Below are 144,179 nucleotides of genomic sequence, written 5' to 3' on the forward strand. Positions count from 1 at the left end.
GGGAGTTGTTCAGCTCCACCTGAGGATGACATGGATGACACTCATCCATGTCAGCTATATATTTGGGATGGTATAGAGAAGACACTGTGGCTCGTGGAAAAGTATTTGAGGCAGCCATAGTTCTTCATGGCATGGAGTTATCAAAGGATGAGGTCAAGGTCACGGTAGAGGATGTTCTCATGTCGTTTGCTTTAGTTTTTGTGCCAACAGATGAGGTATATACTGTGGCATAGGCATTCCAATGTTTTCTCGCCTGGCCTAGAGATTTGGTTGTTACTAACCCCCTAGTACAAACTCTTAAACCCACCAATATACTACATTTTTAAGTTTACATGTTTATTATATTCAAACTTAAATTATATTTCATTTTAACTAAAATTGCATCAATATAGGAAAAACCTCAATCAAAGAAGATTCTTCTCTCTTTGGACGATCCTCTTGGTGCATTGCTCCAACTTGCAGAAATCATAGCTGATAAGTCGATGTAGGTTCCTTGAAATGATAACATTTTTGGAAGAGATCTTAACATAAGATGTCTTGGAGCTTGCACGAGGACAAGAGGAACTGAATATTACCATTATTCAGTTATGGATGATGTAAGTCTTTCAGTCATTATATATAGTTATATGATATATTTATCTATTTACTTATATCAAATCAATTTTATGTTTAGGTATTTGTCTGGTGTCACTGAAACTATGGGGCTGAATGATGTATATGGGTTTGTAGACCCCCAACTCACTCATGAAGGCAACAAGTTTGATGACATCCAATCATATGTGACTGGATACTTTCAACGCGAAAAGGAAATTTATTTTGTCCCTTATGTTGCTTGGTAAGTCATTTTTGTTAACTTATGAATATAATTTGTCATTTTAATGCATAGCAATGAATTTATTTTCTTCTCAACGTCATTGGCAATTACTTGTGATTTCCCTAAGGGAGAACCTGCTGTGTGGTTTTGCTCTTTGCACTGCCCTCCCTCCAACCATCTTAGACAAGTGATAGATTGGTAAGAAACCTAATCTCAATCTTATGAAAATGACATGTTATATAAAAGTATCCTAACTTATTCCCTTTATCATAGTTCAATTATTGGACATAACATGTTGTTAGGGAGATCAACGGCTAAGACAAAATGTCTTGCATGATGTTCCCTCCAAGTTTGATATTTCTATCCATATATTTATAATTGTTTGATTTGATTTTCTTCCTTAATTGATTTTAATGTTGTTGATATAATGTAGTGTAATAGACAAACCGGCTCATATGAGTGTGGTTATTATATAATGCAATGGATGACAACAATTGTGCGTGTTCGTATTACAACTAATTGGGAAACAGTAATATATTTTTGAATTAATACAATTACTTTGCAATATTCTAAAGTTTGGTATACTAAAGTTGTCTTTCTATATACTAACTTAACTTAATGTCTTATTTTGCAAACATTCAAGAGTCCTTTGCCAATTTCCGCGAAGTCCATAAAGTTTGGTAGGATAGCATGTGTTCATAATTCAAATGTACAATAGTATTGATTAGGATATATGTATTTGGATTCTGTATATTTCAATTATCTTTTAAATATTTTTGGATTGTGGATGTTTGAGAAAATATTATGTTCTGGTTTGTGCTGCTCTATGAAAAAATATGTAGGTTTAAATGTGAGAATCACAATAAAACAGAAAAATTATTTAAAAGAAAAACAGTAGAATAGGCATCGGTTATTACCAAGACCGAAGCAAAAAGGTACTATATGGCCTTGGTTCTTACCATAACCGAGGCCAAAGAGTCTGCGAAAATTTTAATTAAAAAAAAATTATTTTTAACCTATGGCTTCAGTCCTAGCTGACCCGAGGTAGAAAAGAAACCCTATGACTCCGATTCATTGACAACCGAGGCATAAAAGGGACTATATGGCCTCGGGTAATAACCGAGGCCAAAAGGCACCCCTTTTGGCCTGGTCCCAATATGCCTCGATTCCAGACCTGAAACAAAATGAGAAAAATAACCGGGGCAAAAAGCCCTTACTGCACTGGTAATTACTTAAATAATTTGATATTGAATTTATATATTATTTTTTCATCATATATTATAATTTTAAATTATGTATATTTATCAAACATATTATTACTTTCAAATAATAACAAAATATATATTGATTTAGAACAAACATGATTGTTGTATCATACATTTTCTAGCTGTTCTTGTGGGTCAGAAAGATAGGGAACCACATCGAAAAATTAAACGTAAAACAAACGAACAGACTTTGATGTTTTAGTCTTTGCAGAAATTTCATGCAAAGACAAAGTTTGGTGATAATTTGAAATGACACCTAACTAGTTCTATAAGAATTTATAGGACAATTTTTCTAAATATACAATGAAAAATATTGCTGAAAAGTTATTATGATTATATTTTTACAATGAAGATAATATAACTTATTTATTGATATATAACAATAATCTTTCTCGTAATAATAATTATATCAAATTTTCTAATTACATTTATTATGTTTTTATCACCGTCTAATATTTCCACAACTTACTTTCTCTAAATCTGTCTATCTATCTATTTATTTATCTAATTATCTCTATATATAAAAGAATTAATATATTTTATAGTTCTTAAAATATATATATTTGCATTTGTTTCTCCTAAAATATGTTTCCTAACTCTTTTAATTGTTTGGAAAATTGAATGTGTTGTCACATTAAATTTGAAATTGAAACAATTACAAAGACTTTGAGAAGTCTCTGCAGAAATTTTGTATAAAGACAAATTTGGAATTTGAAAATATTACATGGATTTTGAAAAGTCTCTGCAGAAATTTTGTATAAAGACAAATTAAACTTTCACATTCCTTGTTTTTCCTGAAATCTCATCGCTTGAGAAAGACCATCATTGTCATAAGAATAGAGTGTGTGGAGGAGCGGATAATAAAATGGTGGTTCTAAAAGATCTTACAAAAATTAAAAAAATAAAAATAGCGCATTGATTTCGATGTAAACTTTGTAAGAGTTTTGAAAAAATAATGTGTTTTATTTTATATGGACTTATAATTTTCCCATTCCGTAATAATTAACAAATTTATTTCAGCACAATAACAAATCAGTTTTTAGAGTATTCATGAAACTCTTTTTATGTCAATTATTTATCCTTCTTTCGGTCTATTAACAGGACAAACTTATTTGATTCTTAGTACATTTCATTAAACGTGTCTCCTAGTTATCGCTAAGTTAGTTGATATTGACATTAGCGCAAGAAAGGGTTTTAGCATTGATTTTTTCGACATTGTATTTCGGTTTTCAAAACACATTAAGGTGAAATAAAATAAAAAAAAGACTTTTGATTTTTGATTACAAATCGAAGCATAAACATCATCAGTAGACTTCATTATCTCTAAAATCAAATCCCAAAATAATATAAGTTTATAAAAAATAAATAAAGGAATAGGTTTGAGTTCTGAAAAACAACCGAAGCATACTTGACTGTACGCTTTGGTTCACTAAGTAACCGAAACCTATTGTCGTATTAAAAATAAATAAATCATTCAGTAGCTCTCGCACTGTATTAACTTACTTAAAAAATTAGACCAAAATTTAATATCACCAAATGGATTAGAAACAAGCAACATAGGTAAAATTTGAGAACTAGTACTGAAATAGATTTTCATGCGATTTTGATGCTTTTGTGATACATATGCAAAAAGAAATAAATCAAACATATCATCATATCATTTTTAGGTTCAGATGAGGGAAATGCAAACTTGGGAACATAGATATAGAGAGAGGGAGAGATGGAGAGAGAGAGAGAGAAAAGAGAAAACTTGGAAACGAAGGGTGCGCAATAGCGACGCAATGTTGTGACAAGAAAGTAACTTTTCTAAAAAATTAACCCTAGGTAGAAGAGTATGCTTCGATTCTTTGTAGAACCTATATACTAGTATAGACTTCAGTTATTAGATCCGAATTCTATAGTTGTGCAAATAATTTAAAAAATGTCACTACCTTTTGAAAGACTTCTTTTTTCTTGAAACTAAAGCCTTTAGGTGATTTCAAATGTGTTTTCTGCACTAATATGAAGAAATCCTATCCTCCCATCAAACAAATATATACTTCTTCATTCTCCCTTGATGAAGCACTTGGTGAAGACTTATCATTATCTTTCCAAATTATATATGTTCTTCTACCTTTGCCTCCTTTCTCAATCTTTTTACACTATCTTGATTCTATTGCTTTGATTGTTTGGACATTCAATTTTGATATATCCCTATTTTTCACTATCAAAACAAAATAAAATTTGTTGAATTAAAATCATATTTCTTATTCACGTATTTTATTTAAGGATAGTTTTTGTCATTGTTTCTTTTCTTCAAAAACCCTTCAAATTTCTTAACAAGTAAAGTTAGATTTTGAGTCAATGTGTTCATCATTGTTCTTCACCATTTTCATCTTTTTACGCAATTGTCTTCAAGGAAAGACTCTTATTCTTCTTCTTGTCAGAACCCTCCAATTTAACCAATAATCTATTTATTTCCAACTCATGTTCTCTCAAGTTTCCAAACAAGGATATTACAGTCATTGAAGACAAGGCCTTCATAATGATAGTGTAGTGACTTTAAGTTGCATGCTCCTATATGCATTTCAACATCTTGATATTCAACTTTTTTTTTTTCAAAAACTTTTCCAATTCCAATAAGATGATTTACAATTTGTCTAAAGGGTTTATGCACATATGTAATGATTTTTATTGCTATATGGTGAAGAGTTCATAGTCTTGGATCAATGAATGCTTTGTAGCTCTTAACGTTCGATGTACCTTCATGTGTGACTTCTAGTGTATTCCACATGTCCTTTGTTGAGATGCACTAAGACACTTTAAATAATTCATCAAGATTTAAAACATATCTCATATTTTTTTCATATAGTCATATTAACCCTTTTTTTTCAGCATCAGACCATCTATACCAAGGTTTTTCAATGAATTCATTGTCAACAACATGCATAGGGATGAAAGTATCATTTTGAATTGCATCCTAGATTCCTTTACCAATGGATTTAATACATATATTCATTCTTATTTTCCAAAACTAGTAACTAACCCTCTAAATATAGGTGGTCTATTTATAGATCAACCTTTAGTAAAATGAAACTTGTTCTCAAGTATTTTCTTGAAAACCATATTGGGGCTTGACTAAATTTCAATAAGATGTTGTTGATACCAAATGTTAAATTTAGGGGTTGAGTTTAAGAGAGGGAACACAATGAATTGAACTAATTTCAATTTTTGAATAATATAACAAATGGTTCTCTCCTGCTCACGTATGCAAGTCAGGAAATCAACACAAATCACAGCCAGACTCATTCTTGTACAATCAGAGTCATCAAACGTGCATCTTAAACATGAAACAAAGCCAAAACATACAAGATACTTCAAGAAAATGTGAAAACTCTATCTTCCCTTACCTTGACAAAAGCTACTGTGAGGGGGAACCCTAAGAGGAAGAAACACCAAAACCTGGAATTGCTTAAGAAGCTGAAAACATAACATAGGAGGACGAAAAGGAAACTATTTCAGAGTTGAACATGAAACTAAAGCTTAGGGACAAAAAATGAAAATGGAACATAAGTTAGGGATTTACTTATTTAGAAGAAAAATGTTCGATGAACTCGAAGTAGGAGCTTGTACTAGCCCTGACTCAGCTTCTACTTGAATAAGTAAAAGCAACTGAGTTAGAGAGAAAAAAAATGTGAAGAGTAAAGATATTTGGAGGATGAGCTATGGTAGCAAATCTAAACAATTTTTTTGAAAATACCAAAAGCTAAAGGGTTGACTTGGGCCTTATAACTTCACCTGGACCCAAGTTAAAGGATAAAAAGTGGATGTCACATCATATTTTATTTTACCTTTTTTTTCATAAAATTTATGTAAAAAAATTATGTTAAGGGAAAAAATAAAAACTATTATGTAAAATATGTTTAAAATTTCAGGAGTAAAGAATATTATTTAAAATATTGAATTATCAATATATATAATGAATTCAAGAGTCTTGAAATATTGACTTTTAATTGAAATATTATATATATATATATATATATATATATATATATATATATATATATATATCCTATTTAACAGAGTGGCCTACAATAATTTATTCTATAATGAAGATATTACACATTTTCAATCCTGACCACTAGATTAAAGAATAGGCTTAAATATACATTTGATCCCTATTTTTGTTGATTTTATTCAATTTGGTCCCTATTTTCGTTTTATGTTCAATTAGGTCCTCATTTTCGTCAAATTGTGGTCAATTTGGTCCTTTTCACTAACGGTGTTTAAATAGTTAACGTTTTTGAACAGTACATGCCACGTGTCAGCACCTGGTTTTTTTGATTTTTTTTATTTTTTTTGATTTTTTTTTTAATTTTTTTTAATTTTTTTTAAATTTTTTTAAATTTTTTTAATTTCAAAAAAAGTGTCCACGTGTCAAGTCACAATTGTGCCACGTGTCAATGCTAGTGTCACATGTCAATTTCTAATAGTATTATTTTTTTGTTCAATTTAGTCCCTATATTCGTTATTTTTGTTCAATTTCGTCCATATATTCGTTATTTTTGTTTAATTTAGTCCCAAATTTTGTGAAAATAGAACCATTTAATTTTTAAAATTGACATTATTATTACTTATTTTTTAAATTTAATTATAAATTATAATATTTAATTATTAATTGAATATAATTATTTAAATATTATTAAAATATAATTATTTAAATATTATTAAAATATAATTATTTAAATATTATTACAATATAATTATTAAAATTTTAAAAATATATATTAACATTTGTAAAATTTACATTTAAATTTAAAATATTTAATATTTTTATTGCATTTTAGATATTAAAATCTAAAATATTTTATATGTAAATGTTAATTTTACAAATATTAGTTTATTTTTCTAAAATATTTTGAATATTTAAAATATTTTTATATATCAATTTAAAAAATATTTTAGAATATAAATATTAGAAAAAAAAATTAATAACTATATTTTCATAATATTTTAAATAATTATATTCTATTTAGAAATTAAATATAAGAATTTATTCAATTTATAATTAAATTTAATAATTTATTATTGAATTTAAAAAATAATAAATTTAAAGATCAATTTTAGAAAAGATATTAATATAATTTGTATAAAAGATATTAAATTTAGTATCAGACTAAATTGAACAAAAATAACGAATATAGGGACTAAATTGAACAAAAATAACGAATATAGGAACTAAATTGAACAAAGAAAATAATACTACCACAAACTGACACGTGGCACTAGCATTGACACGTGGCACAATTGTGACTTGACACGTGGACCATTTTTTTGAAATTAAAAAAATTAAAAAAAAAATTTAAAAAAAATTTAAAAAAAATTAAAAAAAATTAAAAAAAATTAAAAAAAAAATTAAAAAAAAATCAAAAAAAAAATCAAAAAAACCAGGAGCTGACACGTGGCATGCACTATTCAAAAACGTTAAATATTTAAACACCGTTAGTGAAAAGGACCAAATTGACCATAATTTGACGAAAATAAGGATCTAATTGAACATAAAACGAAAATAGGGACCAAATTGAATAAAATCAACAAAAATAGGGACCAAATGTATATTTAAGTCTAAAGAATATAAGAAATTATACCAAGATAAGAGTATGAATTGAAATGACAAACACAAAAAATGAAATTTTATAAAAGAAATAATAATCACCTAATTATCATTTGCGTGCAAGCAATGCAATCACATCAAATTTAAAAGTTTTTTGTAATCAAGCATTTCTTAGAAAGGGACATTTTCAAAACGTACTCTAAGGTGAACCACACATGTCAACTAGTGACCTTTTTTGATAATGTAATTAAAAAGACTAGGTTGCTATTTTTTTTTTTTTTCAAAAATGCTCTTGATAATATAAAAAAGAAAGCAGTTGATTGGATGTATACTTTATAAGAAAGTTAGAAATGATCTCAGATAATAAAAAGTATAAATAAGTATTAGCATAAACAAGAGAGAAAAGAAACGAATTGAAATTGAAAACCACCAAAGGGTAGTTAAGGAAATAAAGTATATACACGTTAATCCGTTAGCCAGTCTATCAGCCATATATATAAATCCTATTGGTTGGTTTTGCCATGAATAGTTAAAAACCTCTGTTTTAGTGTTACTTGTTTGATATCAGTTACTACATAATGTGTAGTTACTATCTGAAACTGTTTTATGCACTTCTTCTGCTGTTGTTGCATGCTGCAGGATCCATTATCGGGTTCAACAATAGCGCAGAAATAAAGTGCATAGAGAGAGAGAGACAGGCACTTCTTAACTTCAAACATGGCCTCATAGATGCCTATGGCATGCTGTCTACATGGAGGGATGATGAAAACAGTACAGATTGTTGCAAATGGAAAGGTATTCGTTGTGACCGTATAACAGCTCATGTAACCATCCTTCGTCTCCCTGGTTCGAATACACAATCACAATTTTTGAGAGGTGCACTGAATGTCACTTCATTGTTTGCCTTGCAAAATATTCAACATTTGGATCTCAGCTACAATCTTTTCATAGGGAGTCACATCCCACAACTCATGGGCTCACTAACCAACTTAAGATATCTCAATCTCAACAACTCTTTTTTTAGTGGCAGCATTCCTATCGGAATTGGAAGCCTTACACATTTACGGACTCTGGATCTTGGTAATAACGCTTTTCTCTGTGGGAAAATCCCTTATCAACTTGGAAACCTTACACGCTTAAGGTATCTCGATCTCAGTCACAATTTTCTGGACGGGGAACTCCCTTATCAACTTGCCAATCTGTCACAGTTGAGGCATCTTGATCTTAGTCATAATTCATTATCTGGAGCACTCCCTTTCCGGGTTGGGAATCTTCCTTTCTTGCACACTCTCAGACTTCCTGGTCATTTTGAAGTCAAACCTAAGGATTCACAATGGCTCTCTAATCTCCATTCCTTAACAAATCTTGCCTTGTATTCTTTACATAATCTTGACTGGTTGCAAACCATTATTTTTCCAAATTTAAGAGAGTTGGGGCTAGTTGATTGTTCTCTTTCAGATGCCCAAATTCAATATCTCTTTTATTCACGCCCCAACTTCTCCACTTCTCTTACCATCCTTGATCTTTCTTCTAATATTCTCACATTCTCAACATTTCAACTTCTGTCAAACTTTAGCCTTAATCTTCAAGAGCTTTATCTTTCTAATAATAACATTGTTTTATCATCTCCTGTCTACTCAAACTTTCCTTCTCTTGTGATCCTTGACCTTTCTTATAATAATATGACATCATTGGTCTTTCAAGGTAGTTTCAACTTCAGCTCAAAACTTCTAAATCTTTATTTGCGAAATTGTAGTATTAGGGATCAAAATTTTCTCATATCAGCTATTACAATTACGAATTCTTCATCTTCTCTTGCCTGGCTTGATCTCTCCTCAAATCTGTTGAAATCATCATCCATATTTTACTGGCTCTTCAACTCCACTACCAATCTTCGTACACTTAAACTTTATGATAACATGTTGGAAGGTCCCATTCCAGATGGATTTGGGAAAGTAATGAACTTTCTTGAAGTTCTTGACCTCTATGGTAACAAACTCCAAGGCGAGATTTCATCTTTCTTTGGGAACATCTGCACATTGAAAATTTTAGACCTCTCACACAACAAGCTGAGTGGAAATATTTCTAGCTTCTTTCAGAATTCATCATGGTGCAACAAGCACGTGTTTCAGATTTTGGATTTATGCCTTAACAACATTACAGGAACATTACCTAAAAGCATTGGATTGTTATCTGAATTGGTTGAACTTGATTTGGCTGCAAATGATTTAGAGGGTGATGTTACTGAATCGCATCTTTCTAATTTTTTCAAATTACTATACTTGGAGTTACAACATAACTCATTGTCACTAAAAATTGGTCCCACTTGGATTCCTCCTTTCCAATTAATATTTTTGGCATTAGGATCTTGTAATTTGGGCCCGACATTTCCAAGTTGGCTTCAGACTCAAAGTTCCTTAGTGGTTCTTGATATTTCTAATAGCAAGCTTAATGATTCCGTACCAGACTGGTTTTGGAACAACTTGCAAAATATGGGAAAGTTAAATATGTCTAACAATAATCTCATTGGTGCAATTCCCAACATATCATTGAAGCTTCTGTATAGACCGTTCATATTTCTGCATTCAAATCAATTTGAAGGCAAAATTCCACCCTTTTTACTGCAAGCTTCAAAGCTCAATCTCTCCAAAAATAAATTTTCAAATTTGTTTTCATTCTTATGTGATCGAAGCATATCTGCAAATTTGGCTTCTTTAGATTTATCAAACAATCAAATGAAGGGAGAACTGCCAAACTGTTGGAAAAATGTTGATCGGTTATTGTTTCTTGATTTAAGCAACAATAAATTGTCAGGGAGGATTCCTGTGCCCATGGGCAGCCTTGTTAAATTGGAAGTCTTGGTTTTACGAAACAATAACCTAATGGGTGAATTACCTTCCTCTTTGAAGAACTGCAGCAATTTAATTATGGTGGATGTGAGTAAAAATATGTTGTCTGGTCCAATACCATCATGGATTGGAGAAAATATGCAGCAATTGATAATCTTGAACATGCGAGGGAATCACTTCAGTGGACATCTTCCAGTTAATCTGTGTTATTTGAAGCGTATTCAATCATTGGATCTTTCAAGGAATTACTTATCGAGAGGTATTCCAACATGCTTAAAGAATTTGACTGTAATGTCTGAAAAGATCATCGACAGAGGTGCAACTCTAAATAATATATATTGGTCTACCAATCTTACTTACCATGAACCTTTTGCTGCTTTTTTATCCAGTTCTGATAATTATACACTTAACATAACATGGATGTGGAAAGGTGTGGAACTGTGGTTTTCAGATCCAGAGTTACAACTTAAGAGCATTGATCTTTCAAGTAATAATTTAACAGGTGAAATACCAAAAGAGATTGGATATTTGGCTGGGCTAGTTTCTCTAAATTTATCCCGAAATTATCTAAGCGGAGAAATTCCTTCAGAGATGGGAGATTTAAGTTCACTGGAGTCCCTTGACTTATCAAGAAATCGTATCAGTGGGGGAATTCCTTTTTCTCTTTCTCAAATTGATGATCTAGGCAAGTTAGATTTATCACACAACTCTCTTTCAGGAAGAATCCCACGAGGAAGACATTTCGAAACCTTTGAAGGCTATAGTTTTGAAGGAAACAGAGATCTTTGTGGTTTTCAACTGAACAAAAGTTGTCCTGGAGATGGAGATCAAAGGACAGTAAAGTTCCCAGAAGTTGAAGCAATCAATGGTGATGAAGACAGTGTCTTTTACGAGGCATTATACATGAGCATGGGAATAGGATTCTTTACTGGATTTTGGGGCTTATTAGGGCCAATACTACTTTGGCATCCTTGGAGAAAGGATTACATGAGATTTGTGAACAGACTGATAAATTATATATTTGAATGGTTATAGGGAATGCAGGTTTTTTTTCATGTTCAGTTACTGCTTATATTTGTGACACCCGATAATTCATCTTCAGCATTGTTTTTATGTTACTTCTTATTTGTAAGAACTCTGAACTAAATTTGTAATGTAACGAAGAATGCAAGAAGATGCCTCATTCGTTCATAGTTACTGCCATAGCTCCTTTCTCCGAGATTCAAGAAGTATATTGGACTTTTGTCAAACACTGTGGCCTAATTATTTTTAGCCGTTTCTATCAGCACCGCCAATAATTTCTTCAACAACTCCCAAATTTTTCTAAAATTCCTAAAATAACGTTTTAACTTTGTTTTAACTTTGGCCTGCTCACTAATATACACATCTAAAAAGTACCGAATGTTAAAATATAACTTTCGACATATTATATATATATATATATATATATATATATATATATATATATATATATATAAATATATATATATATATATATATATATATATATATATATATATAATACTAGCTCCAATCTTGAGCGAGAAGTAATCTCGCTCAGGCGAGGAGGTCTCACCTAAGTGAGAGAATGCGACAACACCACTTTTCCTTTTTCGAGCTCTGGCCTAGGCGAAGGGAGCTCGTCTGATCGAGGGAAACCTCTCGCCTGAGCTAGACCTTCCTGCCTGAGCGAGAAGTTGGGCGAGAGGCGTTCTGGTGTTTTTTGTTTCTCTGTTCTTGGTTGTTTACCATATGTTTGGATTAAATAATCTTGTTAAAGCATAAGATGAGGGAATATGCATGAGTAAAATGGTTTATGGGTTGTGGATGATGAGTTTGGCATGATCTTGGCATGTAATGAGTATGGGATGGTTGGTTATAAAAGTGACATGGAATTGGTATGAGTATGAATGTTATATTGAATAATGGAACATGTTGTTGGTATGGTTAGGACGTAATTCCACGATAGTTTCGTGGTGGTGCCTAATTGGTTAGGGCGTAATTCCATGAATCTCTAGGTGAGATCTCATGCTGGTGCCTCAGTTGTTCAGGGCGTAATTCCATGACCCCTGTTAGTGAGAGTTCATGGTGGTGCCTCATTTATATAATTTAGTAAGGATTCAAGGTAAGGATTGCATCCTGACACTCTAAAGAGTCAGTTAGTCTTACATAGAGCGTACTGACTTAAGTGGTGAGAGTAGCAGGAGGCGTGGAACACTTTAAGGGCTAACCTTGTGTGGGGGTTGAAACACTAGAACAATTAGCTCGGTAGAGTAACTTGGTAGAGCAGTAAAGGCCACCACAAGTGAAAGTATCCGCTGAATCCGACTAATTATATGTATCCGGATGAGTCGTGTCTTGAGTCTTAGTGTATTGTTTGCAAGTCATAACATGATTGGTTGATGCGTGTACCTTGATTATGAAATTGTAAGTAATTGTATGGTAAGTCATGTTTTACTCTAGCTTACCCTTTGCTTGTTTGATTGTTATGTGTGTGGTTTTCTCTTTTGCGATGATCATCAATTTGTTGATGTGAGCATATATGAGAACTCCTCGTGGTCAACAAAGAAATAGTGATTTCGCTGCATAGACTATCTGGGTTGGAGTCCACTTGTATATGTCTTCCTTTAGGGTTGTGGCCCTTGTACGCCTCATCTTAAAACTTTATATTGAGTTTTGGCAATCTTGTTCCTCCATTCCCAATTGGTGTTGCTGCAATCTTCTTCTTCATACAATCCCATTATATAGGTATGTTACGGTCCCAATCTTCTTCCTTTACTTCTGGTTGTAATCATTGGAGGCAACTGTGTTGTATCACTTCGTGCACTGTTGATGGTTCAACGAGAAATGGATTAACCCCGATTTGTAGTTGCGGAGAGATGGCAGCTTTGAGGATGGCAAGAACTGTAAGATCCGGGAAAATTAAATAGTTATTTAATTAATTATTTAATTAGGACGGATAATGAGAATATTTAAAGCAATAAATGCGAGGAGCTATGACGTGGAAAAGTACTAGCTCAAGTGGTTGAGAGTACTTTATTGTGTGTAAGGACTTGGGTTCGAGTCCTATGTGTGCCACTTGGATGTTATTTAAATTATGTGTTTTTGTGTGATTATATATTAAACTCGTATGGATCATAATAAACTCTTAAAATTGTAGGAATTAGCATGAAATCTAGATTGGTTGAATGGTTTGGCCTTGATTTGGTATATACATGAATGTGGGTTCAAACCTTGTTGAGAACTAACTTACTTTTCTTTTTGCTAAATTTCATTAATATGAATATGAAGGGGTTTGAGAACCCTAGCAGCCAATGAATGGGCAATTCAGAGGGTAGCTTGAGAAGCGGCTTAATCAATCATTAAGCTTTATTTTACTTAAATTTTCGTTTAGTGGTAAAAATGGGTAATTAGAGAGGTAGTTAGTAAAGGAAAGGAAGAGAATTAGCAAGAGGAGTGGTATTGAGACGAGAGCGTGGGCGTTGGGTGGAGAACATCTGGTCTGGACGCAGTACAGAGAGAAATTGGGAGGAAGAACGGTGTAAAGGGTACAAATCAAGAGAGGAGAAGGTTTTACTTCAAAGCACACTCATAATTCGTGTTTGGAGCAAGGAATCCAGGTTAGGGGAGTTGCTTGTCTGTCTTTTGTGCTTGTAATTGGATTATTACATTGTGCTTGTGTTGTAACTCGATCACTGTACTGATTTTCGCACTGTTGCATTGGAGTTTCTGGAGTTTTCCAGAAACCGCCTGGCGGTTCATCCCCTACCGCCAGGCGACACATCAGTTTTGTTCTGCTGTTCTTGTTTTGGTATGAACCGCCTGGCGGCGATGAGTTTCTGCCAGGCGGTGCGACACTGTTGCGTTTGATTTTATGTTTTCACTGCTATTTTGTTTGGATGTGATGAGTCGTAGGGTTCTGATTAATTTTATGTAATTATGTGGTGGAATTACGGTCTTGGATTGGTGAGGGGTGGGGGGAAATCGCACCAGAATTATATATATATATGAGAGGGTTGAGTTGAAGCCAATGGTAATTTGTGAACCTTGGACTGTTAGGGTTAATTAAGAAACGAATTGAGTTATGATAGGTGTTTGGTGAATTGGATACAAGGATGAGTATTGAGAATGTCAAAATTGCGAGGTGACGAGTATTGGAAAGAAGGTAAGAGAGTTGGGATCGGGGATGATGTAGCAGAGTGGGTAAGGGAGGGGCTGCGTCTGATAGGCCGCCTGGCGGTCCTTACGCTGACCGCCAGGCGATGGTGAGTGGCAAACCAGGTGGCTGTAGGCACTGTAGTAAGGCGAGAGAAGGATGGGAGATGGAATACACTTGAATGTGAATAGCGAATGGAAGGGCGGAGTGAGATTCAAAATTGTTGATGTTAAATAAGAGATGAAAATGTTGATGAGGATAGGGGACTTGAAGTAAATAAATAGTGTGGGAGAGGTACTCATAATTTGGTAGTGAATATAAGACTCACGAGTTGGTATGCTAGTTAAGAATAAGTGGGGATGTAGAGAATGTACTAAGAGGACTTATGCATTGGTTAGTTTAGCATGATAGAAGCGATAGTATGAAGTAAGGGATTAGATTTCTAACTAATTTCGTGGGATGAATGGAGAGTCACTGTTAAGGCAATGTTCATATTATTTGGAAGAATTGAACGGATGGATTGTCTGAGTAGTGTATAGACACTTGATAAACCAGAAAGGGGTTGTTCTGGTATGGCGCCTGGCGGGCTACTGATAGCCGCCAGGCGATAGCCTTAGCATGAGAGGGTCTGCACTGAGAGGCGCCTGGCGGCACGGGGTGCTCCGCCAGGCGGTGACGTGAAAACAGTGGGGTCTGGAAGAGAGCTGGCGCCTGGCGGTGGGCAGGTACCGCCAGGCGGTCTGGGCCTGTTTCGCCAGGCAGCGTTGACTGGTGCGCCAGGCGACCGTGCACCAGGTCACGAGTTGTGTGTGTTGTTTTAATTGACAATGAGGCTTTGCTTGGATCGGGAGATGCTGTGCCATGAGCGGGTAGGTTCATGGATGGTGTGACATGTGATGATATGAGCGGGGAGGTTCATATCAAGTTACTCTCACGTGGGGATACGAGCGGGGAGGTTCGTATGTTCCGTGCTCACGTTGAGAGATGCCACGTGCGGGGAGGTACGGGGGCTGGAGGATCACATGTGTTGGACTACGGGCGGGGAGGTCCGTAGAGCAGGACTACGGGCGGGGAGGTCCGTAGAGCAGGACTACGAGCGGGGAGGTTCGTAGAAGCAGGACCACGAGCGGGTAGGTTCGTGTGAGCATCAGATTCCCGAGTCCAAGGCTAACTAATTGTATGAATTGAAGACTGTTAAGTCTTGGGGTTAGGGTCTTGGCCAAGATTCATAGATAATGATTAAGATGGGTGTATGAACTGTTTTATATTACCTGTTTATTATTTTGTTTTTCTCAGCTCACCCTTTCTGTTTGTGTGTGGCGATGATCGTGTAATTCGTTACACGGGAGCAGATGTTGATACAGGTGGTGCTGAGGAGACTCAGATGGCGGAGTGAGGGCTAGCATGGGCTTAGCTCTAGGGTTTTGATTCATTGTAATCATGTTTAAATGCAAATTTTGGGAACTTGTAATGAATTATGAATTGATTATGAGTTTTTGGCGCGCTAATTTAATGAAAAAGAATTTTCCCGCGTTGGGATGTTTATTGAGACAATTAATTATTGCAATTATTTATTTTAATATTTCTTTTTAAGTAATATTCCCTAGGGATGTTACATTTGGTATCAGAGCAAACGTTTTGATGCTTTTGGGGCAAATTGGGGAGTGAGCTTGTCGTGTTTCGGTTGCGAAACCGTGTAGGAATGAATTTGTAGTCTGTCGATCATACTATTGATTGCGGACTACGTAAAGTTGTGAAACTGGAAGCATTAAGAACAGAAAATTTCTTGGTAAAGTGATGAGGGTGCACACTCATGACTATATCAGAGATAGTTTCCTTTCTTAATTCTAAAAGTTTTGGTAAAAGAGAGGGAAGTTATAGGTTGAGTTTCTCTCCTATGCCTTTTCCTTTTTATGTTTGCACTCATGTGGTATGTGTTTGTTATTTATGGTGGCAAAGGAATGCAGATTCAAGGTCAAACTTGACCTGCTTGCCTTGCAAGGGTTAGTGTAGGGCTTTTAAGGTAGCCTCTTGACCGAAGATACGAATATGCAGAAGGTTGTGTATCAGTGTACGAGTGAAGTTAAGTTGTGAATTTGTAGGCGAAAAACACTAAAGGAGTTTAGAAACATCGCGTTAAACTGAGGGCAAGAATAGGTTCTTGGGACGAATACCAAAAGTTTTGGGAGAGGAATCAAATTCAAAGGTAGAATAAGGAGAGGTGTTCAGTGCATGCTTATGCAGCAAAGTTGAGAAGTCAAATCGGTACTACATCCTAACATGGGTCAATGGTAGGAGTGGAAAGTAATGAAACGTATGAGGCTAAGGCTAAACCAAAAGGGTCGAGACAAGGAAGTCCAGCGGAATGTAAAGTTGAGGTAGAGCTCGAAAGATTAGGTCGACCAGGAAATGTTCTGAGAAAGGGGGAAAACCAATCACGTGGTAAGAATACCATATGTTCAAGGTTTTATGCCGGTCAACCTCCATGAGAGGCAGTCAAATCTTCTTGGCAATAACCACAATTTAAGTCAGGAGTAGAATAGATGTCCTAAGTAAGGTGGCTCACGAGAGAGAAAGGTCTGACTTGGGGCATGAGATGAACAGTCTCAAGTATCGAAAGAAGCAGTACTTCATTAAGTTGTTCTTATGGGAATGAGGCAGTTGGTAAGGTCATGGCACAAGGGAGGATGAAAGGAAAAGAGAGAAGTCTTGTGCAGCTGAATGAGTGTCTCTACTAATTGGCGTTGGATCGGTTAAAGTAAATAATTAAAAGGATACAAGGTATAAAAGTGGTGTTTGGGGTATGCATTTTGGTTTTAATCGAGATCAGATACTCCTTAGTATCGCCATTATGAGAATTAGGTTCTGGTTGTCGGTAAGAGGGAATTGGTAGTGAGATGTTGGTGTACTCTACAGTTGCGGTTAAGTGTGGAATACTTGGGATTGGTGGTGTCTCGAGATGATCGAAGAATTCATACTCAAGGTTAATTGGAATTGACTCTTTTGTGTGAATGGGACATCAACACAAGAATGGATAGGTTATTTTCCAATCTCATGCTGGAACAGTGTGATACTCAACAAGGTAGTGTTCGATGATCCAAAGAGACAAATCGACGACGAGGTATCAATTGTAGATAGATCAGAAGGGTGAGGACAAAATGTCATGTGAACTAGAGTTACTTAGCAAAGACCAGAGAAGAATAGATGTAGAGCATCTCGATGATGGAAGAGTCCTAGACTCGTTTTCAAGTATATGCTAGAATTTCACTTGGGAGTGGTGAAGTTCCTTATCGCATTAGTACCTGAGCAAGAGCTGGTGCTAATAATTTCTAATTGGATGGTGTCGCGGGGAATGGGAAGAAAGAGAAGCAGAGGAATAGATACTGAAGAATTGATGACAAGGACTTAGTATAAACACTATAATGATTGCAAGTTTTACACTTGTGTAAGAGGAGGAAGACGTTCAGGTACGTGAGGATCTAATATTGTGAGTTGGATAGGGACTGAGAAGGGGAAAGACTACAGGCTTGGAACGGATGGTATCTTAAGGTTTAGAGACCGAGTTTGTGTGCCTGGAGATTTGAGACTGAGGAAACAAATTCTAGAGGAAGGCCATAAAAGCTGTCTTAGCATGCATCCAGGTATGACTAAGATGTATCACGACTTAAAACAGTCTTTCTGGTGGAATGGGATGAAGACTGACATTGCAGACTTTGTGGCATCGTGCTTGGTATGTCAGAAGGCCAAGATTGAACATCAGCGACCAGGGGGTACACTGGAGTCATTGGATATTCCTCAATGGAAATAGGATAGTGTAGCTATGGATTTCATCACACACTTGCCGAAGTCTGTAAAGGGGCACGACTCAATCTGGGAAATAGTGGACAGGTTGACAAAGTGTGCTCATTTCCTTGCTATTAATCAGAAGTGGTCGATGGATAGATTGGCTGAGTTGTATGTGAGGGAAGTGGTCAGGTTGCACGGTGCGCTGGCCAGTATAGTGTCAGATAGAGACCCGAGATTCACATCTCGTTTTCTGGCAGTCATTGCAGGCAGCGTTGGGGACTCAGTTGAGGACGAGTTCTGCATACCACCCTCAGACTGATGGGCAGTCGGAGCGTACCATTCAGTCCTTGGAGGATCTGTTGAGGGCTTGTGTATTAGATCATATGGGTAGTTGGAGTGAGATGCTTCCCTTAGTGGAGTTCACATACAACAACAGTTACCACACCAGCATCGGTATGGCTCCATATGAGGCGTTGTATGGGCGGCAGTGTAGGACGCCACTGTGTTGGAACCAGGATGGAGAATCATGGGTGTTGGGTCCTGAGTTTTTACAGCAAACCTCTAAGAAGGTTAGGGCAATCCCGGAGAGAATGAGGGCTACACAGAGCGGACAAAAGTCCTATGCAGACAAGAGGAGACGACCTCTAGAGTTTTAGGCTGGAGATCATGTGTTATTTAGGGTGACACCAATGGCTGGTATTGGGAGGGCCATCAAATCGAGGAAGTTAACCCCGAGGTTTGTTGGGCCTTATCAGATTCTGAGGAGAATTGGGGTTGCAGCTTATGAGATAGCCCTACCACCACATCTGACGAATCTGCATAATGTGTTCCACGTTTCCCAGTTGAGGAAATATGTTGCAGATCCGTCACACATACTAGAGTCGGACGATATTCAGATTCGGGAGGATTTGACGGTGAGCACTGGGCCAGTGCGAATTCTGGACTCACAGGTGAAGCAGCTGAGGGGGAAGGAAATTAAGACTGTAAAGGTGTTGTGGGATGAGACTACCCAGGAGATGACCTGGGAGATGGAGGATCGCATGAAGCAATCCTATCCGTACTTATTCTCTGGTAAGTTTTATTTTCGAGGACGAAAATCTTAAAAAGGGGGGTGTAATGTAAGATCCGGGAAAATTAAATAGTTATTTAATTAATTATTTAATTAGGACGGATAATGAGAATATTTAAAGCAATAAATGCGAGGAGCTATGACGTGGAAAAGTACTAGCTCAAGTGGTTGAGAGTACTTTATTGTGTGTAAGGACTTGGGTTCGAGTCCTATGTGTGCCACTTGGATGTTATTTAAATTATGTGTTTTTGTGTGATTATATATTAAACTCGTATGGATCATAATAAACTCTTAAAATTGTAGGAATTAGCATGAAATCTAGATTGGTTGAATGGTTTGGCCTTGATTTGGTATATACATGAATGTGGGTTCAAACCTTGTTGAGAACTAACTTACTTTTCTTTTTGCTAAATTTCATTAATATGAATATGAAGGGGTTTGAGAACCCTAGCAGCCAATGAATGGGCAATTCAGAGGGTAGCTTGAGAAGCGGCTTAATCAATCATTAAGCTTTATTTTACTTAAATTTTCGTTTAGTGGTAAAAATGGGTAATTAGAGAGGTAGTTAGTAAAGGAAAGGAAGAGAATTAGCAAGAGGAGTGGTATTGAGACGAGAGCGTGGGCGTTGGGTGGAGAACATCTGGTCTGGACGCAGTACAAAGAGAAATTGGGAGGAAGAACGGTGTAAAGGGTACAAATCAAGAGAGGAGAAGGTTTTACTTCAAAGCACACTCATAATTCGTGTTTGGAGCAAGGAATCCAGGTTAGGGGAGTTGCTTGTCTGTCTTTTGTGCTTGTAATTGGATTATTACATTGTGCTTGTGTTGTAACTCGATCACTGTACTGATTTTCGCACTGTTGCATTGGAGTTTCTGGAGTTTTCCAGAAACCGCCTGGCGGTTCATCCCCTACCGCCAGGCGACACATCAGTTTTGTTCTGCTGTTCTTGTTTTGGTATGAACCGCCTGGCGGCGATGAGTTTCTGCCAGGCGGTGCGACACTGTTGCGTTTGATTTTATGTTTTCACTGCTATTTTGTTTGGATGTGATGAGTCGTAGGGTTCTGATTAATTTTATGTAATTATGTGGTGGAATTACGGTCTTGGATTGGTGAGGGGTGGGGGGAAATCGCACCAGAATTATATATATATATGAGAGGGTTGAGTTGAAGCCAATGGTAATTTGTGAACCTTGGACTGTTAGGGTTAATTAAGAAACGAATTGAGTTATGATAGGTGTTTGGTGAATTGGATACAAGGATGAGTATTGAGAATGTCAAAATTGCGAGGTGACGAGTATTGGAAAGAAGGTAAGAGAGTTGGGATCGGGGATGATGTAGCAGAGTGGGTAAGGGAGGGGCTGCGTCTGATAGGCCGCCTGGCGGTCCTTACGCTGACCGCCAGGCGATGGTGAGTGGCAAACCAGGTGGCTGTAGGCACTGTAGTAAGGCGAGAGAAGGATGGGAGATGGAATACACTTGAATGTGAATAGCGAATGGAAGGGCGGAGTGAGATTCAAAATTGTTGATGTTAAATAAGAGATGAAAATGTTGATGAGGATAGGGGACTTGAAGTAAATAAATAGTGTGGGAGAGGTACTCATAATTTGGTAGTGAATATAAGACTCACGAGTTGGTATGCTAGTTAAGAATAAGTGGGGATGTAGAGAATGTACTAAGAGGACTTATGCATTGGTTAGTTTAGCATGATAGAAGCGATAGTATGAAGTAAGGGATTAGATTTCTAACTAATTTCGTGGGATGAATGGAGAGTCACTGTTAAGGCAATGTTCATATTATTTGGAAGAATTGAACGGATGGATTGTCTGAGTAGTGTATAGACACTTGATAAACCAGAAAGGGGTTGTTCTGGTATGGCGCCTGGCGGGCTACTGATAGCCGCCAGGCGATAGCCTTAGCATGAGAGGGTCTGCACTGAGAGGCGCCTGGCGGCACGGGGTGCTCCGCCAGGCGGTGACGTGAAAACAGTGGGGTCTGGAAGAGAGCTGGCGCCTGGCGGTGGGCAGGTACCGCCAGGCGGTCTGGGCCTGTTTCGCCAGGCAGCGTTGACTGGTGCGCCAGGCGACCGTGCACCAGGTCACGAGTTGTGTGTGTTGTTTTAATTGACAATGAGGCTTTGCTTGGATCGGGAGATGCTGTGCCATGAGCGGGTAGGTTCATGGATGGTGTGACATGTGATGATATGAGCGGGGAGGTTCATATCAAGTTACTCTCACGTGGGGATACGAGCGGGGAGGTTCGTATGTTCCGTGCTCACGTTGAGAGATGCCACGTGCGGGGAGGTACGGGGGCTGGAGGATCACATGTGTTGGACTACGGGCGGGGAGGTCCGTAGAGCAGGACTACGGGCGGGGAGGTCCGTAGAGCAGGACTACGAGCGGGGAGGTTCGTAGAAGCAGGACCACGAGCGGGTAGGTTCGTGTGAGCATCAGATTCCCGAGTCCAAGGCTAACTAATTGTATGAATTGAAGACTGTTAAGTCTTGGGGTTAGGGTCTTGGCCAAGATTCATAGATAATGATTAAGATGGGTGTATGAACTGTTTTATATTACCTGTTTATTATTTTGTTTTTCTCAGCTCACCCTTTCTGTTTGTGTGTGGCGATGATCGTGTAATTCGTTACACGGGAGCAGATGTTGATACAGGTGGTGCTGAGGAGACTCAGATGGCGGAGTGAGGGCTAGCATGGGCTTAGCTCTAGGGTTTTGATTCATTGTAATCATGTTTAAATGCAAATTTTGGGAACTTGTAATGAATTATGAATTGATTATGAGTTTTTGGCGCGCTAATTTAATGAAAAAGAATTTTCCCGCGTTGGGATGTTTATTGAGACAATTAATTATTGCAATTATTTATTTTAATATTTCTTTTTAAGTAATATTCCCTAGGGATGTTACAAGAACTCCAAAGAATATTGGTAGAAAATTTTGGGTAAAATCTGTTTTTATTTTTGTGTTAATAATAAATTAGTTTTAATTTTTGGTTTATTGATTTACAGAGTGGTTCCAATAATGTGGGCTGCAACTTTTTCAAATGGTGGTGTTGATGAAAAGGATGTCATCATCATGACACAATTGAGACAGATTAATGATTTGGAGAAGTCATTAAAGGTTGCTGAGAAGAGACTGCAATTAGTAATAGGGTTCACTTGTGTTGTTATTGTATTATTCGTACTGTTATTGTGTGTAATCTTTTAAAGTCCAATCTGTTTTGTACTATTGTTAAATGAAGAAATGAATTAGTTTGATTATGTTGATATTAGTCCCAACATGTTCAAAATGACATCTTAATCTGAGCATTGAAGTAAGTGATATTGATATAAGCTTGGGAAAAATTAAATTGATCTAAGTCTGGAAGAAGTTAAATTCATAACATTAATTCATTCTCATCAAAATGCACTACATCAATGTTTGGCAAAAGTGAAATTGAACGAAGTTTAAGGAAAGTCAAAATGCAGTACATCAATAATGAATTCTACATCAGAAATTCCAAAAAATAACTAAAACGTTTGTAGCTGCTATCATGGTCTCCTTCTAATTTGTAATTTCATCCTAAAATGCTGAGATGGTTCTTCTGGTGTTGGTAGTAGTGCTGCTTGACTCTCCACTTCATTCCTTGGTGATTGAGTTGTTTGAGTTTCAGTAGTTGGTGCATTCTCAGCAGTTGGTGCATTCTTAGCAGTTGGTGCATTCTCAGCAGTTTAGGCATCTGGTGCAGTCTAAGAAGGTGTTGCAGTCTGCTCATCCACAGGCTTATCTGGGCAATTGTTCCTGTTATTTCCAATCTGACGGCATATGCTACATTTTTTTCTATGACCTTCTTTGCTGATTTGTGTGTTATCCTTTCTCAACTCCCACCCTTCCAACCTTTTTTTTTCTTGGGTCTTCCTGGTAAGATCCTCTTATGTCGTGGATGGACGTCAGGGTAGGGAGTTCTTTCCCATAAGACTTCACCATTGACTGGAAAGATGATGGATTGATATATTTCTTCGTGGATGGATCTTCTGAAGCAGATTGGTATGAAGTCCTCAGCATTGACATTGATGAAATTCATTACTACAATAGCATGGCAGCAAGGGATAGCAGTCAGAAGCCATTTCCTACGGCTGCAATGTTGAGCATCCACATTCACTGTGTACTTATCCATTTCTCGTTGAACCACCAACAGTGCAAGAAGTGATACAACACGGTTGCCTCCAACATACCTATATAATGAGATTGCAGGACGAAGATTGCAGCAACACCAATTGGGAATGGAGGAACAAGATTGCCAAAATTCACCAACTGCCCAAACATTCCTTACCAAAACCCTAGCTCACTTATTTATCCCCAAATATCTACTTACCACACCTGTACAGTACACGTAACATACCCTAATACAAACCGTGTCACCTGTACAATACTCCATTAATGATTTAAACGGCGTTACAGAAAAGGACCAAATAAAACACGAATTGCGAAAATGAAGACCATTTTAAACATTCGATAAAAATGATGACCATTTTAAACATTCTGTCAAAATGAGGACCATCCGCAACAAACACTACGAAAATGAGGACCAAAAAGGTATTTAAGCCTATATAAATTAATATATTTTTTTTCTAAAATATGTATTAAAAATTAACCTATACTAACGTAAAACGAAATTAAAAAATGATGTAAAATTTGAAAATAAAAAAGTAGAAAGACTTCACATTCTAGTCTACAAGTAAAGATATCAATCTTGTGTTTATAGTCGTTAAGGGTGTTACGCATCTCTTAACAAACAATGTAACACAAGATATTGTATTGTAAGTTCTACAACATTTCTTATATCGTGTGCTAACTATTATAGGTTTAATTCCACTTAGACATTTATAATATAATATAGTGTGGTAAATCTTTTTCACATTGGTCATCAACTACGCTTTCTCCATTTTAGAGAAAGTGTTTCAGAGGCTCTCCACTAAACTCCTCACACACTGCATGATGGTCTTTTTTATATTGGTAGTGGGTAGTTCAATATACCATGTCCGATGAAGGGATGAGAAAATATGAATCAGCGAGCATGTGAACGCTGGGAATTGATGCCAACCACCACCACTTTACTCTCCCAAACTCCTTATATAACAAATCCTTCCTGCTTCTGCCTTTCACACTTCACAACTAAGAATTAGCTCAAAGGATCTCTGATTTACTCTTGTTTCATACCACCACGAATATAATGACTCTTGTTTCACAACTAACAATTTTATGCACTCTCAGATTCAACAATACCTCTGAAATAAAGTGCAATGAGAGGGAAAGACAAGCACTCCTCAGCTTCAAACTTGGCCTCGTAGATGTCAATGGCATGCTGTCTACATGGAGGGATGATGAAAAGGGTCGAGATTGTTGCGAATGGAAAAACATTCAATGTGACCATCAAACGGGTCTGGTTACCATCCTTAGTCTTCGTGGTTCTGATACACAATATTTGAGAGTTGCACTCAATATCAGTTCATTGTTTCCCTTGCAAGATATTCAATATTTAGATTTCAGCTACAATTTTTTTATAGGCAATGACATCGCAGAACTCATAGGCTCACTTACCAACTTAAGATATCTCAATCTCTCCAATTCTTTTTTTAGTGGCAGCATTCCTATCCAACTTGGAAGCCTTACACAATTAAGGTATCTAGATCTCAGTTACAATTATCTCGACCAGGAACTGCCTTATCAGCTTGGAAGCCTTAATTATTTAAGGTATCTCGATCTCAATTATAATCATCTTGAAGGGAAACTCCCCAGTCAACTTGCAAATATTTCACAGTTAAGATACCTTGGTCTCAGTTGTAATTCATTTTCTGGAGCACTCCCTTTCCAGGTTGGGAATTTTCGTTACTTGCAAACTCTCATACTTGCTGGTGATTTTGATGTCAAACCTAAGGATGCCAAATGGTTGTCTAATCTCTGTTCATTAACACATCTTGCCTTCGATGGTTTACATAACCTTAACTGCTTTCAAATGTTTCATTGTACTAAGTTAAGAGAGTTGAGACTAGTTGACTGTTCTCTTTCAGATACCCATATTCATTCTCTATTTTATTCACTTTCCAACTTTTCCAATTCTCTTACCATCCTTGATCTTTCTTATAATATGCTCACATCCTCATCATTTCAGTTGTTGTCTAACTTTAGCCTTAACCTTCAAGAGCTTTATCTTTCTCATAATAACATTGTTTTCTCATCTCCTGTCTTCTCAAGTTTTCCTTCTCTTGTGATCCTTGACCTTTATTTGTCATATTGTGGTCTAAGTGATGATAACTTTCTCATCTCAGCTATTTCAATTACGAATTCTTCATCTTCTCTTGCCTCGCTTGATCTATCCTCAAATATGTTGAAATCATCGACAGTATTTTACTGGCTCTTCAACTCCTCTACCAATCTTCGTACGCTTGACCTTCATGACAACATGTTAGAAGGTCCCATTCCAGATGGGTTTGGGAAAGTAATGAACTCTCTTGAAGTTCTTTACCTCTATGGTAACAAACTGCAAGGCGAGATTCCATCTTCCTTTGGGAACATGTGCACATTGCAGAGATTAGACCTCTCATATAACGAGTTGAGTGGGGAAATTTCAAGCTTATTTCAAAATTCTTCATGGTGCAACAGACACGTGTTTCAGAGTTTGGATTTATCTAATAACCAGATTACAGGCATGCTACCTACAATCATTTGATTGCTATCTGAGTTGGAGTACTTGTTCTTGGATGGAAATCGTTTGGAGGGTGACGTCACTAAATCCCATCTTTCCAATTTTTCCAAGACACTTATATTTGTCAGATAACTCTCTATCTCTAAAAATAGACCCTAATTGGGTTCCTCCTTTCCAATTATATGTTCTGAAACTAAGATCTGGCATGTTAGGCCCCACTTTTCCTAGTTGGCTCCAGACTCAACGCTCCTTAGCTTTTCTTGATACTTCTGATAATGGGCTCAATGGTTCAGTACCAAAATTGTTTTGGAACAACTTTCAAAATGTGAAATGTTTGAATATGTCTCAAAACTAGTCCTTCTACCCGTGCAACGCACGGGTTTTTTTTAGATTTAATAATTGTGGTAATAACAATGGGGTTTTGGAAATTTAATAATTTATATGATGAGAATGTAATGTTTTAAAAAGATGTTGAAGTGTATGAATAGAATAGATGAATTTAGAATGTAATTTAAGTGGTATGTGAAGTTAATATTTGATTTCATTCAATACTATTGTCAACCACAAACAACAAAAATATGAGTAATAAACTACTTTGTTAATATAAGAATAAAAAAAGAACAAAATGACATACCTAGAATGTATCCTTTGGTATTGAAGTTCATAAATTTGTTTTGTACAGAATTTCCTTTTGTATACAATGACTTCTTTGTTCAACATTTACTGTACCATGATTTTCCTACATAGCAGAAAATAACATAAATCAATTGATATATATTTATAACAGTTTTAAAATGAAAAAAAAAATAGAAATGACATACCTATAATTGATTTCTTTTCAAAGAGTTTCAAAAATTTCTTTGTACACAACGTTTTTAGTTGTGTTTGTTACCTTTCCATCTTCATCCAATATAAGTATTTTTAATCCTCTTTTGGTCTTGACTCTAGAAATAGCAACATATAGTTGGCCATGTGTGAATACAGGTTGTGGAAGATAAAGGCCGACTCTAGAAAGTGTTTGTCCTTGACTTTTGTTAATCGTCATTGCAAAGCATAAAGATATCGAAAACTGTCTTCTTTGAAATTTGAAAGGCAAACCTGAATCAGATGGCACTAAATCCATTCTTGGTATAAAAATCCTGTCACCAATGTTTTTTCCAGTAATTACAGTTGCACATATTAGATTCTTGCCTAAATGGTTGACTTGCAATCTTGTGCCATTACATAGACCTTTGGCTTGATCAATGTTTCTCAAGAGCATAATTGGAACACCTGTTTTCAACTTCAGTTTATGATTTGGTATCCCTGAACATTTTATATCATTTAAAAATTCAGATGTAAACCATTCAGATTGCACTTCATCTTGTTCATCAGATTGGCAAGGTGTATCTGAACTTAAATAAGTCACCTCTTCACCACCAATTAAAGACAATATGAAATCATTTACTTGCTCTACAGAATCATTTGTTGGGCACAAAATTGCTCCATCATCAAAATAATTAGGATTCAACATGTTAACCACAAATTGAGGATAGACAAATTCAACCAATGACAATAAAGGTAAATCTGTGTTTGTAATCAAGATCTGTTCTGGAATTTCAACCATGCACTCACCATTTTCATTTAGATCCATTTTCCCGTCTCCAATGTTCAATATCCAATCAGCAAATTCTTGAATATGATTGGCTGTTTTAGTATTTGATGTAGTACTTAATCTCATGTTCTTGGATAACTTTAGCACTTTACAACAATTCCATAACTCTGAATAGTTGATTGATGATTTTATGATATCAAACCTAGATCCTTTTTTGATAACTGGTAGAATTTGTCTAAAGTCACCTCCCAAGACAACTGCTTTTCCACCAAATGGTTTGTCTTTATTGGCATCATCAACATTTCGCATAATATCTCTTAGTGTTCTATCAAATGCCTTAAAGCACATTCTATTCATCATTGGTGCTTCATCCCAGATAATCAAAATGGTTGCCATAAGAAGTTTTGCCCTGAGACTACCTTGTGCTATGTTGCAAGTTGATTCATCATTAATTAACAGTGGGATGCAAAAGGTAGAGTGTGTTGTTTTTCCACCAGGAAGTAATAAAGAAGCAATTCCACTTGATGCTACGTTCAAAACAATCATGCCCTTCCTTCTTAGACTAGCCGACAATGTCTTTGTTGGCCTCTTGGCAAGCGTACCAAAAGTCAACTGTAGTATAATGATTTAAAGTAGGAGTGTCGAACCCACGAGGAACGGATTCAGTTAAAATAACTAATTATCTCGATCAGCATATATATACAAAGATTTTAATTTGATTTGACATTAACTATTGAATGAAATTAATATAGTAAAAGCAGAAAAGTTTAGAAAAATACAGTAAAAGAAACTGGGATTGAATTTCACCTATCTCCCTTGTCTGTAATCTGGATGAATATAATATATAACATCTGAAAATACCAATATTGATGCACACTCAAAAATCATTTATACTGATCCCTCGCGTATAAAATTCATAAGATTAGTTTCCTGAATATTGATTCCTCACATATTCAACAAACTATCCAGCATTACGGTTGAGTGTTAAAAGCAATTGATATATTGAGATCTATTCCTAGCATCACAATATATCAAGTATCATTGTTCAAATCAGATTTTCAGAAATACTTTCCAGTCAGATCTAAAAATCAAAATCAAAACATCTATTGATCAGATAGAAATAAGCATTAAGGGCAAAACAATAATACCAATACTGAGTAAAACAGAAATGCTATATATAAATATCACCAGATTACATCCAAGTTCGAGTAGATTACATTCAATCCCAAAGGAGAAGATTAGCCACTCATGGTAGCCAACAAAATCCTATGAGCTAAGAAGAAGAATAAGAAAATGAGAAACTGTGATGCTCCTGGTAGCAGCTCTGCAGCACGGACCTGTTCTCTCCCAAAATTCCCAGCTGATTTGCAGTTCTGAACCTCCAAAATATATATACAGCCCGAACTCTCGCTTGGGCTACTAAATCTCGCTTGGGCGAGATAGAGTACTTCAGCATGAAGGAAGGGTCTCGCTTGGGCCACTCATTCTCGCTTAGGCGAGATAGATTTCTTCACGTTGAAGGAATGTCTCGCTTGGGCGACCATGTTCTTGCTTAGGCGAGAATTGAAAAACTGGGCATGGCTTGTTCACGAAATCTCGCTTAAGCGAGATCAAGCTCGCTTGAGCGAGAAAGGCGGCAAGTGTCTCGCTTAGGCGAGAAGACTTTAACTTTTGGGCGAGCTTGTCCTAGCTTGAGCGAAACACCTTAGTTCTGAGCGACCTGTAGCAGATTTTCCTCCTTTTCTTCTCTATTTCTTGCTTTCTCCTTCACTCTTCTTGAGTTCTCTTTAATCTCTCCTGAAAAACACACAAAATAGGATCAAATGATTTCTTTAATTCAAAACTTGGAAGCATGTGATTGAAACTTAGATTTAGGGAGAATCAATATGAAATGAACACAAATTTAAAGTATAAGTGCCAGAGTTTGTTATGAATCTTTACTGAATTTTGGCACTTATCAACTCCCCCCAACCTAGCATCTTGCTTGTCCTCAAGCAAAGTAACAAAATCAACAGCCATTCAAAACTAAAACTGAAATTGGTTATTGAGAAATCATTTTCACAGTTCCTGTCCAGACAACTTTTGCATTCCAAACCATAGATTCAAAATCAGAAGCAAATGGTGAATCTAATTATCAAACAACAGTAGGATAAGAGTGCAGCTAATTTTTCAGGAAAACCAATTGTAAGAACAAATGATTCTAACCAAGGAAATTCTCTCTTAAATCTCACAGGCATGTGTTTTTCTCATTTTCCACTGAAATTGAACAAATCAACATTGTCAGTCATTTACAATTCAACAACAAACACACAATCAGCATGGATCTTAAGGTCTTTTCAAGGTTGTAATGAGGCTAGGCTTTCAAGAATAATGGTTTTTCAAGATCACAAAAGCACAACTTAGAAAAGAGAGCATAACTACAATTCAAACCCAATTTCAATTCTACTCTCCATTCCTCACAGTTCAGACCTCAATACACCAAGTTTCTTTTTCATTCATTATTCACTCTTATCTCTTTTTGTTGTTTTCTTTTCTTTCCTTTTTTTTTTAGTAAATATATACATTCCTACACAATACTAGAGAGTGAATTATGATACTCAGCCCTTTTCTTCCTTAAGTGCAATTCTACCAACCAATTACCCTTATAGTTGAAAAATACACCTATGCTCTCTATCCCTAAGTGTGCAAAGGGAAAGGATAATAATTCAAGTTTAAGGTTAAGGTGCATAAGTCAAACAATTAGGCTCAAATAGGCTATCAACAAAGGATGATTATTTACAGGTTGGCTATTTGGCACTGAGTTATAAATTCAACAAAATTGCCTTAATCATTTCCATGCTTCAATGTGATGTTATTAAATGAAAACTCAAACAATATCAATTTGTCAACAATAGTGGAAACACTCAAACTGTTTAAGGATTCACACACTCACTGGGTTTTCTGGTTTATTTCCTTGGTATCTCACTTGTTGTTACAACTGATTATCTTGACTAACTATGCAGCACTAATATCCTAATTTTGTTTAATTATGAATTCAACCAAAATTTCCCTTTTTCACCTCTGTGTTCAGTTCACTCAGTTGTTCTAGACTCAGGATACTTACTGAAATCAGATTTCTCTTTAACCAACTTCCTCAAGAAAGATTTTCAAAATGATTCCCAAAAAATTTTAGTTGTCTCTAAGTATTATGCACAAAATACTAAGCCAAAAGGTAAAGTTAAACAGTTAATTAACTAGAAAATATAACATTCTAGCCAAAACAACTAAAGCAAAATAGTAGTAATTACATAAATACTGCAGAATACTAAAAGAAAAAGAACAATGAAACCGTATTTATAGAGTTTGAAGAGTGGAATGGTGCTGTGAATCAATCTCCTCCAAAATCAATCTCATCCTCAATGTCTGCTCCATCTGTGTCAGCAGCTCCTGATGGTCCCTCACCTGCAAGAGGTCCACTTCCCCCTGGGAAAATAGGACTGTCCCCAGGCCACTGTAGACAAGTGAAGAATTCTGGTGGAGTCATGCCTGGGTATGGTCCGCGGACATTCTGGTAGAGGTACTCCTGAAGATGGAGTTGTCCTCTATGAATGGAAGCATTTTGCTGGTGAGTGTGCTCCATCTGCAACCTCAGATATCTCATCTGCTCAAGCAATTCATTATTCATGTTGAGTTGAGGTTGCTGTGGGGGCTCTGTTTGTTGTTCTTCCATTGCTGGGTGGTCTTCAGCTGGTTGGTCTTCAACTTGTTGGTCCAGCTGGGGCTCTTCTAGCTGCTCCAAGTCCTCTGGGTGGGTACAAAAGTGTTCAATGAATCTCTTGGTAATTGAAGGTCGTATCTTTTCAGTTAGTTCTACCTCCACCCCTTGTTCTTGGCAAAGAGCTATGATCAAAGCCGGAAAACCCAAAGCACCTTTTGCCTTGTCATTCCTAGTGTTGACTTCGTATCTCACAAATTTGTGGATTTCTTCAGAGATAATTGTGGCGACGTCAACAGTCAGATCCTCCCTCATTATGCAATAAAGGAGATGACATCTAGGGACGTTCAAGTCTGACACATGGCCAATGGGCACTATGTTTGCAAGTAAGAATGTGGTCCAGACTTGGGCCAAGGTTTTCATATCCCCTCTTAGAATTCTGAGAGGATTTCCAGTGGGTCCGACTTGATAAGATCGGTTGGCAGCGCATATAAGGAGTGCTACTTCATTTTCATCATAAGGTTCATGACTCCTCCTTCTTGTTGTAAAGTCACAGCGTTGCCCTGGTTGTAGAGGTAGTGGATTACCAAGGAATTCACTGATGGCAGCTCGATCATAGTTTACCCACCTCCCCCTAACTTTAGATCTCTTTTCACCAGGATTGTCCTCAGAATAAGCATTTGCATAGAACTCTCTCACAATCTCTGGATCAAATTTGGGAAGCGGGTCAGCCAACTTCATCCAATTCCTCCTGATAAGGCCATTCAAGAATGGATCATATTCATCTGGAAGTAGGACCACCTTTCTTTCTTTGATAAAGACCCAGTTCTTTATCTTCTCATACCGTTCTTCTCTTTCGGGGTCCCTAAAACGGTTGCTTATTGGCCTTTCAGGAGAAGAGCTACTTGCACGTCTTCTCCTCTTCCCTTTGCTGGGTTCAGTAGTGGGAAGTCTAGCTGTTGTCTTTGTTCTAGCCATGGACCTGCAAGAATGAAATTCAACCCACCAAAAGTATGCCAAGTCAGCTTTCACAACTTAAATGACCAACCAAGACGAAATTAAGTCACACATTTTGTCAAACAGTTTGAATGCACTCTTAAAATATGAAATTTTTGAACCAATTCGTGCATAGACAACCCACATTATTCTGTAACAGTATCAATTCACATTAAAACTCACAATATAACACAAAACGCATCAAAACAGATTATGGTACTGCCTAGGGTTTGCAAGAGCACAAAAGCGTGACTATGCTTGATGGAAATGTAGAGAATGAGGAGTAGAACTTACCTTGAAGGGAAATTAGCAAAAGGAGCAAGAAAATTTTGAGTTAAAATGCAGAGAAAAGACTGAGTGATGGCGCGCTCAAAGCTGAGGAGGGAAGAGTTCTGGGCGAGAGTTATGAGCAAGGGTTTGGGGAAAGAAAAGTGAGTGAATTTTGTCCCTGTCCCTAACTTAAACGCGAATTATCGCTTAAGCGACTCAGTCTCGCTTAAGCGAGATGAGCGTGAGAGGAAAATTCAAAAAGTCTCGCGCAGGCGAGACTGTGTCGCCCAAATCACCTCTGGTGCAGGGCATTCTCGCCCAGGCGAGCCACTACTCGCTTAAGCGAGTATATCAGCAAAATTGGTTGGCTCAGGTTCTGCATATCTCGCCCAGGCGAGACATGTTTAGCTTGGGCGAGATTTCATGCAGTTTTGGAACACCCTGATTTTACCACTTTTTAATTTTTGGTTCAACTTTCACACACTCAATTCATGATCCTTTGACTCCAAATAACTCAAAAACACACATCAAATCATACTTCAATCAATTCTCTATCATTCCAAGAGGTTTCACATCAACAAACTAAAAATCAAGCTATCAAACTCAAATTTCCCAATTTGGCCAAAATAAGGCAATTTTTAGCATTTGATGATCTCAATTCTGGCACCAAAACTCATTCCCATGCTTAAAATACCAGTTTTGTTTGAAAACAACCAAAATTGCATGGTTTGCCTTATTGAGATGATTGGATGCTAAAAACTTACCTTTTACACACGAACATAAAAGTATACACACAAACACATAATTACATTCACAAACACATTTAATCACACAAAAGATGAAATTGAAGTGCAAAAACATAATTAAAACACTGGGTTGCCTCCCAGGAAGCGCTTGTTTAACGTCACGAGCCTGACGCCTGTTTCATTTAAGGTTCATCCAGTTGAATGATTGTGGCGAGCCTATCAATCTCACCACCAAGATAGGGCTTCAACCTTTGCCTGTTTACAACCCAGCTCCTTTTAGATTCAGGATCCTCTTGTTCAATGGCTCCATAAGGTCTCACATTTTTGACAAGAAATGGTCCTGGCCACTTTGATTTTAGCTTTCCAGGGAATAGCCTCAACCTGGAATTGAACAATAACACTGATTGACCAGGATAAAATTCTCTTTTGAGAATTTTCTTGTCATGATACGCTTTCATCTTTTCCTTGTAGAGCTTAGAGGACTCATAAGCGCTGAGTCTCATTTCCTCCAATTCTTGCAACTGTAATTTTATCTTTTCTCCTGCTGCCTTTGGATCAAAATTCAAGAATTTCAAGGCCCAGAATGCCTTGTGTTCCAGTTCAACCGGTAAGTGACATGACTTACCATATACCAGCTGGAATGGGGATAAACCTGTGGGAGATTTATAAGCAGTTCTGTAGGCCCAAAGTGCATCATCCAACTTCATTGACCAATCTTTTCTTGAAGATGCCACAGTCTTCTCTAGAATACGCTTGATTTCCCTATTTGACACCTTCGCTTGTCCATTGGTCTGTGGATGATAAGGTGATGCAATTTTATGCCGCACTCCATAATGTTCCAAACATTTCTGAAGTTGAGCATTGCAAAAGTGTGAACCACCATCACTAATCAACACTCTTGGAGTACCAAACCAGCAAAAGATGTTCCGTTTGAGAAATTTGATTACAGTTTTGGCATCGGCCTTAGGAGCTGCTACTGCTTCAACCCACTTCGTCACATAATCAACTGCCACCAAAATGTATTCATTTGAGAAAGAAGATGGCAGTGGTCCCACAAAGTCGATTCCCCAACAATCAAAAGCCTCGACCTCTAAAATGATATTCAGTGGCATTTCATGTCTTTTTGAGATTCCCCCTATTCTCTGACAGCTATTGCAGTGTTGCACATATTTGTGTGCGTCTTTGAATAAGGTGGGCCAATAAAATCCAGATTGGAGGACTTTTGCAGCTGTCCTCTCTCCATTAAAATGCCCTCCATATGGGGAACTATGACAGTGCCACATAATGCTCTTTGTCTCATCATTGGATACACACCTTCTCAACAACTGATCAGCTCCAATTTTGAACAAATGAGGATCATCCCACACATATTGGTGTGCATCTTTCAGGAATTTCCTCTTCTGGTGCCAATTAAAATCTTCAGGTGACCCCTGCAGCTTTGAAATTGGCCATGTCAGCAAACCATGGCCTTTCTTGCACCATCATCAATTTTTCATTAGGAAACTCCTCCTACACCTCTGATTGAGTGTTGGTCACCTCAGTATTCACCAATCTAGATAAATGATCAGCTACAAAGTTTTCATTTCCCTTTTTGTCCTTGATCACCAAATCAAATTCCTGCAACAATAAGATCCATCTAATTAGTCTTGGTTTTGAATCAGATTTGGTTAACAAATATTTAATTGCAGCATGATCAGTAGATACAGTGACAGATGAACCAATCAAATATGCTCTAAATTTTTCCAATGCATAAACTATAGCTAGCAATTCCTTTTCAGTTGTTGCATAATTAATTTGAGCTTCATTAAGGACTTTGCTAGCATAGTGTATAGCATGAAAAACTTTGGATTTCCTCTGTCCTAAGACTGCTCCTATGGCATAGTCACTTGCATCACACATTAACTCAAAGCCTAAATTCCAATCAGGAGCAATTATCACAGGAGCTGAAACCAATTTCTGTTTTAACAATTCAAATGCATGCAAACATTCAACATCAAAATTAAAAGGTGTATCCTTGTTGAGCAGATTGCTGAGTGGTTTGGCAATTCTGGAGAAATCTTTGATGAATCGTTTGTAGAACCCAGCATGGCCTAAAAAACTCCTGATACCCTTTACATTTTTGGGTGGTGGCAGCTTTTCAATGATCTCCACTTTAGCTTTATCAACTTCAATACCTTTAGCAGAGATTTTGTGGCCCAGCACCACACCTTCAGTTACCATAAAATGACACTTTTCCCAATTTAAAACCAGATTAGTATCAACACACCGCTTCAGTACGGTGTTTAAGTTTTCCAGGCATTGATCAAATGAAGCCCCAAATACAGAGAAGTCATCCATAAAGACTTCTATGCATTTTTCCACCAAGTCCGAGAAAATTGCAAGCATGCATCGTTGAAAGGTTGCTGGTGCGTTACACAATCGAAACGGCATTTTCCTGTAAGCAAACACACCAAAGGGACAAGTAAAAGCAGTTTTTTCTTGGTCTTCTGGATCCACTGCAATTTGATTATAACCAGAATATCCATCCAGAAAACAATAGAAAGCTTGCCCTGCTAACCTTTCTAGCATTTGATCCATGAAAGGTAAAGGAAAATGATCTTTCCTAGTGGCCTGATTTAATTTTCTATAATCTATACACATTCTCCAACCTGTGACTGTTCTAGTAGGAATTAATTCATTTTTATCATTACAAATAACAGTTATACCTCCTTTTTTTGGAACTACCTGGACCGGGCTGACCCAGGCACTGTCGGAGATTGGATAAATCATACCTACATCAAGTAACTTCATTACTTCTTTCTTGACCACCTCTTTCATGGTTGGATTCAATCGCCGCTGAGGCTGTGCTCACCAGTGCAGGAAGGGCCTTTGGCAGCGGTTGTTTTTAATATTCTGCACCGGTTCAGGAACCGAAGCATATTGGGGCGAGGCCAAAAGGTCATAGCTTTTGGCCTCGGTTAAGAATCGAAGCCATAGAGGGAGCTTCTGCCTCGGTTTTCAAGGCACCCGAGGCCATAGACCCTGCCTTTTGCCTCGGTTTTTACTGCACCCGAGGCCATATGGGCCTTTTTTCTTTTTTTTTTTAAATTCGAGAACCCTTTTGGCCTCGGTTTTTGGTGCAACCGAGGCCATATGGGCTTCTTTTGGCCTCGGTTTTTCTTGCACCCGAGGCCATATGTGTTTTTTTTTTTTTTTTTTTTTAAATTCGATACTCTTTTGGCCTCGGTTTTGGCTTCACCCGAGGCCAAAAGCACCCTTTTTGCTTCGGTTCTGGTATGAACCGAGGCCTAATACTCTGTTTTTTTTTTTAAATGCAGTTTCTGTTTTGGTGTTATTCCCACATTTAAACCTGCAAATTTTGTTCAGCACCCAACACAGACCAGAATAGACCAGAACAAAATAGTTTAAAACACATCCACAATTCAAATTCATTTAAAAGACAATTACAAATCATTTACAATCAAGATACATGTTCTAATCAATAGTATTGTACATTTCAATTATATATTTGGCACATGCTATCCTACCAAACTTGATGGACTTTGCGGGAATTGCTGCAGGACTCTTGAATGTCTACAAAATAATAGATTAAGTTAAGTTAGTATATAAAAAGGAAATATTGCAAAGTATTCATTTTAATTCAAAAATATATTACCGTTTCCCAATTTGTTGTAATACGAGCACGCACAGTGGTTGTCATCCATTGCATTATATAGTAACCGCACTCATATGAGCCGGTTTGTCTATTACACTACATTATATTAACAACGTTACAATTAATTAATGAAGAAAATCAAGCAAACAATCATGAAGATATGGATAGAAATATCAAACCTGGAGAGAACACCATACAAGACCTTTTGCCTTAGCCGTTGATCTCCCTAACAACATGTTATGTGCAGCAATTGAACTATGATATAGGGAATAAGTTAGGATATTTTTATATAACATGTCATATTCATAAGATTGATATTGAGGTTCTTACCAATCTATCACTTGTCTAAGATGGTTGGGGGGAGGGCGATGCAAAGAGCAAAACCACACAGCAAGGTTCTCCCTTAGGGAAACCACAAGTAACTGCCAATGACGCCTGATAAGAAAATAAATTCATTGTTATGCATTAAAATGACTTATTATATTCATAAGTTAACAAAAATGACTTACCCAGCAAGATAAGGGACAAAATAAATTTCTTTTCCACGTTGAAAGCATTTGGTCACATATGCTTGAATGTCATCAAACTTGTTGCCTTCATGGGTGAGTTGGGGGTCTATAAACCCATATACATCATTCAGCCCCATAGTTTCAGTGACACCAGACAGATACCTAAACCAAAAATTGATTTGATATAAGTAAATACATAAATATATCAAATAACTATATATAATGACTAAAAGACTTACATCATCCATAATTGAATAATGGTAATATTGAGTTCTTCTTGTCCTCGTGCAAGCTCCAAGACATCTTGGGAATGCAAGTAAAGTGGGATGTCAAGATCTCTCCCAAAAATGTTAGCATCCCAAGGAACCTGCATCGGCTTATCAGCTATGATTTCTGCAAGTTGGAGCAATGCACCAAGAGGATCATCCAAAGAGAGAAGAATCTTCTTTGATTGAGGTTTTTCCTATATATTGATGCAATTTCAGTTAAAATGGAATATAATTTAAGTTTGAATATAATAAACATGTAAACTTAAAAATGTAGTATATTTGTGGGTTTAAGAGTCTGTACCGGGGGGTCAGTATCAACCAAATCTCTAGGCCAGGCGAGGAAACACTGGAATGCCTGTGCCACAGTATACACCTCATCTGTTGGCACAGGAACTAAAGCATGCGGCATGAGAACCTCCTCTACCGTGACCTTAACCTCATCCTCTGATAACTCCATGCCATGAAGAATTGTGGCTGCCTCAAATACTTTTCCACGAGCCACTAGTGTCTTCTCTGTACCATCCCAAATATATAGCTGACATGGATGAGTGTCATCCATGTCATCCCCGGGTGGAGCTGAACAACTCCCCTTTCCGCTTCTACCTGTTAGAGCCAACGATTTATTAATGTTATTCAATTACTTTATTAAATATCATTTATTCAATTCATAACTTATAGAAAACAAATTTACCCGTGGGAGGCACAAATGGGTCTAGTTCTGGCGGATGATCCACTGGCGAACGAATGCCATAATGCTCAAATTGGCGCATTAGTTCTTCTCTCACTTGCGCCGTGATCATTTCCTTTAGTCTTTGTTCATAATCAGCACCATGACTGCATGAAGACTGACGAGAGGAGGAACCAAAAAATTGGCGTATGCCGACTCCTGATCCAGCACCACGCACACGTCCAGGGTGCTCAGGTCGTCCAATTGCAGCAGCAAGTATGTCATGACGACCTTCTGGAATGAATCCTCCTTGGGAGGTCTGCTCAACCAACGAATCCTACAAGGTAACAAAAACATTTATAAATCAAAATACAATATAAAACATGAACGAGCAATTTAGATAAGAATTGTATCTTACAATTTTCTCAGAGATTTCTCGTGCAGAGTCAGAAGTGTAGCTGCCTGATGAGCGTAAACGGGCTAACTTCCACTTCTGATGACGTGATGGTGGTGAAGGAGGCTCAGTATCTTCACCCTCAGAAGGTGGGGGCCTAGATTTTTTCTTTTCTGTCATTATCTTCTCTTCAAGTTTTCTATACCCACCACGAGATAATATGTGCGGGTTTGTATTTTGAGCACTTATGCTTTGAGCCTTTTTCCTCTTGACCTGTAACATATAAAACCCATTTTATGAATTAGTTAAAATTTTGCATAATTATCAATTGTGCTATTCATGATTTCAAATAAACATATCTGCCATCCCTCAGATGTCCGAAGCTCAAGAAACTGACGCCATGTGTCTTCATCAATCCAAGTGTAATTCAACAATGGATTTTCATTCTTTTTATGTCCAAAGACATACCTTGACGTCAACTTGGTCTTAAAACCACGAAATTTCTCAGCCACCGATGACAAACATTTTTGTCTTAAGGTCGGCACATTTGGAATATCAAATGTTAGCTGCAATATAGAAAATGTCATCAACAATATTTATCATATTATCAACAAAGTCAAAGTATAACTTTAATAACATTAATATTAGTTACCAATAAATCTTGCCATATCATTTCCCGATCAACTTCAGTGACATGATCAAAAGATGGCGTAAGGATTGATATTCTCTCTCGTGCCAACATTCCTAAATAGCTTTTGAAGACGTCCCCAGAACGACCACTAGGTTCACCAGTGTCGACGTTAATATCAACATGTGTTTTCTGACCTTTAGCTCTTCTAATTAAGAGCTCTCTCAACCTAGTGGCTCCTCTAGTGGGTCTCTTAGTAGGTGCTTCATCCTCTGATGAAGTATGTTCAGCCATGTATCTTTGAAATGAAAACATAAAAAAACATTAATAAGCAACTGACAAATTAATATATAAAACATTATTTAACAAAACACCTAAATGTTAACAAGAATATGAAATTCATACATAAAGTTATTGATTGGTCATATGTATATTCCTTCATCGTGATCTTCTCGAATTGCATGTACATCATCAACTAGATGGATTTCATCAATATTTGTCGTTCTTCTAAATGGATGGGTGACAGCAATATTAAGATCACTCATATTCTCTTCATTAGGATCAATTTGTTTTTTTCCATGAAGAGCGACAAACCAATGTTCAGACGCAGGATCTTTAACATAGAAAACCTGAGATGCTTGTTGTGCCATGATAAATGGCTCGTCTCGATAACCCACCTTTCGAAAATCCACTAGAGTCATTCCTGATTCATCTATTTTGACACCACTCTTATTGTCAATCCACTTACATTTGAACAGTGGAATAGTAAACATGGTATAATCAACCTCCCATATCTCTTGTATTACACCATAGTATGTCATTGATCCTACTACGGGATTTTGGTCTTTAGATGTAGAAAATTGTAGCGACTCGGCTTCAAGACTGACTCCACTATTTTGTACTGTGCTTTTATCATCAAGACACTTTGTATAGAATGTGCAATTATTGATTTCATAACCTGTACAATAGATGACATCAAATTTCAACCCATTTGCTAACCACATCAAAGTCTCAGAGCATTGCGCATCTTTCAAAACCTCAGATTTAAACCAAGGCATGAATGTTCTATTATGTTCCATCAAATGCCATTTCTCTGATTGTCTTGGATTGTTCTCTTTCACAATGACTTTGTGTGCAGATAAGTAAGGCATTACCTCATTTGTGTTGTTCAAAATGTATAGGTGTGCTTGCATCAACTCTTCGCGATTTTTGGTAACCACACTCACACCTCGTATGCTGTTACTTATAGAACACCTGTTCAACCATGATCTGTGAGGAACTCCTATCAGTTTTGCTTTTGCCATGTAATCTGAACAGAATTCGACACTTTCTTCAGCAATATATCTTTCGATCATTGAAGCTTCTGGACGATATTGATTTTTCACATACCCTTTCAAAATCTTCATGTAACGTTCAATGGGATACATCCATCTTAAGTATACTGGTCCACAAAACTTGATTTCTCTCACCACATGAACAAGTAAATGTACCATGATGTCAAAAAATGATGGAGGGAAAAACATCTCTAGCTGACACAAGATGATAACAATTTCGGCTTGAAGTTCATCTAACTTTAAAGGATCAATGACTTTGCTACAAATTGAAGAGAAGAATGCACACAAACGCGTTATAGTTTGTCTAACATTTTTGGGTAAAATTCCACGAATAGCTACAGGTAACAATTGTTGCATTAAGATGTGGCAATCGTGAGACTTGAGGCCAACAAGCTTCAAGTCTTGCATGGACACTAAACTCTGAATATTTGAAGAGTATCCTTGAGGTACCTTGACACTCTTTAAACATAAGCAAAAACTTATCTTCTCTTGTCTGGACATAGTGTAACATGCAGGGGGCAAATAAGTGCGCCTACCAACCTCCCTTGGTGCCAAGTCTTCTCGGATCTTCATTTCAACCAAATCCAAACGAGCATTTACTCCATCTTTTGTCTTTCCCTGAATGTTGAGTAGTGTACCAATCAAGCTATCACACACATTCTTCTCTACATGCATGACATCTATGCAATGCCTAACTTCTAACTTCGACCAATATGGAAGGTCAAAGAATATTGATTTTTTCTTCCAAGGGCTCGATGCAGATGACTTCTTGGACGTTTTACCAAATACATGATGTACTTTATTAACTTTTTCATGAATTTCAATGCCAGTTAATGGAGTTGGTGCTTTGTCATTCTCTTGATGTCCATTGAATGCTTTCTTTAACCTTCGATAAGGATGATTAGCTTGTAAAAACCTTCGATGGCGCAGATACACGGTCTTCCTTCCATTTTTCAATTGATGAGATGCAGTGTTTTCTTCACATATAGGACATGCTTTATGACCCTTGACACTGTACCCTGACAAATTACCATAAGCTGGAAAGTCATTAATGGTGCAAAATAACATTGCATGCATCATGAAAGTTTCAGAAGCAACAGCATCAAATACTTCAACACCATCAACCCACAACACCTTCAAGTCTTCAACTAGAGGATTGAGATATACATCTATGTCATTTCCAGGCTGCTTTGGACCAGATATCATCATAGACAACATCATGTATTTTCTCTTCATGCAGAGTCCAGGAGATAAGTTGTAAATGAATAATATAACAGGCCAACAACTGTGATTTGTACTTAAATTACCAAATGGATTCATTCCATCGGTAGCTAAGCCAAAACGAATATTTCTACATTCTTCACCGAACTTGGGAAATTCCTGATCAATATTTTTCCATTGCATTGAATCAGCTGGATGATGAAGGAGTCCGTCACATCTTCTCTCAGTTGCATGCCATCTAAGGTTTTTAGCGTCTTTAGGATTTGCATACAAACGCTTAAGTCTAGGCACGATTGGAAGGTACCAGACTACTTTCAAAGCAGATCCTTCCTTCTCTATTTGACCATTATCTTCACTGTTTCTTTTCTGCTTGTACCGTGATGACCCACACTTTGGACATTTTTTCAAATCTTCAAATTCTTTTCTGTATAATATGCAATCATTAGGACATGCGTGTATCCTTTTATACTCCATACCCATCGGACAAAGAATTTTCTTGGCATCATAGTTTCGAGTGGGTAGAGTATTTCCTTCGGGAAGAATTTCATTTAAGAGCACGAGCAATTCTGTGAAGCTTTTATCTGTCCAACCATTGGTCGCTTTCAAATTCATAAGTCTTAAAACCGCTGATAATCGCGTGAACTTAGTTGAACCAACATACAGCGGAGTTTCCGCATCAGCAGACATCGTCTCATACACATGCGCTTGTGCAAAAGCTTCTGCGCCAACATCCCGTATCATGTCCTCTATATTGTCTTCTTCTACTCGCTCTTCACATCGCTCTTCACATCGCTCTTCCCGTCGCTCTTCTCGTCGCTCTTTCATAGAGGAATTGGCAAGATATTCAGATCGAGAAACAGTTGGAATGTGTATTAATTCGCCGTGCCATGTCCATATTGTATAACTTTTAAGGAAACCATCACAAATAAGATGTTCCCTAACTTGAGTTGCATTCAATTTTCTTCCATTCAAACAGTTGACACACGGACATCTGAACTTCACCTCATCATCACTTCTCCCCTCATAACGTTGCGCAAATTTTATAAATTCTTCTACTCCATTCTCATACTCAGCGCTAATACGTGGTAAACTAATCCAATCTCGATCCATACTGAAATTGCGTGAACAATTTCAGTAATCTTTGAATCAATGCTCACGTCGTAATCAAGGTGTGACCCTATCCCATTTAAGAAGATTCACTTTCCTTATTTTATTGGTACATATTACTTTTAAAATACATATCTTAAATTTCACGAAATTTTGCCAGCATTACGCATTGGCCTTCAGGATACACGAAATGAAAGTGATTATAAACCACAATCAAATATGCACCCGAAGATCAATACAAAACGCAATTGACAAATATTCATGAATTTTAAGATATGTATTTTAAATATATATGCACTAATAAATTACTAGAAAGTGATTAATCTTCTTAAACTGTCCAATCGGACAATTCAAGATTCAATACATTTAAATTATTAGTATTGTATCCCCTTATATCTAATTTTAAAAAAATGTAATTTTTTCAAAATGAAAACTCGGGGACAATACATAATTTACGTATTGAATCTCAAACGGGAAACTAAGGCTAACTCACATATAAGAAAAACAAACAACATGTTTTAACAAATAATTAATAAAATATATAAAGCAAACAACAGATTGGCATCGTAAAAATATTAGAATTAGGAACCTGGGAGCGCGTAAAAAGAGCAGATGACACTGGAAGATGATGCAATTCAACGCGTTCGAAAGCTACAAGAGATAACAAAAAACACAAGAGAAAGTCATAAGTAACAAATAAAAGCAAAAACAACAATTTCCTTAACATCATATATTACCTTAACATCATATATTACCTATTTACAATGCTCTTAAATTGAGACTCAATCTATTCACAAAATTAATCAAAACACTCCAAACAATTTCTATCTCAATCCAAATTAACACTCACAATAACTAAAATTTAAAATTAACATACACAAAAACAGAAAATCAAACATACACAAAAACAGAAAATCAAACAAAAACGCGTTGAAAATTTACCTTAAAAAAAACCGCGGCGCGACAATTGCGGCAAAAGAACCAAAATGTTCGCGTGGTGGTGAAGGGACGCAGCAGCGTGGCCGGAGGCGAGACGACACGGCGGCAGGGGGCTGGAGACAGCGGCGGAAGTCGCGGAGAGAGCGCGAGACAGCGGCGGCTGGCGTGGATTTCTCGCCGGAAGTCGCGGAGAGAGAACGCGACGTGCTTGCGTGGTTTTCTCGAAGGGGTGGCAGTGGTGGAGGAGCGAAATGGAGGAGGAGCAGCGCGAGATGGTGGCCGGCCAGAAATGCAGAGAGAAATCGAGAGAAATTGCAGAGCTGCGCGCGCGAGGAAGAAAGGGGGTGCTGATTTGAGCCCTAATTAAACCTTTAGGCCTCGGTTCAATTTAGAACCGAGGCATATAACACCTTTTGGCCTCGGGTCCCTACCACCCGAAGCCTAAAACTACTTTTGGCACCGGTTATAGGCTCAACCGAGGCCTATCAGTCAAAGCGAGAATGGCATTTTTGAAATTCTGGGCATCCTTTTTGGCTTCGGGCCTTCTTAACCGAGGCCTAATAGGGCTTTTGGCTTCCGGTTTTTTACAACCGAGGCCTATAGTATGTTTTGGCAGCGGGTGGTTAGTGAACCGAGGCATAAAAGTTGCCTATAATTGCAAAATTGCCACCGCGCCATTATAGGCTTCGGTTCCTGGCCAACCGAGGCCTATAAGGCGAGGTAAAAATCCAATTCTGCACTAGTGGCTACAGGCTTGTAGTCTTGCTCCATATGAATTCTGTGCATACAGTAGGATGGACTAATTCCTTTAAGATCAGATAAAGTCCAACCTATTGCACCCTCGTTGGCTTTAAGGACTGAAATCAGCTTTTCCTCTTCAGAAGCCGTTAAAGCACTACTGATCATCACTGGTTTGTTACCTCCATCTGCAAGAAAAACATATTTTAAATGAGGAGGTAATACCTTTAGCTCCAGCTTCTGACTTTCAGTTCTATTTTCTTGCTGCAATTTCTCAAGTTGTATATCATTTGATGCAATTTCTTTTGCTGAATTTAGATGTGTCATGTATTCATCAACTTCCTTTTCTTCATCTTCCTCCAGATCATCACAAGCACCAATCAAAGCTTTTTCCAATGGGCTTGCCTTTGCTAATTGCTTCCTGGATGATAGAAAAAGTTCATCTATCACATCCATCCTGAAGCATTGTTGCTTGTCCTTCGGATGCTGCATTGCTTCAAATACATTAAAGTTGACTTCATCATCTTGCACCCTGACCTTCAATTTGCCATCATCAACATCAATAATGACCTTGGCCGTCTTCATGAAAGGTCTTCCCAGTATTAGAGGAACTTCAGTGTCTTCCTCAATATCCATTACTACAAAATCAACTGGGAACATGAATTTGTCAACCTTAACCAAGACATCCTCTGCCACACCATAGGGATACTTCATGGATCTGTCAGCTAGCTGTAATGTCATCCGTGTAGGCCTCACTTCCAGATCTCCTATTCTCTTTAGCATAGACAAAGGCATCAGATTTATACTGGCACCCAGATCAAGCAATGCCTTTCCCACTGGTAATGTCCCGATTGTAACTGGAATAGTGAAGCTCCCAGGGTCTTTAGATTTCTGAGGTAATGATTTCTGAATTATAGCACTACACCCTGCTTCAAGCTCCACTGTCTCTTCAGAGAATCTTCTCTTTTTTGTTAGGAGCTCTTTCATGAATTTTGCATATGTCGGCATCTGCTCCATAGCCTCCACGAAAGGGATGTTAATCTGCAGTCGCTTGAAAATGTCCATGAATCTTGCAAACTGCCTTTCCTTGTCTTTTTTGGAGGGATTTTGAGGGTATGGTAGGCTCTTCAACTGAGGTACCTGTTTCTCACCCTTCTCCCTCTTTTTCTCCTCACTTTTATTTTTTTCTTCCTCTCCTTCTCTTTTATTTACAAACTCTCTTTTATTTTGTTCTTCCTCTCCCTCACACTCATTTTTTTCATTCTCTCTCTCTTTTTCCTCCAACACCTCCTCCTCTACACCCAGGTTGTCTCCAATCCCTCTTCCCACAACTTTACCACTTCGGGTGGTAATAGATTTACAATGCTCCTTGGGATTAGTCTGTGTGTTGGCTGAAAATTGACTTGTCTGCTGATCTGATAATTGTTTCGCCACTGTCCAACATGTGTTTCGAGATTTCTAATTGAAGCTTCTGTATTTTTCTGATTAGTCAAAGAAGCTTGCATAAACTTTTCTAAAGTATCCTCCAGTTTAGATGTTCTGTCATGCACCGAAGGATAATGTTGTTGCTGTTGTTGATAAGGAGGCTGTCTGTTTGAAGGACCAGTATCTTGCTTCCATCCAAAATTCTGATTTGGATAGTTTCTCCACCCCTGTGAAAAGTTATTATTGTTGGAGAAATTTCCTGGTCTTCCTTGGTTGCTCACATATTGAACTTCTCCTTGTGAGCTACTCTGATAAGAACAATGACCATTTGGATGATCTCCTCCACAAAAGTCACATCTCATGGGTTGTTGACTGGGAGAAGTTTGTACAACTTGCAACTGCTCTGGCAATTTAGACATCTGCTTCGTTAGTGCTTCAATCTGTTGAGTCAGAATCTTATTCTGAGCTAAGATCGCATCTGTAGTACTAAGATCAAGCACTCCCTTCCTCTGAACAGTCTGCCTATTATGCTGAGCTTGATGATCTGTGGATGCTAATGCCTCAATGATTCTTTTTGCTTGCTCCGCATCTACACTCATCATTGTTCCACCTGCTGCTGCATCTAATATCATCTTGGTGTCAGGCCTCAGACCATTACAGAATATGTTCAACTGAGCAATATCCTCAAATCCGTGATTTGGGCATTTCCTCAATAAGGAATTGAACCGCTCCCAAGCTTCACAGAATGGCTCATCTGGTCCTTGCCTAAACGTTGAAATATCAGCTTTGGCTTTGATGTAGCGAGACGGTGGAAAGAATCTGTTCAAGAATTTCTCCTCAACATCCTTCCAACTGTTCAAACTCTGATTTGGATGTGACTTAAGCCATTCCTTTGCTTTACCTGCCAAAGAAAAAGGAAACAAACGCATGTATACATGCTCAAGATCTCCTTCTTGAAAGCCCATGGTTCCTATCAATTCATAGAATGTAGAGAGATGAGTGTATGGATCTTCATTATCCATTCCAGTGAATTGATGAGAACTGATCAAGCTGAGGAAAGCTGGCTTCATCTCCAGAGTTTTGGTGGTGGATGGTATTGCTATGCTAGAAAAATATCTCGGCCCTTGTTGCATAGCATAGTCTCCAAGTGTCTTCCTGGCTGGAGCTGGTCTTTGATTCTCCATGTTTTCTGATTGAGGTGTGATGGAAGTACTGGAAGATTCTTCCCTTGTCTTTCCTTGCTTCTTTTTGCTTTTGCCTCTATTCCTTCTAGCTGTCTTTTCTATCTCCGGGTCAAATGCTAATCGATCTTCAGGAACCTGACCTCTTAAGAGCATAAATCAAACAACTCAAGCAAGGATTAGTACAAAGGAAAAATTTAATAAGCTATCTAATAAAGAAAAATATACACAAAGCTTGATGAGATAACTAGAAATTTCAAAAGAACACTGTTCCCCGGCAACGGCGCCAAAAATACTTGATGGCCTCTTGGCAAGCGTACCAAAAGTCAACTGTAGTATAATGATTTAAAGTAGGAGTGTCGAACCCACGAGGAACGGATTCAGTTAAAATAACTAATTATCTCGATCAGCATATATATACAAAGATTTTAATTTGATTTGACATTAACTATTGCATGAAATTAATATAGTAAAAGCAGAAAAGTTTAGAAAAATACAGTAAAAGAAACTAGGATTGAATTTCATCTATCTCCCTTGTCTGTAATCTGGATGAATATAATATATAACATCTGAAAATACCAATATTGATGCACACTCAAAAATCATTTATACTGATCCCTCGCGTATAAAATTCATAAGATTAGTTTCCTGAATATTGATTCCTCACATATTCAACAAACTATCCAGCATTATGGTCGAGTGTTAAAAGCAATTGATATATTGAGATCTATTCCTAGCATCACAGTATATCAAGTATAATTGTTCAAATCAGATTTTCAGAAATACTTTCCAGTCAGATCTAAAAATCAAAATCAAAACATCTATTGATCAGATAGAAGTAAGCATTAAGGGCAAAACAATAATACCAATACTGAGTAAAACAGAAATGCTATATATAAATATCACCAGATTACATCCAAGTTCGAGTAGATTACATTCAATCCCAAAGGAGAAGATTAGCCACTCATGGTAGCCAACAAAATCCTATGAGCTAAGAAGAAGAAGAAGAAGAAAATGAGAAACTGTGATGCTCCTGGTAGCAGCTCTGCAGCACGGACCTGTTCTCTCCCAAAATTCCCAGCTGATTTGCAGTTCTGAACCTCCAAAATATATATACAGCCCGAACTCTCGCTTGGGCTACTGAATCTCGCTTGGGCGAGATAGAGTACTTCAGCATGAAGGAAGGGTCTCGCTTGGGCCACTCATTCTCGCTTAGGCGAGATAGATTTCTTCACGTTGAAGGAATGTCTCGCTTGGGCGACCATGTTCTTGCTTAGGCAAGAATTGAAAAACTAGGCATGGCTTCTTCACGAAATCTCGCTTAAGCGAGATCAAGCTCGCTTGAGCGAGAAAGGCGGCAAGTGTCTCGCTTAGGCGAGAAGACTTTAACTTTTGGGCGAGCTTGTCCTAGCTTGAGCGAAACACCTTAGTTCTGAGCGACCTGTAGCAGATTTTCCTCCTTTTCTTCTCTATTTCTTGCTTTCTCCTTCACTCTTCTTGAGTTCTCTTTAATCTCTCCTGAAAAACACACAAAATAGGATCAAATGATTTCTTTAATTCAAAACTTGGAAGCATGTGATTGAAACTTAGATTTAGGGAGAATCAATATGAAATGAACACAAATTTAAAGTATAAGTGCCAGAGTTTGTTATGAATCTTTACTGAATTTTGGCACTTATCAGTCTTCCACATAAAAGTCTTACCTGTACCACCGTAGCCATATAAGAAAAAGAATCCTCCCTTCTTTGAAAGAACTGCTGTCATGATATCCTGATATACATGAATTTGTTCATCATTCAGTGCTTTAAACAAACTGTCATGTTCTTTCGCCATGTCTTGTTTATTATATTGCAGCTCATCAACAATAAATCTATTATTGAATGTATGTACATCTGAAAGATCAAGTTGAGGTAATGAAGGATAATCTTTCAAACTTCTACCATTTGACATTAGCATTTCCTCTATTTCCAGCAGACATAGTTTTTGTAATTCAGCATTCTGAATTTGAAGTCCTGCAATAAGTAAATTATACAATTAAAATATATATATATATATATATATATATATATATATATATATGTATAGCAAATTTAAAAAAAAATATGAAATACCTGGTAAGTTCATCTCCTTCCTTTTTTGGTACAAAATTCCATCACATAAGATACTCCAAGTAGAATTCCAAACTATATCTGGTTTAGAAATTGTATTCATCGACAACAAAGTAACAAATAATCTTCTAAGTTGATACCCAGAAGCAAATTCACTTGCTTCTTTGATTGCATCAATATATTCTTTGTCGTCAGCCAACAATCCCAAAACATAGCAAGCTTCTTGGTATGTTTCATAATACTTTCCATCAATTGTCTGAATGCTTTCATAATCAATACAACCTTTTTGAATGGTCAGTAATATCCTCAAATAATAAAGTTCTCCAGAACCAGGAGGAATATAAGTAAGTCTACCAATGTTGTAGCCTTTCTTCCTTGGTTTCCATTCTTTTTCTTTGGCAAACCACACAAATTTGCTTGGAAATTCTGAATAAGTCAATTTTTTTCCTTCCTCATAAACTTTATTAGCCTCAAACCAAGCTAGAAACATTGTGTTAGCATTTTCGTATCTGTTGAAGACCACATTAATATCATCATCATCTTTAAACAAAGCTGATTGTTGGCCAGGAAGATGAAAGGTCAATCGCTGAACAGGAGGCCATCTGTGGTGGATGTCAAAAGCAAATATTCTCCAAGCAGTTTCACATGGTGATAGATACCTACAATCGTAATACCTTTTGCTCTCATCAATAATGGTTGATTTTTCAGACTGTGCAGAGTTGTTGCTTATTTTAAGAGTAGCTCTATCGGGACCTTTGTTCACATATTTGAACAAATATTTAATTGAATTGGTCTTGTTGCAATACTCTGTATTGACGTGTGCTTGATACCTCATTAGAAGTGGTGGATTGTAAGGAACAACACTTCTATTATCCAGCTTAATTCCATTCTTCTCAACAAATCTACCATTATCAAGTCTTCTATAGCATGGATATCCTTCTTCATCAATTGAAGTCGAAGATGTGAATTTTTTTGGATAAAATTTAAAACATCTTCCTTCCTTCATGCAAGGTGAATTATGTCTTGCAGGTCCGCATGGTCCATGAATCATGTAACTTGAGACAACTTTTTCCAATTTGGGGTACAAATCAGCATTTGGCAATTCAGCTGATATTACTTTATCAATATCAGTTGAATTCTTCAACTTGCTTTCTCCATCCAACCATAAAAGTATATGTGCATGAGGTAAACCTCTTTTTTGGAATTTTACTGTGTACATTCCTGCATATATAAATAAAAAATAAATATACTTTTCAGAATCTAATTTAATATAAATTTATATAATGTATATTACTTCATATATAACATACCTGCAGTGCTTTTTCCAAAGAAGTCATTTTTCTTAAAATCTGTCATCATTTCATCCAGCTTCATCTTGAACACTCTACATACAATATCCGGTCTATCCGAAGCTGATAAGCCTTTTGGTAAGACAAATTCTTTTATTTCACTCCAATTCACATTACATGTTATAGAAATGAACAAATCCGGATATCCAAATTTTTTACAAATTGTCATAGCATCTTGACAATTGTTGAACATGTATCTGGTACCACCAGTGAAAGAAGCAGGCAAGACAATACGTCTTCCAATTAAAGAAGGATCTGTCTCTCCTCTATTAACAGCTTCTTGTAATCCATTAAGAATATCACAGCGAATTAACTTCTGATTCGCTCTGATGAATGACAACCTTTGGGCTTCAACCATTGTATAGCAATCGACCAGAAACTGTTGGAACAATATGCATGCATTCACAATATTTCCTGCTTCTACAGCTCTTTGTTGTATTCTAAAGGCAATAAATTCTCGCAAAGAAATTCTAACTCTTACCCTGGATTTTGTTTTTGAATGAGATTCTCTTATTGGGATATCCTCTTGATAACCATCTTCTCCATATGGAAACATGAGAGGATATTGCAGTGGAATGAAAGTTGTGTGAGTTTCGTGCAGTCTGGTTAATTCACTAGAACATTTTTTGACCACTATATCTCTGCCTACATCCATATTGCCAAAATCACCAACTATAAGTGCAGCTATTTCATCACATGAAGGTGTATTGTAGACTCTAGGGTCTTTGTTTCTGCCTCTAAATAGTCTTAACGTGAAATCTGATTCCATATGTTCCAGTGACAAATCTCTTACTCTTCTAAAAGATTTCACAAGAACATTGTGATTGTCAATCATTTGAATCAAATCAGCAACCAATGATTCATCTATAACAGATTCCTTTGTGTTTGAACTAAAAAATAATAAAGAGAATACAAGTCAACACATGTATTTAAATATTTCATATAATGAAATTATTTAATATATTCACTGACCTGAAATGCTTGACTCTGTTAGTCATTTCATTTTCGGTATCATATATGTACAGCTGTGCAAACTTTGGCTTTGATTCATGCTCTGGCAATAAACTGCCAATACGGTGATAGTTCTGTCCATTCAGAATAAATTGTGGTGGAGCAGAACCATTGTTCATTGAATTATCAATCTTACCACCAATTGAAGTAAATGAAAACATGCTATTGTATACTCTTATGTTTTGTAAAAATGATTTGCTTCTCTAATCTTCACCATTTAACAAACCTTCAAGAAGATTAGGGGGTCTTTTTAATAGTGGAATTTGGACTTTTCCCTTTTGATAACACAATGAGAATTCAACTCCCTTTAAGGTGTTACATTTTTCTGCTCTTTCTTCATACCAAAGTTGAGCTTGACAGTATTGGCATTCCAAGCAAGGTTCTCCAATATTGAGCAATTCTGAAAATCAATACAAAACATTAGAATGAAAATGCGAATATTTTAATCTGCAGTTATATACAATTGTGTTGGACATTATGTACCTTGTAACTCTTCTTTGCAATACAATTCGTTTGTAGTTGTAGTACTTGTATGATGTTCTTCAATATTAGTAAGATGAAAACTAATTAATGATTTAAAAGGAATTTATATTAACATCAATAAGTTTAATATCAGTGTTACCATCATCTCTTATTGTTGCTGAATCATCATTTGTTGTGTCTGAATAATTATGTTGTCTTGTTGTTTCATCATCAAGATTGAATCTGTTTTGAAGTGATTGTATGACTTGAAAAGGATATTTGACAACTTTATTCTTAGAAACAGAATACGACTCAGTTACAACCTCTGATCTCCCACCTATGAAAAACAACAAAAAACAATTGTCCTACCTACATTGGCATTGTGAGTATGAATCCAAATGTAATTACCTGCACTGGAATTGTAATTATTTTGTCCATAATTTCTCTGACTGTTATTGTTAAAAGCTGGAGTCATTAAAAAACATTGATATAAAATCTAAAATTGTCATTTCAACAGGTATATAAGAAATTAAGAATCATGTAGAAATATACCGAAAGGACTATGATAAGTTAAAGTAGAAGTTGCAGATTGTGAAGTGATTTGTTGTTCAACTAAAGTACTTGAAAAACTTGAATTCATATTCTGAAGGTTGTTGTTGTTGTTGTCAACATCTGGAAAAGGATTATTGTAGAAGCATTGTTATTAAAGAAATAAACAAAAAGACTTCATTGATTCATTTAACAACATTCTGTAAAGATATAGATTAAAAACAAAAGAACTTACTAATATCCAACTGTTGTAATGGATTCCTGTCTATATTTTGGTGAAATGATCTTTGTGATACAGTTGGTTTATCTGTGATTAAAAAAACAAAGATGTTTGAGTACGCATCTGTGTTGTGAAGTTAAAATCCAAAACATACAGTTACAAATATATATATATATATATATATATATATATATATATATATATATATATATATATATATATATATATATATATATATATATATATATATATAAAGAAATCCTGAGATTTATTTACTTTGAGAAGAATGATTTGCAAATTTGACTTACATGAATGATAACATACAAATGCATACAAATGCATACAAATGCATCATTTTTAAATAAATTATTGATGAAGAATTAGAAAACATAAATGGTTTAAGTAAGATGTTAATGACTTACATGAATGTTGATGAGTTCTTGCATTGAACCTTTGTTGTAGCACCAGTTTCCTTCTCAGCCTTGCATTTTTACAATCGTTATGCTCCATTACAGTACAGAAATGTTATGGAATAGTTTCAAAGGTTACAATGGAAGAAGCAAAAATAAAGGTAAGTTGACTCAATGGATGAAAAAGTGTTTACTATTTTATTACTATATTGGTGAATGTCTTTGTTAAACTTTTTTGTGTAGCTTGTACCTCTAATCACAATTGTGGAAACAGAAATATATGTAATTATAATAGGAAGCAGTTGTTTCAGAAGAGAAAAACATTAAAATAGAAGACAAACATTAAAAACAGAAAGAGCATGCAGTACTGAGTGTTAATATATCAGAATCATTCATATATATAGCACTTATTTCAGAGTTGATTTGTTTTTGCAACTAACAAAACATTTCCTTTTTATGTAGGTACAATCAGACGTGTTTTTGTTGCAGTACTATATATAGTAAAACAAAGAGAACTTTTTCATAGGAAATATCTGCAATCTTAACCTCATTATGTATCAAAATGATAACATACAGTGAGTGTATACACATAGTAAAGCAACATACATCCATACATATGATTATAGAACTGATAATTTTTCATTATTCGTCCAACTATATATCTTTCAATTGCATCATATATATTTCATTTGAATTATAGAACAAAATAATTTTATTTATGAATATCATACCATAACATGTATGACTTTTCATCTTTCAGAGTAATTCAGAGAAGCTTCAAAGAGATTTCATTGATAAGAAGGTAGAACTATACATATGCATTGCTGAAAATAAAAAAACTTGTAGGTTGAAAACTTCATAAGTGGCAGAAATAAAAACAAAACTATTTATACTAACTGTAAATTAAAAATTACAATATGTTAGCACTTTGACATTCTGATTGCTTTTCATGTGGTCCACTTCAAACACCAAGTCAATAGTTTGATGAAATCCATGAGCAGTACAAAATTCCTTCCAGCCACTTCCAATTTTGCTAGACTTCTTAGGATGATTTCTCAACAGTAGTTTGCACTTCACTGTTTTACGCGATCCATAAAGAAAAATGTATTTAAAACTTCCTTGACGAAGATAATTGCCAAAATCAGCTGGCAAATCCTAAAACATACATAAAGTATTAATGAAATTACTATATGGATTAAATTTTAAAAATAATTTCGAAACATAAATCAAAATATGATAGAAACATCCATTTAGTAAAAAATATGAAATTAATCTCACCAGATGGCTAGCATTGCATTGATTTGGATTCAGAAATATTAAGAAATGCAACTTCGGTCCATTGAAAAGGGGTTGATCTGCCTCAATTCTTTTAAGAAAACGTGCAATAGACAAAGGTTTGCATTTACTGGGAAAAATAGTGATGTGGAAGCAAGAATCACCAACATATCCAAAATAAATAGTGTGAAAATCGTGAAGATCATATATGTGCCTTAATTCAGTCCATCCTCCAATTAGCATTGATTTTTGTAAATTCTTGTTATAAGTAACCACATGTCTATTGCCTTCTTCATCTCTTAAAGTCCATTGACGCTCAAGATCGTCATCATAAAGAATGGCGAATGCACGATCCACAAAACCAACAACCTCGAAAGACAGAATTTTTTTAAGAAAAAATTGGAGTAGTTAAGGTTAAAAACAGGATATTGTAAAAGAGAAGAAGAAATCCGTCTATGAAATAGAAAGAGTAGAAGAAATCTTGTAAAAGAAAATATGTCTGAAAAATTTGACAATGAACTTACCTCGTCCTGAAGGTGAATAATAGAGAACTGGTACCTACTCATTCTATTAATAACGTCATCTTCATTGAAGTTGTTTTCCATTTGCTTGGACTTTGAGAGAGATAGTACAGTAAAAGTTGGAAGAATGTAGAATATCCTTGAACTGATCTTGCCGTTTAATGTTCATGGTAGAATGGAGATGAATATTTATTTATAGAAGACAAATGACACATGAAAAGACGGGACGATTACAAATAGATTCTTCAACAGTAATGTAATTATTACTGCATTGGAAAACTGGAAGAAGATAATAACAGAATAAAACATTAAAAAGATATAACGTTATTAAAGATATATTAAATTATTCTATTATGGTACAAATATAATAATATAATATATGTAATATAAACCAATAACAAATTTCCAAAAATAAACTTCTGTAATGTATAATATTATACGTAAAAATATAATATTTCATTCGTAATTATTGTATAAAAAAATGTCAAATATATCGTAGAAGGTTTATAAGTTAGTAATTAACAGAAGATAAGCCAAAAATCATATTCAATCAAAAATGTATATGGCATCCAATTCTGTCAACAGATAATTCCCTTGCCATATTTATCTTATTTATGAAAAATAAATATTATGAAAAATAGACATTTATAAATAATGTTATGAGAAAAAATAGATATATCTTATTTATGAGTGGCACAAGTTTAAAGAAGAATTCCTTTTCACAAAAGATATGTTATTTACGACTTTCATTACATGATGCTACAAAATGAAATCAATTTCAGTAAGTTTTGATGTAGCTGGTAGTCATATTTGTTGACAAAAATTGAAAAATGTCAACAATATCTTGTGCACCAGCATATTAAATAATTTAAATTCTAAATAATGTAACTCAAAAGCGCATAATATTGTTATCATGAAATTGAACATAGAAGTTGAGGTTCAGATGAAATTAAAGATGAAATTTAACATAGAAGTTGTTGTTCAGATGAATTTAAAGACAAAAAATAACGTAGACATATTACATTCCCAAAATGAAAGGCATAAAAAAAATTGTCTTCAAATAGAATAACTAAAAGTGGATCTCAAATCACTGATTTTTCCTTCTTAATATTTCTTTTTAAAAGCTTCAATGGAACATTGTCTTCTTCGATGGATTCAAGTGATGCAGTCTTCTTTCCAGATTCTCTCTTATGTGAACTATTAGCATCATCGTTGGTTGGATTATCTTGGATTAGTTCTGGTGATTGAGATCCACACTCAATTGTTTCTTTGGTAAATCGGACTAATAAATCCTACAGTATTAAAAGTAAATTTATTAAAAGAAAATCCACATACAAAATTGATAACATTATTAAAAGTATTAAAAAATCATTGATTTTAAAAACATTTATATAACTTGTATACCTCTGAAATATTAACGGTGGACTCATTCACTATACGCATTTTCCCCTGCTAAACTCACCATTCCCAGCATAAACATCCTTCAAATAGGTAGAAATAATGAGATTATAAAAAAGATAAAGATGACTGCATTATAAAGAGATTATAATTTAAAAAATTTGATCTTAAATTACATCTTACCACAGATTTCAACGAAGAATCATTGAATTTCTCAATTATATCATCATCAACACATATTTTCTTCACTCTGAAAGACTGCTCAAGTTTGAAATTCTGATCGTTCCTACTTTCCACTTTAAAAAGCAGACTTCTATCAACTAACTCATCAAACTGCTTAGGCAAATTTCCAGAAGAATTCATCTACAAAAAGAAAATAATTAAACATTGTGTAATTAAATATATAAGTGGATATATTGAAGAGTATACCTTATCATGAGCGTCTAACATATCAGCACAAGTTTTTTTGAAAAGGGTAGTTGCATCCCTATCAAAGAGGACAAATGTGGTTGAATCGGAAGAGTCAATAACTCGAATCTTAATCCTATATCTGAAAATTGGTAAATAAATTTAATGAACCAAAGTTGTAATTACAATGTTGTTTTAAATTGACATTAATATTAAAAAACAATTCGTTAACCTTGGAAAGACTTTTATAACATGCTTGTTACACTTCTCACAAAAGAACATCTTGGAATCTGGATAAACAGCTTTGTTGCACACACAAGCAGTATACCACCAGTCATCGTCAATCAAGATATGCTTAATTGTTCCAAACAATATGAAAGTGGTGACCTTTCAATATAAAAAACATTAATTAAGGGATTATTGTGAATAAGAAAAATTGCACAATAATACAAAAATATATTCTAACCTCTTTACAATCTTTTAGACCTTGAATATTTGTTCTAGGTGTAAGTGTTAAAAAGTCCTCTTCCACAGTATTTTTGGAAGTCTGAGAAAGTTGCGTTAATCCTTGAGAGGGAGATTCATTGTTCTCAAACATTCTGTGCAAAAGAAAATATAGTTATACTCATAAAAATTAAATCTATTATTGAATGTATGTATATCTGAAATATCAAGTTGACGAAATCAAGGATAATTTGCATTACAAAGTAACGAAAAAATTGTTAGAAAAATGGATTATAAAGTTCGAATAAACTGAAGAACAATTTCAATGTTACCTTGATTTAAGTTCAGATGCTTCCTTGAAGTTAACATTGTACTTAATACGGGTGCAGAACTTACAATTTTGAACATGAACCTTATCTATATTTAAAAATATAGTGTATGTGAGAGTAACATGGAATAAGTAGTACAAAGTACTTTGTAAAAGTAATAACAAAATTTTACCTTGAAAAGTTTTGACTTTCGCAAATTCTATACTTACAGCAGTATTTTGTACTTCTCCACTTGAAAGAAATACATTCAGTTCATCCACATAAATACCAAACAAAGTACACTCTATTCGAAACCTAAAGATTAAAGTGCAATATAATGTCATGTAGTTATTTGAAAAGAAATATAAAAGGAATTTAATATAGTATAGATATACAATACTCATCAGCTTCTATTGCTATGACATTTAATTTTGTTGTCTTTCCATCAACTTGCAATTCTCTTTCAGTCCCCACTCCGTCCAGTAATCCCAAAATATCTAAAATGCATTGTATATGTGTTAAATCATATACTTTAACAAAAAATGTTTATTAATCAAAATATTAATAGTATTGGAACTATAAAGATTTACTTACCAACCAAATAATCAGTATCAAATGCAGTGGTTGTCAATAAAGACAAAGGTGTGTATTGTGGTTTAATATCAAGAACCAAATTAACATTAACCAAAGAAACTTTTGTACCAAACTGGAAATTTATCTTATAAGGGTGGTGTGTTGTTCTGTATATTCCAGAATTCGGAGCAACACTGAAGTTTTGTATGGCATAAACATGGCCTTCAGAAATGTCATTTTGAAATTTGTAAATTAGAGTATGTCTAATTGAAGCATGTATTTTAGAACCCTGAAACAGATAAAAAGAACATATATAAATTTAAGTATAAATATGTTTAGCATACGACTATTTAATTCATACAAATTTGTAAAGGAAAGTAGGTGTAATGGAAGAATTTCAAGAATAACATTAATAATAACCTCTTTGTCTTGAATAACGAACTCCATGGAAAAAGGACACCTCTGTTTAGTGAAATCAGGAACAAACCATGAACGAATGACCCTAGCAATAATATTCCAATTTTCCTTCTGGGGGCTTACTTCGCTTATGCTCTGGCTTTGGTTTGGAACTTCACAGAGAGACATGTTGAACTCACAAGAACAATATTGAAAAATCAGAAGTAAAAAAGTTAGGATTAGATTGGAGACATATTTATACTTACATAGATAAATAAGGAACTAATAAGACAAAATTGTTATTCATACAACTAAAGTAAAGAAATACCAAAAAAAGGTTGAAATAATACCTTACTTATCAGAATCTATTTTTTATTAGTCAAAGGAGAGTAAAAGAAGTGAAACGATTAATCAAGACGTGAATATGGCAATTTTTGAAATGCTAGAAGAAAGCAAAAAGTAGAATATATTCAAATAAGGACTCTTCAAACATGGAGTACCAACGTTTTGACAGAAGTCATGGGAATATATATTGGTGAAACCTGCAAATAACAGCTATTGATGTCAGAAGAAATAAAGTATTGATATTGATTTATTGAAAGGTTTCATAGAAAAAGGAAAATTCAGAGAAAAGCATTCTGATGAAAATAAAGCATGAAGCAGATTACTTGAAAGTGAATAAAAAAATTGTTGGCGTGATTGATTAAGCAATGAACAATTAATTGAAACAGTAATGTGGAAAAAATGAAACACTGCATATACATGCTGGTTTCTTATGCATTCACGAAAGAGGAAATGTAGAAAAAAGTGATACCAAACGATAATGTCTTAGACGAAATTTCAGAACTGCAAATGTCATATCATTTCGTCTGTAAAGCAAGACTACTATATTTGTACATAAAATAAATGAAGTACATACCTGTGGTGACTGGAAACGTTAATGGCTTGTAAGAATACGTGAATGGATGTGAAACGTGTTCTGGATGAAGAAACTGTGTTGGATCTGTACAAAAAGTCAAATAAAAGTATGGTGCAGAAGCCAAAGAATCTTCTAAGAGAAGGAACTTTGTTATAAACTTCGAGGAGAAGGCACTGGGTTGGATTTTTTAAGTTAATAACGTGAAAAAATAAAATAAAAAGAAATATAAATAGTACAATTAAATATTTTATGAAATGACAGATGCTTACAGCAGAAGAAATCTCGTGGAAGGTGGAAGATAAAGAAACATAATGAAGCAGTGCAATATGTCATATCAATAGACATTGAAATCAAATATTAAAAAAGTAATCTAAGGGATGTGTATGGAAAATGTTCTAGAAAGTTATATATTTAAATATATATAAAAAAAATTTAAAACGCAGAGACATGATATGATTTGTGTTTGACAATAATTAAATGCCACAGATTTACGTATATGGAAGAAGATATGGAGCAGGTATGAGTAAATAACTTTGCAGAAGTTCAAAATACACCTACTAAAACATATACATATATATAATATAATAATAAGCAACTAAACTTCATGCAAAAAATACAGATTATAAATCTGTTAAGAAATATTGTTTATAGATTGTTCATAGCGGATGATAATAATCATTTATATTAAGAAGAACATTGACATCATTGCTTGCTTGTTGACCGTCAACCTCAAAAAGAATTAAATCTTTTTCCTCCAGTCCATGAACTTCACGAAAACGTTTCCATCCACTTCCTATCTTGACTGATCTAGGTCTAATCAACAACTTGCATTCAACTCGTGCCTTTGGACCGTAAAGAACAATGTGTGAGAACTGAGTGTTGGCAAAATATTGTCGTAAGTCTGAATTTAAGCCCTGAAAATAAAAAATATAAAAAATAATATCAAAAACAATTAATTTTGTATGTGTCAAGGTTAAACATAATAAATGAAGTTTTATGTACAGATTGTATTCAATGATGGAAAAAGAAGATAAAAAAAATCACCAGAAAGCTTGCTTTGCAGTTGTACTTAGAAAGCTGGAACTCAAAATGAATTAACTTGGACCTTATGAGAGGAGCATTTGTTCGAACATGACTTAGGAATTTATGGACAGTTGATTCTAAACATTGATCGTAAAAGTGTATTTCAAAAACAGAATTCCCGGTGTGCCTTAAATAACATAGTTTGGGTGGTTGAACTTGATAAAACTTTCTTATATCAACCCAGCCATCAGTAATTCGTGGACCATAGCTATTCATGTTGAAGGTAACATGGTGAACATGGCCATTTTTATCATAAATAGTCCAACGTGGACCCAGTTCAATGCCTAATTGAATGACAAACAAACGATTGACGAACGCAAAATCCTTCATAACCAATATAAAAACAAAATTAGTAAAGGATGTCGGAGAACAATGATGGTAAATTTTCTATAATAAGCAAGTTCACAAAAACCTGGTCTTCCATGAAAATAGTAAAGAATCCACCCTTCCATTTTGAGCCAAGTATGGATTGTTCACCAAGGATGCATTGCTTAGTGGTCATCTGTAAAATTGGAAAAATAGGTTTATTTTTGGAAAGATAAATTAAACGGACTCTAACAGTGTAAAACAAATTGTTGAACATGATGAAAATAACAGCTTCTAAGAACGTCTGTTTTAAGAAATCAGAGAAAGATAATGAACAGAACCTAATATAAAAACGACTGCTTAAAAAAATCAGAGAAAGATGAAAAAAAAATATTATAAAAACCACTGTTTATAGAAAGGTCTTCTTAGAAAAATGAAACGAAGATGAAGATCAAAACCGATTATAAAAAAGTCTGCTTATAAAAACATGCATACAATATGGCGAGAAAGATGAACAGAAAATATTATAAAAACCACTGGTTATAGAAACGTCTGGTTAGAAAAATGAAACGAAGATGAAGATCAAAACCGATTATAAAAAAGTCTGCTTCTAAAAACATGCATAGAATATGGCGAGAAAGAAATATGGCGAGAAGATATAGGAGATGAAGAGAAGTAGAGTTGATAAAAGCGTTTAACAGTCATACCTTTTTGTAATGAATAAGAACTTCGTGAAGTGGAAGAGGATGGCTTGTTATCGCAGTGTAATGGTGTTAATGTGAAGTAGAGAAGATAAGTTGATATTTGATGATCTTTGAAATGTTAATTACTTTCATCCTGCAAAAAATATTAATGAAACAAATATATACCAGACAGTGGAAGAGTCTGGAGAATGAGATAAGTATGACGCGGCAACAGACACTGCAATCATCATTCTCGTGAGAGGTGAAAAACATAATGAGAAAAATGTTTCAAATATCTAAACGTCTCTTGGAAAAAGAAATGGTCATTAATTTAATCGGCTGAATGATTTGAAATAATGAATGAGTGTTGCAGATGATCGAGGAATTCAATCATCATTACCTCGAGCAGTGGAGTAATTAATGCGGGGAAACCTGATAGATAGGGTGATTTGAAATTAATAAAAAGGATTATTTATTGTAATATTAAATAAAATGAATAATACTAATTAAAAATATAAATATTTAGATGTCTTCTCAGCAAATATATAATGAGTAATATTTAATGTCTTTTAATGATGTGTATGATTAAAATTATAATTGAAAAACAGATTAATTTATATTTTGTTTAAAGTATTGATTTAAATGTAATAGTTTTATTTTATAAAAATATATTAGTGATTAATGTCTTTGATAAAAATCTACAAAAGTCGTAAACATAAAAATCAAATAAAAAACTTCATACAGAGTAAATGTATAAAAGCAAACACATAGACTAATATATGTTATAAGTGCATACAAAATATAATTCAACTTTAAATATTCTTATATATTGATATATATATATATATATATATATATATATATATATATATATATATATATATATATATATATAAAAGAAGATTAACAAAAATAATATACAAAATGTTATAACTTAAAACCAGATTAATGGATAAAACACTTTGATATGGTTGGTTGTTGTGTGTCCTTCAACTTCAAAAAAAACCTCACGATGATCATCTGAAGAAAGTTGATGAAGATTACAAAAACTTTTCCAGCCAGTTCCAATCTTAACAGAATTACGTCTTATGATCAGTTTACATTCGACTTGTCCCCGTGGTCCTTGTAGAACAATAGATCTAAGACCACTGATTTTAAAATAAGTGGCAAATTCTTTTTTCAAATACTGCAACAAAAAGGTAAAAATATCTTACTTAATAAGAATCCATGTAAATAAATAATCAAAGAAAAATAAAACTAACCAAGTGGCTGGATCGACAGTAGTTTGTTGATAGTTGAACTTTAAAATGCTTTAAGTCTGAAGTATGTAGAGGACGACGAATAGAAAGATGGTTGAAGAAGTTGGCTTTCAATGTTGAGTCGCAAACACGTTTAGAGACGTGTAGTTGGAAGGACGAATTTCCAAAATATTTGAAGACAACCAATTTGTCAGACTCATCTGCATAAAAAGAGATTAAATCATTCCAGCCTTGGGTGATCATTGGAGTGTGAATATTCATGTTGTACGTAACATTATGAACATTCCTGTCGTAATCAACAATGGTCCACTGTGAACCAAGGTCCTTCATATTACGTATTATGAAGAGTCGGTCGACGTACCCAAAATCCTTCAAAGATAAGGAAGTTTAGAATAAAGAAATACAAACCAAAAATAGAAAGGAATGTGAAGGAATAAAAAAAACCTAGTCTTTCAAAAACATAGTGACGAAACCGCCAAGCATTTTGCCAGAAAGTATGGCTTCTTGTGTGCGCACGGATTCCATTGTTTGAGAAAATAGTGGGTATGAAGAATAATTTGAAGAGAAGATAATGGGTCACACAAAAGAAATAAGATTTGTCAGTATGTAGACGCCAATATATAGAAACAGAAAACGAAAGGTCATTACTGTTGCAAATATATAGAAAGAGAAAAGGAAAAGTCATTCCTTTTGGTAAGGTCCGTACTTACAGGTGAAGCGTGCATCATAATTTATTCAATTAATTGTGAATATAAAAGTGAAAAAAAAGGACGACTTAAAAGATAATAGGGTTGAAATAATAAAATAAATATAAATAAATAATTAAAATTACAAATTTAAGCTTTGTGAACTGTTATTTTGACCTAAATTAAAATATGTCAAAATATTAGAAATGTGGTGAAAAAATGGAAAGTGACAATTAGAAGAGAATACACAGAGTTGTTAAAAATTTAAAGAAGTAGTCGAAATAAATTAAAAATAATAACAAATTACGACATGAAAAAAGCTCACATCTATGTGTTGGTAGTCTGACGATCAAAAGAAAAATGATGAACATAAGAATCGTTATTTTGCGGTTTAAAAAACATGTTTGTGTTTTAATCTTCATTTGAAGAATTAAAAAAACTCAAACTTAAGATGAAGCAAGAAATCAAATAAAACTGAGAACAAAAAAGAAAGAAACATACATGTTGGCTTGAGATAGACAAAAAAAATGCCATATCGAGAAAAGAAGAACAGAAGAAGAACAGAAGAATATGATCTGCAGAAAGCTCAGAAAAATAGATAAAGAATCGCCAGACTCGATTTTTTGGTGGTTTAAAAAGATGTATGTGGTTGTACTCTTCATTTCAACCTTTTATATACCTGAAAAATAAGATGAACAAAAGAAACCATCAGATCTTTGGAAAAAACATAAAGAACCATAACAGTTAGGTTGAGAAACCAAAAAAAAAAAGGTTTCGACAAAAACAAAAAAATCATAGGAAAATATAACATGAATGTGTTTGTAGTCTTCAGTTGAACACACACCCCTTCAAGGAAGATGATGAACAGAAGAAGATGAACAAATGAAATGTAAGAAAAATAGAAATAGCCTCGCCAGAGTCGAGTTTTTGCTGCTTAAAAAAGAAGATTGTACTTGTACTCTTCATTTGAAGCATTTAAACAATGAAAAATAAGATCAAGCAAAGAAACCATTACATCTTTGAAAAAAACATAAAGAAAAATACCAGTTAGGTTGACAAACCCAAAAAATAAAGATATCCACAACAAAAATGGACAGATGAACGGGAAATCTCAGATGCATGTCTTTTTAAGCGTCAGTTGAAGCCTGTAAACAAAACAGACATGATGAACAGAAGAAGATGAACAGATGAAATGTAAGAAAAATAGAAAAAGCATCTCCAGAATCGGTTTTTTGGTGGTTAAAAAAGATGTTTGTGGTTGTACTCTTCATTTCAACCATTTATATACCTGAAAAATAAGATGAACAAAAGAAACCATCAGATCTTTGAAAAAAACATAAAGAAAAATACCAGTTAGCTTTACAAACCCAAAAAATTAGACATCCACAACAAAAATGGATAGATCAACGGCAAATCTCAGATGCATGTCTTTTTAAGCGTCAGTTGAAGCCTGTAAACAAAACAAACATGATGAATAGAAGAAGATGAACAGATGAAATGTAAGAAAAATAAAAAAAGCATCTCCAGAATCGGTTTTTTGCTGGTTAAAAAAGATGTTTGTGGTTGTACTCTTCATTTCAACCATTTATATACCTGAAAAATAAGATGAACAAAAGAAACCATCAGATCTTTGGAAAAAACATAAAGAAAAATACCAGTTAGCTTGACAAACCATAGAAAAATAGACATCCACAACAAAAATGGATAGATCAACGGCAAATCTCAGATGCATGTCTTTGTAAGCATCAGTTGAAGCCTGTAAAGAAAAAAATATGATAATGATGAACAGAAATCGATGATCACAACACAGCTCAGAAACCATCTCCATAGTCTTTTTTTGAGAGAGAAAAACAAATCGATGAAAAGAAGAAGATGAAAAGATGATCAATGCGGAGAAACAGAGACAGAGAAAGAGAGAGAAAGAAGAAAGAAGCCGCTGCCAGAGAGAATGTGAAAGATAGAGAAAGAAGAAAGAAGGCGGTCGCAGAGAGAATGAGCAAGAGAGAGAAAGCATTGAGACGGAGGAAGCTGAGAAGACTCCGGAAGAGAGAGAAAGAAAATTTAATTTAAACTTCAGATTTTCAGACGTTTTTCCATTTTTTTTAATACTTGAAACGCTGAGAGAGTGACACGTCAGCTCTTTTACCTTCTGTAGATAAAAATTTGAATTTAGAAGTAGGTCAGATATATTATTCAATTGAAAAACTTACCTTTTGTTAGTTCCCAATTGTATATAGTATTAGATAATCTCACTGGTGCAATTCCTAATACATCGATGAAGCTTCTCAATAGACCATTTATAATTCTGAATTTGAATCAGTTTGAAGGAAAAATTCCATCGTTTTTACTACAAGCTTCAGAGTTGAGGCTTTCTGACAATAAATTTTCAGATCTATTTTCATTCATGTGTGACCAAAGCAGCTCTGCAATGACTATTTTAGATTTATCAAACAATCAATTGAAGGGAAAACTCCCAGAGTGTTGGCAACATGTAAATCGGTTACTGTTTCTTGATTTAAGGAATAACAAATTGTCAGGGAAGATTCCTGTGTCCATGGGCAACCTCGTTAAATTGGAAGTCTTGGTCTTACGGAACAATAACCTAACGGGTGAATTAGCTTCCACTTTGAAGAACTGCAACAATTTAACTACATTGGATGTGGGTGAAAATATGTTGTTTGGTCCCATTCCATCATGGATCGGAGAAAGTATGAAGCAGTTAATAATTTTGAACATGCGAAAGAATCACTTTTCTGGAAATCTTCCCAGTGAACTCTGTTATTTGAAGCATATTCAATTCTTGGATCTTTCAAAGAATATGTTATCAAAAGGAATCCCATCATGCTTAAACAATTTGACTATAATGTTTGAAAAGAGCATCCACACACGTGGGTTTATAAATTATATAAAACTAGTCTTTCTATTTGTGCAACGCACGGGTTTTTTTTAAATGTAATAGTGTTAGATAATTATATTTTTTTTACATCAACTCGTGTCTTTGGACCGTAAAGCACAATGTCTGAGAGCTGACTGTTGGCAAAATATTTACGTAAGTCTAAATTTAAATCCTGTAAATAAAAAATAGAAGAAATAATATCAAAAAGAAATGATTTTTGATGTCTCAAGGTTAAAAAGAATACATGAAGTTTTGTGTACAAATTCTAAAAAATGAACAAAATAAAGAAAAAAAAATCACCAGAAAGTTTGCTTTACAATTGTACTTAGAAAGCCGGAACTCAAAATGAATTAACTTGGACCTTATCAAAGGAGCATTTGTTCGAACATGACTTAGGAATTTATGGACAGTTGATTCTGAACAGTGATCGTAAAAGTGTATTTCAAAAGCAGAATTTCCAGTATGCCTTAAATAACATAGTTTGGGTGGTTTTACTTGATAAAACTTTCTTATATCAACCCAGCCATCAGTAATTCGTGGACCATAAGAATTCATGTTGATGGTAACATGGTGAACATGGCCTTTTTTTATCAGAAATAGTACAATGTGGCCCCAATTCATGGCCTAATTGAATGACAAACAATCGGTTGACGAACGCAAAATCCTTGTAAATAAAAGCAATATAAAAAAAATATTAGTTAACGAAAATCAGAGAACAATAATGGTAAATAATGTATAAGAAGCAAGTTCAGAAAAACCTAGTCTTCCATGAAAATAGTAAAGAATCCACCCTTCCACTTTGAGGCAAGTATGGATTGTTCACCAAGGATGCATTGCTTAGTGGTCATCTGTTAAATTGGTAAGATAGGTTTTTCTTTTGGCAAAAAAAAAATAACCAAACTCTAAAAATGTAGAAGAAATTGTTGAAGATGATGAACAAAACAGATTATAAGAACGTTTGGTTAAAAAAATGAAAGAAAGATGATGAACAGAACCGATTATAAAAATGACTGGTTACAAAAATGAAAGAAAGATGATGAACAGAACTGATTATAAAAACGTCTGGTTAGAAAAATGAAAGAAAGATGATGATCAAAACTGATTATAAAAATGTGTGGTTAGAAAAATGAAACCAAGATGATGATGAGAACCGATTATAAAAACGTCTGCTTATAAAAACATGCATAGCAGATGGCGAGAAAGAAAGATGGCGAGAAGGTATAGGAGATGAAGAGAAGTATAGTTCATAAAAGGGTGTTCTTCATACAAATTGAAGAGTTTAATAGTCATACCTTTCTGTAATGGATAAGAACTTCTTCAAATCGCAGTGTATGGCTGGTAATCGCAGTGTAATGGTGTTAAGGTGAAGCAGAGAAGATAAGTGGAAATTTGGAGACGTAAATGAGCTCTAAAATGTGATTTGGTGTCATCCTGAAAAAAATATTAAGTATAGCAGTCGAAGAGTCTGCACAATGAGAGAGGTATGACGGTGCAACAGACAATGCAATCATCATTCTCGTGAGAAGTGAAAAACATAATGAGAAAAATGTTTTAAAAACTTAAACATCTCTTGGAACCCGAAATCGTAATTAATTTAATCGACTGAATCCGTTCAAATAATGAATAAGTGTGAGAGATGATGGAGGAGTTGAATCATCATTATCTCGAGTTCATTTCTTAAGTGACAAAGCCTGAGTTCTTTGTTCTTTAAAACACATGCATGGTTATATTCTTCATTTCAAACATTTAAACACCTGAAACAAAAGATCAAGCCAAGACCTGTTCGCTTGAGAAAGCAAAAAAAAAAGTTCTCCACAAAAGAAACATAAGATGAACAGAAAATCTCAGATGCATATGTTTCTACTCTTCAGTTCAAGCAAAAGAAACATAAGATGAACGGAAGATCAAAGTAAATATAAAAAGAAAAATACTTGTTTGATTGAGAAAGCTAAAAAAAAAAATATAAAGCATCTCCATACTCAGTTTTTTGCGGTTTAAAACAGATGGATGTGGTTGTACTCTTCATTTCAAGAATTTAAACACCTGAAACATAAGATCAAGCCAAGAATCACTTAGATCTCAGTAAAAAACATAAAGAACCATACTTGTTCGCTTGAGAAAGCAAAAAAAAAAAAGATCTCCACAAAAGAAACATAAGATGAACGGAAAATCTCATATGCATGTGTTTGTACTCTTCAGTTCAAGCCTGTAAACAAAAGAAACATGATGAACAGAAGAAGATGAACAGAAGAAAGCTCAGAAAAAAATATAAAGCATCTCTAGACTCGGTTTTTTACGGTTTAAAATAGATGGATGTGGTTGTACTCTTCATTTCAAGAATTTAAACACTTGAAACATAAGATCAAGCCAAGAATCACTTAGATCTCAGTAAAAAACATAAAGAACCATACCTGTTCGCTTGAGAAAGCAAAAAAAAAAAAGATCTCCACAAAAGAAACATAAGATGAACGGAAAATCTCATATGCATGTGTTTGTACTCTTCAGTTCAAGCCTATAATCAAAAGAAACATGATGAACAAAAGAAGATGAACTGAAGAAAGCTCAGAAAAAATATAAAGCATCTGAATACTCGGTTTAGACAGAGAAACATAAGATGAACGGAAAATCTCATATGCATGTGTTTGTAATCTTCAGTTCAAGCCTGTAAACAAAAGAAACATGATGAACAGAAGAAGATGAACAGAAGAAAGCTCAGAAAAAAATTAAAAGCATCTCCATACTCGGTTTTTTGCGGTTTAAAAACAGCTCGATCAACAGAAGAAGATGTTAGAGAAGAAGCTAAGAAAGACAGAGAAACCATGATGAAGGCGGAGCAAGAGAGACAGAGAAAGAGAGAGAAAGAAGTGAGAAGGCAGAAGCAGAGAGACAGAGAAAGAGAGAGAAAGAATTGAGAAGGCGGAAGGTGAGAAGACAGAAAGAGAGAGAAAGAAGTTTCAATTAAAACTTTCGTGGTATCTACGAAAGAGGGAAATTTCTTTTTTCACTTTGTTTTGCAATTTTTTTTCTACTTTCAAAATTCTGAGAGCTTGACACATCAACGTTTATTCCTTTTGTAGATAAAAATTTGAAATGAGAAGTAGATCAAATATATTATTTAATTGGAAAACTTACCTTTTGTTAGTTCACAATTGTATATAGTATTAGATTGCTGAACATGAATGGTTCACAATTGTATATAGTATTAGATTGCTGAACATGAATGGTGTATTTTATGCAAGTTTTCCAACGGGCGAGTATACCCTTAACATAAGCCTGATGTGGAAAGGGGTTGAACAGGGATTCAAGAACCCAGAGGTAAAGCTTAAGAGCATTGATCTTTCGACTAATAAGTTGACAGGTGAAATACCAAAAGAGATTGGATATCTACTTGGGTTAGTTTCTTTGAATTTATCAAGAAACAATCTGAGTGGAGAAATTCCTTCAGAGATAGGAAATTTAAGCTCACTGGAGTCCCTTGACTTATCAAGAAATCATATCAGTGGGGGAATTCCTTTCTCACTTTCTGAAATTGATTTTCTTGGGAAGTTAGATCTGTCACACAACTCTCTGCCTGGAAGGATACCATAAGGAAGACACTTTGGAACTTTTGATGTCTCTAGTTTTGAAGGGAATGTTGGTCTTTGTGGTGAACAACTTAACAGAACTTGTCCTGAAGATGGAAATCAGACAACGACAAAGACTGAAGAACATGGAAATGATGATGAAGATAATGTTTTGTATGAGGCATTGTACATGAGCATGGGGATTGGATATTTCACTGGATTTTGGGGCTTATTCGGGCCAATGCTACTTTGGCGTTCTTGGAGAAATACTTTTCTCAGATTCCTAAACAGGTTGACATATGCTATATATGTCTTCTTGGTGCTCTGATTGCAAGAAGAAGGTACGTTTGTCACACACACACACACACATATATATATATATATATATATATATATATATATATATATATATATATATATATATATATATATATATATATATATATATATATATATATATATATATATATATATATATATATATATATATATATATATATATATATATATCAATACCAGCTTCAAAAAAAAATGGAATATATATTTTTTAATAGAAAACTCTAATTAAATTAAATGCATTCCGATTGTTAGGAGTAGTTTGTTTTATTTGATCCTAACTTAACTAATTCAGTAATCACTCTATACTATAACACTTAATGCTTTAACTATAGTGTGTAACTTAGAGAGAGGAAAAAAGAAAAAATAGTTTACATGATTGAACTGTGTTTAATTTTGTTTAATAATAATGATGAAATAGTTATATGTATCAAACTTAACATATTTTATTAGATGTTTTTTTTTTTCGTTAAAAGAAGAATAAAGAATTTTTTTTAAATATGATTTTTTCGAACAGTTAAATTTTATTTGAATGGTAAAAATATTATTAAAATATTAATTTATTATCATATTAAATGATTTAATAAAAATACTATTTTTTTAGAAAAATGTTTCATTTTAATTCACACAATTAAATTCCCATATTTTATTTATGATGTAATAAACGACATCAATGGTTATACAAAAATTGCAGGTTATTGCAGTTGTGCTACACGCGCATCCGATTGATCTCGGGTGAAGGAAATCATGATTGGTATCTATACAAGTGCAAGATATGTATTCAGTGTTAGAGTTTGAATGTTTTAAGTAATTTATGTCAAAATGTTGTTTCTAGACTGTGATTTCACTGAGTTGTTTTGCATAATACATTTCTAACATCGTTCCCTTTTAATTTTATATTTTATTTTCAACATCACTTTTCTAATAACTCTCCTAATATGATTGAACATACCCATTTATTTATTTATTTCTAGTTAAGGGTCTTGTGTCGCAGCGAATGATAATGAATAAATACAGTTAATATTAATCGTAGTATGTCAATTCATAAATTTATTTAAATATTATTCTCTTTATTTGATGTGTGTAATATATAACTTGAATCAAAACAATAGAACGATATACAATTCAACATCCATTTTTTTTTCTGTCAAATTATCTCCTGAAAGTCTAGTTAATTAGCAACTTGTAGGTTTGAAGAAGAGTTTTGGCCCGGAATTAACATACGAATCAGTTAATTTCACAATTATATTGCTATTAAAAAATGGTTGTACATTCTATTTTTGTTTGTTTATTTTTTTGAAGAATGACAAGATTATGTATGAATCTATTCCAAGAGGCGTGTCCAGACCGTTAAACGTAGTCGTACGCGTGTGACATGATGTGTACATGGTCATGATTGCTGCAAACGGCAAGACATTGAATGCAACAATGAAAGTGTTCAATTCATGTACACATGTTTCATATACTCGGTAAATATTCAACCTTACAATCATAATAACTATTTTTCTTCATCTCTTTTTTCTATTGTACTGAAACTGTTTCAAAGCCTCCTTCACGTTTCCTGGCATTATTTTATTAATAATAATAGTATGAAACATTTGACGTTAGTTATGAAACATGTTAGTCTATTTGTCATAAGTTATTGGTGTGAAAACTCCTTTTCTGTTTAATCGCACGGAGCCCAGCAAAAATTCTGCACATGATGATGGCATTTGTAGTGCATGTAATTAAAAGTAGTGGGTGCATCAAAAAGCATATTTGGTGGAAAAATGACACCACCCCAAGCACTATACTCTACCAGAACGCTTATATATATTCAATCGTTTTGGTTTTGCCATTCACACTTCACACTGATCAAATTCAAGATCCTTGTTTCACACTCTTACGTATTTCATATCACCAAAAAAGTGATGACTACTTGTTTTCCTAGACTCTGTTATGCACTTCTCCTGCTCTTGCTGCATGCTGCAGAATCCATTATCGGATTGAACAATAGCGCAGAAATAAAGTGCATTGAGAGGGAGAGACAGGCACTCCTCAACTTCAAACATGGCCTCATAGATGACTATGGCGTGCTGTCCACATGGAGCGATGAAGACAACAGTCGAGAGTGTTGCAAATGGAGAGGCATTCAATGCGACCATCAAACGGGTCATGTAACCATCCTTCGTCTCCCGGGTTCTGATACACAATATTTGAGAGGTACAGCGAATATCACTTCATTGTTTCCGTTGCAAAATATTCAACATTTGGATCTCAGCTGCAATAATTTCCGAGGGAGTCACATCCCACAACTCATGGGCTCATTAACCAACTTAAGGTATCTCAATCTCTCTGCTTCTTATTTTAGTGGGAGAATTCCTACCCAACTTGGAAGCCTTACACACTTAAGGTATCTGGATCTCAGTTACAATCATCTTGACGGGGGAACTCCCTCGTCAACTTGGAAATCTGTCACAGTTGAGGTATCTTGATCTTAGTCAAAATTCCTTTTCTGGAACATTGTCTTTCCAGGTTGGCGATTTTCCTTTCTTGCAAACTCTTTAGACTTGATGGTGATTTTCATGTTAAACCCGAGGATGCAAAGTGGTTGTCTAATATCAGTTCCCTAACAAATCTTGACTTCAATGGTTTACATAACCCTCACTGGTTGCAAATGATTATTTTTCCAAATTTAAAAGAGTTGAGGCTAGTTAACTGTTGTCTTTCAGATACCCATATTCATTCTCTGTTTTATTCACCTTCCAACTTTTCCAATTCTCTTATCATCCTTGACCTTTCTTATAATATGTTGACATCCTCAACATTTCAATTACTGTCTAACTTTAGCCTTAATCTTCAAGAGCTTTATCTTTCTCATAATGACCTTGTTTTGTCATCTCCAGTCCAGTCAACCTTTCCTTCTCTTGTGACCCTTGACCTTTCCATCTCATGTGAAGAAGCTAGGGAAGGGAAAATGAGAAAACAGAATTTGTTACAACTGTAGAACACGTGACAACATCTCATGGAAATGGGAAATTAAGAAGAAGTAATAGGCAGGGAAAAAAAGTGGTTATTTAGCTGATTTCGTGGAATGAGAGAGGGTAGTGGAAAAATATAACAAACTCTCTGTCTATGCTCTTTCTGAAATTCTTCTTGCTACTAGATTATTTTCTTCTTCTTTGACTGAAATTTTGCTGTTCTCTGGATTGATTCAATATTATCAAAGTTGATTTCATTGGTTCAATAGTTTTTCTGTTTCATTGGTGATTTCTTTGACATCAATGGCTGAGAATACCCGGTTGAAAGAATTGCAAGCGCAAGTGGTCCATCAAGGTGAAGAACTTAGACGCTTGCTGAGTGTTATTGAGTTACGTGATCAATCGCAACACAAAGTGACCTCTCAATTGCAAATGGCTCAACAGGATCATATGGATCAAATGCAGAAAGCTCTCGACCTTGTGCTTCAGGCTCAATCTTAGTCGATTGGTGTTTCGAACTTGGGTTCCCCTTCCGTTACCTCGGCACATACTCCCTCTTTTCAGGGGCGAGATATCTCATTGGGATTTCCCCATTTTGATGGCACTACACCCGTGTTAGAATGGATATTCAAAGCTAAAAAGTTCTTTACTTATCATCATACTCCTGATATCGATAGAGTTGACATTGCCGCCATTCTTTTTGAGAAGGAGGTTATTCCATGGTTTCAAATGTTGCAGAAATTGAATGTTGTTTCGACATGGACTACGCTCACATCTGCCTTGGAATCTCAATTTGGGCCCTCTTTGTTTGATTATCCCATGGCCCAATTGTTTAAGCTCCAACAAGTGGGTGTTGTGTCTGACTATCACCTCAAATTTATGTCACTAGCTAATTGCTCCTCTGGGTAATCCGATGCTGCTTTGTTGAGTTTTTTTATAAGTGGCTTGACTAAAGTCATTCGTCGCGATGTTCTTGTCCAATCTCTTGTCTCTATTATTCGAGCTGTATCTCTCGCTAAATTGTATGAAGAGAAATATACACCCATGACTCCTTCTCCACCTTCGAATTCGATTCCTCGATACTCTCCAATTTTATCCAGCCACAATGCTCCTAGCATTGGAAAACAATCTCCAGCTACCGCCACTTTGTTGCCTCTGTTTCCTACACCTTCCACTCCTCCTGTCCATAATGTCAATGTTAAATGAATGTCTCCTGCCAAGATGCAGTTACAAAGGGAGAAAGGATTATGTTACTTTTATGATGAAAAGTTCACATTCAATCATCGATGCCCTAATCGACAGTATTTGTTGTTGCACATGGAGGAGGACGTCGACCCAGACGCGGGCCCTCAAGGGGATCATGTGGGGACTGTACCCCTAGATCGTGTTGTGTTGGGTGCGGATCATCATTTGTCCTTAAATGCTTTGAAGGGGTATGGGAGTTGGTACTATTCGATTCATGGCTATTCTTCATGTCTTACCCATTCAATTTATGACACTTGGCGTAATAGTGACACATGGCAGTGCCACTGCCTCATCACATTGTCATTGCCAAATGGCAGGATGTCAGCTTGACATGTGACAATTTTTTAATTTAAAAAAAAAAATCACGAACTGACATCTCTTTAGCACATAAGACATAATTTAACCTTCTAATTTAATATATTATTTGAATAAGAACTAACACCCATTGATTTTTGTCTCAAATTATCTCCTACAAATTATATTCCTAATCATTATTTAAGTTTTTTTTCTTCTGTTGTTTTCATACCAACCCTTTTCACGTGTTGTACGCACAACTTTAAATTCTCCACGACTTTCTCACTACTTTTTCCTGCATGTTTATACTTAGTCGTCAACTACGTCTCTTATTTTAGTGAACCTGTTCCAGAACGTGCTCCACGTTTTCTTGCATTATATGACCCAACTCAATCTTGGTCGTTCTGCCTTTCAAGGTAGTTTCAACTTCAGTTCAAAACTTCAAAATCTTTATTTGTCAAATTGTGGTCTAAGGGATGATAACTTTCTCATCTCAGCTATTTCAATTGCAAATTCTTCATCTTCACTTTCCTCACTTTATGTCTCCTCAAATCTGTTGAAATCATCATCCATATTTTACAGGCTGTTCAACTCCACTACCAATTTTCGTACACTTGACCTTTCCAAAAATGTGTTAGAAGGTCCCATTCCAAATGAATTTGGGAAAGTGATGAACTCCCTTAAAGTTCTTGACCTCTCCGATAACAAACTTCAAGGTGCCATTCATCTTCCTTTGGGAACATATGCACATTTTGCAGTTTTTACAGCTCCAAAATAACAACTTGAGTGGGGAAATTTCTAGCTTCTTTGAAAATTCTTCATGGTGCAATTGACACATGTTGCAAACTTAGGATTTCTCTTATAACCAGATTACCGGTATGCTACCTGCCATCATTGGATTGCAATCTGCGTTGGAGGGTGACATCACACAATCCCATCTTTTTAATCTTTCCAGATTAAGGTTCTTATTTTTGTCAGAGAACTCTCTTTCTCTAAAAATACTCCCTAATTGGGTTCCTCCTTTCCAAATAATAAGCCTGGGACTAAGATCTTGCAAGTAGAGATGGCAAATACACCCGTCTCCGTGGGTATTGCCCGACCGTCTCCATTTTGATGGGGAATCTCCGCATTGATTGGGTTTTATTGAGTGGGTTTGGGTATGGGTATGGGAAATCCCGACTTTTTCAATTGGGTATGGGATGTACATATCGCTGTCATAATACCCGTCCCCGCCATATTTCCGTCATCGTTTAAATTATTAAAATATTCACAATTAATTAACATTATATATATATATATATATATATATATATATATATATATATACTTTTTATTTCTTTTAATTATTTGGTTTGTCATGAAACGTATTTGCATCTCCAATATATTTTTCATCTTATCATAACCTTTATATAATTATGTTAAAATGTTATATGTCAATTAAAAACTTTTTATGTCTCATATTTGAATATTTCTATTATTTTTTTAATATTTTTATTTATTGTATATTTTCCTTTCACATGAGTATGTTTAATACTCTCAATTTAAGTGTTTAATAGTATAAATATATTTACTAAGTAATATATTTTTTTTTACTTATTATTAATTTTTGTTATATTTAAAGAACTCTTTTGTTTCGCCAAAACAATTTTCGTTATTTCTTAACCATTAAGTATATATATTGATATTTAAAAAATTTTCTTAGATCTCTAAGGTATTTTTTTTATCTTATCATACTTTTGTTTTTCTTAGATATTTTTTTTCTTAGATATATATACATTTGTTTTTCTTTGTACGATTTTTTTTTCAATAGTCTTTCAAATTGTTTCTTAGACACACATTTGTTAATTTTTTAATATTTTTACTTGTTGTTTATGTTCATCGTATAGAATACTATTTCGATATATTTTATCTAATTTATTTTCTAACTCATTATCAGTCATACTGTAATTTTTTCACTACAATTGTATAAATAACTTTTATTTACTATAATATAAAAATTTAATGTAATTGCCATGAATTTTTTTTATCACCATTCAACATATATTAGAGTTCAAGAGATATAAGATCTATGTCAAAATTTTATTAATATGTTTATTATTTGTTCTTTGCATCATTGCGATGAAGTGATGTATTATCATTTTTATTAATGTATAAAAAAGAGATTCATTAGAATTTAAAAAATTAAAGTACACAAACATTTAAAATATATTTTAATTTGAATATTTGTTTTCCTTTTATATTTTTTTTTAAATATTTTAAAATTTAATCAACTAGGTTTCTTTAATGTTTATAGGTTGTAAATTTAATAAATGTTTTGGTTCTCATAAAATTTTATTTGGTATTCTAATCTAAAATGTAAACAATTATAATTTATTTCAAAGTATTTGATAAAAACAACTATCCTCCTAATATTGAATATCTTATAATATTATGTTTCCTTTACCGTAATTTTTTTATTATTTTATAAAAATTAATTATATTGAAGTAGTAAGAATACGGGTATGAGTATGGTTACAAAATTATACCTGTTACCCGGTGGGGATGGGAATGGGAATGGGACAAAAGTTGAATTCCCGTTGGGTTTGGATGTGAAAATAAGGATGAATTTTTTCTACAGAAATAAATCTGGGATAATGAAACTCGTCCACACCCCGTTGTCATCCCTACTTGCAAGCTAGGCCCAAGTTTTCCTAGTTGGCTCCGTACTCAAAGTTCATTAAGTGAACTCGATATTTCACAGAATAGGCTTAATTAAGTACGAGGATGGTTTTGGAACAAATTGGAAGATACGGTAGTATTGAATATTCTCACAACAATATCACCGGTGCAATTCCTGATATATCATTGAAACTTCTCAATAGGCCGTCTATAATTCTGAATTCAAATCCATTTGAAGGAAAAATTCCGTTATTTCTACTTCGAGCTTTGGAGCTGAGGTTTTCTAACAATAAAGTTTTAGATCTGTTTTCATTCATGTGTGATCAAAACGCCTCTGCAACGAAAATTTTGGATTTATCAAATAATCAATTGAAGGGACAACTCCCAGACTTGGAAAACTTTAGATGGATTATTGTATCTTGATTTAAGCAAAAATAAATTGTCAGGGAAGATTCCTGTGTACATGGATAGCCTTGTTAATTTGGAAGTCTTGGTTTTACGAAACAACAACCTAATGGGTGAATTAGTTTCCACTTTGAAGAATTGCAGCAATTTAATGATGTTGGATGTTGGTGAAGATATGTTGTCTGGTCCCATACCATCATGGATCATGGATAGGAGAAAGTATGCAGCGGTTGGTAATCTTGAACATGCGAGGGAATCATTTTTTTCTGGAAATTTTCCTGTTCAGTTTTGTTCTTTGAAGTATATTCAAGTGTTGCATCTTTCAAGGAATATGTTATCACAAGGAATTCCATCATGCTTAAACAACTTGACTGCAATGTCTATTGGATCAACACACCATATTTGATCCGTATCTCTTATATAGGTTATTCTGGCAGTTTTGGTACTGCATATTATATTCATTACCATCGAGATTTAAAGCTTAAAAGCATTGATCTTTCAAGTAATAGGTTAACACGTGATGTACTAAAAGAGATTGGATATTTACTTGGGTTAGTTTCTTTGAATTTATCAAGAAATAATTTGAGTGGAGAAATTCCTTTAGAGATGGGAAATTTAAGTTCACCGGAGTCCCTTGTTTTATCAAGAAATCATATCAGTGGTGGAATTCCTTTCTCACTTTCTCAAATTGATTTTCTTGGCAAGTTAGATTTGTCACACAACGCTCTTTCCGGAAGAATCCCATCGGGACGACATTTTGAAACCTTTGATGGAGTGGCGGAAGAACAAAAAAATGTAGGGTGACAAATTAGTTTTGTTATATATAATTTTTTTTAGTTAGAAAAAAAGTTCTTAATCTTTTTTCTTCATTTTCTCTACTTAAAATAAGCACACATAATAGTAAAATTCAAAAAAATATTACTATCATTCGGAATTATATCATGCTATTATATCATGATACCAAACCATGAATATCATTTTAGATAAGTCCTTTGTACCTCATCAGTTTGATTTGGTGGTATTGTCACATTTGAGGCCGTTTTTCCCATATCGCGTTTTAATGAATTTTTAAATTCATTGTATATAACTCTAAGAACTTTAAATATTTGTTTTTTATTGTCTTGAATTCCTGGTTCTCATGAAATTTCTCAAATTTAGGTAACGTAAATGCATTTTTTTTCATCTTTATCACAAACCTTCCTCTTTAAAAAAAGAATCAATTTTTTACTTTTTATCATCATCTTTTTAATATAAATTTATCACCTCTCACCTATTTAGAAAAAATAAAATTTATATTCACAAATCACAATTATCACAATGCAAAACATAACAAAACTCATACTACTTTAATTAAATAAAGCAACATTGTATAAATTCAAAACTTTAAAAATAATTTACCATAGGAGTGAAAAACACAAAATCCCTAAATTTCATAATTAAGGATTATAATAATTTGGAAAAAACTATAATTAGGATTGATACCATTTTCATAAAAGAATCCCTAAAATTATAATTAGGGTTTATATTAATTTGGGATAAACTTAATTTGGGAGAAACATAGTAAAAAGAATCATAAATTTAAAATATATAAATGATAATAAGATACTAACCTTGATATGTGAGAGATCATGCAAGAAAGTATACTTCAATCTCAATCTATGTGTTTCTCAACCTTTATTTCCCAATCTATCTCTTTGTATTTATTTCTCTTCACACACTTTCATGATAATTTACATGGTGGAAAGATCTTATAGCCTGAAAAAAAACCCTAATCTCTTTTATAAATCAATGTCTCCAATAATTTTTTTTATTTTATCTTTTATTATTATTTTCCATTATATAATAAACTTAATATAAATAATATATAAATATAATTTTAAAATATATATATATATATATATATATATATATATATATATATATATATATATATATATATATATATATATATATATAAATTCAAAAACAAATTATGGCTCCCCTGTCACCATGTAGTTCCGCCCCTGCTTTGATGTATCTGGTTTTGAAGGGAATGTTGGTCTTTGTGGTGAGCAACTTAACAAAACTTGTCCTGGAGATGGAAACCAAACAACTATAAAGCCTGCAGAACATAGAACAGTGAACACCGATGAAGACTATGTTTTTTATGGGACATTGTACATGAATACTTCATTGGATTTTGGGGCTTATTAGGGTCAATTCTACTTTGGCATCCATGGAGAAATTCTTACGTGAGGTTCCTCAACAGATTGACAAACCGTATAATCCAACGATTTTAGTGAATGGGGCAAAGTGTTGCAGGGGACTCGTGTGTGTTAGTATTTCAAGGTTGTGAAAGGGATAGTTGAAGGGATAGAGAAAATGTGTAGATTAGTAGAGTGTGAAAGTAGTAGTTGGAGAAGTGTATTTGTAGTTGAGAGTAGTTGTATTGGATGTTGTGTTAGTTGTTCTTCATTTGTACAAATGGTAGGATACATGGGTATTTATAGACCCATAGATTATTCTAGAAACTTCTAGCTAGAACTTGTGTAAATACTTCTAGAGTTTTCTACATAGTTGAATGTTCTTGATTTTTCTTTCTATCCTAGGCTTTTCTCCAATACTCTAGAAGTTTCTTTACATTTCAATAACTCTATCTTATATCTTTCTAGATTGTTCTAGAATTTGCATTATACTTTAATACTCCTCCTTGATGCAAATTCGGTAACTCCAAGCATAGTGCGTAGTAGTTCAAATCTTGGTCTTGGTAAGGCCTTTGTGAAGATATCTGCAATTTGATCTTCTGTCGGACAGTACTCAAGTCATATCTTCATATTTGTTTCTGCTTCTCTGATGAAGTGGTATTTAATTGCTATATGTTTTGTTCTGTTGTGATGCACATGATTCTTTGTCATTGCAATGGTTGATTTATTGTCATAATTAATTGTAGTAGGGCCACTTTGTTTTTCTCCCATATCTTTGAGTATTCTTCGAAGCCATATAGCCTGACTTGTTACTTCAACGGCTGCCACATATTCTGCTTCAGCGGTTGATTGGGCAACTGTGGCTTGCTTCTTTGACGCCCAAGAGAATATTCCTGATCCAAGTGAGAAAGCATAGCCTGAGGTGCTCTTCATGTCGTCCACTGACCCTGCCCAATCACTATCAGTATAACCAAGCAATGTTGGATTGCCTGTGGATTTGTACCATATACCATACTCTTTGGTTCCTTGTAGATATCTTAAAATTCTTTTGCCTACGCCAAGATGTATTTGGCTTGGGTTTTGCATGAATCTTGATAAGAGACTTGTAGCGAACATGATATCTGGTCGTGTAGCCGTTAGATAAAGTAGACTTCCAACTAGACTCCTGTATCGAGATGCATCGGCTTCTGGTGCTCCATCCATCTTTTGTAGTTTTTCATTTGTCACTAGTGGTGTGCTTACAGGTTTGCACCCGTACATCTTAAATTTCTTCAGCAAATCTTCTGTATATTTCTTTTGTGAGATGAATATTCCATCATCTCTTTGACTTACCTCTATGCCGAGGAAATAACTCATCAAGCCAAGATCAGTCATCTCAAAGGTCTTCATCATATCTTCTTTAAACTCCATCAACATCTTTGTGTTGGTTCCAGTATAAATAAGATCATCTACATATAGAGAGAGTAAAAGAGTATGTTGACCTTGTGTCTTGATGTATAGTGTAGGCTCACTCTTGCTCCTCCTGAATCCTTGATTGGTGAAATATTGATCAATTTTGCTGTACCATGCACGAGGAGCTTGTTTCAAGCCATATAAAGCTTTCTTCAATCTCAACACTTTGGCTTCTTGGCCTTTAACCACAAATCTTGGTGGTTGCTCTATATAGATCTCTTCTTCAAGAACACCATTGAGGAATGCAGACTTGACCTCTAATTGGTAGATGCTCCATCCTTTTTGTGCTGCAAGGGCTATTAGAGTTCTTATTGTGTCTAGTCGAGCAACTGGAGCAAATGTCTCATTGTAGTCTACTCCAGGTTGTTGTGAATAACCCTTAGCTACCAACCTTGCCTTGTGTTTGTGTATGGTACCATCGGGGTTTAACTTTGTCTTGAAGACCCACTTAACTCCGATGATATCTTTATCTTTTGGACAATCTGCTAGCTCCCAAGTGTTGTTTTTCTCTATTGTCTTTATCTCTTCTTTCATTGCCTTGACCCATTCTTCTTGTTTTGGGGCCTCTTCAAAGGTTCCAGGCTCTAGTATGGCCAAGTTGCAAGATTCATAGATGTCTGTTAGAGATTTGATTCGTCTCGGAGTGGATTCAGGCGATGATTCTTCTTGATCTTGAATTGATGTTGGAGTTGCAGGAGATTCTGGAGTTATAATGGTATCTTGATCATTATCTTCTTGGCTTGTAGTTGGTTGATTGTTGGGCATGTATCCTTTCAATTTGTTCCTCTTCCCAGTTCCAAGTAGCTCTTTCATCTACTTCAATGTCTATACTGATAGTTAGCTTCTTTGTTTGAAGATTATAGACTCTGTAGCCTTTGGATTGTGTACTATAACCCAAAAAGATGCCTCGTACGGTCTTGTCTTCTAGTTTGTGTCTCTTTTAGTCTGGAACATGAATATAGCAAACAGATCCAAATACTCTTAGATGTTTAGCTGATGGTTTCTTACCGCTCCAAGCTTCGATTGGAGTTTTATCTTGAACCGCTTTAGTATGACATCTATTGAGTAGGTAGACCGTAGTGTAGACTGCTTCTGCCCAGAATGTATTTGGTAGTCCTTTCTCCTTCAACATTGATCTCGCCATCTCTATGACTGTGCGATTCTTTCTCTCTGAAACACCATTTTGTTATGGAGTATATGCGACTGTAAGTTGTCGTTCTATGCCTTCATCTTCGCAGAATTTGTCAAACTCATGAGATGTGTACTCCTTTCCGTGATCACTTCTAAGTATTTTTATTTGTTTTCCACTTTGTTTCTGGACAAGAGCCTTGGATTTCTTGAATATTCCAAAGACTTCTGACTTTGCCTTTAAGAAATAGACCCATGTCATTCTAGAGAAGTCATCAATGAAGAGGATGAAGTACCTGTTGTTGTGATGTGAAGGTGTCCTCATCGGTCCACAAACATCGGTATGGATCAATTCTAGTAAGTCTTTTGCTCTCCATGCTTTGTCTGTTGAGAATGGTAATCGGTGTTGCTTGCCGAGGAGACATCCTTCGCATGATTCATTATTATCCTTCAAGTAAGGAAGATCCCTCATCATGTTTTTCTGATATAGGAGCTTTAAGGCATGTGTGTTGAAGTGGCCAAATCTCCTATGCCAAAGCCATGAGTCATCAACTTCTTCCTTCATGGCAATATTAGTTCCAGGTTTGAAGCTTATGGGAAAGCTTCTATTTCTCTTCTCCATTTTTACTTGGCCAATTTCTATCTTTCTACTGTCATAAATTTTGCATGTATCTTTCTCAAAGTGGAGAGAATATCCATTCTCCATCATTTGGCCAAAACTTAAAAGATTCTCTTTAAGATTGGGAACCAGTAAAACATCCTTGATGAATTTCGTACCTTTCTTTGTCTCCACCATGACAGTTCATTTGCCTTGAGACTCCACTGTGGCACCGTTTCCTAGTCGAACTTTGACATTGACAAATTTATCAATGTCTTTGGCCATGTGATTGCTGCATCCACTATCCAAGTATCAACTTTCTCCACTATGAGATTCTTGATTGGCATAGAATAAACGTTGCTCCTGATTATGTTCTTCAGCAAAGTTTGCTTGATGCTTATTTTTATTACGACAATATTTCTCCAAGTGTCTAGGCTTCTTGCAATAATGACATATTGGCTTCCCACGATGCCAACAGTCTTTTTCTGCATGACTTGACTTATTGCAAATGCCACACGGAGGATATTTATCTTTCTTATTTCCAGAGAAATTTCTAGAATCTTTGCTTCTAGAATATTCTTCAATATTTTTCTTTTCTTCTTCTTCTCTCCTTTTGGGTTGTAATTTGAGCTTTGATTGGAAGGCATTTTCGACTGAATTTGTATCAGCACGATTATTTAATCTTGCTTCGTGCGCTCCAAGGAGACCAACTAATTTACTTATCGATAGAGAAGATGGATCCGAGGAAGTTTCTATGGAAGCTACTATGGAATCATATTTCTCTGTGAGAGTGATAATAATTTTTTCTACCACTCTTTTTTCCTTAATTTTTTTTCCATATAACTTCATTTTATTCACTATTTCTTTTATTCTTCCATAGTATTCTTCAATGGTCTCAGATTCCTTCATTCTGATGGTCTCAAATTCTCTTCTTAGATAGTGTAGTTTAACGGAGCATTCCTATTCATTGCCTTCAAATTCTTCTTCCAAAATATCCCATGCCCTTTTTGCAGTTTCTGTATCCATGATCCTCCTGGCGATAGTTTCTCCCACAGCTTGTTGAAGAATAAACAATGCTTGGGCATCCTTTTGTTCAGAATCTTCTAACTTTTTCCGTTCATCCTCAGATAGAGTCTCAACATTATCTGGTTTTGTATAACCAGATTGAACAATATCCCACAATTTTTGTGAGATAAAATATGTCTTTAGTTTGAGTTTCCAAAGGTCAAAATTTTCACCGGTAAAAACTGGTAGGGGGACTGAAGAAAAGTGAACAATGTTAGAAGCCATAGATTAAGAGAAAAAACTCTCTTCTTTTGGAAGTATAGAAGGAAGGTTTTGGAAGTAATAGAGTAATTTTTCTACGCCCAATAAATGATCGAACGTAGCTCTGGTACCACTGTTAGTATTTCAAGGTTGTGAAAGGGATAGTTGAAGGGATAGAGAAAATGTGTAGATTAGTAGAGTGTGAAAGTAGTAGTTGGAGAAGTGTATTTGTAGTTGAGAGTAGTTGTATTGGATGTTGTGTTAGTTGTTCTTCATTTGTACAAATGGTAGGATACATGAGTATTTATAGACCCATAGATTATTCTAGAAACTTCTAGCTAGAACTTGTGTAAATACTTCTAGAGTTTTCTACATAGTTGAATGTTCTTGATTTTTCTTTCTATCCTAAGCTTTTCTCCAATACTCTAGAAGTTTCTTTACATTTCAATAACTCTATCTTATATCTTTCTAGATTGTTCTAGAATTTGCATTATACTTTAATAGTGTGCATGAGGAAGGTATATTCATATGTTTTACCTTCAACCTGATTTATAAACAACCATAATTATCTTTTTATCTTGTAATCTACTTCATTAACTTTTCTGAAAAAAACATATTGTAGGTTGTTGCCAATGTGCTACACGCTTCTGATCGGAGATGAAAGAAATGTTGATGGCTACAAGAAATGAATTGCAATTTCTTGTTTAGAGAGGGACTTAGTAAGATTTGGTTGTTTTTTCTTTCTATAATATATTTATAACTTATATGTTGTTCTTCAAGGCAATGATAATGTAAAACTTCCCTGTTTTACTCTCTCCATTTGTATAGTGTATCTTTATTCTCTGAGTTGATCTAACTAACATGGTATAAGATAGTATACATAGGATTCTGAATCGTTTTCTTTCCATAGAAGTCACATTTTTGACTCACATGAAAAACCTGAGTGTGTATTACCTTCGTCTTTAAGAGTTAAATATATTTTGAATTGATAAATTTTGACGCGAAATTAAAATTTGTTTTTTTCCTAATTTTTATACATTTTTGTTCTTAAATTTTAAATTTTGAAAACGATGGGTTATAAATTTTTTACTCCAATTATGTTAAATTTTTTTGACATGTCAAACTCGTTCCATACTAATATTTGAGTTGTTTATATACATCTATTAAAAAACGCATTTAACACGTTAAAAAAGTATAAAGTAATTTAATTAAAAAGAATTATAGTATTCAATTTTTCAAGTTTAAGAATAAAAATGTATCCAAATTTTTAACATAAATAAATTTTAATTTTTTTTCATGAGTACTAAAATCATACTTAACTTAACTTTAAATTGAATTATAACATTATTCGGTTTCCACTACATTCGCCCCCATCTCATTAAATTGAATGGATGATGCTGCAGAACATTATTTCTTTCCCAGATAAGACAGTATGCAACTCTAATGGAGGCGTTTCCACCTTATGCAAGAGCAGTCAAATAGGCTTAGTATCCTAATTAACTTCTTAATTTATAAAGTCAAGCAACTTTAAATAATTTAGATTCTAATTTAATCTCAAATTATTTTATTAATTAGTTTTTTAAACTTAGAGACCATAATTTCATAGTCTAGAGGTTATTTGTCTTGTGATAAATATTCGTGAGAAATTGAATTTAGTTGACCTTAATAATATTGTGTGATCTAAACATTTCACCTAATAAAATAAAACTATTATTATGTTCTATTAATTATATTCATAATTATAAGACAAATAATAGTTATATTGTAAAATGAGATATTGATAGAGTTATCTAATTTGAATTTCATATATTACAAAAACCAAAAGATGTTAAATTATATATGTTATTTTGTATTATAATTTACCAAAAATATCAGCACTTTTAATAATAACAAAATATATATTGATTTAGTATAACAAAGATTGTTTTCTTATACATCTTCTAACTTTTCTTGTGCGTTAGAAAGTCAAGATAATCACATCAAATTTAAAAAATAAAACATGGGACCAGACTTTGATGTTTGTAGTCTCTGTATTTTCAAGAATTTTTTTAAATATGACTTTTATACATAGAAACGACGAGTTCTATAAGAAATTTTTGTGAATAAGTTGTTATAGTTAATATATTTTTATAATAGCATAATATATAATTCATATATATATATATATATATATATATATATATATAAAAGAATTAATATTTTTTAGTTATTGAAGAAATGTAGTTCTGTTTAATTCCCTTAAAATATGTTTCTAACCCTTTTAATGGGTTAGAAAATTAGAAGTGTCATCACATCAAATTTGGTCATTTGGTCACTGAAACAATTCACAGACTTTGAAATTCCAAGTCTTCGCTGAAATTTTAATGTGAAGACAAATTAAACTTTGATATTCCAAGCTTTAGTGAAATATCAGTATAGTTGAAAAAACCTTTATTTTAAAGAGGTACAAAAATGGAGGTAGTAAACGACATTAAAAAAAGTACAAAATGGTCCATCGACATATCTTATCACTTTCCTCTACATTTATAATTTTAATAAAAAATAATTCTTTTATAAATATTCGATATTTGTTACTGTTTGTGTAGTTTTTTGTTATTTTACAGTAAGTATCACTTCAAATAGATTAAGCATACCACTGTCCTTTCTCTCACACCATATTCTCTTAATTCAGATGTTGGAGGTGCCAAAATTCATAACTTTTTGTAATCAAGCATTTCTTAGAAAGTGACGTTTTCAAAACGTACTCTAAGGTGAACCACACATGTCAACTAGTGACCTTTTTTTATAATGTAATTAAAAAGACTAGAAAGACTAGGTTTGCTATTTTTTTATATTTCAAAAATGCTCTTGATAATATAAAAAAGAAAGCAGCTGATTGGTTGTATACTTTATAAGAAAGTTAGAAATGATCCACACTATAAATCCTATTGCTTAGTTTTGCTATGAATCGTTCAACACCTGTGTTTCAGTCTTAGTTATTTCATATCAGCCGGTGCATAATGCTTAGTTATTATCTGAAACTGATTTATGCACTTCTGCTATTGCTGCATGATGCAGGACCCATTCTCGGGTTCAACAATAACACAAAAATAAAGTGCATTAAGAGGGAGAGACAGGCACTCCTCAACTTCAAACATGGCCTCATAGATGACTATGGCGTGCTGTCCACATGGAGCGATGAAGACAACAGTCGAGATTGTTGCAAATGGAGAGGCATTCAATGCAACCATCAAACAGGTCATGTAACCATCCTTCGTCTCCCTGCTTCTGATACACAATATTTGAGAGGTGCACTGAATGTCACTTCATTGTTTGCCTTGCAAAATATTCAACATTTGGATCTCAGCTACAATCTTTTCATAGGGAGTCACATCCCACAACTCATGGGCTCACTAACCAACTTAAGATATCTCAATCTCAACAACTCTTTTTTTAGTGGCAGCATTCCTATCGGAATTGGAAGCCTTACACATTTACGGACTCTGGATCTTGGTAATAACGCTTTTCTCTGTGGGAAAATCCCTTATCAACTTGGAAACCTTACACGCTTAAGGTATCTCGATCTCAGTCACAATTTTCTGGACGGGGAACTCCCTTATCAACTTGCCAATCTGTCACAGTTGAGGCATCTTGATCTTAGTCATAATTCATTATCTGGAGCACTCCCTTTCCGGGTTGGGAATCTTCCTTTCTTGCACACTCTCAGACTTCCTGGTCATTTTGAAGTCAAACCTAAGGATTCACAATGGCTCTCTAATCTCCATTCCTTAACAAATCTTGCCTTGTATTCTTTACATAATCTTGACTGGTTGCAAACCATTATTTTTCCAAATTTAAGAGAGTTGGGGCTAGTTGATTGTTCTCTTTCAGATGCCCAAATTCAATATCTCTTTTATTCACGCCCCAACTTCTCCACTTCTCTTACCATCCTTGATCTTTCTTCTAATATTCTCACATTCTCAACATTTCAACTTCTGTCAAACTTTAGCCTTAATCTTCAAGAGCTTTATCTTTCTAATAATAACATTGTTTTATCATCTCCTGTCTACTCAAACTTTCCTTCTCTTGTGATCCTTGACCTTTCTTATAATAATATGACATCATTGGTCTTTCAAGGTAGTTTCAACTTCAGCTCAAAACTTCTAAATCTTTATTTGCGAAATTGTAGTATTAGGGATCAAAATTTTCTCATATCAGCTATTACAATTACGAATTCTTCATCTTCTCTTGCCTGGCTTGATCTCTCCTCAAATCTGTTGAAATCATCATCCATATTTTACTGGCTCTTCAACTCCACTACCAATCTTCGTACACTTAAACTTTATGATAACATGTTGGAAGGTCCCATTCCAGATGGATTTGGGAAAGTAATGAACTTTCTTGAATTTTTAGACCTCTCTTATAATAAACTGCAAGGCGAGATTCCATTTTTCTTTGGAAACATCTGCACATTGCAAATTTTAGACCTCTCAAACAACAAGCTGAGTGGAAATATTTCTAGCTTCTTTCAGAATTCATCATGGTGCAACAAACACGTGTTTGAGTCTTTGGATTTATCCCTTAACAACATTACAGGAACAATACCTATAAGCATTGGATTGCTATCTGAATTGGCTGAACTTATTTTGGCTGGAAATGATTTAGAGGGTGATGTTACTGAATCGCATCTTTCTAATTTTTCCAAATTAATATTCTTGGAGTTACAAAATAACTCATTGTCACTTAAAATTGGTCCTACTTGGGTTCCTCCTTTCCAATTAATATCGCTGGCATTAGGCTCTTGTAATTTGGGCCCGACATTTCCAAGTTGGCTTCAGACTCAAAGTTCCTTAAGGCTGCTTGATATTTCTAATAACAAGCTTAATGATTCCGTACCAGACTGGTTTTGGAACAGCTTGCAAAATATGGGAAGGTTAGATATGTCTTACAATAATCTCATTGGTGCAATTCCCAGTATATCGTTGAAGCTTCTTCACAAACCGTTGATATTTCTGCACTCAAACCAATTTGAAGGCAAAATTCCACCCTTTTTAGTGCAAGCTTCAAAGCTCAAGCTTTCCAAAAATAAATTTTCAATTTTTTTTTTCATTCTTATGTGATCAAATCACATATGCAAATTTGGCCTCTTTAGATTTATCAAACAATCAGATGAAGGGAAAGCTGCCAAACTGTTGGAAATATGTTGATCGGTTATTGTTTCTTGATTTAAGCAACAATAAATTGTCAGGAAACATTCCTGTGTCCATGGGCAGCCTTGTGAAATTGGAAGTCTTGGTTTTACGAAACAATAACCTAATGGGTGAATTACCTTCCTCTTTGAAGAACTGCGGCAATTTAATTATGGTGGATGTGAGTGAAAATATGCTGTCTGGTCCAATACCACCATGGATTGGAGAAAGTATGCAGCAATTGATAATCTTGAACATGCGAGGGAATCACTTCAGTGGACACCTTCCAGTTAATCTCTGTTATTTGCAGCATATTCATTCGTTGGATCTTTCAATGAATTACTTATCGAGAGGTATTCCAACATGCTTAAAGAATTTGACAGCAATGTCTGAAAAGATCATCAACAGAGGTTCAATTCTAAATCAGATATATTGGTCTATCAATCTTACTTACCATGAACCTTATCATTCTTTTGCATCCAAATATGATAATTATACCCTTAAAATAACATGTATGTGGAAAGGTGTGGAACTGTGGTTTTTGGATCCAGAGTTACAACTTAAGAGCATTGATCTTTCAAGTAATAATTTAACAGGTGAAATACCAAAAGAGATTGGATATTTGGCTGGGCTAGTTTCTCTAAATTTATCTCGAAATTATCTAAGCGGAGAAATTCCTTCAGAGATGGGAAATTTAAATTCACTGGAATCCCTTGACTTATCAAGAAATCATATCAGTGGAGGAATTCCTTTTTCTCTTTCTCAAATTGATGATCTAGGTAAGTTAGATTTATCACACAACTCTCTTTCAGGAAGAATCCCACGAGGAAGACATTTTGAAACCTTTGAAGGCTATAGTTTTGAAGGAAACGGAGATCTTTGTGGTTTTCAACTGAACAAAAGTTGTCCTGGAGATGGAGATCAAAGGACAGTAAAGTTCCCAGAAGTTGAAGCAATCAATGGTGATGAAGACAGTGTCTTTTACGAGGAATTATACATGAGCATGGGAATAGGATTCTTTACTGGATTTTGGGGCTTATTAGGGCCAATACTACTTTGGCATCCTTGGAGAAAGGATTACATGAGATTTGTGAACAGACTGATAAATTATATATTTGAATGGTTATAGGGAATGCAGGTTTTTTTTCCCTTCTAGACAAATCAGTCTTCAATATTACGGAAGTAGGCAGATTTTTAAAAAATTACGAAAATGGGCAAAACGTTCTGGGGTTGCACGTTTTTGGGTGAAGAAATCGTGCGGCCCCCAAACGTTTTCGTGGTCAAGCGGGTCAAAGGGCGAAATCGTGTGGGGGATACACGTTTTTGGCTCAGTAATCGATTACAGCATGGTGTAATCGATTACTGCATGGTGTAATCGATTACTGCATGCTGTAATCGTGTAGGGGGGCACGCTTTCTATGAGAAAATGTGTGGGGGTGCACACTTTCATTAAAAGAGAATTTTTTTCCTTTTTGCACCCCATCCCACTCCATTTGCACTCCATTTGCATGCCTCTTATGTTTCTAGCAAGGTGGCATGATATCTGTCTATTAAAAAGGTTCCATCCACTTGAACAACAGGTTTACAATACTTAAAATCTTCAATGCATGGTCCAAATACCCAGAAGCAACGTTCCATAATGTATGTGGAACTCCCATCCTCAGCATCAACATTAACTGGAGGACCGGAAAGTTGAAAAATTGTCCCAGGATTGGTTTGATGGGCAGCTAGTAACCATCTGGGAACTTCATTATAAGATTGGTCTCAATCACCATACTCCATTGTAATTGCTTTCTCCTTCGCAATCCATGCTCTTCTATACGTGACTGTGTATCCGTAACGACTTTTGATGTCAGCGACCAAGCTTTTGATGCGAATGCTTGGATTTGTGCGGACCAAATGAAAACCTGTTGTTCAAGTGGATGGAACCTTTTTAACAGGCAGATATCATGCCACATTGCTAGAAACATAAGAGGCATGCAAATGGAGTGGGATGGGGGTGCAAAAAGGAAAAAAAATTCTCTTTTAATGAAAGTGTGCACCCCCCACACGTTTTCTCATAGAAAACGTGCCCCCCCTACACGATTACAGCATGCATGTGTAATCGATTACTGAGCCAAAAACGTGTACCCGCCACACGATTTCGCCCTTTGACCCGCTTGACCACGAAAACGTTTGGGGGCTGCACGATTTCTTCACCAAAAAACGTACATCCCCAAAACGTTTTGCTCATTTTCATAATTTTTTAAAAACCTGTCTACTTCCGTAATATTGAAGACTGATCTGTCTAGAAGGGAAAAAAAATCGGGAATGCAACAAAGTAGAAGGTATGTTGCAGCTTCCATGATATTCCTTATTTTTATTATTAATGACTGAATTAAATTCTTGAAAAAAAAAAATCTCTTAGAATTGGTAAAGCGAGATATAATTCTCAAATCACTACTTCTTTTGCTTACACTTGTTTTTTATGCACCATATGTACTTTATGAGCGATCTTTTTTAGTTCATATATTCGTTTCAGGATCTTTGAGAACCTTTTTCTATGGTCCACACTTCTCTTATACCATAGTTACTAAATTCTACTCAAATGCAATGATTACTATAATTTTTCTAAACAGTTTTCGGTTCTCTCTCAAATTCACAAAAAATTGAGAAACTTGATTAGTACCATTGAAAAACATGTTAACAGAAAACCTTAGTCTTTAAGCATATAATCAGATAACGAAATTAACCCTAAAGTATGAAAGAGTTAGATACTAAATACGTAGAAGAATTTGTCGTTAAAGGATTTCTGAGTAACAAAAACGAAAGAGTTCATGTTATTAGCTGAGATGGTGATTCCAAAATCCTGCAACTTCAAAACTCCTACATATATATTTAAATATATTATGTCTTTTTCTTGTAATGCACCGAATTAACTCTACACGCTTCGGATTAGGGAGGAAATCAATGTTGGGTTGCACAAAGGCAAAATATTTATTTAGTTTTGTCGTTTACAATATTTTGTATGAAAGAAATAAATTGAAAAATCTTGTTTCCAGAAACTTGTTATGATTTGGTTGTATTTTATGATAGAATATATTGTAATGTTGTTTCATGTCAATTACTGCTTATATTTGTGACACCCGATAATTCATCTTCAGCATTGTTTTTCTGTTACTTCTTATTTGTAAGAACTCTGAACTAAATTTGTAATGTAACGAAGAATGCAAGAAGATGCCTCATTCGTTCATAGTTACTGCGTTTAGCTCCTTTCCCCGAGATTCAAGAAGTATATTGGACTTTTGTCAAACACTGTGGCCTAATTATTTTTAGCCGTTTCTATCAGCACCTCCAATAATTTCTTCAACAACTCCCAAATTTTTCTAAAATTCCTAAAATAACGTTTTAACTTTGTTTTAACTTTGGCCTGCTCACTAATATACACATCTAAAAAAGTACCGAATGTTAAAATATAACTGAATTTCGACATATTATATATATATATATATATATATATATATATATATATATATATATATATATATATATATATAATACTAGTGAAAATATATGTGTGTTCATATTTTTTTTATTTTTGTAGAAATTTGAGTTAAAATTAATAAAAATGTACCTGTCCAGAGATGTGAATTAGTATGGTCATCAAACCAACTTAGAGCTGGTGATATATAAAGAAAAAGAGTAGTGTCGTCATAAAACCGACTCAGAGTTGGTGATATATGAAGAAAAAGAGTAGGATCGTCATAAATCGGAGGCAAAGTTGGTGCTATATGAATAAAAAAGAGTGACGTCACCATAAGCCGACCAGAGTTGGTGTTATACGAAGAAGAATATTAGCATCGTCATAAAGCCGAGGCAGAGATGTTGATATATGTAGAAGAAGAAATGTCTCCATAAAACCGAGGTCATTGCAAGAAGCTAGAAGGAAGTCTTACTAGGAACTACCTATCTGAAAGAAGCTGGGATTGAGGAGATGGTGTGCGAGGAGATGGTGCATGTGAAGATAGAACCGGATCTTAGATTATGTAAAGTAATTATTTTAGTTAAGAAAATGTTTAAAAGAAGATATGTTAGTTGTTATTTGGGAGAATAATTTTAGATTATCTCTAAGGCTATTGTTATTCATTAACTGATTATGTACATTTACAATATTTGTAACCGATTTATCTTCTATAAATAAGAATGTTACTCTCATGGTCAAAAGACAAATTGTTTTTTACCTAATCAGTTGAGGATTATTTTACACCTTGTTTTGATCGAAACATTGGAGCCCATTGTGGGGTTCGGGAAGATTCGATCCCACCTCCACCAAATCTGAACATAGAAGTACAACAAGAAGAAAAGGTGAACCGAAACGCAACTCAAGAGAGACCTACGCGACAGCAGCAGAGCATCTTAGAGTTACAACGGCAGAATAAAGAAATCAAATTAAAAGCCGAGGTTGACCAGGCACGTAGGATATCCTCTCTATAAATTAGAATAATGAAATGTGGACATAAAAGAGGATATCTCTCTATATATTGTTATAGATATATTAAAAAAATAATTATTTTTATTTCAAAATATTATTTTTTCTAATATATTATATTAAAACAAAATTAAAAAAATTTACATATACATATAAATTAATATATTTTTTTCTAAAATATGTATTAAAAATTAACCTATAGGCTATATCAACGTAAAACGAAATTTAAAAAATGACGTAAAATTTGAAAATAAAAAAGTAGAAAGACTTCAAATTCTAGTCTACACAAGTAAAGATATCAATCTTGCTGCGTTTATAGTCGTTAAGGGTGTTACACATCTCTTAAAAAACAATGTAAGACAAGATATTGTATTGTAAGTTCTACAACATTTCTTATATCGTGTGCTAATTATTATAGGTTTAATTCCACTTAGACATTTATAATATAATATGTAAATCTTTTTCACATTGGTCATCAGCTACCGTTTCAGAGGCTCTCCACTAAACTCCTCACACACTGCATGATGGTCTTTTTTTATTGCTAGTGGGTAGTTCAATAAACCATGTTTGATGAAGGGATGAGAAAATATGAATCAGTGAGCATGTGAACGCTGGGAATAGATGCCAACCACCACCTCTTTACTCTCCCAAACTCCTTATATAACAAATCCTTCCTGCTTCTGCCTTTCACACCTCACAACTAAGAATTACCTGAAACGATCTCTGATTTACTCTTATTTCATACCACCACAAATATAATGACTACTTTTCTGGTACCATTTTATGCACTTCTCCTGCTTCTCATGCATGCTGCAGGACCCGTCCTCGGATTCAACAATACCTCTGAAATAAAGTGCAATGAGAGGGAGAGACAAGCACTCCTCAGCTTCAAACTTGACCTCGTAGATGTCAATGGCATGCTTTCTACATGGAGGGATGATGAAAAAAGTCGAGATTGTTGCAAATGGAAAAACATTCAATGTGACAATCAAACAGGTCTTGTAACCATCCTTCGTCTTCGTGGTTCTGAGACACAATATTTGAGAGGTGCACTCAATATCAGTTCATTGTTTCCCTTGCAAAATATTCAATATTTAGATCTCAGCTACAATTTTTTTATAGGCAATGACATCGGAGAACTCATAGGCTCACTTACCAACTTAAGATATCTCAATCTCTCCAATTCTTTTTTTAGTGGCAGCATTCCTATCCAACTTGGAAGCCTTACACATTTAAGGTATCTCGATCTCAGTTACAATTATCTCGACCAGGAACTCCCTTATCAGCTTGGAAGCCTTAAATATTTAAGGTATCTCGATCTCAATTATAATTATCTTGAAGGGAAACTCCCTAGTCAACTTGCAAATATGTCACAGTTGAGATACCTTGGTCTCAGTTGTAATTACTTTTCTGGAGCACTCCCTTTCCAGGTTGGGAATTTTCCTTACTTGCAAACTCTTATACTTGCTGGTGATTTTGATGTCAAACCTAAGGATGCCAAATGGTTGTCTAATCTCTGTTCATTAACACATCTTGCCTTCGATGGTTTACATAACCTTCACTGGTTTCAAATGTTTCACTGTACTAAGCTAAGAGAGTTGAGACTAGTTGACTGTTCTCTTTCAGATACCCATATTCATTCTCTATTTTATTCACCTTCCAACTTTTCCAATTCTCTTACCATCCTTGATCTTTCTTCTAATATGCTCACATCCTCATCATTTCAGTTGTTGTCTAACTTTAGCCTTAACCTTCAAGAGCTTTATCTTTCTCATAATAACATTGTTTTCTCATCTCCTGTCTTCTCAAGTTTTCCTTCTCTTGTGATCCTTGACCTTTCTTATAATAATATGACATCATTTATCTTTCAGGGTAGTTTCAACTTCAGTTCAAAACTTCAAAATCTTCATTTGCGAAATTGTAGTCTCAGGGATGGTAGTTTTCTCATATCTGACATTTCAATTACGAATTCTTCATCTTCTCTTGCCTCGCTTGATCTCTCCTCAAATCTGTTAAAATCATCATCCATATTTTACTGGCTCTTCAACTCCACTACCAATCTTCGTACTCTTGACCTTTATGAAAACGTGTTGGAAGGTCCCATTCCAGATGGATTTGGGAAAGTAATGAAATCTCTTGAGTTTCTTGACCTCTATGGTAACAAACTGCAAGGCGAGATTCCATCTTCCTTTGGGAACATGTACACATTGCAGAGATTAGACCTCTCATATAACGAGTTGAGTGGGGAAATTTCAAGCTTATTTCAAAATTCTTCATGGTGCAACAGACACGTGTTTCAGAGTTTGGATTTATCTAATAACCAGGTTACAGGCATGCTACCTACAGTCATTGGATTGCTATCTGAGTTGGAGTACTTGTACTTGGATGGAAATCGTTTGGAGGGTGACGTCACTGAATCCCATCTTTCCAATTTTTCCAAGTTAAGACACTTATATTTGTCAGATAACTCTCTATCTCTAAAAATAGACCCTAATTGGGTTCCTCCTTTCCAATTATATGTTCTGAAACTAAGATCTTGCATGTTAGGCCCCACTTTTCCTAGTTGGCTCCAGACTCAACGCTCCTTAGCTTTTCTTGATATTTCTGATAATGGGCTGAATGGTTCAGTACCAAAATTGTTTTGGAACAACTTGGAAAATGTGCAATGTTTGAATATGTCTCAGAATAATCTCACCGGTGCAATTCCTAATACATCGATGAAGCTTCTCAATAGACCATTTATAATTCTGAATTCGAATCAGTTTGAAGGAAAAATTCCATCGTTTTTACTACAAGCTTCAGAGTTGAGGCTTTCTGACAATAAATTTTCAGATCTATTTTCATTCATATGTGACCAGAGCAGCTCTGCAATGACTATTTTAGATTTATCAAACAATCAATTGAAGGGAAAACTCCCAGAGTGTTGGAAACATGTAAATCGGTTACTGTTTCTTGATTTAAGCAATAACAAATTGTCAGGGAAGATTCCTGTGTCCATGGGCAGCCTCGTTAAATTGGAAGTCTTGGTCTTACGGAACAATAACCTAACGGGTGAATTAGCTTCCACTTTGAAGAACTGCAACAATTTAACTACATTGGATGTGGGTGAAAATATGTTGTTTGGTCCCATTCCATCATGGATCGGAGAAAGTATGAAGCAGTTAATAATTTTGAACATGCGAAAGAATCACTTTTCTGGAAATCTTCCCAGTGAACTCTGTTATTTGAAGCATATTCAATTCTTGGATCTTTCAAAGAATATGTTATCAAAAGGAATCCCAACATGCTTAAACAATTTGACTGCAATGTTTGAAAAGAGCATCCACACACGTGGGTTTATAAATTATATAAAATTGCTGAACATGAATGGTGTATCTTATACAAGTTTTCCTACGGGCGAGTATACCCTTAACATAAGCCTGATGTGGAAAGGGGTTGAACAGGGATTCAAGAACCCAGAGTTAAAGCTTAAGAGCATTGATCTTTCGAGTAATAAGTTGACAGGTGAAATACCAAAAGAGATCGGATATCTACTTGGGTTAGTTTCTTTGAATTTATCAAGAAACAATCTGAGTGGAGAAATTCCTTCAGAGATAGGAAATTTAAGTTCACTGGAGTCCCTTGACTTATCAAGAAATCATATCAGTGGGGGAATTCCTTTCTCACTTTCTGAAATTGATTTTCTTGGGAAGTTAGATCTGTCACACAACTCTCTGTCTGGAAGGATACCATCAGGAAGACACTTTGGAACTTTTGATGTCTCTAGTTTTGAAGGGAATGTTGGTCTTTGTGGTGAACAACTTAACAGAACTTGTCCTGAAGATGGAAATCAGACAACAATAAAGACTGAAGAACATGGAAATGATGATGAAGATAATGTTTTCTATGAGGCATTGTACATGAGCATGGGGATTGGATATTTCACTGGATTTTGGGGCTTATTCGGGACAATGCTACTTTGGCGTTCTTGGAGAAATACTTATCTCAGATTCCTAAACAGGTTGACATATGCTATATATGTCTTCTTGGTGCTCTGATTGCAAGAAGAAGGTACGTTTGTCATATATATATATATATATATATATATATATATATATATATATATATATATATATATATATATATATATATATATATATATATATATATATATATATATATATATATATATATATATATATATCAATACCAGCTTCAAAAAAAAATGGAATATATATTTTTTAATAGAAAACTCTAATTAAATTAAATGCATTCCGATTGTTAGGAGTAGTTTGTTTTATTTGATCCTAACTTAACTAATTCAGTAATCACTCTTTACTATAACACTTATTGCTTTAACTATAGTGTGTAACTTAGAGAGAGGAAAAAAGAAAAATAGTTATATGTATCAAACCTAACATTTTTTATTAGATGTTGTTTTTTTTTACGTTAAAAGAAGAATAACGAATTTTTTTTAAATATGATTTTTTCAAACAGTTAAATTTTATTTGAATGCTAAAAATATTATTAAAATATTAATTTATTATCATATTAAATGATTTAATAAAAATACTATATTTTTAGAAAAATGTTTCATTTTAATTCACACAAATTAAATTCCCATATTTTATTTATGATGTAATAAACGACATCAATGGTTATACAAAAATTGCAGGTTATTGCAGTTGCGCTACACGCGCATCCGATTAATCTCGGGTGAAGGAAATCATGATTGGTATCTATACAAGTGCAAGATATGTATTCAGTGTTATAGTTTGAATATTTTTAGTAAGTAATTTATGTCAAAATGTTGTTTCTAGACTCTGATTTCACTGAGTTGTTTTGCGTAATACATTTCTAACGTCGTTCCCTTTTAATTTTATATTTTATTTTTAACACCACTTTTCTAATAACTCTAAACCTAATATGATTGAACATACCCATTTATTTATTTATTTCTAGTTAGGGTCTTGTGTCGCCGCGAATGATAATGAATAAATACAGTTAATATTAATCGTAGTATGTCAATTCATAAATTTAATAAATTTATTTAAATATTATTCTCTTTATTTGATGTGTGTAATATATAACTTGAATCAAAACAATAGAACCATATACAATTCAACATCCATTTTTATCCCCTGAAAGTTTAGTTAATTAGCAACTTGTACGTTTGAAGAAGAGTTTTGGCCCGGAATTAACGTACGAATCAGTTAATTTCACAATTATATTGCTATTAAAAAATGGTTGTAGATTCTATTTTTGTTTGTTTATTTTTTTGAAGAATGACAAGATTATGTATGAATCTATTCCAAGAGGCGTGTCCAGACCGTTAAACGTAGTCGTACGCGTGTGACATGATGTGTACATGGTCATGATTGCTGCAAACGGCAAGACATTGAATGAAAGTGTTCAATTCATGTACACATGTTTCATATTCTCGGTAAATATTCAACGTTACAATCATAATAACTATTTTTCTTCATCTCTTGTTTCTATTGTACTGAAACTGTTTCAAAGCCTCCTTCACGTTTCCTGGCATTATTTTATTAATAATAATAGTATGAAACATTTGACGTTAGTTATGAAACATGTTAGTCTATTTGTCATAAGTTATTGGTGTGAAAACTCCTTTTCTGTTTGATCGCACGGAGCCCAACAAAAATTCTACACATGAATCATGATGATGGTATTTTGAGTGCATGTAATTAAAAGTAGTGAGTGCATCAAAAAGCATATTTGGTGGAAAAATGACACCACCCCAAGCACTATACTCTACCAGAACGCTTATATATATATATATATATTCAATCGTTTTGGTTTTGCCATTCACACTTCACGATTAAGAGTAGACTGATCAAATTCAAGATCCTTGTTTCACACTCTTACGTATTTCATATCACTAAAAGAGTCATGACTACTTGTTTTCCTAGACTCTGTTATGCACTTCTCCTGCTCTTGCTGCAAGCTGCAGAATCCATTCTCGGATTGAACAATAGTACAGAAATAAAGTGCATTGAGAGGGAGAGACAGGCACTCCTCCACTTCAAACATGGCCTCATAGATGGCTATGGCACGCTGTCTACATGGAGGGATGATGAGAAGAGTCGACATTGTTGCAAATGGAGAGGCATTCAATGCGACCATCAAACAGCTCATGTAAGCTTCCTTCGTCTCCGTGGTCACGATACAAAGATTCTGAGAGGTGCAACCAATATCAGTTCATTGTTTCCCTTGCAAAATATTCAACATTTGTAAAATATCAGTTTCTTTGAATTTATCCAGAAATTATCTGAGTGGAGAAAAACCTTCAGAGATAGGAAGTTTAAGTTCACTGGAGTCCCTTGACTTATCAAGAAATCATATAAGTGGGCGAATTCCTTTCTCACTTTCTCAAATTGATTTTCTTTGCAAATTAAATTTGTCACAGAACTATCTTTCTGGAAGAATCCCATCAGGAAGACATTTTGAAACCTTTGATATATCTAGTTTTGAAGGGAATATTGGTCTTTGTGGTGGACAACTTAACAGAAGTGTTCTTTTCAGGTGAAAGATTAGAAGGAAAGGAAGAGGAAGAGACGAGAAAAATTAGAGAGTGAAGTTTATATTGTTCTTTTTAAGAGATTAGAAAATAATTTTAAAGTAAAATAGATAGTGAAATTCGTGAAAATTTGTAATTGGATTGAATGATGTAACATATTAAAAAATAATTTAATAAATAAAAAAAATGAGATTATCAAAATATACCTAATATTAAAAATAATATAAAATACTACATAAATCATTTAGAATAATTTATTTAATTTCTATTGATTGTATGAAATAATAAAAAATATATTTATAAAAAAATAAATAATAAAATTTATTTGGTATGAAATTAAATTTGATATTTATCAATTTAATTTTTACATAAAATATAATTTATTTACGTTTTATATATATATATATATATATATATATATATATATATATATATATATATATATATATATATATATATATATATATATATATATATATATTTACTGTTTTTAATCTTTGAAATATAAATTTTTTTGATTATTTGATATGAAGATATTTTTTAATTTGATTATGTTTATCAATAATATAGGTAACAGTTTTTGATAAATTTGTTTTCTTTTCTTCAAATTTTATAGAATTATTTATTGTTTATATATTTTTAACTTTTAGAATTTTAGATATTTATTAATAATAAATTTTTTATTTATTTTTATTATTAAATTAAAACAAAAATTACATATATTTATTTGTTAAAAAATTAAAATTGGTAAACATTAATAAATTAAGTAATCTAAAATTTTTAAAGTAAATAATATTTTTACGTGACACGTAGAAAAAAAAATATATCAAAATTGAAAGATTAGAATAAATTAAAATTGTTTTTTTACTATTTCATTAAATGATTAACAAATAATTGAAAATAAAATTTTATTGGAAAATTTATTAACAATAAATATATCGAGGATAAAGTGGTAATTTCTTATCCATTACCTTTTAATCTCTTTAATAATAGTGGGATAAAAATTTTCAGCAATCCCTCTATTCTATCCTTATCATTCCCCTCCACCACTCTAAAAAGATAAGGTGATCACCCTCTATACCTTCCTCTCCAATCTTCTTGAAAAGTATATCCACTAAAAAAAACAGAACCTTAGTGTATGAGTAATACTTAATAATCCGTGAATAATTTCTAATTGTTCAAAATTTCATGGATAATTATCCATAGAGGTGTCAATTTGGCCCCTAGCCCATGGGCCAGCCTTGCCCCACTCTTCATAAAGCCCCCTTTTAGGGGGTCCCCAAATGAGGGGCCAAAAAAAAGCCCTATCCCAAATAATACTACATTAAGCTAGAGTCAAAGATCAAGTCAAGTGACCCGGACGGGCCCGATGACCCAGACGGGCTCGACGACCCGGACGGGCTCGATGACCCGGACGAGCCCGATGACCCGGACGAGCTCGACGACCCGGACATGCCCGATGACCAGAACGAACCCGATGACAAGGACGGGCACGACGACTAGGACGGACCTGACGATCCAGACAGACCTGCCAAAGCGAACGAATTCGACAACCCGGACAGACCCGACGAACCGGATGGGACCGACGACCCGAACGGGTCCTACGACCTAGACGACCCGAACGAGCTCAAAAACCCAGACGGGCCCAACGATCTATTATATATCAGTTTAATAGACTAAAGGTTTACCCATGCTTTATTATATATTAGTTTTTCTATTTGGCTAAAGGTTATTTCTGCCATTTAAATGGGATTGAAATGCAATCACATCCAATTTGAAAAGTTAAACAATTGTAGAAGCCTTTGTAACTGTTAGTATTTCAAGTAGTTTTACATAAAAACAAATTAGGTTTACTTTTCCATGATCTGGCAAAATGACATGATTATCTGTAGACTGTTTTTAATATAGTGTCATCCTTTCTTCGTAATTGTTAAAAATAATTAAAAATACTGCTTTGTAAACCTAGGTAGGACCATATTTTCTGAGTTTAAAATAGAATTTAAATTAAGTGAAAAATGAAAATGTTATTTTTTGAAAAAAAAATAATATAAATAAATTTATTATAAAATATATATTATTTCTTTAGAAAATGATATCATTTTCGTCCTCTTTAGCTTTTTGGAATAACAGTCAATCATTTTATGTTCAAACTCTACAAAAACAATTAAGTTTAAATCAAAATCAACTTGTTTTTGATATTGCTTACTTCTTTGTTCTTTTACAATCGAATCTATCTTTTTTTCTCCTGTTCACATCTTTGAACTTTGAACTCCACTTGACTACTTGATGAATAGGAATTGTCCTCTTCTTGTTTTGTGATTGTTAGAAAGAATTAGAAATACTCCTATTTGAGAACTCGTTTATTTGAATTTAAAGAATAGAATTTAAATTAAGCGAAAGTATGTGACATGCACGGGAAATAATACTCATGAGTGGATAAGGAAGGAAAGTTAGTTTTTCAGCCAAGCCACGTGGAAGATGATCAGCAAATGATGGGCCGAAGGAAAAGCATGAGGCAAAGTAGAGAATGTGTATTTGAAGGATTTCGTGTAGTGAGATCGTCATGTGCGTCGTATAACTCTTCTTCTGAAACCTTCTCAAATTCTCTTCCCTTGTTCCCTTTCTTCTTCCTTCCTTGACGATCTTCTATTTCTCTTGACCAGGTTCTGCATTGTTGTGGCTATTGTCGGGACTCTTATAATACTGTTTTAGTACTCTTCTACTGCAATTATAGAGATCTTTTGCTTCTTTTTTGTTGTTGTATTGTTTCAATTTCCATAAACATTACTCGTTTTATTACAATTTTATATATATAACAAAATTATATTGTTTCATCGGTGCTTCCATTAAGCCATGACTGAGAACACTTGTTTGAAAGATTGCATGCTGAAATTCGTGGTCAAGATGAGGATATCAAGCAATTGATGGAACTCTTGGAGCTTCGGGATCGTGAGCAACGTGCTCATACCAAGCAAGTTTAGAATGACGCTCAGCCTCGTATGGATCAGATTCAACAGTCATTGGATTTGTTATTGAAGGGTCCTCCATCGTCTTCGTTCCATAGTGGTTCTTCCACAACAACTCCTCATTCAGTGTGTTTCATGTGAAGGATATATCTCTCAGATTTACTCATTTAGATGGCAAAACTTTTTTGATGGAATCAATTTTTAAGGCCGAAAAGTTGTTGAACTATCACCACACTCCAGATTCGGATAGAGTCCATACTGTTGCAATTCATTTTGAGAATGAGGTCATTCCATTGGTTTCAGATGTTACAAGACGCTTTGACAGCAGCACTAGAATCACAATGCTTTTGAGTGGGTTATATTGTTTCATTGGTGTTTCCATTAAGCCATGACTGAGGACACTTGTTTGAAAGATTTGCGTGTTGAAATTCGTGGTCAAGCTGAAGATATCAAGAAATTGATGGAACTCTTGCAACTTTGTAGAGAGAAAGGATTATGTTGTTTTGGTGATGAAAAGTTTTCGTTCAATCACAAGTGTAACAATACACATTTTATGCAATTGGATGAATCCTTCATGGAAGTGGACAAGGACTTTCCCAATACTGTCCGGTCTGTCATCATTGAAGAACCAATTATAGAGGATTATCATCTTTCTCTAGATGCTCTTAAAGATGGTACAGGTGTGGGTACGATTCGATTTATAGCTTATGTTGATAAATTACCTATTACGGTTTTGATAGAGCGGATAGCTTCAATAATTTTTTGCAACCTTGTATTGCAAAATTTTTTAATCTCTTTGTGGAACCTGCTCTTTCATTTAAAGTCATGGTGGGGAATGGCACTTACATGGCAGGTGAATGATTGGTTCATAAACTAGTTATGCATGCACAAAGGAATATGTTTCAATTACCCGTGTATCTTCTTCGTATCTCAGGAATTGATCTTATTCTTGGAGCTAATTGGTTGAACACGATTAGGCCCTCATGTCGCAGATTATGCAGCATTAAATTTGAAATTCTTGCATAATGATAAGTTTATCACATTACAAGTGGATCATATTCCAATGCAAGCTCATTTGCTTCATATTAGATAGATGGTCAATACTAATGCTATTTCAGAAGTTTATACCATGTAAATGGTAGATACCAATATCGTGGTTATTCTTTTACTTGACTTGTCGGATGACACTGTAACATGTGAAGGAAGCGTGGGAAGGGAAAATGAGAAAACAGAATTTGTTACGGTTGTAGAACACGTGGCAATATCTCATGGAAATGGGGAATTAAGAAGAAGTAATAGGCAGAGAAAGAAAAGTGGTTATTTAGAAGATTTCGTGGAATGAGAGAGGTAGGAAAAATATAACAAACTCTCTCTCTATGCTCTTTCTGAAATTCTTTTTTCTACTAGAATATTTTTTTCTTCTTTGACTGAAATTTTGCTGTTCTCTGGATTGATTCAATATTATCAAAGTTAATTTCATTGGTTCAATAGTTTTTTTTTTTCATTGGTGCTTTCTTTGACATCAATGGGTGAGAATACCCAATTGAAAGAATTGCAAGCGCAAGTGGTCCATCAAGGTGAAGAACTTAGACGCTTGCTGAGTGTGATTGAGTTACGTGATCAATCGCAACGCGAAGTGACCTCTCAATTGCAAATGGCTCAACAGGATCGTATGGATCAAATGCAGAAAGCTCTCAACCTTCTGCTTCAGGCTCAATCTCAGTCGATTGGTATTTCGAACTTGGGTTCCCCTCTGTTACCTTGGCGCATACTCCCTCTTTTCGGGGGCGAGATATCTCATTGGGATTTCCCCATTTTGATGGCACTACACCGGTGTTAGAATGGATATTCAAAGCTGAAAAGTTCTTTAATTATCATCATACTCCTAATATCGATAGAGTTGACATTGTCGCCATTCATTTTGAGAAGGAGGTTATTTCATGGTTTCAAATGTTGCAGAAATTGAATGTTGTTTCGACATGGACTACGCTCACATCTGCCCTGGAATCTCAATTTGGGCCCTTTCTGTTTGATTATCCCATGGCCCAATTGTTTAAGCTCCAGCAAGTGGGTACCATGTCTGACTATTACCTCAAATTTATGTCACTCGCTAATCGCTGCTTTGGGTTATCCAATGCCGCTTTGTTGAGTTGTTTTATAAGTGGCTTGACTAAAGTCATTCGTCACTATTAAAGTGTAATGCAAATTCTAGAAGAATCTAGAAAATCATAAGACAAAAGTATTGAAATGTAATGAAAGTTCTAGAACAAAGTAGAAAAGCCTAAGATATGAAGAAAAATATCAAGAACATTCTACATAGGCAAAATCTAGAACATTCCACACAAGTTGTGGCTAGCACTTTCTAGAATACTCTATAGGTCTATAAATACTCATGTACTCAATCATTTGATGAATGCCAAGAACTAAGATCACATCTAACACACCACTCTCACTACTACAACTACATACTCCTTCCAACTACAACTTTCACACTCTACTATCTACACATTTTCTCTATCCCTTCAACTACCCCTTTCACAACCTTTGAAATACTAACAGTGGTACCAGAGCTACGTTCGATCATTTATTGGGCGTAGAAAAATTACTCTATTACTTTCAAAACCTTCCTTCTATACTTCCAAAAGAAGAGAGTTTTTTCTCTTAACCTATGGCTTCTAACATTGTTCACTTTTTCTTCAGTCCCCCTACCAGTTTTTACCGGTGAAAATTTTGACCTCTGGAAACTCAAACTAAAGACATATTTTATCTCACAAAAATTGTGGGATATTGTTCAATCTGGTTATACAAAACCAGATAATATTGAGACTCTATCTGAGGAGGAACGAAAAAAGCTAGAAGATTCTGAACAAAAGGATGCCCAAGCATTGTTTGTTCTTCAACAAGCTGTTGGAGAAACTATTGCCAGGAGGATCATGGATGCAGAAACTGCAAAAAGGGCATGGGATATTTTAGAAGAAGAATTTGAAGGCAATGAACAGGTACGCTTCGTTAAACTGCACTATCTAAGAAGAGAATTTGAGACCATCAGAATGAAGGAATCTGAGACCATTGAAGAATACTATGGAAGAATAAAAGAAATAGTGAATAAAATGAAGTTATATGAAAAAGAAATTAAGGAAAAAAGAGTGGTAGAAAAAATTCTTATCACTCTCACAGAAAAATATGATTCCATAGTAGCTTCCATAGAAACTTCCTCGGATCCATCTTCTCTATCGATAAGTAAATTAGTTGGTCTCCTTGGAGCGCACGAAGCAAGATTAAATAATCGTGCTGATACAAATTCAGTGGAAAATGCCTTCCAATCAAAGCTCAAATTACAACCCAAAAGGAGAGAAGAAGGAGAAAAGAAAAATATTGAAGAATATTCTAGAAGCAAAGATTCTAGAAATTTCTCTGGAAGCAAGAAAGATAAATATCCTCCGTGTGGCATTTGCAATAAGTCAAGTCATGCAGAAAAAGACTGTTGGCATCGTGGGAAGCCAATATGTCATTATTGCAAGAAGCCTGGTCACGTGGAGAAGTATTGTCGTAATAAAAATAAGCACCAAGCAAACTTTGCTGAAGAACATAATCAGGAGCAACGTTTATTCTATGCTAATCAAGAATCTCATAGTGGAGAAGGAAATTGGTACTTGGACAGTGGATGCAGCAATCACATGGCCAAAGATCAAAGCATCTTCAAAGACATTGATAAATCTTTCAATGTCAAAGTTCGACTTGGAAATGGCGCCACAGTGGAGTCTCAAGGCAAAGGAACTGTCATGGTGGAGACAAAGAAAGGTATGAAATTCATCAAGGATGTTTTACTAGTTCCCAATCTTAAAGAAAATCTTTTAAGTATTGGCCAAATGATGGAGAATGGGTATTCTCTTCACTTTGAGAAAGATACATGCAAAATTTATGACAATAGAAGGATAGAAATTGGTGAAGTAAAAATGGAGAAGAGAAATAGAAGCTTTCCCATAAGCTTCAAACCTGGAACTAATATTGCCATGAAGGCGGAAGTTGATGACTCATGGCTTTGGCATAGGAGATTTGGCCACTTCAACACACATGCCTTAAAGCTTCTATATCAGAAAAACATGATGAGGGATCTTCCTTACTTGAAGGAGAACAATAAATCATGCGAAGGATGTCTTCTCGGCAAGCAACACCGATTGCCATTCTCAACAGACAAAGCATGGAGAGCAAAAGATTTACTAGAATTAATCCACACCGATGTTTGTGGACCGATGAGGACGCCTTCACATCACAACAACAGGTACTTCATCCTCTTCATTGATGACTTCTCTAGAATGACATGGGTCTATTTCTTAAAGGCAAAGTCAGAAGTCTTTGGAATATTCAAGAAATTCAAGGCCCTTGTTGAGAAGCAAAGTGGAAAACAAATAAAAGTACTTAGAAGTGATCGTGGAAAGGAGTACACATCTCATGAGTTTGACAAATTCTGTGAAGATGAAGGCATAGAACGACAACTTACAGTCGCATATACTCCACAACAAAATGGTGTTTCAGAGAGAAAGAATCGCACAGTCATGGAGATGGCGAGATCAATGCTGAAGGAGAAAGGACTACCAAATACATTTTGGGCAAAAGCGGTCTACACTGCGGTCTACCTACTCAATAGATGTCCTACTAAAGCAGTTCAAGATAAAACTCCAATCGAAGCCTGGAGCGGTAAGAAACCATCAGCTAAACATCTAAAAGTATTTGGATCTGTTTGCTATATTCATGTTCCAGACCAAAAGAGACACAAACTAGAAGACAAGACCGTACGAGGCATCTTCTTGGGATATAGTACACAATCCAAAGGCTATAGAGTCTATAATCTTCAAACAAAGAAGCTAACTATCAGCAGAGACATTGAAGTAGATGAAAGCGCTACTTGGAACTGGGAAGAGGAACAAATTGAAAGGAAGACAATATACATGCCCAACAATCAACCAACTACAAGCCAAGAAGATAATGATCAAGATACCATTATAACTCCAGAATCTCCTACAACTCCAACATCAATTCAAGATCAAGAAGAATCATCGCCTGAATCTACTCCGAGACGAATCAGATCTCTAACAGACATCTATGAATCTTGCAACTTGGCCATACTAGAGCCTGGAACCTTTGAAGAGGCCACTAAACAAGAAGAATGGGTCAAGGCAATGAAAGAAGAGATAAAGACAATAGAGAAAAACAACACTTGGGAGCTAGCAGATTGTCCAAAAGATAAAGATATCATCGGAGTTAAGTGGGTCTTCAAGACAAAGTTAAACCCCGATGGTACCATACACAAACACAAGGCAAGGTTGGTAGCTAAGGGTTATTCACAACAACCTGGAGTAGACTACAATGAGACATTTGCTCCAGTTGCTCGACTAGACACAATAAGAACTCTAATAGCCCTTGCAGCACAAAAAGGATGGAGCATCTATCAATTAGACGTCAAGTCTGCATTCCTCAATGGTGTTCTTGAAGAAGAGATCTATATAGAGCAACCACCAGGATTTGTGGTTAAAGGCCAAGAAGCCAAAGTGTTGAGATTGAATAAAGCTTTATATGGCCTGAAACAAGCTCCTCGTGCATGGTACAGCAGAATCGATCAATATTTCACCAATCAAGGATTCAGGAGGAGCAAGAGTGAGCCTACACTATACATCAAGACACAAGGTCAGGATACTCTTTTACTCTCTCTATATGTAGATGATCTTATTTATACTGGAACCAACAAAAAGATGTTGATGGAGTTTAAAGAAGATATGATGAAGATCTTTGAGATGACTGATCTTGGCTTGATGAGTTATTTCCTCGGCATAGAGGTAAGTCAAAGAGATGATGGAATATTCATCTCACAAAAGAAATACACAGAAGATTTGCTGAAGAAATTTAAGATGTACGGGTGCAAACCTGTAAGCACACCACTAGTGACAAATGAAAAACTACAAAAGGTGGATGGAGCACCAGAAGCCGATGCATCTCGATACAGGAGTCTAGTTGGAAGTCTACTTTATCTGACGGCTACACGACCAGATATCATGTTCGCTACAAGTCTCTTATCAAGATTCATGCAAAACCCAAGCCAAATACATCTTGGCGTAGGCAAAAGAATTTTAAGATATCTACAAGGAACCAAAGAGTACGGTATATGGTACAAATCCACAGGCAATCCAACATTACTTGGTTATACTGATAGTGATTGGGCAGGGTCAGTGGACGACATGAAGAGCACCTTAGGCTATGCTTTCTCACTTGGATCGGGGATATTCTCTTGGGCGTCAAAGAAGCAAGCCACAGTTGCACAATCAACCGCTGAAGCAGAATATGTGGCAGCCGCTGAAGCAACAAGTCAGGCTATATGGCTTCGAAGAATACTCAAAGATATGGGAGAAAAACAAAGTGGCCCTACTACAATTAATTGTGACAATAAATCAACCATTGCAATGACAAAGAATCCTGTGCATCACAGCAGAACAAAACATATAGCAATTAAATACCACTTCATCAGAGAAGCGGAAACAAATATGAAGATACGACGTGAGTACTGCCCGACAGAAGATCAAATTGCATATATCTTCACAAAGGCCTTACCAAGACCAAGATTTGAACTACTACGCGCTATGCTTGGAGTTACCGAATTTGCATCAAGGAGGAGTATTAAAGTGTAATGCAAATTCTAGAAGAATCTAGAAAATCATAAGACAAAAGTATTGAAATGTAATGAAAGTTCTAGAACAAAGTAGAAAAGCCTAAGATATGAAGAAAAATATCAAGAACATTCTACATAGGCAAAATCTAGAACATTCCACACAAGTTGTGGCTAGCACTTTCTAGAATACTCTATAGGTCTATAAATACTCATGTACTCAATCATTTGATGAATGCCAAGAACTAAGATCACATCTAACACACCACTCTCACTACTACAACTACATACTCCTTCCAACTACAACTTTCACACTCTACTATCTACACATTTTCTCTATCCCTTCAACTACCCCTTTCACAACCTTTGAAATACTAACAGTCACGATTTTCTTGTCCAATCTCTTGCCTCTATTATTCGAGTTGTATGTCTCGCTAAATTGTATGAAGAGAAATATGCACTCATGGATCCTTCTCCACTTTCGAATTCAATTCCTCGATACTCTCCAGTTTTATTCAGCCACGGTGCTCCTAGCATTGGAAACCAATCTCCAACTACCACTTTGCCGCCTTTGTTTCCTACACCTTCCACTCCTCTTATCCTCAATGCCAATGTTAAATGGATGTCTCCTGCGGAGATGCAGTTACAAAGAGAGAAAGGATTATGTTACTTTTGTGATGAAAAGTTCACATTCAATCATCGATGCCCTAATCGGCAGTATTTGTTGTTGCACATGGAGGAGGGCGTCGACCCAGACGTGGGCCCTCAAGGGGATCATGTGGGGATTGCACCCCTAGATGGTGTTGTGTTGGGTGCGGATCATCACTTGTCCTTAAATGCTTTAAAGGGGGTACGGGAGTTGGTACTATTCCATTCATGGTTGTTTCTTCGTGGCTTACCCATTCAATTCATGACACTTGGCATAACGGTGACACGTGACACTGCCACGGCCTCATCACATTATTATTGTCAGATGGCAAGATATCAGTTTGACATGTGACAATTTTTTAATTTAAAAAAAAAAAAATTCACGAACTGACACCTCTTTAACGTATTTACTACAATACTAACAAATAAGACTTGATTGTATCAAAATTTCTAAAATAAGAACCAAATTAGGATAAATAAATAAAAAGAAACTAAATTGATATTTTCCTAAAAAATAGAACCAAAGACATAATTTAACATTCTAATTTAATATATTATTTGAATAAGAACGAACACCCATTGTTTTTTTTGTCTCAAATTATCTCCTTCAAATTCTATTCCTAATATTAAACATTACAATCATTATTTAAGTTTTTTTTTTCTTCTGTTGTTTTCATACCAACCTTTTTCACGTGTTCTACACACAACTTTAAATTCTCCACGACTTTCTCACTACTTTTTCCTGGATGTTTATACTTAGTCGTCAACTACGTGTCTTATTTTAGTGAACCTGTTCCAGAACGTGCTCCACGTTTTCTTGCATTATATGACCCAAAAACGTCCACACACACATTACACGATGATATTAGTGCATGTATCATGACACCACCACAACCACCACACTCTCCCAAACTGCTTAAAAAAAACTCAGTCTTGGTCGTTCTCCTTTTCAAGGTAGTTTCAACTTCAGTTCAAAACTTCAAAATCTTTATTTGTCAAATTGTGGTCTAAGGGATGATAACTTTCTCATCTCGGCTATTTCAATTACGAATTCTTTATCTTCATTGGCCTCGTTTTATGTCTCCTCAAATCTGTTCAAATCATGATCCATATTTTACTGGCTCTTCAACTCCACTACCAATCTTCGTACACTTGACCTTTCCAAAAATGTGTTAGAAGGTTCCATTCCAAATGAATTTGGAAAAGTGATAAACTCCCTTTGAGTTCTTGACCCCTCCGATAACAAACTTCAAGGTGCGATTCCATGTTCCTTTGGGAACATATGCACATTGCAGTTTTTATAGCTCCAAAATAACAAGTTGAGTGGAGAAATTTCTGGCTTCTTTCAAAATTCTTCATGGTGCAATAGACACATGTTGCAGAGTTTGGATTTCTCTTATAACCAGATTACCGGTATGCTACCTGCCAGTATTGGATTGCAATCTGAGTTGGAGGCTTTGTACTTGAGTGGAAATCGTCTGGAGGGTGACGTCACAGAATCCCATCTTTTCAATCTTTCCAAATTAAGGTTCTTATTTTTGTCAGAGAACTCTCTTTCTCTAAAAATACTCCCTAATCGGTTTCCTCCTTTCCAAATAATAAACTTGGGACTAAGATCTTGCAAGTTAGACCAAAATTTTCCTAGTTGGCTCCGTACTCAAAGTTCGTTAAGTGTGTTGGGTAAACTTAAATGTGGGTAGTTGGAAGTTGTTATATTAATTGTCTAGGAGATTACAAAAGGTTGAGAGTGGGTCTAGCTATGATTAAGCATGCAATAGAGTTCATTAATTGTGAGTTAGGTAGTGGTTATATTTAATGAATGTAGTTGAAGGGTCATGTCCAAAGGCCTATAAAAGGACCATGTAGTGCTTCATTTCAAAACACAACAAATCTGAATACAAAGAGTGTTTATCCAGAGAGACTTGTTTGTCAACAAATTGACATCAGAGCTTGAGAGTCTGAGTGTTTGAGTGAGTTAGAGAGTTTGATCAAGATGGCCAGCTTAGCTAACAGCATGCCCCTGCTGAAGTTATCAAAAGTCGCCAATTATGTTAATTGGAGCCTGCAGATGAAGGCTCTCCTTGGTTCCCAAGAAGTATGGGAGGTGGTCGAATATGGGCACCAAGAACTAGAGGACGCTGGAGAAATGACGATAGCCTAACTTGCTATGTTAAAAGCAACATAGGCAAAGGACAAAACGACTCTGTACATGCTGTACCGAGTTGTTGATGAGTATGGATTTGAGAAGATAGCAAATGTGATGTCTTCAAAAGAAGCGTGGGATATTCTGGAGAAGGCATGCAAAGGGATAACCATGTGAAGGAAGTTCGACTTCCAACTCTCAGAGGGGGACTTGAAAGGATGAGAATGAAGGAAGATAAAGGGTTGTCGAGTACGTCTCCCGAGTTGAGACCGCGGTTAATCAACTTGGTAGAAATGGAGAGATATTGCCCGCTTGTCGAGTGGTGGAGAAAATCTCGAGGTCGTTAACCAACGACTTTGAGAATATAGTTTGCACAATAAAGGAATCCAAGGACTTGACAACGCTCTCGGTGGAAAAGCTTGCTAGGTCGCTTGAAGCGCATGAGCAGCGAAGAAGGAAGAAGAAGGAGTCCCTTGATCAAGCACTCCAAGCAAAGGCAACCATTAGGGAGAAGAAGGTTCCTTATACTCAGAACACTCGAGGCCAAGGTGGTAGAGGCAGAGGAGGATATGAAAGAGGTCAAGAACAAGTCGGCCAACAAAACTGGCATGGCCGAGGACAAGGTGGAGGTCGTGGTGGTAGAGGCCGAGGAGGTCAGTCAAACAACTCAAGAGTTGAGTGCTTCAAATGTGGTAAGTATGGTCATTTTTCCAAAGACTGCTACTCAGGAGTTAAATGTTACAATTGTGGGAAGATTGGACATTTCACGAAGGATTGTCAATCTGAAAGCAAGAAGGAAATGAACTTCCTTTCTGAGGATGCTGAGAAGGAAGGAATATTGATGATGTCTAGGAGATCAGGTACCGAGCTAAGTCTAAGCTATTCTGACAACTCAGTTTGGTACCTTGATACAGGAGCAAGCAACCATATGTGCGGGGACGAGAATCTTTTTAGGGAGCTTACCAAAGTTGAGGCTGGACACGTATCATTTGGAGATGCACCAAAGGTGGCAGTAAAAGTCTAGGGTACAATCTGGTACTTGCAGAAGAACAACCAAGTTGTAGAAATCAGAGACGTGTACTATGTACTCGATCTCAAGACTAACATATTGAGCATAGGCTAGCTGATGGAGAAAGGCTACTCGGTTTATGATGAAAGACCGAGTACTATACTTGAAAGACAAGTTAGATCGATTGATTGCCTGAGTAGAGATGAAGAAGAACAGGATGTACAAGCTGGACTTGAAAATAGTCCAAGAGAGGTGCTTGAAACTTGACGTGAAGGATGAAGCTATGATGTGGCACTTTCGGTTTGGCCACTTGCATTTTGGTGGGTTAGCCGAGTTGGTGAAAAAGGAGATGGTGCAAGGACTCACGACTGTGGAGTTTGAAAAGAAATGTTGTGAAGAATGCGTGCTCGGGAAGCATTCGAGGACCTCATTTCCAAGGACTGCCAAATATCGGGCGAAGGAACAACTCAGATTAATTCACACAGACATTTGTGGACCAATTACCTCTGAATCTTTCAGTGGGAAAAGGTATTTCATTTCTTTCATAGATGATTTTTCAAGAAAAACATGAGTGTATTTTTTGAAGGAGAAATCTAAGGTGTTCCAAGTGTTTAAAAGGTTCAAAGCAATTGTTGAAAAGGAGATCGACATGCCTATCAAATTTGTTAAGTCTGATCGAGGAGGCGAGTTCATCTCATCCGAGCTCATGAAGTATTATGAGGAACAAGGAATAAGGAGATTTCTGACAGCACCATACTCACCCCAATAGAATGGAGTAGCTACCATTATTGACATGGTTCGAACTATGTTGAAAAGCAAGAACGTGCCTAAGGAGTTCTGGCCAAAAGCAGTGCAATGTGCCATCTATGTGCAAAATAGATGTTCACATGCTAAGCTGAATGTGGAGACACCGCAAGAAGTCTGGAATGGGAGAAAGCCGAGTGTTTGTCACCTCAAATTGTTTGGCAGCATTGCTTATGGTCATGTTCCAGCTAAACAAAGGCAAAACTTGAAGATCAGAGCAAGAAGTACGTGTTTATTGGGTACGATGAAAAAACCAAGGTGTATAGGTTGTTCAACCCAATAACAAAGAAGGTGATTATGAGTCGAGATGTTCAAGTTGATGAAGAGAGCAAGTGGAAGTGGAACAACTTGGAGAAGGAGTCTAGAAGCGTGGAAATAGATACACCGCCAATTGTGAGAGATCATGAGACTTCTGATGAAGAAGATGAACCTCTATAGCCTAGAGCGTGAAGCTTGCAAGACATATACAACTCGACTGACGAAGTACATGTTGTATGTTTCTTGGCAGATTCAGAAGACTTGAGTTTTGAAGAGGCTGTGCAGGAGGAGAAGTGGCAAAAGGCGATGAATGAGGAGATCAAAAAAATCAAACACAACAACACTTGGGAGCTAACCGATCTGCCCAAAGAAGCTCGGCCTATTGGCGTAAAGTGGGTGTACAAGAAGAAAACAAACGCTGAAGGACAAGTTGAGCGATATAAAGCTCGACTCACAGTGAAGGGGTACAAGCAAAAGGAAGAAATAGACTATGATGAAGTATTCACCCCAGTGACGAAGATGGAAACAATCAAGCTGCTGATTTCCTTAGCAACTCAACACAGATGGATAATCTTGTAGATGAATGTAAAGTTAGCATTTCTGAATGGAGTCTTGGAGGAAGAAGTATATGTTGAACATCCACTTGGATAGATGCGAAGAGGCAAAGAGAATAAAGTGTTGAGATTGAAGAAGGCACTTTATGGCTTGAAGCAAGCTCCACTAGCATGGAATGAAAGAATCAACACTTACTTCAAGAAGAATGGGTATGAGCAGTGTCCTTATGAACATGCTCTTTACATAAAGAAAAAAGGAGAAGATGTGTTGTTCATTGCCCTCTATGTCGATGACCTTATCTTCACGGGGAATAATACCGAGCAAATTGAAGTATTTAAAGAAGTGATGAAGAAGGAGTTCTAGATGACCGACTTAGGTCTTATGAAGTATTTCCTTGGTTTGGAAGTCATTCAAGGGAAGAACGGTGTCGCAACCAAGATCGCGGTGGGATGGCGAAAATAATTTAAAACAGTACAGAGGAGTCACCACCATAGTTTATTATGGAAAACTATAGAAAAACCTTAAAAAAGAATGTCTTCGAAACCAAATATGGATTCGGGAGTCGCTTACGTGTGGGGAAGGTATTAGCACCCCATAACGCCCGTCTTAAGACGGTTCCCTCTTTAATTAAGTGTGCAAGATAGAATTTGATGTTTTAAATATTTGTTGTTCCCCAAAAAATCAAACAAAATAAAAAAACACATACAAAAATAATAAATATTAAAAACAATACTTATATAAAAGAAATAATATAATTTTTTTTTATTTTTTTTATATTTATTATTATTATTATTTTGTTTAAATAATTAGAGCTTACGAAAAAATACCTTTTTAATTATCAAGATAAAAATAAAGGGAAAGAGAAAGGTTGAGCACATAAATGACAAACTCAAAATCATCTAACATGAGAACCCCAAACACATTTAATCATACAACAGTTCAAACGATCATATATTTGATGTTATAAGAGAATCATAAAAAGCATTAGGGGCAAAGAACATTTACCTTAAGGTGACCCCTTTTGTGCGTGTTCCGGTAATAAAGAAGGAGAGGGGTTTTTTGAATTTTTTCTCTATTGCCTTGCATTGGAGAAATTTTGTGCTTATATAGGCACCTTGGGGTACCCCTGAAATCCTAGTCTTTAATTATAACAACATATATGAGGAAGGAATTGGTCCTCATGAAACATATTATAGAAATTAAATAGTCGCATAATATCCATAGTGTTGATTATAATTATTAACGAAATATTTCCTGTAATTACTATAATTATATTTTCCGTCACATAAAGATCGTGATCAAATCATAACATATTATTCATACAATTGATTCTAATTATTACCAGGAATATTTTCTTTTAACTATTAAAATCGTACCATTCTCTAAAAGCATTATTATCAGGAATATTTGCTTATATTTTTTTTAAAATAATATCTTTTCTGACTGACAAATCAATGAGACACATCACATAAGCGTAAATGCAAGATATTTATTCAAAATATTGCTCCTAATATTATACCATTCTCTAAAAATAAAAATCATAAAATGTTCCTTTTTGACATGTCATGTGAAGAGTGTAAATAGCAAACAGGGGGTGAACATATGTATAAAACATTTGGGCTTATGAAAAGGGTGTGATGACTAAAAACTGTAACACCCTATTTAATTAATAACTCAAATTAAAGGAGGCATCACAAAGAATAATATAATAGCACGGTCTTGGAGTATAAACATTACCCCATATAGTTGTTCTAAAGAAAACATAAGAGAAACTAGGCACACCACGATGTCGATAATAAAGTATAATAAAGTAACGATAGTATTCCAAAATAAAGCCCAAAGGCTAGACAATACGTGGGCCATAACCCTAAAAGAAACACCCAGAAATGGAAGCCATTCCAGAGGCTAAGCAGCGGAACTACCATATTCCTGTTGAGCACGAGAATTTCTCGCATCTGCTCACATCAATAAATTGATGATCATCGCAAAGAGAGAAAAACCACACCACAGAATATGCACCAAACAAAAGGGTAAGCTAGAGCGAAAAAGGATTTACCATACAATTATATACACTTTCACTGTAAAATATACATACATCATCCAATCATGTTATGACCTTCCAAATAATACACTAAGACTCAGACACGACTCATCCGAATACATATAATTAGTCGGATTCAGCGGATGCTTGCACTTGTGGTGGACTTCCTTACTCTACCGAGCTAAGTGTTACAATGTTTCATCCCCCCACACACAAGATTAGCCCTTAATGAGTTACAGGCCTCCTGCTACTCTCACCACTAGAGTCAGTACGCTCTATGTGAGACTAACTGACTCTTTAGAGTGTCAGGATGTAACCTTACCTTGAATCCTTACTAAATTATATAGATGGGGCACTGTTATGAATTTGGCAAGTGTACCAAGTCGCGCAAGTGGTAACCGGTAAGACCGGGATATCATTTCCCAAGAGACTCGTGTATACTAAATAATTGCGTAATTAGTGAGTAACTTAAACTAATGAATAAATCCATATTTTGGGTTTCAATGTATGAAATTAAATTTTGCATAAATGATTAAAATTGAACTTTAGAAGTTAAAGGCACTTAGTGAATGGAAAAGATTAGAAATGATTTGATTTGATATTGTCGGGGTTAGAATTCACCAACTATGCTCTCATGCAACTACAATTTGACATCCTCTTCATTAATATGCTAATGCCAACCCACAATTTTACTAAAACCCTAATTATTTAATGGATTGAGCCTAAATTTCCTTATTAAAAGTCAATTCATTGAACTCTTAATAAGCAAATTTGCTTTATGCACTAAGGTTTAAGATAACCAATGGGTCAAGGCCCATTCCTAGGTACAAGCTTCCTTGAGTTTTCTTATTCCAAATCTAGGTTTCAAAAGATATTTCCACACCCAATGAACCAAAAATCATGCAATGGATGGCTAAATCAATGCAAGCATTAAGTGAAGAAACAAGAAGACTAGCAATTAATGAAAGAGTCATATATATAATCAAAACATTTGCATTTACACAAGAGTTTCGTGGCTACATCTAACCTCAACAAAAATAGGTTTAGCTCTCCATTGTCATGGATAGCTCAAGCTTACAAATGGAAGAAATGGAAGAGAAAGAGATACAAAGAGGAAGATAGAGTTGTTCCCACAAGCCCTAGCACTCCTCCAAGCTCTCCAAAATGTGTTCTTCGTGCCTCCCAACTGACAAAGATCTGTTTCCCCTCGCGAAAACAGAAGAAAAAGGGCCACTTGACACATCAGCAAAAATTGGTGTCGGGCGGAAGCCTCTCACCGCCAGGTGCTAGCCATCAAACAATGGCCAAAGTTTTCATCTACCGTCCGACAGTGTCCAGGTATCGCCAGGCGGTGAGCCGTAGTGGCGCTTGGCTGGCGCTTGTTTGGCCACTTGGCATTGGCGGCCTCTTGCGCCTGGCGCTGACTCTGTATCGCCGGACGCTTCCTGTTGACATTTTTGCTCTTCTCCTTGCTATTCTAGGTCACTCATATGTCTGGACTTTTAGAGCAAAGCTTCCAATCTATAAAAAGGACATAAAAATGGGGATTAGTGGTATATTTAGATCAATGTAACCCAAAATGTATTTATTTACAAAAGTAAGGTAAATTTGAGGATTAAGTATTTTAAAAGCTTTGGAAGAGATGATTTTGCTAATGAAATATAGCTTGGATAATGGTAAAAATTAACATTATCAGGCACCACCATGAACTCCCACTAATAGGGGTCATGGAATTACGTCCCAACCAACTGAGGCACCACCATGAAGTCTCACCTAGAGGCTCATGGAATTACGTCCTAACCATACCAATAACATATTCCATTAATTAATACAACTTTCATGCTCATACGTTATCCATAATCACATACATAACCAAACCATTCATTCATATTCATACTAAGATCATGCCAAACTCATCATTCTCCACCCACAAAATTATCTTTACTCATGCATATTCACCAATCTCATGCTTTAATATAGTAATTCAATCAAACACATGCCAAACATCCAAAAATAGAGAGACATAAAAAACAAGGACGCATTCTCGCCCATCTCCTCGCTCAAGCAGAAAGGTCCCGCTCAGGCGAGAGGGACTCTCGCTCAGGCAAGCTCTTTTCGCCTAGGCGAGAGCTCGACAAAAAGAAACAGTGGACTTCTTCACATTCTCGCTTAGGCAAGACCCCCCGCTTTAGTGAGACACTCCCTCGCTCAAAACAAGGGTTGGTCGCCTGAGCGACAACTCGCGTAAAAGGGCCTGGGCGAGTTGCTGTTAATCTCGCCTAGGTGAGACACGCTCGCTTGGGTGAGAAAACCAGCACCCTCCACTGTTCACGTAGGCCAACATACAGATTCCTGCAGAACGATCACACATCATACATTCATCTCATTCCAAACATCATTTGATCACTACAGGCACAAAATAGAGTTGAAAAACCAATCATAGACATTAAAACTTAAAAACAGTATGGGCTCTAGCTTCCCTTACCTGGAAAATGCTAGCCAATAACTTCGATTCCCAAACTGGGGAACATAGGTAGCTCTAAGGGCAGATGCAGAGCTGGAAAATAGCGGAATGAGTTCAAAACGAGTTCACCCTGACAAACCCTAGTTGGGACCACGAAGAATAAACTAAATGGAGAGGAGTACGAACTGAAACCTGACTTACTTGGAGTAGAAGACTGGTTTGAGCTAGCTTGAAGATGACAGAGCTCTAAACCCTAGCAGAGCCTCTGCTTTGGAAAAGGGAAAGGAGTCAAACACTGTTTTTGGCAAAGTGAGTGCAGAATGAGACTCTTGGCTACTTTAGGGAGGCCTTGGCACTCAATGGGCCAACCTTAGGCCCATCTGATTAAGGTAGGCCCTTAAGATTTAGGGCAGAAAAGAAATAGAAAAATAAAGTGGGTCTTACAAAAACAAATTAGATTCTCCCTTCTTTTCCTTTGTTTTTCCTTTTTCCTTTTTTTTTTGTTGTTCTTTTTTCTTTTTTTTATTGTTCTTTTTTCTTTTCTTCATGGTAGAATTAAAATAAAAAACCTAGCATATTTTTTATTTTTTTTCATTTTTTTATTTTTTATTTTTTATTTAACAAAACAAATGCATTCACCCAGAAGAAATAGGGTGTTGACAAACGATATCTTTGTGTCGTAGGAAAGGTATACTGAGGAGGTCTTGAAGAAGTTTAAGATGACGAGTTGCAACCCAGTTTCCACCCCTATGAAACCGGGCACAAAACTTTCTAAGTATGCAGATGGAGATCGAGTTGATGCGAGCAAATACCGAAGTCTGATTGGAAGTCTCAAGTATCTTACAAATACCAGACCAGATTTAATGCTGAGTGTTGGAATAGCAAGTCGGTATATGGAGGAACCAAGGTATACTCATTGGAAGGCCTTAAAGAGAATTCTAAGGTACGTGAGAGGAACAATGTCACTTGGCCTGATGTATACTAGGACAGATGATTACCGACTAGTCGGCTACTCAGACAGTGATTGGTGTAGAGATATTGATGACTGGAAAAGCACTTCTTGATATGTATTCTTCATGGGGAGCACGACGTTTACCCGACTTTCAAAGAAACAACCCATTGTAACATTGTCAACATGTGAAGCCGAGTATGTTGCAGCATCCTGGAGTGTCTGCCATGCAGTTTGACTTAGAAACCTTCTAAGCAAACTAGAATTGAAGCAAGAAAAGGGGACTGTGATCCGAGTTGATAACAAGTGAGTCATTGAATTGACAAAGAACCCGTTCAATAATGAGAGAAGCAAGCACATTGATGTTCGATTTCACTTCATTCGAGAACAAGTGAAAGAAGGAAATGTAGAGTTGGAGCACGTTGAAAGTCGAGCACAAGCTGCAGATATGTTTACAAAGTTGCTGCCATCCTCTCTGTTTGAGAACAATAAGATGATACTTGGAATGAAGGACAAGAAGAGCATTTAAATTTACGGGGGGATTTTGTTAGGTAAACTTAAATGTGGATAGTTGGAAGTTGTTATATTAATTGTCTAGGAGATTGCAAAAGGTTGAGAGTGAGTCTAGCTATGATTAAGCATGTAATAGAGTTCATTAATTGTGAGTTAGGTAATGGTTATATTTAATGAATGTAGTTGAAGGGTCATGTCCAAAGGCCTATAAAAGGACCATGTAGTGCTTCATTTCAAAACACAACAAATCTGAATACAAAGAGTGTTTATCCAGAAAGACTTGTTTGTCAACAAAGTGAATTCAATATTTCACATAATGGGCTTAATTACGTACCAGAATGCTTTTGGAACAAATTGGAAAATATGGTATTATCGAATATTTCTCACAACAATCTAACTGGTGCAATTCCTAATATACCATTGAAGCTTCTCAATAGGCCGTCCATAATTCTGAATTCAAATCAATTTGAAGGAAAAATTTCGTTATTTCTCCTTCAAGCTGCGGAGCTGAGGCTTTCTAACAATAAAGTTTCAGATTTGTTTTCATTCATATGTGATCAAAACACCTCTGCAACGAAAATTTTGGATTTATCAAATAACCAATTGAAGGGACAACTCCCACACTGTTGGAAAACTGTAGATGGATTATTGCATCTTGATTTAAGCAAAAATAAATTGTCAGGGAAGATTCTTGTGTCCATGGGTAGCTTTGTTAATTTGGAAGTCTTGGTTTTACGAAACAATAAGTTAATGGGTGAATTAGTTTCCACTTTGAAGAATTGCAGCAATTTAATGATGTTGGATGTGGGTGAAACTATGTTGTCTGATCCCATACCATCATGGATAGGAGAAAGTATGCAGTAGTTGGTAATCTTGAACATGCGAGGAATCATTTTTCTGGAAATTTTCCTGTTCAGTTTTGTTATTTAAAGTATATTCAAGGGTTGGATCTTTCAAGGAATATGTTATCACAAGGAATTCCATCATGCTTAAACAATTTGGCTGCAATGTCTAAAAAGAGCATCAACACAACATATTTGATCTGTATCCCTTATATAGGTTATTGTGGCAGTTTTGGTTCTGGAGATTATTCCCTTGAGATAAGCTTAATGTGGAAAGGTGTGGAAAGGGTTTCAACCATCTAGATTTAAAGCTTAAAAGCATTTATCTTTCAAGTAATAAGTTAACGGGTGATGTACCAAAAGAGATTGGATATTTACTTCAGAAATAATTTGTGTGGAGAAATTCCTTCAGAGATCAGAAATTTAAGTTTACTAGAGTCCTTTGACTTATCAAGAAATCATATCATTACTGGAATTCCTTTCTCACTTTCTCAAATTGATTTTCTTGGCAAGTTAGATTTGTCACTGTTAACTCTCAATCTCGTCCGGATGAATAAATTTATTTTCAAAAATAAAAAAAAAAGTTTTTAGTTAATGGAAAATAAAAGAAAATGTGAAACAAAATTTTCTTCAAAGATTTTCAAACTTTAATTTTAGAAAAAAAGAAGAAACAAAAAGAGATGAAAAAAAAAAGGAAAAAAGAAGGAAAAACCTATTTTGTTATCACACTCCTTTTCACAAGCCCAACAATTCATCTTCTACCTTTGTTCTAATAGAGAAATTAGTGATATGATTCTAATAATTAAAAACAATATTTTTTCATATAACTAGAATCAATATTACTAATTGGGATTGATTTTTGTGTTCTAATTTGTTAACAGTTAGAATCAATATTACTGGTCTTGGTTGATTTTGTGCTCTGATTTGCTACGATGTGATCCCATAATGTGCTGCTATCATGACCAATTCCCCAATTCCTTCCTTATATTGTTCATTACAATTAAGGCTGAGATTGTATTGATATTGCAAGGTGTGAGTATAAATACGCACTCTGTCATGACTGAAAAAAAGAAGAAAATATTCTCTACACTTCCTCCTTTTTTCTCAATACCACTTACACAGTCACACCTCCTTTCTATCTCTATCTCTTTTGGGGGAGAAGAGCAAAATTCATATTGGAGGAAGTAGTAAAAATAAGGAGAAGAGAGAAGATAGTTATAATGTAGGGACTAAAAGAGATTGATAAAGAAGAGGAGGAACTAGAAAGTTTAAAAGATATATCAGTGTCAAATTTTTTCATTTATTTATTCCCAAATTTTCACCATATTTTGTTTTAATATTATACATTTTTTTCACCTACTTTTGGACTGCTTTTTTTTTATCTTATTCTAAAAATCATAACAAAAAATAGTTTTCCTCATTTCTTTAGTGTTTGTCTAACACCAATTTTCAAAATTCTCTTTTTTTCTTTATAAAATGTAAATATATATATATATAAAAACTAAAATAAAAAAATGTTTTCTTTGTTTAATTTTTCGTGTTTGTCCGATCCCTCGCGTTGCATGGGACTTATTTTCAAATCATTCAAATTTTTAAAAACAAACATAAAAAAAAGATTTCAAAATTATAAAAAAATCAAATCAAAAAGTTTCTAAAATAGTTTTTCATAAAGAATTATGTAACAATCTTGATTCTCCATTCACATGAAGATACGTAAGAGCGAGGATTAATCCTCGTCGGGCCAAAAAAACCAAAAAAATGTTTTTGTTTCTTTTGTAAATTCATTTATTATTATTTTTGGGGAAAATAAATATTTTGAAAAACCACATAACTTTTGCATATTTAATGAAAGGTATCGTCTTAAGACGGTCGTTCTGGGATGCTAATACCTTCCCCACGCGTAACTGACTCCTAGACCCAAAATCTGGTTTTTTGCAGACCCTGTTTTATTCTTTTTGGTTTTTTCATAGTTTTCCAGAATAAACTATGGTGGCGACTCCAGTATATCTTTTTCTTCTAAATTTAAGTTTTGGTTCGTCGTCCCATCGCGATTTCGGTTGCTAGAGTCATACATCGCTCTTTCTGGAAGAATCCCATCAGGACGACATTTTGAAACATTTGATGTATCTAGTTTTGAAGGGAATGTTGGTCTTTGTGGTGAACAACTTAACAAAACATGTCTTGGAGATGGAAACCAAACAACTATAAAGCCTGCAGAACATGGAACAGTGAACACCGATGAAGATTATGTTTTTTATGGGACATTGCACATATATGATCATGGGCATAGGATACTTCATTCATTGGATTTTAGGGCTTATTAGGGTCAATTCTACTTTGGCATCCATGGAGAAATTCTTACGTGAGGTTCCTCAACAGATTGACAGACTAGATAATCCAACGATTTTAGTGAATGGGGCAAAGGTATATTCATATGTTTTACCTTCAACCTGATTTATAGACAACCATAATTATCTTTTTATCTTGTAATCTACCTCATTAACTTTTCGAAAAAAAAAAAAACATATTATAGATTGTTGCCAAAGTGCTACACCTTTCTGGTCGGAGATGAAAGAAATGTTGATGGCTACTAGTGCAAGATATTTATTCAGTTTTGGAGTTTATAATGTTATATATTTAAGTAATGAATTGCAATTTCTTGTTTAGAGAGGGACTTACTAAGATTTGGTTGTTTTTTCTTTCTGTAATATATTTGTAACTTATGTTGTTCTTTAAGGCAATGATAATATAAAACTGCCCTGTTTTTCTCTCTCCGATTGTTTAGTGTATCTTTCTTCTCTGAGTTGATCTAACTAACCTAGTATAAGATAGTATACATAGGATTCTGAATCGTTTTTTGTTCATAGAAGTCACATTTTTTAATAACATCAACGACCTCACGAGTCTGTATTACCTTCTTAAATTCAAGGGTTAAATATTAATTCGTAAATTTTTATGTGAAATTAGAATTTATTTTTGTTTGTAATTTTAATTCTCAAACGTTAAAAATAATTGGATATAGTCTTTTTATTTTAATTATATTAAATATTCTTAACATATCATACTCGTATCAAACTCGTTTTATGTTAATATTTGATTTGTTTATACTATTTGACACATGCTTGTTTGAATATATATCGAAAAATATATTTTACACGTTAAAAAATTTAACATATATTTATTTATTAAGTTTAGGAAAAATTTATCAAAATTTGTAACATGAATGATTTTTTTTTTTCAAAATTTGAGCACTATAAAAACAGGCTTAAGTCTAAATTGAATTATAACATTATGGAGTGTCCAGTACATTCGTCCCATCTCATTTACGTGACCACATGGATGAATGGATGATGTTGAACAACATTATTCCTTTCCAAGATAAGACACTATCCTCACTATCCTCACCTACTCTAATGGAGGCGTTTCCACCTTATGCAGGAGCAGTCAAATATGCTTAGTATCCTAATTAACTTCTTAATTTATAAAGTGAAGCAACTTTAAATAATTTAGATTCTAATTTAATCTCAAATTATTTTATTAATTAGTTTTTTAAACTTAGAGACCACAAGTTCAGTGTCTAGAGGTTACTTGTCTTGTTGTGATAAATATTGGCGAGAAATTGAATTTAGTTGGCCTTAATAATATTGTGTGATCTAAAAATTTCACCTAATACAAAAAAAATATTATTAATGTTAATGTTCTATTAATTATGTTCATAATTATAAGATAAATAATAGTTATATTGTAAAATGAGATATTGATAGAGTTATCTAATTTGAATTTAATATATTACAAAAGCCATTTGATGTTAAATTATATATTTTACTTTGTATTATAATTTACCAAGAATATCAGCACTTTTAATAATAACAAAATATATTTTGATTTAGTATAAACAAGATTGTTTTCTTATACATTTTCTAACTTTTCTTGTGGGTTAGAAAGTCAAGATAAATCACATCAAATTTAAAAAATAAAACATGGGACCAGACTTTGATGTTTGCAGTCTCTGTATAATTTTTCTTAAAGATTTTTTTTTTAAAATATGACTTTTACATATAGAAATGACGAATTCTATAAGAAATTTCTGTGAATAAGTTGTTATAGTTAATATATTTTTATAATAGCCTAATATATAATTCATATATATATATATATATATATATATATATATATATAAAAGAATTAACATTTTTTAGTTATTGAAGAAATGTAGTTCTGTTTATTTCCCTTAAAATATGTTTCTAACCCTTTTAATGGGTTAGAAAATTAGAAGTGTCATCACATCAAATTTGGTCATTTGGTCAGTGAAACAATTCACAGACTTTGAAATTTTAAGTCTTCGCAGAAATTTTAATGTGAAGACAAATTAAACTTTGATATTCGAAGCTTTAGTGAAATATCAGTATAGTTGAAAAAACCTTTATTTTAAAGAGGTACAAAAATGGAGGTAGTAAACAACATTAAAAAAAGTACAAAATGGTCCATCGACATATCTTATCACTTTCCTCTACATTTATAATTTTAATAAAAACTAATTCTTTTATAAATATTCAATATCTGTTACTGTTTGTGTAGTTTTTTGTTATTTTACAGTAAGTATCACTTCAAATAGATTAAGCATACCACTGTCCTTTCTCTCACACCATATTCTCTTAATTCAGATGTTGGAGGTGCCAAAATTCATAACTTTTTGTAATCAAACATTTCTTAGAAAGTGACGTTTTCAAAACGTACTCTAAGGTGAACCACACATGTCAACTAGTGACCTTTTTTTATAATGTAATTAAAAAGACTAGAAAGACTAGGTTTGCTATTTTTTTATATTTCAAAAATGCTCTTGATAATATAAAAAAGAAAGCAGCTGATTGGTTGTATACTTTATAAGAATGTTAGAAATGATCCACACTGTAAATCCTATTGCTTAGTTTTGCTATGAATAGTTCAACACCTGTGTTTCAGTCTTAGTTATTTCATATCAGCCGGTGCATAATGCTTAGTTATTATCTGAAACTGATTTATGCACTTCTGCTATTGCTGCATGATGCAGGACCCATTCTCGGGTTCAACAATAACACAAAAATAAAGTGCATTAAGAGGGAGAGACAGGCACTCCTCAACTTCAAACATGGCCTCATAGATGACTACGGCGTGCTGTCCACATGGAGCGATGAAGACAACAGTCGAGATTGTTGCAAATGGAGAGGCATTCAATGCGATCATCAAACAGGTCATGTAACCATCCTTCGTCTCCCTGCTTCTGATACACAATATTTGAGAGGTACAGCGAATATCACTTCATTGTTTCCCTTGCAAAATATTCAACATTTGGATCTCAGCAACAATGGTTTCGTAGGGAGTCACATCCCACAACTCATTGGCGCACTTACAAACTTAAGATATCTCTGTCTCTTCCACTGTGCTTTTAGTGGCAGCATTCCTATCCAAATTGGAAGCCTTACACATTTACGGACTCTGGATCTTGGTAATAACGCTTTTCTATGTGGGAAAATCCCTTATCAACTTGGAAACCTTACACGCTTAAGGTATCTCGATCTCAGTCACAATTTTCTCCACGGGGAACTCCCTTATCAACTTGCGAATCTGTCACAGTTGAGGCATCTTGATCTTAGTCATAATTCATTATCTGGAGCACTCCCTTTCCAGGTTGGGAATCTTCCTTTCTTGCACACTCTTAGACTTCCTGGCAATTTTGATGTCAAACCTAAGGATGCACAATGGTTCTCTAATCTCCATTCCTTAACAAATCTTGCCTTGTATTCTTTACATAATCTTGACTGGTTGCAAACCATTATTTTTCCAAATTTAAGAGAGTTGGGGCTAGTTGATTGTTCTCTTTCAGATGCCCAAATTCAATATCTGTTTCATTCACGCCCCAACTTCTCCACTTCTCTTACCATCCTTGATCTTTCTTATAATATGTTGACATCCTCAACATTTCAATTATTGTCAAACTTTAGTCTTAATATTCAAGAGCTTTATCTTTCTCATAATAGCATTGTTTTGTCATCTCCTTTCTACTCAAGTTTTCCTTCTCTTGTGATTCTTGACCTCTCTGATAATAATATGACATCATTGGTCTTTCAAGGTAATTTCAACTTCACCTCAAAACTCCAAAATCTTTATCTGTCAAATTGTAGTCTTAGGGACGATAGTTTTCTCCTGTCAACTATGTCAATTACGAATTCTTCATCTTCTCTCGTCTCCCTTGATCTTTCCCACAATATGTTGAAATCATCAACCATATTTTACTGGCTCTTCAACTCCACTACCAATCTTCGTACGCTTGAAATTTATCATAACATGTTGGAAGGTCCCATTCCAGATGGATTTGGGAAAGTAATGAACTCTCTTGAAGTTCTTGGCCTCTCTGGTAACAAACTGCAAGGCGAGATTCCATCTTTCTTTGGGAACATGTGCAAATTGCAGAGTTTGGACCTCTTAAATAACAAGTTGAGTGGAAACATTTCACGCTTCTTTCAAAACTCTTCATGGTGCAACAAACAAGTGTTTCGGAGTTTGTCGTTATCTGATAACCAGATTACCGGCATTCTACCTATAAGCTTTGAATTGTTATCTGAATTGATTGAACTTAATTTGGCTGCAAATGATTTAGAGGGTGATGTTACTGAATCGCATCTTTCTAATTTTTCCAAATTAATATTCTTGGAGTTACAAAATAACTCATTGTCACTAAAAATTGGTCCTACTTGGGTTCCTCCTTTCCAATTAATATCGTTGGCATTAGGCTCTTGTAATTTGGGCCCGACATTTCCAAGTTGGCTTCAGACTCAAAGTTCCTTAAGGCTGCTTGATATTTCTAATAACAAGCTTAATGATTCCGTACCAGACTGGTTTTGGAACAACTTGCAAAATATGGGAAGGTTAGATATGTCTAACAATAATCTCAGTGGTGCAATTACCAGTATATCGTTGAAGTTTCTTCACAAACCGTTGATATTTCTGCACTCAAACCAATTTGAAGGCAAAATTCCACCCTTTTTAGTGCAAGCTTCAAAGCTCAAGCTTTCCAAAAATAAATTTTCAAATTTGTTTTCATTCTTATGTGATCAAATCCCATATGCAAATTTGGCCTCTTTAGATTTATCAAACAATCAGATGAAGGGAAAGCTGCCAAACTGTTCGAAATATGTTGATCGGTTATTGTTTCTTGATTTAAGCAACAATAAATTGTCAGGAAACATTCCTGTGTCCATGGGCAGCCTTGTGAAATTGGAAGTTTTGGTTTTACGAAACAATAACTTAATGGGTGAATTACCTTCCTCTTTGAAGAACTGCGGCAATTTAATTATGGTGGATGTGAGTGAAAATATGCTGTCTGGTCCGATACCACCATGGATTGGAGAAAGTATGCAGCAATTGATAATCTTGAACATGCGAGGGAATCACTTCAGTGGACACCTTCCAGTTAATCTCTGTTATTTGAAGCATATTCATTCGTTGGATCTTTCAAGGAATTACTTATCGAGAGGTATTCCAACATGCTTAAAGAATTTGACAGCAATGTCTGAAAAGATCATCAACAGAGGTGCAATTCTAAATCAGATATATTGGTCTATCAATCTTACTTACCATGAACCTTATCATTCTTTTGCATCCAATTATGATAATTATATACTTAAAATAACATGTATGTGGAAAGGTGTGGAACTGTGGTTTTTGGATCCAGAGTTACAACTTAAGAGCATTGACCTTTCAAGTAATAATTTAACAGGTGAAATACCAAAAGAGATTGGATATTTGGCTGGGCTAGTTTCTCTAAATTTATCTCGAAATTATCTAAGCGGAGAAATTCCTTCAGAGATGGGAAATTTAAGTTCACTGGAGTCCCATGACTTATCAAGAAATCATATCAGTGGAGGAATTCCTTTTTCTCTTTCTAAAATTGATGATCTAGGTAAGTTAGATTTATCACACAACTCTCTTTCAGGAAGAATCCCACGAGGAAGACATTTTGAAACCTTTGAAGGCTATAGTTTTGAAGGAAACGGAGATCTTTGTGGTTTTCAACTGAACAAAAGTTGTCCTGGAGATGGAGATCAAAGGACAGTAAAGTTCCCAGAAGTTGAAGCAATCAATGGTGATGAAGACAGTGTCTTTTACGAGGCATTATACATGAGCATGGGAATAGGATTCTTTACTGGATTTTGGGGCTTATTAGGGCCAATACTATTTTGGCATCCTTGGAGAAAGGATTACATGAGATTTGTGAACAGACTCATAAATTATATATTTGAATGGTTATAGGGAATGCAACAAAGTAGAAGGTATGTTGCAGCTTCCATTATATTCCTTATTTTTATTATTAATGACTGAATTAAATTCTTGAAAAAAAAAAATCTCTTAGAATTGGTAAAGCGAGATATAATTCTCAAATCACTACTTCTTTTGCTTACACTTGTTTTTTATGCACCAATATGTACTTTATGAGCGATCTTTTTTAGTTCATATATTCGTTTCAGGATCTTTGAGAACCTTTTTCTATGGTCCACACTTCTCTTATACCATAGTTACTAAATTCTACTCAAATGCAATGATTACTATAATTTTTCTAAACAGTTTTCGGTTCTCTCTCAAATTCACAAAAAATTGAGAAACTTGATTAGTACCATTGGAAAACATGTTAACAGAAAACCTTAGTCTTTAAGCATATAATCAGATAACGAAATTAACCCTAAAGTATGAAAGAGTTAGATACTAAATACGTAGAAGAATTTGTCGTTAAAGGATTTCTGAGTAACAAAAACGAAAGAGTTCATGTTATTAGCTGAGATGGTGATTCCAAAATCCTGCAACTTCAAAACTCCTACATATATATTTAAATATATTATGTCTTTTTCTTGTAATGCACCGAATTAATTTTTGTTTAAAAAAAGAATGCAGGTGTTGCAGATGCTCTACACGCTTCGGATTAGGGAGGAAATCAATGTTGGGTTGCACAAAGGCAAAATATTTATTTAGTTTTGTCGTTTACAATATTTTGTATGAAAGAAATGTTATTGTAATTTGAAATAAAGAATTATCTAGAAGTCTCTTAGTTTTCCTAAGTAAGGTCTAGAAATTCTAGAATGTCCTAATTAATGAAGGATGTAGAAAATTCCATAGTGGAGCATTAATTAGAGAAGCTCCTAGAAATGAGTCTAGATCTCTCCATTAGCTCCTATAAATACCTCGTTGTACTTGGCATTTTCAATCAAGGAAATTTGAGTTCTCTCTTCTAAATATCACCTCTTCCTCTAACAAAGTGGTATCAAGAGCTAGGTTTGATCTAGAGAGTTGAGAGAGAGAAAAAAGGAGTGTTGAGAGAAAAGAAAAAGAGAGAGAGAGAGTTGAGAGATGGCAAGCAATGGGTATACTACCTTCCAATTTCCTCGTCTTACAAATGAGAATTATGAAAAATGGTGTCTTCGCATGAAAGCGTTATTAGGCTTTCAAGGTGCGTGGGATATTGTACAAAGAGGCTATGAAGAGCCTCAAGATGAAGAAAGCTTATCTCAAGAAGAGATGGAGAATTTGTTGAAGACAAGGAAGAAGGATCAACAAGCCCTTACTCTCATCCATCAATGTTTGGATGACCATATGTTCGAGAAAGTTGCCTATGCTACTACGTCGAAGGAAGCTTGGGAGATCTTGGAAAAATCCCTCCAAGGCGTCGATAAAGTGAAGAAGATAAGGCTTCAATCACTAAGGAGTGATTTTGAAGCTTTGAAGATGAAAGAATCCGAATCAATATCGGATTATTGCTCAAGAGTAAAGGCAATTGTCAATCAATTGAAGAGATATGGAGATAAAATAGAAGATGTTCGTGTGATGGAAAAGATCCTTCGTTCCTTGACTCCAAAGTTCGATTATGTGGTATGTGTGATTGAGGAATCTAAAGATCTTGACTCCATGAGTCTTGAAGAGTTGGAAGGTTCTCTACAAGCTCATGAAGAAAGAATGAAGAGGAGACAAGAAGAGCCATTGGAGCAAGCCCTTAAAGCTCAAGCTTCTTTGAAGAATAATGGAGGATTTAGGAGTCAACGAGGACGTGGACGAGGAAGAGGTCATGGTCGTGGAGAAAGAGAACATGTTCATGCATATGGAGGAAGAAGAAATGGTAACAATGCTTCAAACAATGAAGAAAGGAGTTTCTCATCATCAAGAGCCCGTGGAAGAGCAAGAGGAAGAGGCCGTGGCTATTCTCAAAACGAAAGAAGGTATGACAAATCTAAAGTTGAATGTTACAATTGTCATAAGCTTGGTCATTTCTCTTGGGAATGTCGTCTTAATGAAATGGAGGAAAAAGCTAATCTTATTAATGAAGAAGAAGAGTCAACCTTGTTGCTAACCCTAAAAGGTGAAGATAAAGATGTCAATTGTTCGTGGTACTTGGACAATGGTGCCAGCAACCACATGTGTGGGTACAAGGAGAAGTTTGTGGAGCTTAATGAGAATGTGAGTGGAAATGTGTCCTTTGGAGACTCGTCCAAAGTTAGAATTGAAGGAAAAGGTACAATCCTAATCTCATCCAAAGATGGCAGTCATAAGATGATCAATGATGTTTATTATGTGCCTAAATTAAAAAGCAATATTTTGAGTTTAGGCCAATTTCTTGAAAAAGGATATGAGATCCTTATGAAAGATAAATGTTTGTGGCTTAAAGATCAAAATGAAAATTTGATTGCTAAGGTGCTTATGTCAAGAAATAGAATGTTTATCTTGAATCTAAAAACCATTGAAGCAAAGTGTTTGAAGGTAAGCGTGCAAGATAAAGCATGGTGTTGGCACATGAGGTTTGGACACCTAAACTTTGCAGCTCTTAAAAGTTTGGGAGAAAAGGAGATGGTGAAAGGGATGCCTGCAATCAACAGTCCTAACCAATTGTGTGAAGCGTGTCTTCTTGGAAAGCATGCGAGGAAAAGCTTTCCAAAAGTAGCTGCTTCAAGAGCTACCAAGCCTCTTCAACTTGTACATGTCGATGTGTGTGGTCCAATCGATCCACCATCATTCAGTAAGAATAAATATTTCTTATTCTTCATTGATGATTTCAGTAGAAAAACGTGGGTGTATTTTCTCAGACAAAAGTCAGAAGTATTTTCTTCTTTCAAGAATTTCAAAGCTCTTGTTGAAAAAGAAAGTGGCTTTGAAATCAAAGCTTTGAGATCTGATCGTGGAGGAGAATTCACTTCAAGGGAGTTCAATGAATTTTGTGCAACTCATGGAATTCGTCGTCCATTGACTGTTCCTAGATCGCCACAGCAAAATGGAGTAGTCGAGAGAGGAAGAACATAACCATTCTCAACATGGCTAGAAGCATGCTGAAAGCTAGAAATATGCCCAAGGAGTTTTGGGCTGAAGTTGTTTCTTGTGCGGTCTATTTATCTAACCGCTCCCCAACGTCCAATCTAAAAGATCAAACACCTCAAGAAGCGTGGAGTGGAAAGAAGCCTAGTGTTAATCATTTGCGTGTCTTTGGGAGTATAGCTTACACCCATGTACCGAAACAAGAAAGATCGAAGCTCGATGATCGAAGTGCCAAATATGTCTTTGTTGGCTATGATGCTCAATCTAAAGGCTACAAATTATACAATCCAAGCAATGGCAAAGTGGTAGTAAGTCGTGACGTTGAATTTGATGAAGAAGCTGTGTGGAATTGGGAGGCTCAAGAAGAGAAGACGTACGATTTTCTTCCATATCTTGAAGAAGAGGAAGAAGATCAAGAAATTGCAATTCAAGATGTCACTCCTCCTCATTCGCCCCCTCCATCTGTTACATCTCATGCAGAAGAAGAAAGTACAAGCGAAAGGCCAAGGAAGACAAGAGACATACGTGACATCTATGAGAGGTCTGATGAAGTCACGTGTAATCTTGAAGAATTATATTGCCTTCAAATAGATTGTGAGCCATTGAATTTTGAGGAAGCCGTGAAAGATAAAAGGTGGAGACATGCCATGGAAGAGGAGATCAAGTCAATCGAGAAAAATGACACTTGGGAATTAACAACTATTCCCAAAGGTCATGAAGCAATTGGAGTGAAATGGGTGTACAAGACTAAGAAGAATGCTAGTGGAGAGGTGGAAAGATACAAAGCACGACTAGTTGTAAAAGGCTACAAGCAAAAGCATGGAGTAGACTATGATGAAGTTTATGCACCCGTCGCTCGCATGGATACGATCCGTTTGTTGATTTCTTTGGCGGCCCAAATGAAATGGAAGATTTATCAACTTGATGTGAAGTCTACGTTCCTGAATGGTTATCTAGAAGAAGAAGTCTATATTGAGCAACCTTCAGGCTTTGTGGTTGAAGGACATGAAGATAAGGTTCTAAAATTGAAGAGATCTTTGTATGGATTAAAGCAAGCACCAAGGGCATGGAACAGTCGCATTGACAAGTACTTCCAAGATAATGGCTTTGTTCGATGTCTTAACGAGTATGCTCTCTATATCAAAACTTTTGATAATGAAGATATTTTGATTGTTTGTCTCTATGTGGATGATCTCATATTCACTGGTAGCAATCCAAGCTTGTTTGAAGAATTCAAGAAGGTGATGTCATATGAGTTTGAGATGACAGACCTAGGGCTCATGTCATACTATTTGGGCCTAGAGGTTAAGCAATTGGAGGAAGGTATCTTCATTTCTCAAGAATGCTATGCAAAGGAGGTCTTGAAGAAATTTAAAATGTTTGATTGCAATCCAGTGAATACACCCATGGAAAGTGGGATGAAGCTATCCAAGTTTGAAGATGGAGAAAAGGAGAATCCCACTCTATTCAAAAGCCTCGTGGGAAGTTTGAGATACTTAACATGTACAAGGCCCGATATTTTGTATGCGGTTGGAGTAGTGAGTTGATTCATGGAGACTCCCACTTCTACTCATATGAAAGTTGCTAAGAGGATAATCCGTTATCTAAAAGGTACTCTTGACTATGGGTTATTTTATTCATTTTCTAATGATTTCAAACTCCATGGATTTTGTGATAGTGATTATGCCGGAGATATCGATGATAGAAAGAGCACTAGTGGCTTTATATTCTTCATGGGAGGATGTGCTTTCTCATGGAGTTCAAAGAAACAACCCATTGTCACACTTTCAACATGTGAGTCAGAATATGTGGCAGCAACTTCATGTACTTGTCATGCGATTTGGCTAAGGAGATTATTGAAAGAACTTCATTTACCACAAGTGGAAGCTACGGAGATATGCGTAGATAACAAGTCTGCGCAAGCACTAGCAAAGAATCCAGTGTTTCATGATCGAAGCAAGCATATAGACACAAGGTATCATTTCATAAGAGAATGTATTTCTAGAAAAGAGGTGGAGCTCAAGTATGTCAAGACTCAAGATCAAGTTGCAGATATCTTCACGAAGCCGTTAAAGTTTGAAGATTTTCAAAGGCTAAGAGCAAATATTGGTGTGCAAAAGAAGATTTCAAATTAAGGGGGAGAAATGTTAATTGTAATTTGAAATAAAGAATTATCTAGAAGTCTCTTAGTTTTCCTAAGTAAGGTCTAGAAATTCTAGAATGTCCTAATTAATGAAGGATGTAGAAAATTCCATAGTGGAGCATTAATTAGAGAAGCTCCTAGAAATGAGTCTAGATCTCTCCATTAACTCCTATAAATACCTCGTTGTACTTGGCATTTTCAATCAAGGAAATTTGAGTTCTCTCTTCTAAATATCACCTCTTCCTCTAACAAGAAATAAATTGAAAAATCTTATTTCCAGAAACTTGTTATGATTTGGTTGTATTTTATGATATAATATATTGTAATGTTGTTTCATGTTCAATTACTGCTTATATTTGTGACACCCGATAGTTCATCTTCAGCATTGTTTTTCTGCTACTTCTTATTTGTAAGAACTCTGAACTAAATTTGTAATGTAACGAAGAATGCAAGAAGATACCTCATTCGTTCATAGTTACTGCGTTTAGCTCCTTTCCCCGAGATTCAAGAAGTATATTGGTCTTTTGTAAAAGTGGCCTAATTATTTTTAGCCGTTTCTATCAGCACCTCCAATAATTTCTTCAACAACTCCCAATTTTTTCTAAAATTCCTAAAATAACGTTTTAACTTTGTTTTAACTTTGGCCTGCTCACTAATATACACATCTAAAAAAGTACCGAATGTTAAAATATAACTGAATTTCGACATATTATATATATATATATATATATATATATATATATATAATACTAGTGAAAATATATGTGTGTTCATATTTTTTTATTTTTGCAGAAATTTGAGTTAAAATTAATAAAAATGTACCTGTCCAGAGATGTGAATTAGTATGATCACCAAACCAACTCAGTGATATATCAAGAAAAAGAGTAGTGTCGTCATAAAACCGACTCAGAGTTGGTAATATATGAAGAAAAAGAGTAGGGTCGTCATAAATCTGAGGCAAAGTTGGTGGTATATGAATAAAAAAGAGTGGCGTCATCATAAAGCCGACCAGAGTTGGTGTTATACGAAGAAGAATATTAGCATCGTCATAAAGCCGAGGCAGAAATGTTGATATATGTAGAAGAAGAAATGTCTCCATAAAACTGAGGTCATTGCAAGAAACTAGAAGGAAGTCTTACTAGGAACGACCTCTCTGAAAGAAGCTAGGGTTGAGGAGATGGTGTGCGAGGAGATGGTGCGTGTGAAGATAGAATCGGGATCTTAGATTATGTAAAGTAATTATTTTAGTTAAGAAAATGTTTAAAAGAAGATATGTTAGTTGTTATTTGGGAGAATAATTTTAGATTATCTCTAAGGCTATTGTTATTCATTACATCTACAATATTTGTAACCGATTTATCTTCTATAAATAAGAATGTTACTCTCCACCTCCACCAAATCTGAACATAGAAGTACAATAAGAAGAAAAGGTGAACCGAAACGCAACTCTAATATATTATATAAAAACAAAATCAAAAAAATTTACATATACATATAAATTAATATATTTTTTTTTCTAAAATATGTATTAAAAATTAACCTATATCAACGTAAAACGAAATTTAAAAAATGACGTAAAATTTGAAAATAAAAAAGTAGAAAGACTTCAAATTCTAGTCTACACAAGTAAAGATATCAATCTTGCTGCGTTTATAGTCGTTAAGGGTGTTACACATCTCTTAAAAAACAATATAACACAAGATATTGTATTGTAAGTTCTACAACATTTCTTATATCGTGTGCTAATTATTATAGGTTTAATTCCACTTACACATTTATAATATAATACAGTGTGGTAAATCTTTTTCACATTGGTCATCAACTACGGTTTCTCCATTTTAGAATTTCAGAGGCTTTCCACTAAACTCCTATCACACTGCACGATGGTCTTTTTATATTGCTAGTGGGTAGTTCAATAAACCATGTTTGATGAAGCGATGAGAAAATATGAATCAGTGAGCATGTGAACGCTGGGAATAGATGCCAACCACCACCACTTTACTCTCCCAAACTCCTTATATAACAAATCCTTCCTGCTTCTGCCTTTCACACCTCACAACTAAGAATTAGCTGAAATAATGACTCGTGTTCTGGAACGATTTTATGCACTTCTCCTGCTTCTCATGCATGCTGCAGGACCCGTCCTCGGATTCAACAATACCTCTGAAATAAAGTGCAATGAGAGGGAGAGACAAGCACTCCTCAGCTTCAAACTTGACCTCGTAGATGTCAATGGCATGCTTTCTACATGGAGGGATGATGAAAAAAGTCGAGATTGTTGCAAATGGAAAAACATTCAATGTGACAATCAAACAGGTCTTGTAACCATCCTTCGTCTTCGTGGTTCTGAGACACAATATTTGAGAGGTGCACTCAATATCAGTTCATTGTTTCCCTTGCAAAATATTCAATATTTAGATCTCAGCTACAATTTTTTTATAGGCAATGACATCGGAGAACTCATAGGCTCACTTACCAACTTAAGATATCTCAATCTCTCCAATTCTTTTTTTAGTGGCAGCATTCCTATCCAACTTGGAAGCCTTACACATTTAAGGTATCTCGATCTCAGTTACAATTATCTCGACCAGGAACTCCCTTATCAGCTTGGAAGCCTTAAATATTTAAGGTATCTCGATCTCAATTATAATTATCTTGAAGGGAAACTCCCTAGTCAACTTGCAAATATGTCACAGTTGAGATACCTTGGTCTCAGTTGTAATTACTTTTCTGGAGCACTCCCTTTCCAGGTTGGGAATTTTCCTTACTTGCAAACTCTTATACTTGCTGGTGATTTTGATGTCAAACCTAAGGATGCCAAATGGTTGTCTAATCTCTGTTCATTAACACATCTTGCCTTCGATGGTTTACATAACCTTCACTGGTTTCAAATGTTTCACTGTACTAAGCTAAGAGAGTTGAGACTAGTTGATTGTTCTCTTTCAGATACCCATATTCATTCTCTATTTTATTCACCTTCCAACTTTTCCAATTCTCTTACCATCCTTGATCTTTCTTCTAATATGCTCACATCCTCATCATTTCAGTTGTTGTCTAACTTTAGCCTTAACCTTCAAGAGCTTTATCTTTCTCATAATAACATTGTTTTCTCATCTCCTGTCTTCTCAAGTTTTCCTTCTCTTGTGATCCTTGACCTTTCTTATAATAATATGACATCATTTATCTTTCAGGGTAGTTTCAACTTCAGTTCAAAACTTCAAAATCTTAATTTGCGAAGTTGTAGTCTCAGGGATGGTAGTTTTCTCATATCTGACATTTCAATTACGAATTCTTCATCTTCTCTTGCCTCGCTTGATCTCTCCTCAAATCTGTTAAAATCATCATCCATATTTTACTGGCTCTTCAATTCCACTACCAATCTTCGTACCCTTGACCTTTATGAAAACGTGTTGGAAGGTCCCATTCCAGATGGATTTGGGAAAGTAATGAAATCTCTTGAGTTTCTTGACCTCTATGGTAACAAACTGCAAGGCGAGATTCCATCTTCCTTTGGGAACATATGTGCACATTGCAGAGATTAGACCTCTCAAATAACGAGTTGAGTGGGGAAATTTCAAGCTTATTTCAAAATTCTTCACGGTGCAACAGACACGTGTTTCAGAGTTTGGATTTATCTAATAACCAGATTACAGGCATGCTACCTACAATCATTGGATTGCTATCTGGGTTGGAGTACTTGTTCTTGGATGGAAATCGTTTGGAGGGTGACGTCACTGAATCCCATCTTTCCAATTTTTCCAAGTTAAGACACTTATATTTGTCAGATAACTCTCTATCTCTAAAAATAGACCCTAATTGGGTTCCTCCTTTCGAATTATATGTTCTGAAACTAAGATCTTGCATGTTAGGCCCCACTTTTCCTAGTTGGCTCCAGACTCAACGCTCCTTAGCTTTTCTTGATATTTCTGATAATGGGCTGAATGGTTCAGTACCAAAATTGTTTTGGAACAACTTGGAAAATGTGCAATGTTTGAATATGTCTCAGAATAATCTCACCGGTGCAATTCCTAATACATCGATGAAGCTTCTCAATAGACCATTTATAATTCTGAATTCGAATCAGTTTGAAGGAAAAATTCCATCGTTTTTACTACAAGCTTCAGAGTTGAGGCTTTCTGACAATAAATTTTCAGATCTATTTTCATTCATATGTGACCAGAGCAGCTCTGCAATGACTATTTTAGATTTATCAAACAATCAATTGAAGGGAAAACTCCCAGAGTGTTGGAAACATGTAAATCGGTTACTGTTTCTTGATTTAAGCAATAACAAATTGTCAGGGAAGATTCCTGTGTCCATGGGCAGCCTCGTTAAATTGGAAGTCTTGGTCTTACGGAACAATAACCTAACGGGTGAATTAGCTTCCACTTTGAAGAACTGCAACAATTTAACTACATTGGATGTGGGTGAAAATATGTTGTTTGGTCCCATTCCATCATGGATCGGAGAAAGTATGAAGCAGTTAATAATTTTGAACATGCGAAAGAATCACTTTTCTGGAAATCTTCCCAGTGAACTCTGTTATTTGAAGCATATTCAATTCTTGGATCTCTCAAAGAATATGTTATCAAAAGGAATCCCAACATGCTTAAACAATTTGACTGCAATGTTTGAAAAGAGCATCCACACACGTGGGTTTATAAATTATATAAAAATTGCTGAACATGAATGGTGTATCTTATACAAGTTTTCCTACGGGCGAGTATACCCTTAACATAAGCCTGATGTGGAAAGGGGTTGAACAGGGATTCAAGAACCCAGAGTTAAAGCTTAAGAGCATTGATCTTTCGAGTAATAAGTTGACAGGTGAAATACCAAAAGAGATCGGATATCTACTTGGGTTAGTTTCTTTGAATTTATCAAGAAACAATCTGAGTGGAGAAATTCCTTCAGAGATAGGAAATTTGAGTTCACTAGAGTCCCTCGACTTATCAAGAAATCATATTAGTGGTGGAATTCCTTTCTCACTTTCTGAAATTGATTTTCTTGGGAAGTTAGATCTGTCACACAACTCTCTGTCTGGAAGGATACCATCAGGAAGACACTTTGGAACTTTTGATGTCTCTAGTTTTGAAGGGAATGTTGGTCTTTGTGGTGAACAACTTAACAGAACTTGTCCTGAAGATGGAAATCAGACAACAATAAAGACTGAAGAACATGGAAATGATGATGAAGATAATGTTTTGTATGAGGCATTGTACATGAGCATGGGGATTGGATATTTCACTGGGTTTTGGGGCTTATTCGGGACAATGCTACTTTGGCGTTCTTGGAGAAATACTTATCTCAGATTCCTAAACAGATTGACATATGGTATATATGTGTTGTTGGTGCTCTGATTGCAAGAAGAAGGTACGTTTGTCATATATATCGATACCTGCTTCAAAAAAAAAATGGAATACATATTTTTTAATAGAAAGCTCTAATTAAATTAAATGCATTCCGATTGTTAGGAGTAGTTTGTTTCATTTGATCCTAACTTAACTAATTCAGTAATCACACTTTACTATAACACTTATTGCTTTAACTATAGTGTGTGACTTAGAGAGAGGAAAAAAGAAAAAATAGTTTACATGATTCAACTGTGTTTAATTTTGTTTAATAATAATGATGAAATAGTTATATGTATCAAACGTAACATATTTTATTAGATGTTTTTTTTTTTTTTACGTTAAAAGAAGAATAACGAATTTTTTTTAAATATGATTTTTTCGAACAGTTAAATTTTATTTGAATGCTAAAAATATTATTAAAATATTAATTTATTATCATATTAAATGATTTAATAAAAATACTATTTTTTTAGAAAAATGTTTCATTTTAATTCACACAAATTAAATTCCCATATTTTATTTATGATGTAATAAACGACATCAATGGTTATACAAAAATTGCAGGTTATTGCAGTTGTGCTACACGCGCATCCGATTGATCTCGGGTGAAGGAAATCATAATTGGTATCTATAAAAGTGCAAGATATGTATTCAGTGTTATAGTTTGAATGTTTTTAGTAAGTAATTTATGTCAAAATGTTGTTTCTAGACTCTGATTTCACTGAGTTGTTTTGCATAATACATTTCTAACGTCGTTACTTTTCAATTCTGTGGTTAAAATATCTTTTTGGTCTCAATTTTCGTCAAGTTTTTTTAAATAAGTTCTAATTTTGGTTTTATATTTAAATAGGTCTCAATTTTCGTGAATTTTGTTCAATTGGGTCTTTTTTACTAACACCGTTTAAATCATTAACGGCCATGAACAGTGACTGTCACGTGTCACTTCGTGGTTTTTTTGAATTTTTTTTATTTCTTATTTTTTTTTTAAATTTTAAAAAAAATTTTAATATTTTTTTTTAAATATATACGTGTCAACCCAGGAGCGTGCCACGTGTCACTTCGTGGTTTTTTTTGAATTTTTTATTTATTTTATTTTTTTGAATTTTTTTTAAATGTCCACGTGTCAAGCCAGTAGTGTGTCATGTGTTAAAGTCAATATTCTATTTTCAATATTCTATTTTCAATTTGGTCCCTATATTTGTTATTTTTGTTCAATTAGGTCCCAATTTTTGTTAACATTAATCAATTTGGTCCCTTTTGAAGATGTGACCAAATTTAATTTTTATATCAAAGTTATAATGATGTGAATTTTAATATATTATATAAAAATATTTAATAAAAAATGTGAATTTTAATATAAAAATTAAATTTAGTTTTAATTTGGAGAGGGACCAAATTGGTTAATGTTAACAAAAATTGGGACCTAATTGAACAAAAATAACAAATATAGGGACCAAATTGAATTTAGAACATTGACTTTCACATGTGGCACGCTACTGAGTTGACACGTGGACATCTAAAAAAAATTAAAAAAAAAACTAAAAAAAACTAAAAAAAAAAAACAAATTAAAACATGAAGTGACACGTGGCACACTCCTAGGTTGACACGTGTACATTTTAAAAAAATTTAATTTTTTTTAAAAAAAAAATTAAAAAAAATAAAAATAAAAAAAAAAAAATTCAAAAAAATCACGAAGTAACACGTGGCAGTCACTGTTCATGGCCGTTAATAATTTAAATGGTGTTAGCAAAAAAGGACCCAATTGAACAAAATTGACGAAAATTGAGACCTATTTGAACACAAAACCAAAATTAGGACTTATTTGAAAAAACTTGATGAAAATTGGTACCAAAAAGGTATTTTAACCTTTAATTTTATATTTTATTTTCAACACAACTTTTCTAATAACTCTAAACCTAATATGATTGAACATACCCGTTTATTTATTTATTTCTAGTTAAGGGTCTTGTGTCGCAGCGGATGATAATGAATAAATACAGTTAATATTAATCGTAGTATGTCAATTCATAAATTTAATAAATTTATTTAAATATTATTCTGTTTATTTGATGTGTGTAATATATAACTTGAATCAAAACAATAGAACCATATACAATTCAACATCCATTTTTTTATTCTGTCAAATTATCTCCTGAAAGTTTAGTTAATTAGCAACTTGCACGTTTGAAGAAGAGTTTTGGCCCGGAATTAACATACGAATCAGTTAATTTCACAATTATATTGCTATTAAAAAATGGTTGTACATTCTATTTTTGTTTTTTATTTTTTTGAAGAATGACAAGAATATGTAAGAATCAATTCCAAGAGGCGTGTCCGTAGTCGTATGCGTGTGACATGATGTGTACATGGTCATGATTGCTGCAAACGGCAAGACATTGAATG

At 34.9% G+C, this 144,179-nt stretch overlaps 6 protein-coding genes, 1 non-coding gene and 6 pseudogenes across 7 annotated transcripts; 10 read left to right on the forward strand and 3 right to left on the reverse strand.

The window, feature by feature from the left end:
• The first annotated feature begins 8,241 nt into the window (after nt 1-8,241).
• On the forward strand, nt 8,242-11,556 carry LOC146887185 (receptor-like protein EIX2). Its single transcript, XM_085672337.1, has one exon. The coding sequence runs from the start codon at nt 8,251-8,253 to the stop codon at nt 11,554-11,556; it is 3,306 nt and encodes a 1,101-aa protein (XP_085528463.1). The 5' UTR covers nt 8,242-8,250.
• Nucleotides 11,557-19,152: 7,596 nt separating this feature from the next.
• Nucleotides 19,153-71,546, forward strand: LOC146887186 (receptor-like protein EIX2; annotated as a pseudogene).
• Nucleotides 27,064-55,581, reverse strand: LOC146887187 (uncharacterized; annotated as a pseudogene).
• On the reverse strand, nt 33,708-47,748 carry LOC146887188 (uncharacterized; annotated as a pseudogene).
• Nucleotides 36,947-38,144, reverse strand: LOC146887189 (uncharacterized). The gene is made up of 5 exons (XM_085672333.1): nt 37,929-38,144; nt 37,690-37,851; nt 37,511-37,615; nt 37,181-37,435; nt 36,947-37,098 (listed from the first exon to the last, which is right to left on the reverse strand). The coding sequence occupies exons 1-4, from the start codon at nt 38,060-38,062 to the stop codon at nt 37,354-37,356; spliced, it is 483 nt and encodes a 160-aa protein (XP_085528459.1). The 5' UTR covers nt 38,063-38,144; the 3' UTR covers nt 36,947-37,098; nt 37,181-37,353.
• Nucleotides 47,099-47,205, forward strand: LOC146887190 (small nucleolar RNA R71). The gene has a single exon (XR_014994710.1). It is a non-coding gene; the product is annotated as a small nucleolar RNA R71 (small nucleolar RNA).
• A 1,119-nt stretch (nt 71,547-72,665) lies between the features above and the next one.
• On the forward strand, nt 72,666-80,624 carry LOC146887191 (receptor-like protein EIX2; annotated as a pseudogene).
• A 7,283-nt stretch (nt 80,625-87,907) lies between these two features.
• LOC114181769 (receptor-like protein EIX1) lies at nt 87,908-90,043 on the forward strand. The gene has a single exon (XM_085672288.1). It carries the CDS (start codon nt 87,944-87,946, stop codon nt 90,041-90,043), a length of 2,100 nt encoding a protein of 699 aa, XP_085528414.1. The 5' UTR covers nt 87,908-87,943.
• Nucleotides 90,044-90,092: 49 nt separating this feature from the next.
• On the forward strand, nt 90,093-93,547 carry LOC146887192 (receptor-like protein EIX2). The gene has a single exon (XM_085672290.1). It carries the CDS (start codon nt 90,093-90,095, stop codon nt 91,239-91,241), a length of 1,149 nt encoding a protein of 382 aa, XP_085528416.1. The 3' UTR covers nt 91,242-93,547.
• A 1,791-nt stretch (nt 93,548-95,338) lies between these two features.
• Nucleotides 95,339-104,458, forward strand: LOC114182633 (receptor-like protein EIX2; annotated as a pseudogene).
• Nucleotides 104,459-113,365: 8,907 nt separating this feature from the next.
• LOC146887193 (uncharacterized) lies at nt 113,366-114,539 on the forward strand. Its single transcript, XM_085672059.1, has 3 exons — nt 113,366-113,467; nt 113,558-113,688; nt 113,807-114,539. Exons 1-3 carry the CDS (start codon nt 113,366-113,368, stop codon nt 114,537-114,539), a joined length of 966 nt encoding a protein of 321 aa, XP_085528185.1.
• Nucleotides 114,540-127,923: 13,384 nt separating this feature from the next.
• Nucleotides 127,924-132,326, forward strand: LOC146887194 (receptor-like protein EIX1). The gene has a single exon (XM_085672269.1). The coding sequence runs from the start codon at nt 127,943-127,945 to the stop codon at nt 131,237-131,239; it is 3,297 nt and encodes a 1,098-aa protein (XP_085528395.1). The 5' UTR covers nt 127,924-127,942; the 3' UTR covers nt 131,240-132,326.
• Nucleotides 132,327-138,271: 5,945 nt separating this feature from the next.
• On the forward strand, nt 138,272-142,525 carry LOC146887195 (receptor-like protein EIX2; annotated as a pseudogene).
• The last annotated feature ends 1,654 nt before the right edge of the window (nt 142,526-144,179 follow it).

The sequence above is a fragment of the Vigna unguiculata genome, chromosome 4 (assembly GCF_037176805.1).
Source record: "Vigna unguiculata cultivar grain cowpea cultivar isolate G323 ecotype 2 chromosome 4, ASM3717680v1, whole genome shotgun sequence".
Classification (NCBI taxonomy): domain Eukaryota; kingdom Viridiplantae; phylum Streptophyta; class Magnoliopsida; order Fabales; family Fabaceae; genus Vigna; species Vigna unguiculata.

Excerpts from the sequence above, each read along its gene's own strand:
- LOC114181769 (XM_085672288.1), top strand. The coding sequence starts at position 87,944 with ATGCTTAGTTATTATCTGAAACTGATTTATGCACTTCTGCTATTGCTG.
- LOC146887185 (XM_085672337.1), top strand. The coding sequence starts at position 8,251 with ATGTGTAGTTACTATCTGAAACTGTTTTATGCACTTCTTCTGCTGTTG.
- LOC146887192 (XM_085672290.1), top strand. The coding sequence starts at position 90,093 with ATGAAGGGAAAGCTGCCAAACTGTTGGAAATATGTTGATCGGTTATTG.
- LOC146887189 (XM_085672333.1), bottom strand. The coding sequence starts at position 38,062 with ATGCAGGTTCCTTGGGATGCTAACATTTTTGGGAGAGATCTTGACATC. Across the intron at positions 37,616-37,689 it reads TTTGTCCCTTATCTTGCTGG|GCGTCATTGGCAGTTACTTG; the intron begins GTAAGTCATTTT and ends TTTTCTTATCAG. Across the intron at positions 37,436-37,510 it reads CTTAGACAAGTGATAGATTG|TTCAATTGCTGCACATAACA; the intron begins GTAAGAACCTCA and ends CCTATATCATAG.
- LOC146887193 (XM_085672059.1), top strand. The coding sequence starts at position 113,366 with ATGGCCAGCTTAGCTAACAGCATGCCCCTGCTGAAGTTATCAAAAGTC. Across the intron at positions 113,468-113,557 it reads CTCTCCTTGGTTCCCAAGAA|GCAAAGGACAAAACGACTCT; the intron begins GTATGGGAGGTG and ends AAAGCAACATAG. Across the intron at positions 113,689-113,806 it reads GCATGCAAAGGGATAACCAT|AAATGGAGAGATATTGCCCG; the intron begins GTGAAGGAAGTT and ends TCAACTTGGTAG.
- LOC146887194 (XM_085672269.1), top strand. The coding sequence starts at position 127,943 with ATGCTTAGTTATTATCTGAAACTGATTTATGCACTTCTGCTATTGCTG.